The sequence below is a fragment of the Staurois parvus genome, unplaced genomic scaffold (assembly GCF_062004578.1).
Source record: "Staurois parvus isolate SC_StPar_1 unplaced genomic scaffold, SC_StPar_1.0 ptg002469l, whole genome shotgun sequence".
Classification (NCBI taxonomy): domain Eukaryota; kingdom Metazoa; phylum Chordata; class Amphibia; order Anura; family Ranidae; genus Staurois; species Staurois parvus.
In genome coordinates this window covers 1,706-145,884 of record NW_028320265.1, presented here as the reverse complement: position 1 = coordinate 145,884, position 144,179 = coordinate 1,706, and the positions used below count along the sequence as shown (strand labels likewise).

Genomic DNA, 144,179 nt, shown 5'->3' with positions numbered 1-144,179 from the left:
AAAAAAAAGATTCCGGGTCTTTCGGTTGTCACCTTGTTAATGGGCCCCCTGAGGATGCCAGCCGGGATGTTGTATTACAGAAGAGCCACCAGCAGAGGTCTTTCCTGGGACACTCACCCATCTATTTATATCCACAGCCGTGTCAGGTTTTCCAGCGACTTCTAAAGAGGGGACAGCAGACGAGAGCCCCCTTCCACCCCCTCCACCCGAGGCGTGTCACTGCCACCGCCATATCGTCCCAGGCTGGGGGTCACCAGCAGCGTGAGGCCCTGACTGAGCCTGTCTGGGGTGCCGGCTTCACCGTCATCACCATGAGCAACATCTCCTATCATATCTCCAGCCTCCTGGAGAAAATGACGTCCAGCGACAAGGACTTCAGGTGAGACAATGTGACGTGGGTCGGCGTGGGGGGCCGACGTGGACCAGCTTGAGGGCTGGTGTGAGGGGCTGATATGTGGACAAACAAGGGGGCTGGCATGGGGGGATCTGACATGTGGACCAGTGTGGGGTCCACATGTCAGAGGAGCGTGGGGGGCAGACGTGTGGTGTGGTGTGGGAGGGCCGACATGTGGACCAGCGTGGGGGGAGTCGACATGTGGAGCAGCGTGGGGACTGGTATGGGGGAGGCCAGCATGTGAATCAGCATGGGGAATGGTGTGAGGGGGCCGACATGTGGGCCAGCGTGGGGGGAGCCAACATGTGGACCAGCGTGGTGGGAGTCGACATGTGGAGCAGCAAGGGGACCGGCATGGGGGAGGCTGGCATGTGGACCAGCATGGAGACTGGTGTGGGGGGGCAAACATGTGGACCAGCGTGGGGGGAGTCGACATGTGGAGTAGCGTGGGGACCGGCATGGGGGCCAACAGGTGGAGCAGCATGGGGGCCAACGTGGGGGGGGGTCAACATGTGGAGCAGCGTGGGGACTAGTGTGGGGGGGCCGACATGTGGACCAGCATGGGGATCTGTGTGGGGGGCCGACATGTGGACCAGTGTGGGGACCGGCATGGGGGCCAACAGGTGGAGCAGCATGGGGGCTGGCGTGGGGGGGTCAGCAACATGGGGACCGGCATGGGGGAGGCTGGCATGTAGACCAGCGTGGGGACTGGTGTGGGGGGCCAGCATGTAGACCAGCGTGGGGATCGGTGTGGAGGGCCGACATGTGGAGCGCTGTGGGGGGCCGACATGTGGAGCAGCGTGGGGATCGGTGTGGGGGGCCGACATGTGGACCAGCGTGGGGATCGGTGTGGGGGGCCGACATGTGGAGCAGCGTGAGGATCGGTGTGGGGGGCCGACATGTGGAGCAGCGTGGGGATCGGTGTGGGGGGCCGACATGTGGAGCAGCGTGGGGATCGGTGTGGGGGGCCGACATGTGGAGCAGCGTGGGGATCGGTGTGGGGGGCCGACATGTGGAGCAGCGTGGGGATCGGTGTGGGGGGCCGACATGTGGAGCAGCGTGGGGATCGGTGTGGGGGGCCGACATGTGGAGCAGCGTGGGGATCGGTGTGGGGGGCCGACATGTGGAGCAGCGTGGGGATCGGTGTGGGGGGCCGACATGTGGAGCAGCGTGGGGATCGGTGTGGGGGGCCGACATGTGGAGCAGCGTGGGGATCGGTGTGGGGGGGCCGACATGTGGAGCAGCGTGGGGATCGGTGTGGGGGGCCGACATGTGGAGCAGCGTGGGGATCGGTGTGGGGGGCCGACATGTGGAGCAGCGTGGGGATCGGTGTGGGGGGCCGACATGTGGAGCAGCATGGGGGGGCAACATTGTTTGCATTCTATTGCAAACAATGCAAATTCACTTTTCTGGCTTCGAAGGAAAGTTGCAGAATGGTTGAGTTTGTTTGTTTGTTTGTTTGTTTGTTTGTTATGGGGAACCACGTGTGACAGTTGCCCAATTAAAAGCCTGAAAGATTCTATCAGATTTTTTTACTATCTGTCCAGATTTCAGTTCTTTCAGTCATGGAGTCTCAGTATCACATGTAGGTGTTTCCTATCTATGCAAATACAGCCTGCCTAGGAACACCCACTGCTCCAGACTGACATTCGTCATTTTTCATATCTGCCATAACTCCTCCCAAAAGCCAGTCCACTGCCTGCATCAGAGCTGAGGGCAGCATCCTGCTGGCCCCTCTCACCAGCCATGATCTGCCCACATTGCATAGAGAAGCATGGAGACCCAGTGATGATATCAATGTGTCTAAAATAAGGTAGGTAGTGAAAACAGACTTTTTTAAAATGTCATTAGCATTAAAAGAAAGTGTCCTAAATACTAGAAAAGCATTCAAGTTTTATTCTACATTAGCCAGACGGAGCTGTGGCCAAACGTAACTTTAAACCTGAACCCCAGACATGAAAACTATCATCTAAATATATTCCTTAATAGTCTCAAAGGATGTAAATATACCTTGTGTGCACCAATTGCCTTTGCAAACCCAGATATTTCCTTGTAAAAATAGCAGGAGGAGGCGGAGACAAGACCAGTCACCCTGCAGAGCTGTGGGAGGGGCTCAGCGGCTCCACCTACTACAGCCTGCAGAAAACTACAGGAGGGGCGGAGACAAGTCAACCTCCACAAGGAGTGAGAGCAGAGCTGTGGGAGGGGCTCAGAAGCTCCACCCAGTGCAGAGAACTACAGGAGAGGGCGGAGACAAGACCAGTCATCTAGCAGAGCTGTGGGAGGGGCTCAGCGGCTCCACCTACTACAGCCTGCAGAAAACTACAGGAGGGGCGGAGACAAGTCAACCTCCACAAGGAGAGAGAGCAGAGCTGTGGGAGGGGCTCAGCAGCTCCACCCAGTGCAGGCTGCCTGCAGAGAACTACAGGAGGGGGCGGAGACAAGACCAGTCATCCTGCACAAGGAGAAAGAACAGCAGTGAGTGGTCTTTATTCCAGGAAGTCTCACACTGGATGACTGACCAGATCTAGAAGAAATACACAAAGCTCACTGAGATTCAAGGAAGAATACACAGGATGAATTGTTTTGAATCCAATTGAATAATGTGTGAATCTTGGGTGAAAACATCGATCAATAGACCTCTAAGGCTCCTACACTCTAAGAACGTTATTGGCATTCGTGATATTCCATGTTGTGGTGTCTCTATAATTACTCGCAGCTGCTGTTCCCGGACTGTTGGATGATTTCCCATTGAAGATCTGTTGGGATACAATTACATAAGCTGCATGAGCTGCTTCAACCGATTTTTCTTTTAAAGTCCGTGGAGGTGCGAAACAACGAAAACCCGTAAGTCAACAAAAATCGTGCAAAACACCAACACAAAAAAGTGCACTTAGGGGTGTGCTGTAGTCCACCCCCCTGAAGGGCTAAGAAGGACCTCTACCCTGATCCCCCGGGGTTGCAAGGCTTTTGACAGGGACTGAGGTTTCCACATGGTCCACCTAGCCAAAAGACCTGCTGGACCCCTTTCCTTGTGGCTAGCTGAAGCCGACCACCAAGTACTAGGTCAGGGGGCTCTCCAGAAGAGTGACCACCCCCCCACGAGGAAGGAACCAAAAGGCCACACATCCTCCCTAGACTACAGGGCAGGCCCGAGGACCCACACCCTACCGTCCATGAGAAAAACACACACATAAGTGGAAGGTGACAAAACGTGGGAGGAAAATAAATAAATAAAAAGTGGCCGTGCAATAGTGCACTGGCTAGGCCCTGAGGCATGTAGCAGTTCTTTGCCCTGGAGGTGCAGTGCAGGAGCACACTTGGGATCCCACCCCCATGTGCTACTAAGAGCACCTCTGAGGCGACCACTCGGGGGGCACTGCTCCACGGACTTTCTGCCTCCCCGGCCCTTGCCCAGACAAGGTAGATCCATTCAAATCAGGAAGAACTGGACCCCGGGGGAATTACTCCCAGGCCTCACGGTTTCACTTACTTATTACAGAAAAAGGCATGGCAATGGGGAAAGATCAGCTTTAAGTAGGTGTAAGTAAGTAAGTTACTTACTTTAACGACACTCTGCTGTCGTTCTTGCTTCTTGGCGAGGATGCTTGGCTGTATAGTACCCCTGCTGGTATGATGGGGGGGCGGGCTCTGAAGGCTAGGCCTGGGAGCAATTCCCCTGGGGTCCAGTTCCTCCTGATTTGAATGGATCTACCTTGTCAGGGCTCTGAGGAAGAGGTTGTGTCCTCGAAACGCGTTAGCCAGTTGGTCATCCAGGGTTCCATCGTATGGACTCAGATGTTGTTTGGATCATACACCTTGTTCAGTTTGACATGCCTGTGTTATTATGTCCATTGTGAGTATGATACCTTTTTTTGTTTCTTTAATAAATTATTTTAAACGATAATGCACTAGGTGGGTGCGCCCTTTTTTCTGTTTCTCCATTTGTATCTACCTTGTCAGGGCAAGGGCTGGGGCCGGGGAGGCAGAGAGTCCATGGAGCAGTGCCCCCTGAGTGGTCACCTCAGAGGTGCTCTTAGTAGCACATGGCGGTGGGATCCCAAGTGTGAAAAGTTCAAACACTTTTCCTGCACTGCGCCTCCAGGGCAGTTCTTATGGTCCAAAATCATCATTATTGATGGAAGGAGGGGATGGTGGGTGCGGTGATTTGTTGGATCAGTGCATGTCTGATCCAACAAACCGAGCGGGCATCTTGGAATGACTGGACTGGAGATCAAAATATGATACCATCTACTGTACCTTAATGTGCGAGACAAATTTGCATATCTTGAGGCTGAGCAGAGGAAAGGAAGTATGCAAATTATTATGCAAATTAGGGTGACCATGGTCCTTTGCAATTGGATCAGAACACACTCCTAATCTACAACAACAAAAGGAGTATGGCATATGAGAAGAAAAAAAAACAGAAAGAAAACATAAATAAAAACAAAAACATAAAGTGGAATTCCACTCACCCTGTTAAAAACTATAGCTGCTGACTTATTGGTCCTGTGGTGTGTCCCTCTCAGCCTGTTTCACCAGCTGTCAAAAGTTCTGAACTTTCTATTCTCTATTTAAAAAAAACTGAAGAAAAGTTTTGGCTGGAGTTGGGCTTCAAGTGAGGATTCTGGTTGGCCCTTTTGGGTATATCTTCAAATTTTGATTTAGGTTACTTCATTTCTTAGAAATTGGCTACATAGAGTGATTTATGCAATTAAGAGATCCAATAATAGACACATTATTTTCATTTCCTGGAAGGTTCATGGCCACCAACGACCTGATGATGGAGCTGCAGAAGGACTCAATCAAGCTGGATGAAGACAGCGAGAGGAAGGTGGTGAAGATGCTTCTGAAGTTGCTGGAGGACAAGAATGGAGAGGTGCAGAACTTGGCAGTAAAGTGGTGAGAGAGGTGTGGGGATCCTGTAACATTCTACCATTAAAGTGGTTGTAAACCTCAATCATAAAGTATGAACAAAGCATATCCCTCTATGCTGTGGATGTGCCTCAATCCAGATCACTAAGTGTCATTTCTGGTGATGGGAGGGATCTTCTCCTAATACTGGGTGGAGGGGGGGGGGGGGGGTTGGGGGTGTCTCTTCCCTCCAATCAGCTGTCAGAGCTCTCCTCATTGAGCTTTGCAATGGGTCACTTCAGCTCTTTGCCCTTTTTTCTGTTCTCAGACAAGCTTTATAAATTATAGACTGAATGGCTGTAGAGAAGAGAAGACTTCAGATAAACAGGTACAATTTATGTAGGAGGATTTGTTTCATCACTGACAGTCACTGATTGTAGATGGTATCATATTTTGATCTCTAGTCTAGTCATTACTGTTGAAGGGAAGGTTAGTCTTCCCATATCTGGCCATGCAGAGGGAGGCATTCCTTGATGCATACCAGACAGGGGCAGACTGACCATTTGGAAACTTGGGCACTGCCCGAAGGCCCGGAGTCAGTAGGGGGCCCCATGAGATGCCCCTGGTACCTTTTTCATAGGCTTTTTTGAGTTTGGGCAAGGACACAGGGGCCTCATGATCCCCTATTGCCCAGGGGCCCCATGAGTTGTCAGTCCGCCCCTGATATCAAACCTCTGATACTTCCAAGTGATATCAGATAAGATCTCCTCCCAGGAAAAGCCATTTCTGTTCTATCATCACATCATTTGATCAGTTTGGTGTGGATGATCCCTACTGAACACATTCAGGATGAATTCAAATTCCAATTGTGAGCCAAACCTTAGTGTCCAACTTCAGCACTTGACTTTACAAAACCGTCTTTTGGCTAAACGGGCTCTAATTTCCAAAAACACATTCCAAAATCTTGTGTAAGGCCTTCCCAGAGGAGCCTGACAAATGAGTCATGGGGAAAAGCAGTGTGGTGGGGGGGGGGGGGTTAGAGCAGTTTGGCATCTTGGGTGCTGGATGACCTTGTCCAAAAACTGGTTGTGGGACTGCTATGGAAAGGGCCAAGAGAATAGATTACATTACAATTTGGGGTAGAATCCTGGTAGCCTGGGCTCCGTACTGGACTGGTGGTACCCATTATCCCCAGCACTGATTGTCACCAGAACATTTGTCCCCATTGGAAGATTCACCCTCATAATGCTACACCCTCATAATTCTACATCATAGACAATTGTGCTCTTCCACCCTTGTAGTAAGAGTATGATAAATGATAAAGCCAACTCCACGAAGACATGGTGGGGTTTATTTACTAAAGCTGGAAAGTCCAAAATCAGACTCCCTTCTGCATAGAAACCAATCAGCTTCTAACCTCAGCTTGTTCAATGAAGGTTTGGCAATGAAACCTGGAAGCTGATTGGTTTCTATGCAGAAGGGAGTCTGATTTTGGACTCTCCAGCTTTAGTAAATAAACCCCGGTGTGTCCAGTTAGGTGTGAAGGAACCCGACTGAACACCTTTGGGATGAACTGAAACGCCACATCTGAGCCAGGTCAACATCAGTACCTGTCCTCACAAATCATTTTTGGCCGCAAAGTCCCATAGACACACTCTAAAACCTTGTGAAACGACTTCCCAGAGGAGAAGAGGATGTTATAGCCACAGAGGGAGGCAGACTCCATTTATTAATATATATTTGGGATGGTAGGTCCAGCGAACCCTCATATTGGTGTGATGGTCAGATGTCCTCAAACACTTGACCATATAGTGTATAGTCCCAGGGCACAGAAAAGTTATGAAATGTCATTTAAATGATATGAAATGGTTAGTGGTCAATTCATAAGAAGAAGTAATAACAGAAAGTACTTGGGTGATTTTAAGAAGCTCATTCAGCTACTATAATCACTAAGAGCAGCTATGGGTACAACAATGGACCATGTGGCTCATTATGGTGTAACGCACACAAGTACACATGGAAGGAAATAATTGCGCACACTGTGAGATCATTCATTGCTATTGCTGTACGTTCTACTTATTGCATAGGGAGCCTTTTGTTCCTTTTAAATAGCGAGGAATCTCTGCCCTTAATTCACGGCAATTCTAATACTGCGATTGGGCTATGAAGGAGCCTCCTTGTTCTCCTACCCTACAAATGTAGACTTCTCTTTCTGCACCAGTGATGGGATTTGCTATACCCGGCCACATTTATATCCTGTGTCTCTCCTGACAGCCTGGGTCCTCTGGTGGGGAAGGTGAAGGACTACCAGGTGGAGGCCATTGTGGACACTCTGTGCAGCAACATGCTATCAGATAAGGAGCAGCTCAGAGATATCTGCAGCATCGGTCTGAAGACCGTAATTTCCGAACTTCCTGCCGCAAGCTCAGGTAGGTGGGTTTGACATGGCGACATTTGGTACAGATGTTAGAAGATACACAGAATACATCGCATACATATGAGATTAATGCTGAATGTGCAAAAATGTTCCCCCGTGCAGTTCAGTGGTTCCTCCCACCGACCTCCATATTACTTATGTGTTCTGTAATGACATTCAAGATGACGGTAGGAACCACTGTGGTGGGGACAGGAGATTGACACTCTTGAAAGCGTCAGTTTCCCAGCAAGATTTGTCGGGAACAGAGTAGTGTTCTGGTGGCTTGGGGCTAGAGTAACAAAGTGTACAGAGGAAGAAGCATTGCAAGCCAATCAGGTTATGTGCTGAGAAGAAGCATGCTGATAGAAGGAGAGAGCCCAGTCACAGAGAGATCTTTGTCTCCTCATATCAGCATGCTCCTACTCAGCACATGAATGCATTGACTTATCACTCTGCTGCTTCACCTTCACTGACAATCAAAGGCTGGGACAGGTCCATGACAGCCTGGGCTCAGAGGAAGTGGGTTGCATGATGCTAGCCTATCATTGAACCCCGCCGACTGAGGACATCTGATGGCTCACCACTGTGCTGCTTCACCTTCACTGACCAGTCAAAGGCTGAGGGCGGATCCATGACAGCCTGGGCTCAGAGGAAGTGGGCTGCATGATGCTAGCCTGTCATTAAACCCCGGAAACTGAAGAGATCTGGTGGCTCATCACTGTGCTGCTTCACCTTCACTGACCAATCAAATGCTGGGGACGGGTCCATGACAGCCTGGGCTCAAAGGAAGTGGACTGCATGATGCTAGCCTCTCATTGAACCCTGCAGACTGAGGACATCTGGTGGCTCACCACTGTGCTGCTTCACCTTCACTGACCAGTCAAAGGCTGAGGGCGGATCCATGACAGCCTGGGCTCAGAGGAAGTGGGCTGCATGATGCTAGCCTGTCATTGAACCCCGGAGACTGAGGACATCTGGAGACTGTGGAGATCTTGTGGCTCATCACTGTGCTGCTTCACCTTCACTGACGAATCAAAGGCTGGAGGCAGGTCCATGACAGCCTGGGCTCAGAGGAAGTAGGTTGCATGATGCTAGCCTGTCATTAAACCCCAGAAACTGATGAGATCTGGTGGCTCATCACTGTGCTGCTTCACCTTCACTGACCAATCAAATGCTGGGAACGAGGACATGACAGCCTGGGCTCAAAGGAAGTGGGCTGCATGATGCTAGCCTATCATTGAACCCCGGAGACTGAGGACATCTGGTGGCTCACCACTGTGCTGCTTCACCTTCACTGACCAGTCAAAGGCTGATGGTAGATCCATGACAGCCTGGGCTCAGAGGAAGTGGGTTGCATGATGCTAGCCTGTCGTTGAACCACCAGAGACTGAGGACATCTGGTGGCTGATCACTGTGCTGCTTTACCTTCACTGACCAATCAAAGGGTGGGGACGGGTTCATAACAGCCTGGGCTCAGAGGTAGTGGGTTGCATGATGCTAGCCTGTCATTGAACCCCCAGAGACTTCAGAGATCTGGTGGCTCACCACTGTGCTGCTTCACCTTCACTGACCAATCAAAGGCTGAGGGTGGATCCATGACATCCTGGGTTCAGACGAAGTGACTCGGAGGAAGTGGGTTGCATGATGCTAGCCTGTCATTGAACCCCGGAGACTGCGGAGATCTGGTGGCTCATCACTATGTTGCTTCACCTTCACTGACCAATCAAATGCTGGGGGTGGGTCCATGACAGCCTGGGCTCAGAGGTAGTGGGTTGCATGATGCTAGCCTGTCATTGAAACCTAGAGACTGTGGAGATCTGGTGGCAAAAAAATAATGTGGGGGACAGCTCCCGACTCAAGATGAATATTGCGGCAATTGTTGTTTTTCATGCAAGCTTCTTTTATATAATTATGCCTCAATTTTGCTCCAGGCTCAGGTTTGGCTGCCAACGTGTGTCGCAAGATCACGGGTCAGCTGACCGGAGCTATCGGTAAACGGGATGATGCCGCTGTACAGCTGGAGGCTCTTGACATCCTGTCGGACATGTTGGGAAGGTGGGTTTCAGCTCCCTGGCAGGTTGATATCCATATACGCGAGTTCCATTATGTGATATTGTACCCCCTTCCTCCTGTTTGCCCCCAGCAGATTAGGAGGTGCCCTCTACTCTTTCCACCCTTCCATCCTCACCTGCCTACTCAGCCAGCTCACCAGTCCGCGGCTCGCTGTGAGGAAAAGAGCGGTGCTGGCGCTTGGTCACCTGGTACAGACCTGCAACGGCAACCTCTTCACCGAGCTTGTAGAGCACCTTGTGGGTGAAATGAAGAAGAACGAGTCTACGTCAACCACCAGAACGTACATTCAGTGCGTGGCAGCCGTCAGTTGGCAAGCAGGACACAGATTAGGTATGGCCAACCAACATGGAGCTTGTACATTCATGATTGAGGTGATTGTAGCCGTATTAGTGCGCTTGTAACAAAAAACAATCCAGTACTGTCCGTTATACTTCTTGTGGTTGCACCAACATCCAAATATTCAGGACAAGCTTTTGGGGTGTACCCCCCTTCTTCACAGTCCAAGCAGTACTACTACTTGGACTTTGAAGAAGGGGACAGGGGACAGTCCAAGTAGTACTACTGCTTGGACTGTGAAGAAGGGGACAGGGGACAGTTCAAGTAGTACTACTGCTTGGACTGTGAAGAAGGGGACAGTTCAAGTAGTACTACTGCTTGGACTGTGAAGAAGGGGACAGGGGACAGTTCAAGTAGTACTACTGCTTTGACTTTGAAGAAGGGGACAGGGGACAGTTCAAGTAGTACTACTGCTAGGACTTTGAAGAAGGGGACAGTCCAAGTAGTACTACTGCTAGGACTTTGAAGAAGGGGACAGGGGACAGTTCAAGTAGTACTACTGCTTGGACTTTGAAGAAGGGGACAGGGGACAGTTCAAGTAGTACTACTGCTTGGACTTTGAAGAAGGGGACAGGGGACAGTTCAAGTAGTACTACTGCTTGGACTGTGAAAAAGGGGACAGGGGACAGTTCAAGTAGTACTACTGCTTGGACTTTGAAGAAGGGGACAGGGGACAGTTCAAGTAGTACTACTGCTTGGACTGTGAAGAAGGGGACAGGGGACAGTTCAAGTAGTACTACTGCTTGGACTGTGAAGAAGGGGACAGGGGACAGTTCAAGTAGTACTACTGCTTGGACTGTGAAGAAGGGGACAGGGGACAGTTCAAGTAGTACTACTGCTTGGACTTTGAAGAAGGGGACAGGGGACAGTTCAAGTAGTACTACTGCTTGGACTTTGAAGAAGGGGACAGGGGACAGTCCAAGTAGTACTACTGCTTGGACTTTGAAGAAGGGGGCGCACCCCAAAAGCTTGTCCTGAATATTTGCATGTTAGTGCAACCAAAAGAAGTATAACGGACATGCACATTTATGGAAAACTAAAGCAAAACTCCAGGCATACCTGTTTCTGCACAGTGGAAGAAAGTCCTGTCCTGTGTTGCAACTGATTACTCTCAATTCTCTGCAAACTTGCATCACCGCATTATAAGCTGCAACAGCTATCTAGAGCCTTCTGAACATTCATCATCAATTACTCTTTTCCTGATCTATATAATCATTGGCCCACCTCTAACACTTATTAGCTTTCTCTGTCATCTATCATTTTGCTCCAGCAGAAATTACGAAAGAACACCACTTCCCCGGCATCCCTTTAGACATGCATGTTCAGACAGTTAAAGTTTGCAGCACCCAGTGCCAAGTCAGCAAGAGCATGCACATCTAAAGGGATGACAAGGATGTGTTCTTTCATATAATACTCTAGAAAGAGGATCTGAAGCAGGGTGCTGTGTTGTTTAGAGTAGCCTGCAAGAGAGAGAAAGACACTCACCTTCACAGCTCTGGACATCCCCAGGAATGGGAGTTGGGTTGTGCATACACCGTCATGAAACCCACAGCATCTCTCGGAACCCACCAGGTCCCCATGCAGCGTGTATCCCTTCTTCCATGGGACTGTTCTGCCCCCCCTGAAAAATGCCGCCCTAGGCAAATTCCTTGTTTGCCTTGTGGTAAATACACCCCTGCACTCATCCGCCAGCTATATATATATTAAAATGCATGCTGCATCCTCCAATAAAACAGTTGACAGAATTGCTGCTTTGCTGTGGGACTGGCATGATCAATATGTGAAAATAAAGGGGAAAAAAAGCCTAAAAAAAAAGAAAACTAATGCAGCCACTATACCTAAGAATTTGTAAGCTGCAATGTAATACTGTATCAGGGGCGGACTGACAACTCATGGGGCCCCCGGGCAACAAGGGATCATGGGGCCCCTGTGTCCTTGCCCAAACTCAAAAAAGCCTATGAAAAAGGTGCCAGGGGCATCTCATGGGGCCCCCTACTGACCCCGGGCCCTCGGGCAGTGCCTGAGTTTCCAAATGGTCAGTCCGCCCCTGTACTGTATATTGTTGATAGTAGAGTAGGAAGGGTTAGATTATTGTTTCATTGCTACTCATGACAACAGCACCCCCCCCCCCCCCCCCGTTTCTTGTGCAGGTGTCACAGGGCAGGAAGTTAAAGAAAATTCACCTAGTGGTGTCACAGACAGAAAAAAGTAATCCTCCTGACAGAGATTTAGTTATTCTCCACTGTATCCAAAACAAAAAAAATGACTGGAGTTACGCTTTAACATTTTTAGGATGTTTATAACTGACCTTCGTATCTCAGTCACTGAACCCTTGCTACCAGGATCCTTTTCATTTGCTCTCCCCAGGGCCACACTTGGACAGAATAGTGCCCCTAGTGGTTGGCTTCTGCAAGGTGGAAGATGACGAGCTGCAGGAACAGTGTTTCCAGGCCATGGAGTCCTTTATAAAACGCTGCCCAAAGGAGATCTCTTCTTATGTTCCCACCATTACGGATTTGTGCCTGAAGTACATCGCCTACGACCCCAACTACAATTACGACAGCGAGGAGGAAGAGGACGCAATGGAGACAGAGAGTGACGAAGAGCAAGGTTTGTGTAGCTTTGAGGAAACTTGCTCAGCTGAACTCCAGGCACACAGCGAAATACAAAATTGAAATACATAGGTAGGACCTGTTCCACAGGCCAAGGGATTTGTATTTTTTTTTTTATCCAGATCTGAAATTTATACAGCTCTGCCAGACAGCAGAACCAAACTGCTGATCTGGCAGTAAAGTCTGGTCCAGGGGTGGACTGACAACTCATGGGGCCCCCGGGCAATAGGGGATCATGGGGCCCCTGTGTCCTTGCCCAAACTCAAAAAAGCCTATGAAAAAGGTACCAGGGGCATCTCATGGGGCCCCCTACTGACCCTGGGCCCTCGGCAGTGCCCGAGTTTTCAAATGGTCAGTCCGCCCCTGGTCTGGTCACCACATATTCCCATCCTATGGCTGGAGGGAGCAGCAGATGACTGATAAGGTCTCCCTTTCAGCACGTTTCATATTATAAATGCAGGAAAAATAAGTGAGCGCTAGGTAAAGTCGACACTGACAGCAGCTGTACACCAAAAAAGGCACCATATAAGACCTTTCAAAGGACAGACATACAATACAAAAGGGTGCAGCGCTCCTGGAATCTATAATACATGAAACTAATAAATATGTTAAAGTGATCATGTGCAAATAAATATATACGCTACTAATTAATAGTGCTGGAAATTGTGAAATCAAATATAAAAGTTCATAGAAGAGGTGATGGTAGGATCCCAAGTGATGTAAGGATGTCCTATGATGGAGACCGTAGGTCAGGTGATATGGGATAATATGATTGCGCACTCACCAGATACGCAAATCAAATGCGCATAAACTGTAGAAATCACAGGTCATCCAATATCATCAGAAGGATCTGGTCAGATCTGGTCACTGTATATCACACTCCCTGACGACACTGCCACACCTGAGGATCACCTTGCAATGGATGTAGCTTGCTCTGTGTAGTCAGCTCCCAAAGGAGCTCAAAAGAACAAAGGCGCCCACATAGTGTAGTATTTTTAGGATGTTTATTCCGTTCACAGGTAAGTGGTACAGATAGGAGTAAAATAAAGGATTACTGACCATAAATGTAAGCAAGATGGCCGCCGGGGCTCCTCGTGGCGCCGGCGGCGTGGCGTCACACCTGCTGTAGCTCTGCCCTGACGCGTTTCGAGCTACTGCTCGTAGTCATAGGGGTTCAGCTTCATATTATGTTCAATTAGCACCAGGGGCGTCCCTGGGGTTGGTGTCACCCGGTGCGATAACACTTGGTGACACCCCCTCCGACAATCCCCGCAGAATGGATCGGATCTGCGGATTGAGCATAATGGATCGGAGTCCGATCCATTATCCTCCCCAATGTGCAGATCCGATCCATCCTGCGGGAATCATCGGCATGCAACCTATATGGGGTGACACCGGACCCGCTCCACGAAAAGGTAAGTTGTAAAGCAAGCCGACGATCCCGGCAGGATGGATCGGATCTGCGGATTGGGGAGCATAATGGATCGGACTCCGATCTATTATACTCAGTCCGCATATCCGATCTATCCTGCGGGGATCGTTGGCTTGTTTTACAACTTACCTTTTCGTGGAGCGGGCCCAGTGTCACCCCGTGCAGTAGGTGTCACCCGCTGCGGCGCGTACCCCCTGCACCTGCCTTGGGACGCCACTGATTAGCAAAACTGGTGATACTACAAATCCCATCATGCCTCTGCCTTTCAGAGTCATGCCTGTAACTGTCAATCTTGCAATGCCTCATGGGACTTGTAGTTTGGCAACAGCTGGAGGGCCGCCAGTTTGACACCCGTGACTTAGCATATCCGATTGACCTCAAGTGTTGCTCCACTCTCACTTGGTCTAAGTTTCCTGTTCAGGTGATAACAAGAAGCTCATACCAGGTCCCATTCAAGTATATACACCAGTTAAATTGATAAATAAAAGTGATCTTTGTGCATTAGTTGGAGCTGGTGTCATACCTGCCTGGGGTTCAACAAGCTAGCCAGCCTGAACTATGGACATTTCAAATATTTGTAATTTTTTAAAAAGCAGTACATTAGCTTTAAAACAAGCCCTCACTGATCTCTATAGCTGCAGGCACTGTAGAGAAATTCATCCTCAAACTTTATAGCAGAGGCGCTGATGTCCCTCAAGTTGGTTTCCTCTGCACCTCAGCTTCAGCGTCTCCCCCTACCAGCGCCGACTCTGGGAGGAGGCACAAGGGGAGCTGAGCTGTTGAGTCACTGCTGGGAGGAGGCACAAGGGGAGCTGAGCTGTTGAGAGAACCAACTTGAAGGTTTTCATTGCCTCTGCTTTGAACTTTGAGGAGGGATTGCTCCACTGTGCCTGCAGCTATAGAGGTCAGTGTGAGTTGTTTTAAAGCTTATTTACTGCTTGTTAAGGATACGTAAATACTTGAGCCTGGGCACAGGTTCACTTTAAGGCTTCCATTGTACGCCCAGCCTGAGCTCGGACTGATCTAGACTCGGATGGCTGGAGGAATGAATCGTGTTTGCTTGCTTCCCTCAGAGAGCGAGGAGGAGTACAGCGATGACGATGACATGAGCTGGAAGGTGAGGCGCTCTGCAACAAAGTGTCTGGAGTCTCTGATCACCGCCCGGCCCGATATGCTTTCTCAGTTCTACAAGACCGCTGCTCCCGCCATTATCCTGCGCTTCAAGGAGAGGGAGGAGAATGTAAAGTCAGACATCTTCTCGGCCTACATCGCCCTGCTGAGACAGACACGGGCTTCTCAGAGCCGGAGGCAGAATGTGGAGGCCACTGGCAAGGGGGACTCCCCGCTCAGTGCTCTGCAGAAACAGGTAGGACTAGTTATACTTGATTGTTTCCTTTTACATTTTTAGGGTTCATATACACTCAACGGCCACTTTATTGGGTACACCTGTTCAATTGCTTGGTAACACTTGTAACACCCTCCTAGTTTAGCTAGGGCAGGGGTGGGCAAACTTTTTGACTTGAGGGCCGCAATGGGTTCATATATTGGACCCGGGGGCCGGACCAAGAGTAGATGAATGATGTGTATGTGTCATCCATAGTAAGTATAGTAATATTCCCCCATAGTAAGCATAGTAATTAATCCCCCATATAGTAATTCATCCCCCATAGTAATTAATCCCCCATATAGTAATTCATCCCCCATAGTAATTCATCCCCCATACAGTAATTCATCCCTCATAGTAATTCATCCCCCATAGTAATTAATCCCCCATATAGTAATTCATCCCCCATAGTAATTCATCCCCCATAGTAATTAATCCCCCATATAGTAATTCATCCCCCATAGTAATTCATCCCCCATATAGTAATTCATCCCCCATATAGTAATTCATCCCCCATAGTAATTCATCCCCCATAGTAATTCATCCCCAATAGTAATTCATCCCCCATAGTAATTAATCCCCCATATAGTAATTCATCATCCATAGTAATTCATCCCCCATAGTAATTAATCCCCCATAGTAATTCATCCCCCATAGTAATTAATCCCCCATATAGTAATTCATCCCCCATAGTAATTCATCCCCCATATAGTAATTCATCCCCCATAGTAATTCATCCCCCATATAGTAATTCATCCCCCATAGTAATTCATCCCCCATAGTAATTCATCCCCCATATAGTAATTCATCCCCCATAGTAATTCATCCCCCATAGTAATTCATCCCCCATATAGTAATTCATCCCCCATATAGTAATTCATCCCCCATAGTAATTCATCCCCCCCATAGTAATTCATCCCCCATATAGTAATTCATCCCCCATATAGTAATTCATCCCCCATAGTAATTCATCCCCCATATAGTAATTCATCCCCCATATAGTAATTCATTCACCATATAGTAATTCATTCCCCATATAGTAATTCATCCCCCATAGTAATTCATCCCCCATATAGTAATTCATCCCCCATAGTAATTCATCCCCCATAGTAATTCATCCCCCATATAGTAATTCATCCCCCATATAGTAATTCATCCCCCATAGTAATTCATCCCCCATAGTAATTCATCCCCCATATAGTAATTCATCCCCCATATAGTAATTCATTCCCCATATTAATTCATCCCCCATATTAAGTCCCCAATCCCCCCTGTGTCAATTCACTTACCTTTGCTCCGCGCGTTCTTCTCGCCATGTTCCCGCGCCGTTCTGGTGTAGCATGAAAATCTGTCTCCTATGAGGATCTGTCCCCCTCGACGTATCTGCGCATGTGCCAGTTTCAGGCATTAGCAGGCGATCGGCGATCTCCAGCACATGCGCAGATACGTCGAGGGGGACAGATCCTCATAGGAGACAGATTTTCATGCTACACCGGTCTTCAGGGCGGACTGTGAGAGGAGCCCAGCGGGAGCCTAGCTCCACGGGCTGGATTAAAAGGTCCGCCGGGCCGTAGTTTGCCCATTGCTGAGCTAGGGGGAGATAGATCCTAATGGTTAGACAGGAGCTGGTTTGCAGCTCAAGTGCAAAAGCCAGAGGGGTCAAATTGTGTTCAGTTCTGAGAGACTCTGCAGGCCAGCTCCACTGAAATTTCCCCCTGCTCTGAGGCTTTCGGAGGAGGGCTTTGGAGGCAGTGGGTGGATGGATTGAGGGACCTCAGCAAATCCCCAACATTAGGCTTGGCAAGGGGCTGGAACTTCCTTAAAAGTATTGGAGCTTGCTCAGCTGGGGACTGTGAGGAGGCGGGTGGAAGAAGGAGTAGGAAGATGTGAGGCTGGAGGAGGAAGGCTGCCAGGAGGTCTAGTGGGATAGGGCCTGCCTGCCTGCCATCCTTGAGCTAGAGAGGCAGAAAACTCAGAGCTCACTGGCCCCCTGAGAGAGGGCCACCTGTATGGCAGGGACGGAGCAGCCCAGCTGATAGGCCTGGGTGCAGTAGTATACCGGCAAGCAGTACAGGAGAGGATCTTAGTGAGTACACCTGCACCCTCTGGGCGGATAGGGGAAGAAGCGCTCTGGTGGGAAACCAGATTAGCCTCCTACTAGTGACTGTTCACCTCAATTAAAGGGACAGGAGCCAGATCCCCTGCTCAGAAAAAGTCTCCAGCCTGCTGGGTGGAGAGCAGTTCCTTAGGGTCTGGGGTGGTACAACTAGGAAATGCTGGCTAGCACTCCAACAGAGAGTGCTGCAGAAGAAGAAGAAGCTTGTGAATAGTTTCAGGAAGTTTGTCCTCAGTTATCGGTTCCCTTGGGCATCTTATACACCCCTTACCCTATCCCAGATAAATCCCCTCGATAAATAACAAAACCAAAGCTCAAGGGCTTATATTCTAACCCTGGATGCAAGCTTGTGTAGAGAATGCAGATTGCCTGGCTGTGCAGGATAGAGGGACCCAATTTATCAGCAACCCTTAAGGGTGTAGTGCTACACACAAATTGCTAATCAGCCAATCACATGGCAGCAACTCAATGCATTTAGGCATCTAAAAGTAGTGAAGACGACTTGTTGAAGTTCAAACCGAGCATCAGAATGGGGAAGAAAGAGGATTTAAATGACTTTGAACGTGGCATGGTTGTTGGTGCCAATGCTCTGAGTATTTCAAAAACTGCTGAACTAATAGAATTTTCACGTACATCCACCTCTAGGGTTTACAGAGAATGGCCCAAAAACGTGAAAATATTCAGTGAGTGGCAGTTGTGTGGACAAAAATCCCTTGTGATGTCAGAGGTGAGAGGAGAATTGGCAGATTGGTTGCTGCAACATTCAAATGGTAGGGTCAGAACTTGGAGTAAACAACGAGAAAGCATGGATCCATCCTGCCTGGTTCAGGCTAGTGGTGGTGGTATAATGGTGTGGGGCAGGGGTAGACTGACAACTCAGGGGGCCCCCGGGCAATAGAGGATCATCGGGCCCCTGTGTCCTTGCCCAAACTCAAAAAAGCCTATGAAAAACGTACCAGGGGCATCTTGTGGGGCCCCCTACTGACCCCGGGCCCTGGGGCAGTGCCCGAGTTTCCAGATGGTCAGTCCGTCCCTGGTGTGAGGGATATTTTCTTGGCACTAGCAAGGTGTACCTAATAAAGTGGCCCGTGAGGGGCAGTTGTGTGGACGAAAATGCCTTGTGATGTCAGAGGTGAGAGGAGAATTGGCAGACTGGTTGCTGCAACATTCAAATGGTAGGGTCAGAACTTGGAGTAAACAACAAGAAAGCATGGATCCATCCTGCCTGGTTCAGGCTGGTGGTGGTGTCATGGTGTGGGGGATATTTTCTTGCCACTAGCAAGGTGTACCTAATAAAGTGGCCGGTGAGTGCATGTACAAGTCTTCAGCCCCTCACATCTTCATAAAACATACAGTTATCCTTTAACCCCCAACCCTTCACTCATGCTAACCTCCCTCATGACTTCAGATGTATATGTACCTTACTTGGGCAACTGAGGCCCACAGGGTTCTCTCAAGTGGTTCCTGTAACAGGAAATGACCCCAAATCCATAGGTTTCTACTGTGTAGGTGCTGCCAGATGAAAGAAGTCCCGGGCTGGAAGAGTTAGAGAAGGTCAATTCATGTACATTTCTGTTGGGTGGAAAAGGGACTTGGTTTAGGTTGGGGGGCAAGCTTTTACATTCACATTGGCTCATAGGATTTGAAAAGCAGCTCAGAGACCAAGGGAAATCCAGGAACAGTTCAAGCAGGTTTGTCCTGCACGATTGTTTCACATTGCAGCAAACAAGCACACTTTCCATGGAGGAGGCTTTGCACAGCCAGTCCATAGCATAGCTCATCTGAATAACTAACTAAACTCAGGTCCATTCCTGACTAATTGGGGGCCCCCAGAGGGTTTCCCAACACAAACCGTTCTTATAGCTCTTTAGTGTTCTGTCAGCACTCGGCCTTTTCACCCAGCAGCAGACTCCCTCAGCAGAGAGATAGAGTGCCATGAGCAGTTCACATGAATAAAAGCCTGTGTACTGTGAAGACTAACCCTCGGTTCACACTCTGCAGGCTGGTTTCAGGTTTGAGAATCAAATCTGTTCCCGCACTCACAACCACCCGCAGCCACATCTGCTTATGAGACGCATGGGGCTGCCATTCGTTCTGATTGGTACCCCCATGCAACTCAGCCCGCAGCGCAATTGTGGGTGAAGATGCAGCCGCGGTGAAACCGCATGGTCTTTTGGACCATGCAGTTTCCCTGCGGTTGCATTTTCAAAAAGGTGCATGCACCTTGTTTGTGCAAAAATGCCAGCAAAGCAGCCAACTGCATGGCCTGCAATAGTGTGAACCGAGGGTAATAATGTGGACTGGATAAGAAAGAAGAAGGAGACCAAGAGAAAAAGTTTCCTTAGGTCAAGGGGTCCCAATGAGGGTCCTCATTCGGACCCCTTGACCTAAGGGATCTTTTTTCTCTTGGTCTCCTTCTCCTTTCTTATGCATTATCAGGTTCCAAGGACACCACAGTGTGATCCACTTGTGAGTCTGCTACGAGGATTTTGTAGTATTTGGGGTTACCATTTTGGAACCCCCCTGGTCTCCATTTATCCAATATCTAGCTAAGGGCATCCCGGTTTTTTATTATTTTGTGTAATAAATGTGGACTATCTACTTTGTAAGATGAGAACCTAGGACTGGAGGATTCATTCCATCCAAAGAAGCTCTGGAGACCGTCTGGGTTCCATGTTCCAGAGAAGACTTCAGTCATCCCTCCTGGTGTTCCTCACCATGTGTGGGTGAGAACCCACAATCCTTTCACTACCTAGTGCCTCTATAGGCTCTTTCTGTCTAAATGAAAACTTGGACAGAGCTGTCTGTTGAGTTCTGCAAAATACATGTTGTTTTCGAGCAAAGGAAATAAAGAAAAACCTAAGGAGTTTAAAATGCCACCTTCTGGATAGACGCACCCCACCTCAACGCTCTGCAGTGAATAGAAGTGAATAAAATATCACTTTTTGACATTTCAGTAAAGTAAAAAATGCAAACAGTGCATGGCAATTTATTCAGCTAATGAACACTGTTCCTTGCAGCCCACACCAGCGGCCGTGCGTTACACTGCTGTTGATGGTGACGAGCCCTGAGTTGAAAGACCCCTGTGTGTTGTGATTCACATTCTGTCTGTCCTGTCATCGCAGGTTCCTTCCGTATTGAAATCCCTCCACAAACTCCTAAAAGATAAGAGCACCAAATCCCGTCAAGGCTGCTTTGCGGTCCTCACAGAACTAACTGGTGCACTCCCGGGCTGCCTCTCCCAGCACATCCCAGCTCTGGTCCCAGGTAAGAGTTTTATTTTATGATCACCACACAATATATTTTACACAAAGAAAAAAATCATTCTGAAAGTTTCAGGGAGCTTACAAACATTTTAAAGGTAAATTTGTCTTTATTACATTTTCAACAGTTTTACAATACAAGGCATGGAGAAAACATACATATCACAAGTGTAATAAAAGCGCCACACCCTTAATACTTTAAAGCAGCAATTCCACCTCAAAGAAACCAAATAAATTTCTTAGTGCTATAACTTAACCCCTTCCCGCCGATGCCTCCCGGCCCTTTAAGAGATTCAGACGCCGGGAGGCGGGGCGGTTGGGGCGTGGTTTAGGAATCATGTGACGCGTCACGGCGGTCACATGATCGGGAAAGGTCCCGTTCGAAAGAGCGGACCGGGACCTTTCCGCGAGTACCACACATGTGCGCTGGGAGCGCGCAGGGCGCGCGCTCTCAGCACATATGTATTTAGTTACATGGACGCAAATGTGCGGCCGCTCGGCGTCTAGGCCCAGACGCCGGGAGGCCGCACATTTGTGTGCGGCCGGCGCAAAGGGGTTAAATAAAGGAATGCGCTAAAACCACAAACTATTCCTAATTTAGTGTAGAAACATTAGTGCAAAAGATATATATATCTATTCTCAATTAATATCAAAAAATATCAAAATTATGTGCAAAACAATTTTTTAGTGCAGAAGTAATTTAAATAATTAAATTTGTGAATATAAAAATAACCGCCCCTTGAAGACGTCATTCATGACGAAACTAGTAGGGCTTGCTGGATGCTGATGTCTGTGGAGAGGATTGAGTCACGAGCGCTGTAGTGAGTGTGCGGGGAGCAGGAGACTGTTACACCATTTGCTGTTTTATGCTGTTATACTGGTGTCGGTGAAGACACCCTTTTTGTGAGTGTAAATCTTTATTAAATTGTTGGATACTTTTATAAAAAAAACTGGCTGCACCATGATTTTCTCTTTCATTCCCAAACATGACCTCGGTGGAGAGATATAAAAAGAGAGAGTGATATAATGCTCCTGGAACCGTTATATTGAGTGGTGGATACCTACCTTATGGATGATTGTGTAGCTATTGATCATCACACCCGAGAAGTTGATTTATTGCATCTGCTCCCAGAGCAAAAAGCGTTTTTTGCTGATCTAGAGATTGATCAGCATGGAGCTCTGGTGAGTTACCCAACTTTACTTTGGTGGTGGATTTTGGCACAATTTCTTTGAGAGCACCTGAATTTGAAAAGGATTTGTTTGGACATTTGAAGAAATTCAGAGTTGGACAATTTTTATATTCACAAATTTAATTATTTAAGTTACTTCTGCACTAAAAAATAGTTTTGCACATAATTTTGATATTTTTTGATATTAATTGAGAATAGATATATATATATCTTTTGTGCTAATGTTTCTACACTAAATTAGGAATAGTTTGTGGTTTTAGCGCATTCCTTTATTTAAGATGGAGAAAACATACATTAGAAAAGCCATCGCAATGATCCATGTCAATAGGTGAAAATAGTTTCGTACAAAAAAAGGGAAAAATGTAAGGATCAATAACATAAAAGCATGTCTTACGGAGATATGAATAAATATGGTGTCGAGGAGGGCATCCTCGACGAGATGTAGGGGACAAAATGAGCTAGTTTCGTATAAACAAGAATATGAATCTGAATCCTAACGAACACAAAACCAAAAAAAAAAAAAAAGAAGGGGGGGGGGAGAAAATAGAAGGAGAAGAGAAAAAAGAAGTCAGTTGGAGGGATATAGAAAGATAAGAGGAGAGGGGGATCGAGAGATGGGGACGGCAAAAAGCCGGACCGAGGCTGTCTTCTTTCAGGATCCCATCGGGGCGACCTCGCCAGCCACACCCGTTGTGAGCCGAGTTGCCACACTGGAGGACCCCCGGAAAAATTGAATTGGGGGAGCAAGCACAAATCGGTCAGGGCCCGACAGGGGAACACATCTCATGAAGAGTCGAAGAGGAGGAGAAATGGAGCCAGAACGACCACAGTAGCTTATGTTTATCGTAGGTATCATTGGCAAACACCAGCATTTCCTCCATACGCATAATATCATTGAGCACGGAAACCCACAGCGGGAGAGATGGGGGGGTGGTCGTTTTCCAGAAAAGGGGTAATAATTGGCAGACCGCAGAAAGAAAAAAGCGCAATAGTTTTTCTTTTGCTTTGCCAATGAGCCCGGCAATATAGAGAGTAGAGCAATCTCTGGCACAGGGGCCAAGGACTCACCATAGATCCTGTTATACACAGCAAAAACCTGTTGCCAGAACGGTTGTATTTGGTCACAATCCCACCAAATATGGAGCTGCGTACCAACAGCTTTAGTACAACCCCAGCAGAGATTGGATGTAGAGGGAAAAATTGTGTGCAGGGAAAGGGGGTCCCTATACCAGCAAGAAAGAAGCTTAAAGTTTTTTTCTTGGGAATAGCAAGAAATGGATGATTTGTGAGTGAAGTGGAACGACGTGGACCAGTCCGCCACCGAAACATCTTTACCTAGGTCTCGAGCCCATGCCTTGGTGTAAGGAGGGAGCTCGGAATGAAGAGCATTGTGTAACACTTTATAGAGGGAAGCTAGGACATGTCTCGGCGGGTCAGGGGAGGAACACAATCGCTCAGAGAGTGGGCGATGGGTGAGGGAGGAAGTGTTTGCAAAATGAAGAAAGATGCAAAGTGGTCAACCAATCCTTAGATCCACACTGGAAAAGTGGGAGACCCGACTGGGGGCAAATAAATTCTTGAGCTACGGGCCAGGAGGCAAGCGCTTACAAACATTTTAAAAGTCATCCCATCAAAAAGTAATACTTTAGTTATAGGTGGAACCTTGTGGGCTGAGTCAGTTCCTGGCTTCTTACCCAATGGTGTAATCTCCATGCCATAATTCCTGGCTTTGTTCCTGTCCACCTTCAAGTTTTAGTTTGTTTCCACCAACTTTTGTGTGTTGTAGCTCCTGTTAAATTCTTCATGATATAAGGCCAATAATAAATTCAGTGCGAGGCCCTCATAAGGGGCACAGCGGGTGTACAGAATCAGGAACTCAGCCAGAGGTGGATTAAAACAGAATGGGACCCTTGGCAAGGTAGCAGCTTTGCAACCCCCATCCCTTCGAACGTTGATAACGATAAGAAGCAAACCTATTTGCTAAACTGGCATGACCCCATCAGACGCTAAATGCTTACAAGTTTTGACCAACTGTGCTATCTCCAAAGTTTACTGCAAGGTAGTGATTGGGCACAAGGTTCCTACCTGGATGAACTGGCATGATCTCACCATTAGAGTCCCAGAAAGGTAGAAGAAACTGTCAGGGGAACTAACACAACAGCATCTGCCAGTACACAAGGTTTCAGTTTATGTGGACTGACTCTTTAAACAATTTTATATACAAAGTTGTACGGAAGGATTGTAATATACATAGTGATGTTGACCTTTTAGTTCATATCAATTTCACACCATGGAAATATCGAACTAGTTGAAACTCTGACCCTTACAATTTTTTTACTCCATATCTATGTAAAATCTACATCAGCAATTTTTACTGACTGTATTTTTTTTTCCCCAGGACTTGTTTTCTCGGTGACAGATAAATCTAGTAGCTCCAACATGCGCTTGGACACTTTGACCTTCTTAAATGTGATCCTCAACAGCCATCCTCCTGAATGCTTTCAGCCACACCTACCAGCCCTCTTACCCCCTGTAGTCACTTGTATATCAGACCCTTTCTATAAGATCACCTCTGAAGCTCTGCTAGTGGCACAACAGCTGGTGAGAGTGATCCGGCCTCTGGAGCAAGTGAAGAGCTCTCAACCTTCACCCTACACAAAGGAACTCTTTGCTGCCACGCTGAAAAGGCTGCAGGCCACGGACATAGACCAGGAAGTGAAGGAAAGGGCATTGTCCTGCATGGGCCATCTTATCAGCCATCTTGGTGACCAACTTGGCAACGACCTTCCCCCCACCCTTCAACTCATCCTAGAACGTCTCCGCAATGAAATTACGCGGCTTACTGCGGTGAAAGTTCTCACTCTTATAGCAGGCTCTCCACTCAAGATTGACTTGCGGCCTTTGCTGAAGGACGCCCTGCCCATTCTGGCTTCTTTTCTGCGGAAGAATCAGCGAGCTCTGAGGCTCAGTACTGTTTCTTCCCTTGAAGTACTAGTTAGGAATTACAGTGACTGCCTAAAACCCCCCATGTTGGATCCAGTAGTGGCAGAGCTTCCGTCACTACTTGCCGAATCAGATATGCACATAGCTCAGGTTACTATTGACTTTTTAACCACCTTGGTGTCGGCTCATCCTGCCTCTCTTTCCAAGCTTAACACTCAGACCCTACCCCAACTTTTTCAACTTGTGCACTCCCCTCTGCTCCAAGGAGGAGCCCTTACCTCCATTTTGTCTTTATTAAGAGCATTGGTTACTAGCCATACTCCCCATCTTGGTTATAGTGATCTCCTCAAGCAACTGACAGGGCCAGTGACCTCTTCGGGGTCTACACCTCACAAACAGGCCTTCACCTCTGTGGCTAAGTGTGTGGCTTCCTTAGCCAGTGCTTGTCCTAAAGAGTCCAATTCATCCATCAGCCAGTTCATACAGGATGCTAAAAGCCCTCGTGCTGGTGACCATTTGAAAGTGTTGGCCTTCTTGACCTTGGCAGAGGTGGGACGTGAGAGGAACCTTGGAAGCCAGCAGAAGGAGTTGAAAAGTGTGATCCTAGAGGCCTTTGCATCCCCCAGTGAAGAGGTGAAGTCTGCAGCTTCCTATGCTCTAGGGAATGCTTGTGTTGGAAGCCCAGCAGATTTCCTGCCATTCTTGCTGCATGAGATTGGAGGACAGCTGCGGAGGCAGTATCTTCTGCTACATTCACTGAAGGAAGCCCTGACATCCCTACCCAGTGAGGAGCTAAGGCCATACCAGGAGGATGTATGGAAACTCTTGCTTGAGCACTGTGAAGCCACGGAGGAAGGCACCAGAAATGTGGTGGCGGAATGTCTTGGAAAACTATTACTGGTGGATCCATCACAGCTTCTACCAAAACTATGTAAACAGCTAAAATCAGGTGAGGCATAGAGACCAAATTGATGCTGTAGGGGTATGTACAAACGGACAAAAAAAAAAAAATTGTTCTTTACAAAATAATCAATTATAAAATAAGCAAGATTTTTTTTGCTAAAGTGTATGTCTTGGCAGAATTTACAAAAAAATGTAATACCTCTGTAATTCATGGACATTTCCCCATGTTTTATCTCTCTAAAAACACACGTACAGAAAAAGGAATATAATGGGACTTTACTGGTACAGTATCGGAGAGACTCCTATTTATAAATTTACATATTTATTTGAAATACATCTTACAATGACATTATTTAAAAACAATACATTGCTAACCAGCCCAAATAGTAACGGCATTGTCTTCTACAACATAATATCCTCCAAAGGTCAACGCGTTTCGCTTATTCGCTTCTTCAGGACCAAAAAATTGGAGGCGAAGAGATCAAATGCCTTAGCTAAAAAAATATAGGTATACACACGTACATCATTAATCATACAGTAAAAGTTTCACAAAACACCATAAACCTTAAAAAGAAACTGTTCTTTGCAACCTCACATATCGACATAGACGGTAATACAGGGCAACAGCACCCACACAGGAGGTCAACAAAATGGTCTCGAGTGAGCATTCATATCCAAAGCCAAAGCTGGTGGAGCTGAGGTGGTGGTTGCCTGGCAGTGCTCTGTTTTACCGCTGTTTGCCGTAGATAATATTGTGAAGCCATGTTGCGGATTCTAGTGTGGGCGCGCATGCGCTGTGCGCGTTTTGATTATGGATGTGCTGCACTTCTGCCCTGTGCTTGATCAGGGCGGAAGTGATGTAGGATTTTATATGTGCATTGCGATCTCATTTGTGGATGTGGTTTACTTACATCCTGTGTTTGATCAGGGCGGAAGCAATGTAGGATTTTGTATGCGTGATCACGTTTGTGGACGTGGTTTACTTCCACCCTGTGTTTGATCAGGGCGGAAGATACAGTATATAGTATTTTGTATGCGCGATCTGGTTTGTGGATGTGGTTTACTTACATCCTGTGTTTGATCAGGGCGGAAGCAATGTAGGATTTTGTATGTGCATGTGCGATCTCATTTGTGGATGTAGTTTACTTCCACCCTGTGTTTGATAAGGGCGGAAGTGATGTAAGGGATTCATGATGTGTTTCTGGTGGATGACGCCATTTAAGCATCCCGCCTGTTTTTGGCGCCATTGAAAAGCACATACGGCGGGCGGATTTTGACATGGAGTGATTTAGAGGTATGAGACATATTGGTTGACAAGATAGACAGAGGAGATATTGGTGGATTCCTGAGCATGGCTTTCTTTGTTTTATTACAGGAGCCACTAACAAAGAAGATATCTTGTATTGATATATGTGGTCATCCTCAAACTTAACTGAGCTCCTGGTCTTCCCCCCACCCCGCGTCCCCCCCCATCCTCTCCATCACTACTAACCATGCCACCATCACTCCCACCCCACTTGCCAAGGTCCTGGGTGTCACCCTGGACTCCCACCTCTCCTTCCTACCCCATGTCCAAGTACTCTCAAGATCATGCAGGCTCCACCTCCACAACATCTCCAGGATACGTATATTCCTAACCCCAGACACTACCAAACTACTCGTGCACTCCCTCATCATCTCACGCCTGGACTACTGCAACTCCCTCCTCACCGGCTTACCCAAACGAACGCTAACCCCGCTCCAGTCGATCATGAACTCGGCGGCGAGACTCATCCACCTCACTAACCGCTCCACATCTGCAACCCCCCTCTGCCAATCACTTCACTGGCTCCCGATTGCCCAAAGCATCAAATTCAAACTACTAACCCTGACCTACAAAGCCATCCACAATGCTGCCCCAACCTACTTAACCGACCTGATACCCAAATACTACCCTACCCGTGCCCTTCGCTCCTCTCAGGACCTCCTACTCTCTAGCTCCCTGATCTCCTCCTCCCACGCCCGACTGCAAGACTTCTCCAGGACCTCCCCCATCCTCTGGAATTTCCTACCCCAATCCATCAGACTGTCACCCACCCTCACCACCTTCAGGCGCACCCTGAAGACCCACCTCTTCAGGGAGGCCTACCCCTCCCTCACCTAACATCTGACCTCCACTCCTCCCATCACCTCATCCCCCACAGCCACTTCCTCGTGTACCACTTTCCCCTCCCTCCTAGATTGTAAGCTCGAAAGAGCAGGGCCCTCGAACCCCTCGTGTATCGCACTGTCTCTGTCTTGTCTCATGTCTTGTCCCCCTGCCTTTGTACAGCGCTGAGCAAACCCTTTGGCGCTATATAAATACTGTATAATAATAAGAATAATAATCTAAAGGAGCAGGTTGATATCACGAAATATTCAGGCTTGGCATTGGACCTTCTATGCACCTTCTCTTGCCTTATTGGTAGGAGTGTTAGGTAGGTGTTTGGGAAAGACTTGACGGATTTTTTTGTTGAAATCCTTTAGAAATGGATAATTCCATATTGATTTTCATGTATTGTTGTATTCAGATTGTATCTTTGAACGCATCTATGGAATATACCTTGTATGGATTAATCTACATATGAACACGTCCACTACTTGTCCCCTGATTAAGTAAGTGACTTATTGTTGCTTGTGGTTGGGATTCACCATCCCTCTCCCCCTTCTTTATCTCCCCCTTCATTGGGTTTGTCTTGGAATAGGATACCATTTGACTTGGGACGTTGGGAAGGGCTTTGGATATGAATGCTCACTGGAGACCATTTTGTTGACTTCCTTTGTGGGTGCTGTTGCCCCGCATTACCATCTACGATATGTGAGTATGCGAAGAACAGTTTCTTTTTAAGGTTTATGGTTTTTTGTGAAACTTATACTGTATGAATAATGATGTACGTGTGTGTATATCTATATTTTCTTAGCTAAGGCATTTGATCTCTTAGCCTCCAATTTTTGGGTCCTGAAGAAGCTAATAAGTGAAACGCGTCAACCTTTGTAGGATATTATGCTATAGAAGACAATGCCGTTACTATTTGGGCTCGTTAGCCATGTATTTATATTTAAATAATGTCATTGAAAGATGTATTTCAAATAAATATGTCAATTTATAAATACGAGTCTGTCCGATACTGTACTGGTAAAGTCCAATTATGTTCCTTTTTTCCTTTTTCTGAATTGTTTATTAGGGATGAGGTACATATGCAGTCTATAACACAATATTAGCACACGTACAGAATAATACCTGTTGGTCGGAAATACGGTGAGCTTCTATCTTCCTGCAGTGTACTGACAACGCTGCTTCTGCCGCACTGAAATCCCAAGTAGAGTTGTCAGCCTTGACTGAATTGTCCCCAATTCTCCATAAAATAATGAGATGTGTTTTGTAGTCCATAGAGGAGAACAGAAATGGGTTGGCAGCACTGCTTAACCCCTTGACGCCGAGCGCAAGCAAATATGCGGCCTCTCGATGTCTGGGCCTTGATGCCGACTGGCCGCATATTTGTGTGCAATTAGAAAATACATATGTGCTGAAAGCGTGCGCCCTGCGCGCTCCCAGTACATATGTCCGTGACTCACAGAAAGGTCTTGATCTCCCCTTTCGATCGGGATTATTATTATTATTACTACGAGTTTATATAGCGCCAAAGGGTTTGCTCAGCGCTGTACAATAGAGGGGGGGACAATACATGGCACAGTACAACAACAACAAACAACGTACGAGGGGTAAGAGGGCCCTACTCTTTCGAGCTTACAATCTAGGTGGGAGGGGGTAAAGGTACAGTAGGAAGTGGCTGAGGGGAATGAGGGGTGGGAGGAAAGAGGGAGAATGGCCGTTAGGTGAGGGTGGGGTAGGCTTCCCTGAAGAGATGGGTTTTGAGGGAGCGCCTGAATGTGAAGAGGGAAGGCGACAGTCTGATGGATTGGGGCAGTGAGTTCCAGAGGATGGGGGAGGACCTGGAGAAGTCCTGCAGTCGTGCATGGGAGGAGGAGACCAGGGAGCAGGATAGAAGGAGGTCCTGTGAGGAGCGAAGGGTACGGGTAGGGCGGTACTTGGGGATCAGGTTGGTGAGGTAGTCAGGGGCAGTGTTGTGAATGGCTTTGTAGGTCAGGGTTAGGAGTTTAAATTTGATGCGTTGGGCAATTGGGAGCCAGTGGAGGGAGAGGCAGAGGGGGGTGGCGGAGGTGGAGCAGGTGGTGAGGTGGATGAGTCTAGCCGCTGAGTTCAGGATGGTCTGGAGCGGGGAGAGCCTGCACTTGGGTAGGCCGGTGAGAAGAGAATTACAGTAGTCAAGGCGTGAGATGATGAGGGAGTGTACTAGAAGTTTGGTGGTGTCTGGGGTGAGGAAGGAGCGGATCTTGGCAATGTTGCGAAGATGGAGCCTGCATGTGTTTGTGAGTGATTTGACATGAGGTTGGAAGGAAAGGTTCGAGTCAAGAATGACGCCAAGGACTTTGGCTTGCGGGGCGGGAGTGATAGTGGAGTTGTTGGTGATGACGGATAGGATGGGGGGGGGGGTGTTGGCAGGGGGAAAGACGAGGAGCTCGGTTTTGGAGAGGTTGAGCTTGAGGAAATGTAGCGACATCCAGTCTGAGATGTCATTTAGGAGGTGAGTGATGCCGGCGGAGATAGTGGGGGTGAGGAGAGGGGTGGAGAGGTAGATTTGGGTGTCGTCAGCGTAGAGGTGATAGTTGAAGCCGTGAGAGTGTATGAGTTTGCCCAGGGAGGAGGTGTAGATGGAGAAGAGAAGGGGTCCAAGGACAGAGCCTTGGGGGACCCCAACAGAGAGGGGGAGGGAGGGGGAGGTGGCACCATTGTAGGTGACACTGAAGGAGCGTCGGGATAGGTAGGATGAGAACCAAGAGAGAGCAGTATCTCTGATGCCAAGGGAGAGTAGTTTATTAAGGAGGAGGGGGTGGTCAACTGTGTCGAAGGCCGCAGAGAGGTCCAGGAGAAGGAGGACAGAGTAGTCGCCCTTGGCTTTGGCATTTAGTAGGTCGTTAGTGATTTTGAGGAGGGCAGTTTCAGTGGGGTGTAGGGGACGGAAGCCGGACTGTAGTGGGTCAAGGAGGTTATTGTCTGTAAGGTGGGAGCTTAGGTGATCGTAGACTATGCGTTCAAGGAGCTTGGAGGTGAGTGGCAGCAGGGAGATGGGTCTGAGGTTGTTGGGGTCCGCGGGATCCAGGGAGGGCTTTTTGAGGATGGGGGTGATATGCGCGTGCTTTAGGGGGGAGGGGAATATGCCAGTAGAGAGGGAGAGATTGAAGATGTGGGTGAGGGAGCGGGATCTTTTCCGATCATGTGACCGCCTTGACGGTGAATCACGGCGGTCAATGACCCTAAAACCCCGACCACTGAAACTCTTAATGGGCCGGGAGGTGCGAAGTGGTTAAGGATTCACTGCAGCAGAAGCAGTGTTGTCAGCCCACTACAGGAGATTAGGTACTTAGTGGATTTCTGGCAAGATCAACTGCCATTTTTCTGTTCTTGCAGCATCGTTAAAGTGCCAGAACATGGGAAAATGTTGATGTATTGCAGCAGTAATGGCACAGGTTTGTCCTGTGCCCGAGGAAATGATGCAAAACTGCACCCCTTTCCTAAAGCATGCCATAGAATATATTTACCACCTTGTGTCCATTCTTTGCCCCCTTGTTCCATGCCCATGGTTGGCATGGAGTGTGCACTGCCCCTGCATAGCCAATCACTTGCTTTCTTGTGGCTAGAACGCAGTTGCACATGCACGCAGTGTGTTTTTGTGACAGCTGTGAGCAGATGGGGTGAGGATGGGTACGTTGGAGCACTGTGTAACAGCGAGATGAGGGGGTGCCCTCCCCTACAGCTGCGCTCTGGGTGGTTGCCCCTACTGCCCACCCCTTGTCACGGTTCTGTATTGCTGTATGTACTGTATATAGTTTTTGTTTTGCTCAGTCACACACTTTATTCATTCTTAACCCCTTCCCGCCAAGCCCCAGCATCCCTTTAATAGGGTCTATATGCCCAGGAGGACAAGAAGGAATGACCAGTCACGTGACTGCTGAGATTGACTGTCACAGTAGTCACATGATTGAAAGCCAGTCCCCCCAGCTCTAAATCATTAGTACAGACTGAGAGCTATCTTTGGTCATTCAATACATAAAGCTTTGCCACCCATAGACACGTATGTGTGGCGTGTGGACATTAAAGCCCACTCCCAGGGCCGTGGATAAGGGATACCACCAGTCCTCCTGTACGGGGCCCAGGCCAACAGGGGGGCCCAGGCAGCTGGGTGATTCGGATGTGGGTAGGGAGGGTGATTAGCACAGCAGGGGGGCAATTACTGGAACCGATCCCCTGCATGCCTCACTCTGCAGCAGCTGAAAGCTTCTTCTCCCTTCCCTCTTGCTGGCTTTCAGCTGCTGCAGAGAGAGGCATACAAGGGATCGGTTCCAGTAATTTCTTCCTGTTGCACCCTTACTCTCCCTATGCACCATACATTTTCCCCTGCTTCCCTGGCCCTCCTATGTGCCCCCACAGTGCTGCCGGCTTCCTTCCTCTCCTTCCCACTGGCAGCTGCACACAATAGGATGGATCTTAGCTATTCTTGTAACATGTTCTCTTTCTTTGCTTTTGTCCTTGACAGGTTCTGCTCATACTAGAAGTACTGTCATTACAGCCATCAAATTCACCATATCTGACCAGCCAGCTCCCATTGACAGCTTGCTGAAGAATTGTATAGGTGAGTGGACAAATCCACAATAGGCAATTCGAAAACTATTCATACGATCTGAAAAATATATTTTTTTTTCTTGCCTTCATCACCGTTTCCTGCTGCTAAATCCTTCAATTTATGAAATATTTGAAACTGAGAACTTTGATGCTGTAGTGTAGTGAAAAAAAAAGTGATTAAAAAGTAAAAAATTGGAAAAATCATCACAAACTGGTAAACAATACTCCACTTTGAGGACCTTTGCTGCTCTAGCTTTCAGGTATAGATAAATCAGAGTGACTTGCGAGCCACAGGTGTGATAATTACTAGAGGATCGCAAACATGAAACACATAACTACAACTGTGTTAGAAATATCTACAAATATATGTTGCGCTCCTAAATACTTCTCAATAAATAATTAAATTATTATTATTAAATTAATTCAAATTATGATACAAATAACTAATAAAAGTGTATAAATACCAAAAAATATTTAAATAGATAATTTCAACTAATCAATCTCCTCCAAATAAATATCAAAATAATTCCACATAAAATACTCCTCTGAAAAAATACTTTACCAAGTGCTCATAAATCATTAGTGACATGATGTACTTACTAATACCCTCAACTTCATTTATATTCACAATACCCTCATTTAATATAATAAAAAATAATAAACCAACTAATAACACTCAACTAAAACGCATTTAAATGATCCCCATAAACAAAAATAACCAAATGCTCATACATAACCAGTAGTGATTAGTATGAATCCAAACATCATCAAAATAATAGTCCCATTGAATAAACAATTGTTTGTATATAGTGTTGTATATCCCTATAATTGTTTGTATATCCCTGAGGGAATAATCAGCCACCAGAGGATACATCCATTACTGCTAAAGGAAGGATCTCCCAATTTTACCAGCAAAAGTATATGTCCAGCAGGTTCCAGGGAAAGTGAACCGAAAGCATCAAAGGAGGTGAGCGCACATCTTCACTATTTGAAGGATTCACAAAAGTCACAAATTGAGGAACAACAAGCGCCAAGTCACTATATACAAACAATTGTTTATTCAATGGGACTATTATTTTGATGATGTTTGGATTCATACTAATCACTACTGGTTATTTATGAGCATTTGCCTATTTTTGTTTATGGGGATCATTTAAATGCGTTTTAGTTGAGTGTTATTAGTTGGTTTATTATTTTTTGTTATATTAAATGAGGGTATTGTGAATATAAATGAAGTTGAGGGTATTAGTAAGTACATCATGTCACTAATGATTTATGAGCACTTGGTAAAGTATTTTTTCAGAGGAGTATTTTATGTGGAATTATTTTGATATTTATTTGGAGGAGATTGATTAGTTGAAATTATCTATTTAAATATTTTTTGGTATTTATACACTTTTATTAGTTATTTGTATCATAATTTGAATTAATTTAATGGTAATAATTTAATTATTTATTGAGAAGTATTTAGGAGCGCAACATATATTTGTAGATGCTCTAGCTTTCAGCTTTATTTTAAACAATGGAAGGTTCTTGGTTTAAAATTGTAAATTGTAGGCAAGCAAAAATGTTGGCAAGCCTTTAACTTAAATGGTAAAGTTATTTCAAAATGCAATGTTCTGGCTTTTTGTAGTTACAAAGGTCCAAAATATGAAGAGCAATTTACAACAGCTTCATAATTTGCTTGTGGTCTCTGTTCACTTTGCATATTCTTCGCCATACACAGGAGACTTCCTAAAACCCCTGCAGGACTCCGACCCCAACGTGCGACGTGTGGCCCTGGTCATGTTTAATTCTGCAGCACACAATAAGCCGTCTCTGGTCAGGAAGTTGTTGAACAGTGTTCTCCCTCCTCTGTACAATGAGACGAAGGTCCGGAAGGAGCTGATCCGAGAGGTGAAGATTCTTTAATAACATTGCTCTCATTTCCCAACTTGGAAAGAGTAGGGACGAGGTTTTGGTTTCCACTTCAATGGGTTTGATGGGATAGATATAATGATTAAAAAAAGTTAGGCACGCACCAGTTAGGGCTCTTATCCCTGATTAAAACTGTCCCGCTGCTGGCCAATTTTACACTGTTATATCCTCTGCAGTATTGTAAATTCTTGTAGAAAAGCCCCAGCTTGTGCTCTTTGATCTAATAAATTTGGGCCTAGGCTTGCTATTTTAAATTGTCCTACTGCTGACCAATTTTACACTACTGTGTCATCTTCAGTCTCTTTATTCTTGTATGCTGTCACTGAGACTGCCCATGAAAATCACACTGTTCTGTAACACCACATACAGTTTCGAAGTGATTGTAAAAGTACAATTTAAAAAAAAAAAATAAACATGTCATACTTAAGAGCTCTGTGCAAATACTTAACAGCTCTGTGCAACAGTTTTGCACAGAGCAGCCCTGATCTTCCTCTTTTGGGGTCCCCCACTGGTGCTCCTGGTTTCTCCGGCCTGCTTTAGGGGCACTCCTGTAGCCGGATCCCAATCTGGGATGTATGTGTCTATTAACACACAACACAGCCTGGCTCCACCCCTGTTCCCATCTCACAAGATTTGATTGACAGCAGCAGAAGCCAATGTCCCCTGAAGCTGCCTCCATGTCCTGTGAGGAGAGCGATGCTGCTTTTGGGCACAGCGCTGGATCAAGATTGGGCTCACGTAAATCTTTAGAGGGGGTGGGGCTGATCACAGGTTTTTTTACCTAAATGCAAAGAAACCTTCTGCCTTTCCAAACAGTTTAGTGCATCTCCCAAGCATTTGTATACTTTCAGTGTTGCCTTCGAAGACCCTCTTTCCTGCTGTATAGGTTTTCTTTTTCTTTTTTTTGTATTGACACATCTCTCCCATGACAGTGCCCAGTAGATTGCCTAATAGCCAAAAAAATGACCCAAATTTAACAGGATATGTCACCTCGCTTAGATTTAAATGGGATTCACCTCTAAGTTGAGGTTTGCTAAAATCGGAGCAAGATTTGCCAAATCATTAGCAAATCGACCTTGGACAGATTAACCCACCACTAATAAAAAAAAACTGTGGGGGAAAATCTGGTGCAGCTCTGCACGGTGGCCAATCAGCTTCTAACTTCAGCTTGGTCAATTAAGCTTGGACAATAAAACCTGGAAGCCGATTGGCTATCATGCACCAGATTTTGCACTCCCAAGTTTTAGTAAATCGACCCCTGTGCTTCTTATGGGCAGCAACAAATCAGATGTGCCCCTTCACTTCCCATACTGCTTTGTGACATTGAAAGGGAGAAGCTGATTTGGTTTGACAACTTTTCCCGAATAGGCTTTTGGTGTACTTACCTTGATTTTATTTTGAAGGTGGAGATGGGCCCCTTTAAACACACAGTAGATGATGGATTGGATGTCCGGAAAGCTGCCTTTGAATGCATGTACACCTTACTGGAGAGCTGCCTGGACCAGCTGGATATTTACGAGTACCTGAACCACGTGGAGGACGGCTTGAAAGACCACTATGACATTCGGGTCAGTACCATGACTTCTCTAGTAAGGAGTTCTATAAGTTGTAATGCTGAATTTTCAGTTCAGTAGAAAGGTGTTCATATTAAAATCATTGCAGTTCTCCCATACAAACTGGTTATAGCAGATGCAATGGGGGGGGGGGTAATTACGAAAACTGGAGAGTGAAAAATCTGGTGTGGCTCTGCCTGTGGCATCCTGAGGCAGGTGCGGGGGGTACCTACAGCACGGGGTGACACTGGACCCGCTCAATGAAAAGGTACGTTGTAAAGCATGCCGACGTTCCCCACAGGATGGATTGGATCTGCGGATTGGGGAGCATAATGGATAGGAGTCTGATCCATTATGTTCAATCCGCAGATCCGATCCATTCTGCGGGGATCGTTGGAGGGGGTGTCACCAAGTGTTATCGCATCGGGTGACACCAACCCTAGGGACGCCCCTGGGCTCGGCATAGAATCCAAATGGCTTCCAGGTTTTATTGTTAAAGCTTAATTGGACAAGTTGAAGTTAGAAGCTGATTGGCTACCGTGCGCAGCTGTGTCTGATTCTGAATGCTTCAGTTTTAGTAAATCTCCTCCAATATGTTGTTACAAAGAAGAGCTTAAGCTTGGGTTCACACTTGTGCGGTGCCGTAAATCCCATGTGATTCGCACCGGAACCGCACCGCATTCCTCTACATGTGATTTGTATGTGGTGTAATTGGAGCCGTACATTTTGTATGGCTCTATTTGCACCTCACCCGCACCAAAAATGTGCAGGACCCTTTTTGTTGGTCCACACTATAATTGGATCACATGGGTAGTCACACCTGTGACGGGAGCAGGGGTGGACTGACCATTTGGAAACTCGGGCACTGCCCGAGGGCCCGTGGTCGGTAGGGGGCCCCATGAGATGCTCTCATAGGCTTTTTTGAGTTTGGGCAAGGACACAGGGGCCCCATGAACCCCTATTGCCCGGGGGCCCCATGAGTTGTCAGTCCGCCCCTGGATGGGAGTCACTTTGGGTGGGGGGCCCATGGAACCCAGCCCACTTTGGAGAGGTGGAGAGACCCCTGTCTCAGCTCCCTATATCCCTCTTATGTGTAAGTTACCCTTTGCCTGTTAGGGGTACAGGGTGATCTGTCCTAATATTGGGGTGGGGGGTTGTTGATTGTTTAATGCCATGTGGTTGCATCCCATTGTTCTATTATGTGTCTTGCTTGGGAGCAAACTATTATGGGATGTATGTGTTTATGGGTATTGGCTTGGTGGGGGGTGTCTCCAGCAGCCCTCCCTCCTGATGGGGCTGTCTGTTGTGTCTCTTGTTACTAAATATAGATTGCCCCGCCCTGTGTCATTATCCAGGGAGGGGGGACTGTCTCCTTGAATGTATATATCTTGTATCTGTGTTAAAATAAACTAGTCTACTTCCTGGTTTACTTCAAGACTGGTGTCGCCTAGTCTTGTATGGTCGGCTGTGGTGTCTGTTGTTGGTGTTCGGACGGGGAAGTGGTATTCTAATGGAAGTACCCAAGTGCAAATTGGGTCGGTTCCGTTACAACACCTATGCGTTCCGATTCTGCACATCGCACCGCGTTTTGCGGACCGATTTCAGGGTGTTGTTAACTTAACATACACACCCACATCGGTTCGCATGAATGGGGTGCGATTGTGATGCGGTGCGGAATTCGCACTGAAAACGCTGCAAATTCTACACCGCATCAGTGCGAACCCGGGCTAAAGGTTTTCTTAAAAGAACAAAAGATGCATGAGGTGTATGACTGACCATTCGAACACTCGGGCACTGCCCCATGAAATGCCCCTGGTACCTTTTATAGGCTTTTTTAGGGTGTGCTTTGTGTGTGGGCAAGGACACAGGGGCCCCATGATCCCCTATTGCCCGGGGGCCCCATGAGTTGTCAGTCCGCCCCTGGTATGGCCACCTCTTTGCAAATGAATGGGCTTCCCACACGTGTGCTAATGCAATGCCTAGAGGCTCATAAGGTTACCCATAGCTTTCTATAGAAATCAGGTGCAATTTTCCATGTCGACCAATAAAATGCCTTCTTTCATTTGAAAACTGACAACGCTAACACTAACTTCAAAGCAAAATGATGCAAGCGCAGACGTCAGGTGCAGGGTGTCTTCAATGTATGTACGTGACAGGTCTTCTTTACTAAATGTACTCTGATTTCAGCACATTATGATCTTTTGCAGATGCTAACCTTCATCATCCTCACTCGTCTGTCCACTCTGTGCCCCAGTGCAGTACTCCAGCGCCTAGACCAGCTGATCGAGCCCCTACGTGCCACCTGTACTACTAAGGTATGTAATATATGCTCCATGTTCACTTACCACACCAAGCCTGACATCAGAGGACATAAGCCAAGTCCCAGGCTACTGGATGACACCACAATAATCCACTGCACTCTCCGTGTATTAAAGGAAAACTCTACTGAAGAAACATGTAGGCCATGGGTGCTCAAGCTGTGGCCCTCCAGCTCTTGTGGAACTACAAGCCCCATCATGCCTCTGCCTTTGTGAGTCATGCCTGTTACTGTCAGCCTTTCAATGCCTCCAGCAGCCCTCCCTCCTGATGGGATTTGTAGTTCTGCAACACCTGGAGGGCCACAGGTTGAGCACCAATGATGTAGGCTGTTGTTGACTTGTCTTTCTGGAAAGACTAGTTGTCGGTCATGCTGATCGAACAACCCCAATATTTGAAGACACTGAGCTGTGGAAAGCTTGCATGTTGACTCACCGACGACCTTACTTGCATGTTTATCTTGGAACTTTAATTTATAATGTTTTGAAGGCAGTGGAAGCCAAGAAATTACAGGCTATAGGCCAACGTTTCTCAACTAAGGTGTAATTTTGGTTAGCACAGGGTGCCATGAGCAGATGAGCAGGGAACGCAGTTGGCTCTGGATCAGCCTTATGAGTTGCCATAGGCAGGTGGGCCAGCCAATTACACTCTAGAGCAGAAATGGGCAAACTACGGCCCGCGGGCCGTATACGGCCCGGCGGACCTTTTAATCCGGCCCGCGGAGCTAGGCTCCCGCTAGGCTCCTCTCACAGTCCGCCCTGAAGACCGGTGTAGCATGAAAATCTGTCTCCTATGAGGATCTGTCCCCCTCGACGTATCTGCGCATGTGCCGGAGATCGCCGATCGGCTGCTAATGCCTGAAACTGGCACATGCGCAGATACGTCGAGGGGGACAGATCCTCATAAGAGACAGATTTTCATGCTACACCGGAACGGCGCGGGAACACGGCGAGAGGAACGCGCGGAGCAAAGGTAATTGAATTGACACAGGGGGGACTTGGGGACTTAATATGGGGGATGAATTAATATGGGGGATGAATTACTATGGGGGATGAATTAATATGGGGAATGAATTACTATAGGGGGGATGAATTACTATATGGGGGATGAATTACTATGGGGGATGAATTACTATATGGGGGATGAATTACTATATGGGGGATGAATTACTATATGGGGGATGAATTACTATAGGGGGGATGAATTACTATGGGGGATGAATTACTATATGGGGGATGAATTACTATGGGGGATGAATTACTATGAGGGATGAATTACTATATGGGGGATGAATTACTATGGGGGATGAATTACTATATGGGGGATGAATTACTATATGGAGGATGAATTACTATATGGGGGATGAATTACTATATGGAGGATGAATTACTATATGGGGGATTAATTACTATGCTTACTATGGGGGAATATTACTATACTTACTATGGATGACACATACACATCCTTCATCTACTCTTGGTCCGGCCCCCGGGTCCAATATATGAACCCATTGCGGCCCTCAAGTCAAAAAGTTTGCCCACCCCTGCTCTAGAGCCAAGATGCACGGCATCATTTGTTGCTATGGTGGTTGGCCAGCTTGCCCCACCATGACGCTGCTCCAAGGCAGGGGTCATGCAGGGACCCCAAGCATTGCCTTTGTCCAGACCTGCTCCGCCTTAACCCTCTGCTGCTGGAGCTGTAAATTAGGGCTCTGATGGGATGAGGGGACTCTTATGTGATAAGGGAATTCTGTGATGGGGGACTTCATGGGGAGATCTACGGATTGAGCATAATGGATTGCCATTACACCATCATAGTCCCACTATAAGTCACTGATCACCACCATTACTAGTAAAGTGTCTGCACGGTTCAGTATCTTGGTCACAATCAGAAATATTATTATTATACAGTATTTATATAGCGCCAACAGTTCGCTCAGCGCTGTACATTACAGTGGGAGACAATACACGAGACAGTACAATAACAATACAATGCGATACACGAGGGGTTTGAGGGCCCTGCTCCTTGGAGCTTACAATCTAGGAGGGAGGGGATAGTGGCACAGGAGGAGATAGCTGTGGGGGATGGAGTGGTAGGAAGAGTGGAGGAGATCGGCAATTAGCTGAGGGCGGGGTTGGCTTCCCTGAAAAGATGGGTTTTCAGGGTGCGCCTAAAGGAGAGGAGAGTAGGGGATAGTCTGATGGATTAGGGTAGGGAGTTCCAGAGGATGGGGGAAGCCCTAGAGAAGTCGTGGAGGCGGGCGTGGGAGGAGGAGACCAGGGAACTAGAGAGAAGGAGGTCTTGTGAGGAGCGGAGAGTACGTTTTGGGTGGTATTTGGATATCAGGTCGGTGATGTCGTTTGGGGCAGTATTATGGACAGCTTTGTACATCAATGTTAGCAATTTGAATTTGATCCATTAGGCAATCGGAAGCCAGTGGAGGGAATGGCAGAGGGGGTGGCGGATACGGAGCGGTTGGTAAAGTGGATGAGTGTGGCCGCAGTATTCAGGATCGACTGAAGCAGGGATAGCCTGTGGGATAGAACTATACAAGTGTCCCCAATAGTATAGCCTCCCCAAAAACGCAGTGTTAGCAGGATCAGCCACCAATCACTGCGAGCACTTGCAACATGCAGCAGAATACACTTTGGCCTAAATTTATGGAGAAATCTGATTTCATTGGATATGTTTTATTTCAGAAAGTAGAAAATATCTTTTTTTTCAAAATGTTTTTTTTTTATATAATAAAACAAAAAAAGCCCAGAGGTGATCGTACACAATCAAAAAAAAAAGCTATATCCATGTGAAAAAAAAAAGATCTAAAATTTCATGTGGGTACAGTGCTGCATGACCAAGCAACTGCCAATTCAATTAGCGCAGTGCCAAATAGCAAAAAATGCCCTGGTCATGAAGGGGGTAAAAACCTTCTGGAGGTCAAGTAGTTAAACACAAATCAACCAATCACATGGCAGCAACTCAATGCATTTAGGCATGTAGATGTGATGAAGACAACTAGCTGAAGTTCAAGCCAAACATCAGAATGGGGAAGAAATGGGATTTAAGTGACTTTAAACATGGCATGGTTATTGGGGCTGCTGGGATTTTCACACACAACCATCTCTAGGGTTTACAGAGAATGGTCCGAAAAAGAGAAAATATCCAGCGAGTGGCAGTTGTGTGGAGGAAAATGTCTTGTTGATGTCAGAGGAGAAGGGGCAGACTGGTTGCTGTGACATTTAGATGATAGAGCCAGAATTTGGCGTAAACAACATGAAAGCATGGATCCATCCTGCCTTGTATCAATGGTTCAGTCTGGTGGTGGTGTCATGGTGTGGTGGATTCATCCTGCCTTGTATCAATGGTTCATTCTGGTGGTGGTGTCATGGTGTGGTGGATTCATCCTGCCTTGTATCAATGGTTCATTCTGGTGGTGGTGTCATGGTGTGGTGGATCCATCCTGCCTTGTATCAATGGTTCAGGCTATCAATGGTTCAGGCTGGTGGTGGTGGTGTCATGGTGTGGTGGATCCATTCTGCCTTGTATCAATGGTTCAGGCTGCTGGTGCTGGTGGTGTCATGGCGTGGTGGACCTATCCTGCCTTGTATCAATGGTTCAGTCTATCAATGGTTCAGGCTGGTGGTGCTGGTGTTATGGTGTGGTGGATCCATCCTGCTTTGTATCAATGGTTCAGTCTGGTGGTGGAGTCATGGTGTGGCGGATCCATTCTGCCTTGTATCAATGGTTCAGGCTGCTGGTGCTGGTGGTGTCATGGCGTGGTGGACCTATGCTGCCTTGTATCAATGGTTCAGGCTGGTGGTGCTGGTGTCATGGTGTGGTGGATCCATCCTGCTTTGTATCAATGGTTCAGTCTGGTGGTGGTGTCATGGTGTGGTAGATCCATCCTGCTTTGTATCAATGGTTCAGGCTGGCGGTGTCATGGTGTGGTGGATCCATCCTGCCTTGTATCAATGGTTCAGGCTGGTGGTGGTGTCATGGTGTGGTGGATCCATCCTGCCTTGTATCAATGGTTCAGGCTGGTGGTAGTGGTGTCATGGTGTGGTGGATCCATCCTGCCTTGTATCAATGGTTCAGGCTGGTGGTGGTGTCATGGTGTGGTGGATCCATCCTGCCTTGTATCAATGGTTCAGGCTGGTGGTGGTGCAATGGTGTGGGGGAGATTTTCTTGGCACTGGCAAGGTGTCCCTAATAAAGTGTTGGTGAGTGTACAGTGCACTGAAAAATATTAATGGCAGATTGTTAGCCTCTCTCTTGCATGTCCAAAATGTCCTAACACAAGACCCTCCACTGTCTTCCTCTAGGTAAAGGCCGGTTCAGTGAAACAAGAGTTTGAAAAACAAGACGAGCTGAAGCGCTCGGCCCTGAGAACCATCAGTGCTCTCCTCACCATCCCGGAGGTGCAGAACAGCCAGACCATGGCGGAGTTCCTGTCGCAGATCAGAGCCAATCCAGAGCTGGCCTCCTTGTTCGAGAGCATCCAGAAAGACTCCATGTCCATGTGCAGCACAGAGATTATGGACCTGAGCTAAGAACTTCCAATGACTTATTAATGCAGATCTTATAGAGACTAACAAACTGACAGCTGTAAATCCTAAACTTCTGCCTACAGAGGAGCTACAGATGGACACAAAGCCATTGTTCCCTCAATGAGCGCAATCTAGAACAGCATTCTATAGGAGTGTTCTGGCCCTGCCCCAGGTTTAAGATTGCTCAATTAAAGTGAACCTGTCATTTAGAGAAAAAAATGAAACACCTGCTTGTAGCGCCCCACTAACCATTTCTGCACACCCCCAACTCGAAGTATGCAAATTTCAACTTCATGTCATATCTGCAACACACCCCACATTCTATAATGCAGTGCATGTTACCAGCAGACGCACACGCATTGCATTGTGGGGAACGCCGAGATCCAACTTGACACTAAAGCCATTTTTGCATCAGATTGCCTTTTCAGTTCTACCAACAGGTTCACTTTATTGAACACGTCCATGCTGGATCCAACCCCATGTTTTACATATTAGAGGTCTGTGCAAACCTTAAAAAACAAAAGGTATCTTGCCTCCTGGGACTTGCAGTTCACCAGTAGCTGTAGGCTGCTATGTCTGAATTGAAGTGTAACTGAATTTTTTGTAGCGGATGAAATAAAGATTCTATTGTTTGTGCCAATGTCTGTCTTTTTATTAGGTTGACTGTCGGCGGGGGGTTTGTCATAACCAGAGTATTTAAATTTAATCTCCACAGACTTTGAACTAGCACAGGATACACGTGGTGGGCCACATTTTATAAATGAGCTGTGAAAGGCGGGTTGCAGTATGTGTAGCCTTACCGCTTTCTGGTATAATGAATTCCTTGGTGTTGAGGTTTTTGTTTTTTTGGGTGATGATGCTCCAGAGACACCTAATAAATAAATACTGTAGTGAAGCGCTAAATACCATAACCTTATAATAAAAATATTTTAAAGTGCAACAATGTGCGCCAATATGTGTTGCCAAACCTATGTGATCACAAATCTTTATAAATGATCAAAAACTCATATAATAAATATATACAAAAACACTCAAATTTCAGAGCATAAATCACACTTTAAAGTAATACGTGCAAAAAATGTGACCAAACTATCAATAATACACATATATTTCACTCTGCAATAAATACTAATAAAGTGCAATAAATGATTAAGCAACCCCTTTCATAAGTTAAATACCACTCTTAACCACCTCCCGTCCGGCCGTTGTATATAAACGGCCGGACGGTGGCAGTGCAGGGTCGGGTGGCCGTTCATAAACGGCCTCCCCGCACCCTGCTTGTGCGCGCTCCCTGGGAGCGCGCAGCACCGCGATCCGGTGCCTGCTGTGTCCTCCGGACACAGTGAAACACCGATCGTCGGACGAGACCTCTGTACGAGGTCCCGATCATGTGATCACTGATTGGCCAATCAGTGATCACATGCAAAGTAGTCAGCAAGATGTCACTTGTGACATCATTGCTTACTACGTGTGAAATCTGTGAATGATCACAGAGGTCACATGGTACAGGGCTATTCACAACAGGCTTGTACCATGTGACAAGCTGTGACCAATCACAGCTCAGTCAGTACTTCTCAATGAGTGCAGGAATGCAGACAGAGAGAAAGAGAAATGATTGCTTTTACATCCTATATGGGTGTAAAAGCAATGTGTAAAGAAAAAAAAAAAAAATCTTCATCACCCCCCACAAGTAGTACAGTGTTACCATGGTGACACTGTACTGCTAGGGCAGCAATGGGCAAACTACGGCCCGGCGGACCTTTTAATCCGGCCCGCGGAGCTAGGCTCCCGCTAGGCTCCTCTCACAGTCCGCCCTGAAGACCGGTGTAGCATGAAAATCTCTCTCCTATGAGGATCTGTCCCCCTCGACGTATCTACGCATGTGCCGGAGATCGCCGATCGGCTGCTAATGCCTGAAACTGGCACATGCGCAGATACGTCGAGGGGGACAGATCCTCATAGGAGACAGATTTTCATGCTACACCAGAACGGCGCGGGAACACGGCGAGAGGAACGCGCGGAGCAAAGGTAAGTGAATTGACACAGGGGGGACTTGGGGACTTAATATGGGGGATGAATTACTATAGGGGGGATGAATTACTATATGGGGGATGAATTACTATGGGGGGGATGAATTACTATATGGGGGATGAATTACTATGCTTACTATGGGGGAATATTACTATACTTACTATGGATGACACATACACATCATTCATCTACTCTTGGTCCGGCCCTCGGGTCCAATATATGAACCCATTGCGGCCCTCAAGTCAAAAAGTTTGCCCTCACCTGTGCTAGGGTGACAGTATGTAAAAAAAAAAAAAAAAAAAAAAATAATATAAAAAATGTAAAAAAAATGTTTAAAAATTATAATTTTTGTTATAAACTAATTTGGATTTTTTTTTTTTTACTAAAAAGATAACAGAATAAATTTTAGCAAAGATTTATGATGAAATATTATTTATTTGCAAAATTTTATTAAAAAAAACACTTTTTTTCAAAATGTTTGAACATTTTCATTTACATAGCAAAAAAAATAAAAATCCCAGTGGTGAATAAATACCACCAAAATAAAGCCTTATCGGTTTAAAAAAAATGGTAAAAAATTCATTTGGGTACAGCGTTGCATGACCGCGTAATTGTCATTCAAAGTGTGATAGCGCTGAAAGCTGAAAATTGCCCTGGTCAGGAAGGGGGTAAAAGTGTCCGGTCTTGAAGTGGTTAAAGTGATAAGTGCAAACTGATCCAAATTAAATGAGTAGAAAAATCACAAAAGTTCATAAATCCTCTGTTAAATTGCTCAAAGAGTTCATGCAAGGTGATCAAAGTGATAATTGCTGTGTTGGTAACTATGCACTATATGGTCAAGTGTTTGAGGACATCTGACCATCACACCAATATAAGGGTTCACTGGACCTACCATCCCAAAACCATGGCCATTAATATATGGATTTGGCCTCCCTCTGTGCTTATAACATCCTCTTCTCATCTGGGAAGTCGTTTTACAAGGTTTTAGAGTGTGTTTATGGGACTTTGTTGGTGTCAGCACACTTATCCTCTGTGACTAAAATGCCCCCTCACCTCCACTCTGTGACCCTAATGGGCCACCAAGCCTTCATGATAAATCCTAGATCCTTCTCCAGCAGTGTCTGGTATCCTCTTCCTGTGGTTCACCTCTCAGGTAAATAATCTGACCTCCAGACCTCCCAGGATTGTATCACCAACTCTGCATATCACTCACCATGGATCATGGTAAAGTGAGAGAAAAGATCCTCATAGTGCAGTATGAAGTGGATAAAAAGACTCTTTATTTAAAAAAAATGCCCACTCGTTAGATGTAGATTTTACAGCATAAAACCGCATACACCTCATGCCTGGGTATACTGCATCCACAGTATACCACAGGAAGAGGATACCAGACACTGCTGGAGAAGGATCTAGGATGCAGAAAAAGAAGTCTACAGTACATTTGTAGGGTAGGAGAACAAGGTGGCTTCTCGGCCTTTTGGCTAAGATCAAGTGTAGTATCTGTTCTTATCAGTGTCCAGTAGGGGTGCTCCACAGTCATTCTAGCTTTGCGGGGATGACTGGTTGTATAGTACCCCTGCTGGTATGATGGGGGTCCTGACGGCTAGTACAGAAATCGAGGCACCCACAGGCTGCTGGGGCCCGAGAGTAATTCCCCCGGGAAGACCGGAGGGGCCCAGTTCCTCCTGATTCAAACAGATCTACCTTGTCTGGCCAGGAGTCGGGAAGGCAGAAAGTCCGCGAACCAGTGCCCCCTGAGTGGTAGCCTCAGGGGTGCTCTTAGTAACACCTGGGTGTGGGACCCCACAGTGTGAAAAGGCACATGGTCACTGATTTACCACTTTTCCTGCACAGCGCTCTCAGGACCAGGCCTTCTGGCTAAGTTTGGGGCAATTTTTGCTACAGGCCTCAGGGCCTGGTCTGTGCACAATTTGGCATTACCACTTTTTTTATTTTTTATTTACCTCCCACGTTTTGTCACTTTCACTCTTATGTGTGTGTTTTATTTCCTCACAGGATGGAGGGTGTGGGTCCTCGGGCCTGCCCTGAAGTCTAGGGGGAGGATGTGTGGCCTTTTGGTTCCTTCCTCCCCTGTCCCTACGGGGTTTTCTCTCCAGGAGAACCCCCTGGCCAAGTACTGTGTGGCTGGCCACAAGGAACAGTGGTCCACCAGGCCTTTTGACAAGGTGGACCAAATGGGAACCTTGTCCCTGTCAGGAGCTTTGTGCCCCGCAGGATCAGGGTAGAGGTCCATCCCCTTCGGGGGTAGGACAAAGCACACCCCTAAGTGCACTTTTTCATGTGGTGTTTTACACTTGCACTTTTTTTTGTGATTCACTTACGGGTTTTTTCGTTATTCGCACGTTTGCGGACTTAAAAAAAGAAAAAAGGAGAACAAGGTGGCTTATTCATACCTCAATCAGTATTAGAATTGCCGCGAATCAAGGTCAGAGATTGGTCGCTATTTAAAAAGGCTCCTTATACAATAAGTAGAATGTACAGTAATAGCAATGATCGATCTCACAGTGTGCGCAATTATTTCCTTCCTTGTGTACTTGTGTGTGTTACACCATAATTAGAGATGAGCGAATCGAACCACGCGAAGTGGAATTCGATTCGAATTTCAGGAAAAATTCGATTCGCGTCAAATCCGAATATTAGCCTACTTCGGGTGCGCGAATCGGATTTTTCCCGATCAGCCGGCAAAAGTGTCCCTGCAGAGAGCTCCGCTATTTCTGACAGTTCTCTGACAGTTCCTTCACATGTACAGCGGTTGAAACATTGTATCTATTTGTTTCCATTTAGGATACAGATGTTTTTATTCGGAAACAGATACAATGTTTCAACCGCTGTAAATGTGAAAGTCAGAGAACTGTCAGAAATAGAGGAGCTCTGCAGATACACTTTTTGCCGGTTTGGACTTATTCTTATTTTCATCCTACTTCTTCTTCATCCTCAGAAGAAGAAGAGGATGAGGATGAAGAAGAAGAAGTAGGATGAAAATAAGAAGAATTCCAAGCCGGCAAAAAGTGTATCTGCAGAGCTCCTCTAAGTGTATCTGCAGAATAGAGGAGCTCTGCAGATACACTTTTTGCCGGCTTGGAATTCTTATTTTCATCCTACTACTTCTTCTTCATCCTCATCTTCTTCTTCTGAGGATGAGGATGAAGAAGAAGAAGAAGTAGGATGAAAATAAGAAGAATTCCAAGCCGGCAAAAAGTGTATCTGCAGAGCTCCTCTATTCTGCAGATACACTTAGAGGAGCTCTGCAGATACACTTTTTGCCGGCTTGGAATTCTTATTTTCATCCTACTTCTTCTTCATCCTCATCCTCAGAAGAAGAAGAGGATGAGGATGAAGAAGAAGAAGTAGGATGAAAATAAGAAGAATTCCAAGCCGGCAAAAAGTGTATCTGCAGAGCTCCGCTAAGTGTATCTGCAGAGCTCCGCTATTTCTGACAGTTCTGTGACATTCCCTCCATACAGCGGTTGAAACATTGTATCTATTTGTTTCCATTTATAGAAACAAATAGATACAATGTTTCAACCGCTGTATGGAGGGAATGTCACAGAACTGTCAGAAATAGCCTATTTCTGACAGTTCTCTGACATTCACTCCATACAGCGGTTGAAACATAGCCTATGTTTCAACCGCTGTATCTATCTGCAGAGCTCCGCTAAGTGTATCTGCAGAGCTCCGCTATTTCTGACAGTTCTGTGACATTCCCTCCATACAGCGGTTGAAACATTGTATCTATTTGTTTCCTTCTCCTTCTTCTCATCCTTCTCCTTCTTCTCATCCTTCTCCTTCTCATCCTTCTCCTTCTTCTCCTCATCCTTCTCCTTCTTCTCATCCTTCTCCTTCTCCTCATCCTTCTCCTTCTTCTCATCCTTCTCCTTCTCATCCTTCTCCTTCTTCTCATCCTTCTTCTTCCTCATCTCCAAGGGCATTTAAATTAAAGGTACAGTGTTCTGCACTAATTTAAAGGCTCTCTGAAGCCTAGAAACCCTTTTAATAAGTTAAATTCGTAGCGAATTAATTCGCATCGAATCGAATTTCTTCCTCAAATTCGGCTAATCAGCCGAATCAAATTTTTGAATAATTCGCTCATCTCTAACCATAATGAGCCACATGGTCCATTGTTGTACCCATAGCTTCTCTTAGTGATTATAGTAGCTGAATGAGCTACTTACTTCTTAATTGTGAATTGACCACTAACCATTCCATATTATTAATGACAGGCAAAAGTTGCTCTCATCAGAAAAGAGGACTTTGGACCACTGAGCACCAGACCAGGTCTGTTTTTCTTTAGCCCAGGTAAGACGCTTCTGAAGTGGATTGTTGTTCAGGAGCGGCTTGACAAGAGGAATACGACATTTGAAGCCCATGTCCAGGATCAGTCTGTGTGTGGTGGCTTTTGATGCACTGACTCCAGCCTCAGTCCACTCCTTGTGAAAGTCCCCAACACTTTTGAATGGCCTTTTCCTGACAATCCTCTCCAGGCTGCGGTCATCCCTGCTGCTTGCGCACCTTTTTCTTCCACACTTTTCCCTTCCACATAACTTTCTATTAATGTTCTTTGATACAGCACTTTGGGAAAATCCAACTTCTTTTACAATTACCTTTTGAGGCTTTCCCTCCTTATGGAGGGTGTCAATGATGCTGTCAGGTCAGCAGTCTTTCCCATGATTGTGATTCCTACTGAACCAGACTGAGAGACCATTTAAAGGCTCAGGAACCCTTTGCAGGTGTTATGGCTTAATTATCTGATTAGAGTGGGACACTTTGAGCCGAGATTATTCCACCTTTATACAATATTCTCATTTTCTGAGATTGTGGATTTGGGGTTTTCATGAGCTGTAAGCCATAATCATCACAATGATGACAAATCACGGCTTGAACTATCTTGCTTTGCATGTAATGAGTCTCATATATTAGTTTCACCTTTTAGGTTACATTACTGAAATAAATGAACTTTTGTACAATATTCTAATTTTTTGAGTTTCACCTGCATATCAGACCCGCCCTCGGACATCGCACTGTCCGCCATGTTGCTTTCAATTGTTCTACAGCTTGTAAGTAGGATCCTATTTGTGCAAATAAAGACGTTTTTGATACGTAATGCACCGAGGGGCATTTTTTTTTCATGACCGTGTCTGGCGCTACACTTTGAGTTTACATTCAGATTGGGAGTCTCGGAAGTTCCATGCTTTGGGGCGCGATAGAGGAAGCCTGCCAGTGCTCTACATTATAAAGCTGGTTGGGACCCCCTGTAATTAAGGGGTCTCCATTTCTGGTAAGCCTCCATTCGTTACTTTGGTGGCGGTGTGCACTCTGGTGACCGGTTGAAGCAAGTTTATCCACAGTCACTTACAGCATCATCTACAATAATACCATCGATTGTTGAACTTTCTTCTCATACTTATGGACTGTGGTTTTTGTCTATATGGACGTTTTGTTATTTTTGAAATTTTTCTACTAACCTTTATGTATATTTGAGGTGAATTTTTGCGCATTGAGATTTGACCTATCCTCAACCACTCTTCAGGTGTGAGGGTGGTCTTCGTAGGGCTCACAGATGATGCAGGAAATTTTAGGTTAATTTGACCACATATCCCGGTTTCTTGCACAATTTTATGATTATTATACTCAGGGGCGGACTGACAACTCATGGGGCCACCGGGCAATAGGGGATCATGGGGCCCCTGTGTCCTTGCCCAAACTCAAAAAAGCCTATGAAAAAGGTACCAGGGGCATCTCATGGGGCCCCCTACTGACCCCAGGCCCTTGGGCAGTGCCCGAATTTCCAAAAGGTCAGTCCGCCCGATTGTACTCAATTTATTCAAATTTTTTTTCTCTCAAATTTTGATCGCCCTTCAGGTGTGAGGGTCTTCATAGGGCATATGTATGCATTTTAGTTTAACTATTACAATGTTTTATGTTTGATCGCTTTTCAGGTGTGAAGGTCTCTACAGTACTAACAAAGTGTTAAGGGTTCACCTAGCGCAGTATCCATTTGCACAGAGCAGCCTGGATCCTCCTTCTCAGGTCCCCAGAAGGCTCTCCTGGCTCCTTATGACAATTACAGTACAGTAGGGTGTGCTGGAAACTGGTAAAACAGGCAGCGGTATTAAACCCAAACATATTGCAGCTTGCCAATTCTTAGATGTGGTTGCTGCATTACTTTTCTTTTAGGCTACTTTCATTTGGTGATCCAGCCAGCGTTTTTCAACAAATCAAGCTCTCTTCCATATGTATCAGTTTACAGGGATGAGACAAACCATTTGCCACTGGCTGGGGTGCTTACAATAATCAGCTCTTATGTAAAATCTGGATTCTGTTCTGGATCTGGAGACTGTTTGCTGTACCTGAAGCCAAACTCTGGCAAACTCTTTAGAATCAATTTGTTAGTGTATCTCAATCTGCTGGTAAATCTAACACTTCCCACCCTCCAGACTGACAATGCTGGTGTCCAAGGGTGTCTCTGTTAGGGGCGCTCTAAAAACAGGTGTTACTAGCCAGATCTCCAGATGAAAGGGGGGAAAAAAGAAACCAAAAAGAAAAAGTCCCCTATGTGATAGCACATGAGTGACAGTTCCTTTTTGTAGGGGGCAGGGGTTGGGGAGAGGAGCAGGGTATACAGAGAGGGGAGCAGGGTATACAGAGGCGCTCCCTCACTGGCTGTCACTATATGTCAGTGCCGCAATTGCCGGCTTTTTTTTCCTTCTTCGCTATAGCTCACAGAATCAGCTGCCACTTTCCCCGGAGCTAAAAGAAACTTTCTTTTATCTGGGGAAAGAAACTAAAAGGAAACACTTACTTTTATATGGGGGAAAGTGACAGCTAATTCTGTGAGCTAGTGAAGAAAAAAAGCCGGTAATTACATTTAAAAATGCGGCACTGACATAGTGACAGCCAATCACTGTATACACTGCTCCTCTATTGCCTTTCTCCACCGCCCCTCCCACATCTGCAGTACACAGTCCCCTGCATCGGCAGGATGCCGATAGGGCTATTTTTGGCCGATATGTTTCAGTGCATCCCTAGAACTTACACTTTAACATCCCACAAAAGGGAATAATGTCCTACTTCTGGTGAACCTACAGCATGTAATAACCCCGACACACAGCTTTCGGATCACCCCCCCCCCCCCAGACACTACCACACACAAAACACCAGAAAGTCTGAAGTTTACGTTTTCTTTTATTTAACAAAGTTGAAGAGGTTTATTCATTCTCCTCACTGCGCAGTCTGGCGTTGGGGTTTGTCACTTTGATGGCGAGCTGGGCTGCTCTTTCCACAATAGTCTTGCGGTTCTTAGAGGAGACGTTGTGAGCGATTTCAGCGCAAAATGACCTGCAGAAGGAAAAGATCATTAATGTAAAAAGCACACATAATACCAGATATATTACAAGTGGAGACTGCAAGCTACAGCAGAAGCCAATGAAGAGTTACAAGGAACTCTGAGAAGAAAATACAAACAGAAGCTACAGGTGTACTCTGGTTTACAAACGCTTCGGTTAATATAATCCAATGAAAATAATGCCTCGGTTTACAAATTTATTCCACAATACAAAGTGCATGTCGGTGCGGATTTTTAAATGCAATTGCTGTTTTTTTTCCTTTACTATAACTCACAGGATTAGCTGTCACTTTCCCTGGAGCTCAAGGATACTTTGTTTCTTTAGGGTAAATAAACTAAAAAGGAAACATCGTTTCTTTAGGGGAAATAAACTAAAAAGGAAACATCGTTTCTTTAGGGGAAATAAACTAAAAAGGAAACATCGTTTCTTTAGCGGAAATAACCAAAAAGGAAACATTGTTTCTTTAGGGGAAATAACCGAAAAGGAAACCTCGTTTCTTTAGGGGAAATAACCGAAAAGGAAACCGTTTCTTTAGGGGAAATAACCAAAAAGGAAACATCGTTTTTTTAGGGGAAATAACCAAAAAGGAAACATCGTTTTTTTAGGGGAAATAACCAAAAAGGAAACATCGTTTTTTTAGGGGAAATAACCAAAAAGGAAACACTTTTAGCGAGTGTAAAAAAAAAAACAAAAAAAAGTCATAACCCCCCACAAGTAGTACAGTGTCACCATGGTGACACTGTACTGCTAGGGTGACAGTATATTTAAGAAAAAAGTAAAAAAAAAATTTTTTTAAATTATTTTTGTTTATAAACGAATTTGGGTTTTTTTTTTTCACTAAAGATAACTGAATAAATTTAGGCCAAGATTTATGAAGAAAAATTTGCAAAATTTTATAAGAAAAAACACCTTTTCAAAATTTTTGGACTTTAATTTATATAGCAAAAAAAAAAAAAAATCTCAGTGCTAATTACCACCAAAATAAAGCTTTGTCTCAAAAAAATGCTAAAAACATTCATATAGGTACTGTGTTGCATAACCGCGCAATTGTCATTCAAAGTGTGATAGCACATAAGCTGAAAATTGGCCTGGACTGGAAAGGGGGGAAAAGTGTCCGGACTGGAAGGGGGGGGAAAGTGTCCGGACTGGAGGGGGGGGAAAGTGTCCGGACTGAAGGGGGGGGAAAGTGTCCGGACTGGAAGGGGGGGGAAAGTGTCCGGACTGGAAGGGGGGGGAAAGTGTCCGGACTGGAAGGGGGGGGAAAGTGTCCGGACTGGAAGGGGGGGGAAAGTGTCCGGACTGGAAGGGGGGGGAAAGTGTCCGGACTGGAAGGGGGGGGAAAGTGTCCGGACTGGAAGGGGGGGGAAAGTGTCCGGACTGGAAGGGGGGGGAAAGTGTCCGGACTGGAAGGGGGGGGAAAGTGTCCGGACTGGAAGGGGGGGGAAAGTGTCCGGACTGGAAGGGGGGGGAAAGTGTCCGGACTGGAAGGGGGGGGAAAGTGTCCGGACTGGAAGGGGGGGAAAGTGTCCGGACTGGAAGGGGGGGGAAAGTGTCCGGACTGGAAGGGGGGGGAAAGTGTCCGGACTGGAAGGGGGGGAAAGTGTCCGGACTGGAAGGGGGGGGAAAGTGTCCGGACTGGAAGGGGGGGGAAAGTGTCCGGACTGGAAGGGGGGGGAAAGTGTCCGGACTGGAAGGGGGGGGAAAGTGTCCGGACTGGAAGGGGGGGGAAAGTGTCCGGACTGGAAGGGGGGGGAAAGTGTCCGGACTGGAAGGGGGGGGAAAGTGTCCGGACTGGAAGGGGGGGGAAAGTGTCCGGACTGGAAGGGGGGGGAAAGTGTCCGGACTGGAAGGGGGGGGAAAGTGTCCGGACTGGAAGGGGGGGGAAAGTGTCCGGACTGGAAGGGGGGGGGGAAAGTGTCCGGACTGGAAGGGGGGGGGGAAAGTGTCCGGACTGGAAGGGGGGGGAAAGTGTCCGGACTGGAAGGGGGGGGAAAGTGTCCGGACTGGAAGGGGGGGGGAAAGTGTCCGGACTGGAAGGGGGGGGGAAAGTGTCCGGACTGGAAGGGGGGGGGAAAGTGTCCGGACTGGAAGGGGGGGGAAAGTGTCCGGACTGGAAGGGGGGGGAAAGTGTCCGGACTGGAAGGGGGGGGAAAGTGTCCGGACTGGAAGGGGGGGGAAAGTGTCCGGACTGGAAGGGGGGGGAAGTGTCCGGACTGGGAAGGGGGGGAAAGTGTCCGGACTGGGAAGGGGGGGAAAGTGTCCGGACTGGGAAGGGGGGGAAAGTGTCCGGACTGGAAAGGGGGGGGAAAGTGTCCGGACTGGAAAGGGGGGGGAAAGTGTCCGGACTGGAAGTGGTTAAAGAAGAAAAAAAAAAAAAAAAAGCCTTTAGAATCACACGAAGCAATCCGAATACTTTGCTGCTACTCACTTGTTGCTCATCATCAGAACTTCGAGTTCCTTTACATTGTGTACAAGGAACTTCTTGAAGCCGGTGGGCAGCATGTGTTTGGTTTTCTTGTTGCTACCGTAACCGATGTTGGGCATCAGGATCTGACCCTTGAACCTTCTGCGGGCTCTGTTGTCAATACCTCTAGGCTTGCGCCAGTTTGGCTGCAGGAGGAAAGCAGAATGTCAGTCGCAGGCGAGGTTTCTTGGGTACCTAGTAAGGACTCCTCCCCGACAGAAGACCTCTGCAGACAATACACAAGATCACCGAGTACCAACCTTAATCTTGACGTAACGGTCTGACTGATGGCGGATGAACTTCTTCGTCCGCTTCTTGACAATCTTGGGTTTTATGAGAGGTCTAAGAGCCGCCATGGTGCCTAGAAAAAAAACAAAACAAAAAAAATCAGTTTCATGAATGGAAAATTTGAAACCGGCAGAAAGTCTCACAGGTTTGAAGGGTTGCTCCCGTATTCACAAAGTCTCACCCCATCCACCAAGAAAAGGCAGGTCACGGCAAGAGAACATGGTGGTGAGCAAACCAGATGGAATACCTTGGTGGCTGTGGTTAGAGACCCAGAAACCCATTTAATATCACAGCGCTCCTTCCGCCATTGCTGCCCATACAAAATACCCGATGCTTGTAGATATGGAGAAGCATGCAATGATCTCCCATGATGCAGTGCTCAGGAATAGCAGCCAAAGTGCTCTGTTAATTATGCCGTGTAAGCTCTGACACCAGCCTAAAAAGGGATTTAGGGCCTTGTAGACCTCCAATGCTCCCATGCAGTGCAATGCCGGGCCTTGTAGTCCTCCACTGCTCCCATGCAGTGCAATGCCGGGCCTTGTAGTCCTCCACTGCTCCCATGCAGTGCAAGGCTGAGCCTTGTAGACCTCCACTGCTCCCATGCAGTGCAATGCCGAGCCTTGTAGACCTCCACTGCTCCCATGCAGTGCAATGCCGAGCCTTGTAGACCTCCACTGCTCCCATGCAGTGCAATGCCGAGCCTTGTAGACCTCCACTGCTCCCATGCAGTGCAATGCCGAGCCTTGTAGACCTCCACTGCTCCCATGCAGTGCAATGCCGAGCCTTGTAGACCTCCACTGCTCCCATGCAGTGCAATGCCGAGCCTTGTAGACCTCCACTGCTCACTGAATTGCACGGTGGGCCTTGTAGTCCTCATCTGCTCACTGAATTGCACGATGGGCCTTGTAGTCCTCATCTGCTCACTGTAATGCACGATGGGCCTTGTAGTCCTCATCTGCTCACTGTAATGCACGATGGGCCTTGTAGTCCTCATCTGCTCACTGTAATGCACGATGGGCCTTGTAGTCCTCATCTGCTCACTGTAATGCACGATGGGCCTTGTAGTCCTCATCTGCTCACTGTAATGCACGATGGGCCTTGTAGTCCTCATCTGCTCACTACATTGTAATGATGGTCCTTGTAGTCCTCATCTGCTCACTGTATGGGCCTTGTAATCCTCATCTGCTCACTGTACTGCCCGATGGGCCTTGTAGTCCTCATCTGCTCACTGTATTTTAATGATGGGCCTTGTAGTCCTCATCTGCTCACTGTATTTTAATGATGGTCCTTGTAGTCCTCATCTGCTCACTCTACTGTAATGATGGGCCTTGTAGTCCTCATCTGCTCACTCTACTGTAATGATGGGCCTTGTAGTCCTCACCTGCTCACTCTACTGTAATGATGGGCCTTGTAGTCCTCACCTGCTCACTCTACTGTAATGATGGGCCTTGTAGTCCTCATCTGCTCACTCTACTGTAATGATGGGCCTTGTAGTCCTCATCTGCTCACTGTAGTGCAATGATGGGCCATGTAGTTCTCTACTGCCCCCTGTGGTGCAATGCTGGTCCTTGTAGTCCTCCACTGCCCCCAGCCTAAAAGGCTTTTTCTTTGCAGTGGCTGAAAACAAAGTAGGAGCGGCAGCTCTACCACTGTCCACCTTGAACCTCCATTCACTGCCCTGAATGGGCAAGCCAGTAAACCCACAAAATCCAGAAGTACCCCTTACCAGCAATTTTTTTTTTTACGAACAGGCCACACCACGGAACTGTAGCAGAGTATCTTCCGTCAGCTAGTACCTTAGGCCAGCCACGGAATGGGTAAAAACCCTGCAATTCTCTCCCTCCAATAATACAACCGGATAAAGCACAAGGCGCCCCACAAGTTGGATTCTGGAGGATAAGAAAACCACGCTGGAAAGATCTCCACGTGACAACAACCCATAGACCAGGACTGAGGCCAGCCACGAAGACACTCGGCTCCATTCACATCTGACGCCCAGCATCCCATACATTGCAACGGTCGCTGTTCACATATGAGCAACTACTGAGGCAGAATTCGGCATATCTGACAGTCCAAAACAGATGAAAATACAGTAATACCTCGATTTACGAATTTCATTCGTTCTGCAGGACTTTCCGTATAGCGAAAAATCCGCAAACCAAAACGCCGTTTACCATAAGAATTGAAAGCGATATGACTTATTGCGGTATTTTAGTAGTGACAACCATGTGTTAATATTTCAGCTGTAAGTAGGGTTCCCCACTGACAGCCGATTGTAAAAGAATTGCCGGCAGTTAAAAAAATTTAAAAAATGGTGTGGGGTTCCCCCCTCCCATCCATACCAAGCCCTTTGGGTCTGGTATGAATTTTGAGGGGAACTCCCACACCAAAATGAAAAGAAAAAAAAAAAGGCGTGCCCCCCCCCCCCAAATCCATACCAGATCCTTATCCGAGCATGCAGCCCAGGTGGTCAGGAAAAGGGGGGTAGGGTTGGGAACGAGCGAGCACCCCCCGAACCATATCAGGCCACATGCCCTCAACATGGGGGGTGCTATGGGGCAGAAGGGGCTCCCCCCCCCCAAAGCACCTTGTCCCCATGTTGATGTGGACAAGGGCCTCTTCCCCACAACCCTGGCCGGTGGCTGTGGGGGTCTACGGGTAGGGGGAGGGGCTTATCGGAATCTGGAAGTCCCCTTTAACAAGAGGGCCCCCAGATCCCAGCCATCCCCCCATGTGAATGAGTATGGCTACTCATTCACAAAAAAAAAAAAAAAAAAAAAAAAAAAAAAAAAGTGTAGGGGGGGGGGGGGGGGGGGGGGGGGGTTCTTAAATATGTAAATATGTAAAGACTGTGTCCTGTCTTTTTCACACTACACTGTTTTTTTGTGAATGAGTACCATGTACCCCATACTCATTCACATTGGGGGGGGGGGGGAAGCCGAGATCTGGGGGACCCTTGTTAAAGCTGGCTTCCAGATTCCGATAAGCCCCCTGCCCACAGACCCCCACAACCACCGGCCAGGGTTGTGGGGAAGAGGCCCTTGTCCCTATCAACATGGGAACAAGGTGCTTTGTGGGAAAGCCCCCCCTGCCCCAAAGCACCCCCTCCATGTTGAGGGCATGTGGCCTAGTATGGTTCAGGAGGGGTGTGCTCGCTCATCCCCCCCCCCTTACCTGCATGCTCGGATAAGGGCCTGGCATGGATTTCTGGGGGGGACCCCCCCCCCACGCCATTTTTTTTTTTTTTTTAATTTTGGCATGGAAGTTCCCCTCAAAATCCATACCGGACCAAAAGGGCTTGGTATGGATAAGAGGAGGATCCCCACACCGGTTTTTATTTATTATGGTGTCAATTTTAAATGTAATTACTGCTTTTTTTTCACTATATCCAAGAAATTCAGCTGTCACTTTCCCCCCAGCTAAAAGAAAGTATTTTTAGTTTATTTCCGAGTTAATAGAATCAATTTCCTATAACTCCGGGGAAAGCGACAGCTAATCCTGTGAGCTATGAAAAGGAAAAAAAAAAAAAAAAAAAAAAAAAAAAAGCAGCAATGGCATTTAAATATCAGCACCGGCATAAACTTCGTATTGCAAAAATAATTAGTAAAAAAAACTCGTAAACCGAGGCATTATTTTCAATGGATTTTCATTTGTAAACCGAAAATTACGTTAACCGAGGCGTTCGTAAACTGAGGTACTACTGTACTCCAATCACTCAATCTCCTCCCCCTACAGCTTTCCATTGGTGGAAAAAAAAAAAAAAAAAACCAAAAAACTGAAACTTGATCACAATAAGCCGGGTTGCTGCAGTAGAGGAAGCTTGGCACTGATGAGCCACATGCAGGTAGGTGACATTCTACGGCAGAAATCAGCCTTCTCCAAGTCTTATGATATGAACGAACCGCTTCCCCATAGAAGATATACTGCTACAGGGCGGCAGGGGTGCGCAAAATCACGTATATACACACACAATTTTACATGTCCGGTTAGGGGGCGTGCGCAAGCCACGTGCGCGCCGTCATTCGTGGCTGTCAATCAGGGGTGAATACCCGCCGGCACCCGGTGATTACCGAGGATCTACGACGGGGAGGAAGGCTGCTTTGTTTACTAACAGTTCTCCTCCCTGTCGGCTCGGGCACACTGCTCTGGATGGCTGTGCACAGCCACCCAGAGCAGTGCGATTACAGTGACGCACACAGACACCACCCCCCAGTAAAACAGTCCCAGCACACAGTTAACCCTTTGATCCTCCCTCATGTTAATCCCTTTCTGCCCAGTGCCATTAGTACAGCGTCAGTGCATTTTTGTAGCACTGATGACTGTATTGGTGTCACTGTCCGCGATTATTATTATTATTATTATACAGGATTTATATAGCGCCAATAGTTCGCTCAGCGCTGTACATTACAATGGGAGACAATACACAAAACAGAACAATAACAATACAATGCCATACACGAGGGGTTCAAGGGCCCTGCTCCTTGGAGCTTACAATCTAGGAGGATCAGTGATGTCACTTCCCCCCAGTGTCAGAATGTCCGCCGCAGTCCCGCTATAAGTCGCTGATCAACGCCATTACTAGTTGGAAAAAGGAAAAAAAAATTCCAGTATATACCATTTGTAACGCTATAACTGTCACGTAAACCAATTCATTTGCACGTATTGTATTGCGTTGTGTTTCGCACTTGCATGGTTTTTGTTCACTTAAAGGTTTTTTTTTGCATTTCCTGACTTAACAAATTAAATATAAAAAAAAAAATTCGTTTACACATATTGGGTTTTTTTTTTTTTTTTTAGCAGAATACATTTTGGCTTAAATTTATGATGAAATTTGTTTTTTTTTTTAATTTTTTTTACTGGACGTATTTAATAGCAAAAAGTCAAAAATATTGTTCTCAAAATTGTTTTTTTTTTCATAGCGCAAAAAATAAAAACGCACAGGCGATCAAATACCACCAAAAGAAAGCAATTCGGGGGGGGGGGGGTAATGTAAGTTTCATTTGGGTGTAGCGTTGCATGACCGCACAATCGTCAGTTAAAGTGATGCAGTGCCGTAACGCAAAACAAAATGGCCTGGTAAGGAAGGGGGGGGGGGGGGGGGGGAATCCTCTGGAGGGCGAGGAATTAAAGGCAAATGTTTTATCACAATTATGGTAACTCACTGCCATATGCCTCACCTAACAGCCGATCTCCTCCACTCCTCCCACCACTCCATCCCCCACAGCTACTCCCTCCTGTACCACTACCCCCTCCCTCCTAGATTGTAAGCTCCAAGGACCAGGGCCCTCGAACCCCTCCTGTATTGTATTGTCTCATGTACTGTCCCCCCCCTATAATGTACAGCGCTGAGCAAACTTTCTGGCGCTATATAAATACTGTATAATAATAATAATTTGCTGCAGCTCACCATACGGCACATCCATTGGTAGCGCATGTCAGGATATCAAAGCTGAACTCTGGAAAAACTAAAAGGTCTTCCCTTGCAGTGGACCTGACCCTGCACACTGTACCTTGCCTGCCAAACTGCACCCCCCTATGCTCTACGCAGTGGACTATCCCTTGGCATCCTCACGTTCCAATGCAGGGCTATGGATCCTGCATCGGTGTGGATTATGTCAGAACCTGAGAATGCCTGGATCAGTTAACCAGCACAAAAAGGTTCCTGCTGTACCTGCTCCCCCCCCCCCCTCCCGACAAACAAGTTAGTTAAAGCAAAGTTCCATTCAAAAGTGGAAGCTCCGCTTATTTGCCGCCTCCCGATATTTGGCACCTTTTAGGGGGGAGCGGATACTCGTTTTTGATAGGTACCCGCTCCCACTTCCGGCTCAGTTTGCCGTGGCGAAGTGAGACGGAAGTTCAGTCCCCTCCTCCTCCTCCCGTCTCCTAGGAACTTTCACAGGCCTAGGAGACTGCCGGACCAATTAGGAAGCTCGGTGCGACTCACGCATGCGCAGTGGGCACCCGGCTGTGAAGCCGCAAGCTGTCACAGCCTGGTGCCCACAGTAGAGATGCCGGCACCATGGAGGATAGAAGGGACGGGTGAGAACGTCGCTGGACTCTTGGACAGGCGAGTATTTATTAAAAGTCAGCAGCTACAGTTTACTTAATAAACACAAAAACGGCTGGAATTCCACTTGAAAGCCCAAGTTTAACCCCTCGCCCTCCACAGGATTTACCCCCCCTTCCTGACCAGGCCATTGTTTGCGTTAGGGCGCTGCATTTAACAATTGCGCAGTCATGCAACGCTACACCCAAATGAAATTTGCATCCTTTTTTCTTCCCCCCACGAATAGAGCTTTCTTTCGGTGGTATTTAATCACCTCTGCGGTTTTTATATTTTTGCGCAATTAAAAAAAAAACAAAAAACGACCATTTTGAGAAAAGCAGCAATATTTGACTTTTTCCTAATAAACATGTCCAGTAAAAAATAAAATTTTGTCATAAATTTAGGCCAAAATGTATTCTGCTCCGTGTCTTTGCTAAAAAGAATCCCAATACGTGTAAATTAATTGGTTTACATGAAAGTTATAGCGTCTACAAATCGTAGTTTTATATATATATATATATTGGGGCTTTTTTTTTTTTAATTTTTACTAGTAGTGGCGGCGATCAGCAACATATAGCGGGACTGCGGCGGGCATTCTGACACTGGGGGGGGGGGGGGGGGGGGGAGACTGACTTGTCACCGACATTCCCAGTGACACCAATACAGTGATCAGTGTTAATAAAAAGCACCAACACTGTACTAATGGCACTGGGCAGAGAGGGGTTAACATGAGAGGCGATCAAAGGGTTAACTGTGTGCGGGTTTTACTGTGTGTGCCATGTGCTTGCTTCACTGTAAGCACACTGCTTTGTATGGCTGTGTATGTATGTGCAAATAAGTATTTGCTGCCCGGCTGATGCTGAATGTTCGCCCCTCACACAGAAATGATCGGTCTAACAATGGAATGTTCGCCCCTCACACAGAAATGATCGGTCTAACAATGGAATGTTCGCCCCTCACACAGAAATGATCGGTCTAACAATGGAATGTTCGCCCCTCACACAGAAATGATCGGTCTAACAATGGAATGTTCGGTGTAACACTGAGGGACAGAATACAACAACAAATTCAGCAGAAATGCGTCTAACAAATGATGACGGATCTGCATGTTCATGAGGGAAAGAAGGATTTGATCCCCTTCACAACACATGACTTAGTACTTGGTGGCCAATCCCTTGTTGGCAATCACAGAGGTCAGACGTTTCCTGGAGTTGGCCCCCAGGTTCCCACACATCTCGGGAGGGATTTTGGCCCACTCCTCTTGGCAGATCCTCTCCAAGTCATTAAGGTTTGGTGGATGACGTTTGGCAACTCGAACTTTCAGCTCCCTCCACAGATTTTCAATCGGATGAAGGTGTGGAGACTGGCTAGGCCACTCCAGGACCTTAATGTGCTTCTTCTTGAGCCGCTCCTTTGTTGCCTTGGCCGTGTGTTTTGGGTCATTGTCATGCTGGAACACCCATCCACCACCCATTTTCAATGCCCTGGCTGAGGGAAGAAGGTTCTCACCCAAGATTTGAGGGTACATTGTCCCGTCCATCGTCCCTTTGATGCAGTGCAGTTGTCCTGTCCCCTTAGCAGAAAAACACCCCCAAAGCAGAATGTTTCCACCACCATGTTTCACAGTTGGGATGGTTTTCTTGGGGTCATAGGCAGCATTCCTCCTCCTCCAAACACGGCAAGTTGAGTTGATGCCAAAGAGCTGGATTTTGGTCTCCTCTGACCACAACACTTCCCACCAGTCCTCCTCGGCATCATTCAGATGTTCAGTGGCAGACTTCAGACGGGCCTGGACATGTGCTTTCTTGAGCAGAGGGACCTTGTGGCACTGCAGGATTTCAGTCCTTGTCGGCGTAGTGTGTTACCAATTGTTTTCTTGGTGACTGTGGTCCCAGCTGCCTGGAGATCATTGACAAGATCCTCACGTGTAGTTCTGGGATGATTCCTCACTGTTCTCATGATCATTGACACTCCACGAGGTGAGATCTTGCATGGTGCACCAGACCTCGGGAGACTGACACTTGTTTTGTGTTTCTTCCATTTGTGAATGATTGCACCAACTGTTGTCACCTTCTCACCAAGCTGCTTGGCCATAGTTTGGTAGCCCAGTCCAGCCTTGTGTAGGTCTACAATCTTGTCCCTGACATCCTTGGACAGCTCTTTGGTCTTTGCCATGGTGGAGAGTTTGGAATCTGATGGTTTGATTGCTCCTGTGGACAGGTGTCTTTTATACAGGTAACACAATGAGATTAGCAGCACTCCCTTTAAGAGACTGCTTCTAATCTCAGCTTGTTACCTGTATGAGAGACACCTGGGAGCCAGAAATCCTGCTGAATGATAGGGGATCAAATCCTTCTTTCCCTCATGAACATGCAGATCAGTCATCATTTGTTAGACGCATTTCTGCTGAATTTGTTGTTGTATTCTGTCTCTCAGTGTTACACCGAACATTCGATCTTTAGACCGATCATTTCTCTGTGAGGGGCAAACATTCCATTGTTAGACCGATCATTTCTGTGTGAGGGGCGAACATTCCATTGTTAGACCGATCGTTTCTGTGTGAGGGGCGAACATTCCATTGTTAGACCGATCGTTTCTGTGTGAGGGGCGAACATTCCATTGTTAGACCGATCATTTCTGTGTGAGGGGCGAACATTCAACATCAGCCGGGGAGCAAATACACATTTCCTTCCCTGTAGATGTGTTGGGGTGCAGTTTAGAATAAATGGCAATCACTTCATATGTCCCTTTTGATTTGCAGCAAGTGTGCATTACAGCGTGAAGGTCCTCTGGTTTACCAAAGGGATGATTTGTTCACATTGTATCCCACCAGCCAGACCCTCGGTGATTGGTAGATGTCAAGGAGATTGTACCGGGACGATGGTGCGGGGCAGAGCTCTACCTGTGTGCATGCTGGGAGTTGTAGCTGTAAAGCAGGACTTGTAGCCCCCCACTGCTCCATGTAGTGTAATGCTGGGCCTTGTAGTCCTATACCTCCCCCCCGTAGTGTAATGCTGGGCCTTGTAGTCCTATACCGCCCCCCCGTAGTGTAATGCTGGGCCTTGTAGTCCTATACCTCCCCCCCGTAGTGTAATGCTGGGCCTTGTAGTCCTATACCGCCCCCCCGTAGTGTAATGCTGGGCCTTGTAGTCCTCCACTGCCCCCCCCCCCGTAGTGTAATGCTGGGCCTTGTAGTCCTCCACTGCCCCCCCGTAGTGTAATGCTGGGCCTTGTAGTCCTCCACTGCCCCCCCCCCGTAGTGTAATGCTGGGCCTTGTAGTCCTCCACTGCCCCCCCGTAGTGTAATGCTGGGCCTTGTAGTCCTCCACTGCCCCCCGTAGTGTAATGCTGGGCCTTGTAGTCCTCCACTGCCCCCCCCCCCCGTAGTGTAATGCTGGGCCTTGTAGTCCTCCACTGCCCCCCCGTAGTGTAATGCTGGGCCTTGTAGTCCTCCACTGCCCCCCCGTAGTGTAATGCTGGGCCTTGTAGTCCTCCACTGCCCCCCCGTAGTGTAATGCTGGGCCTTGTAGTCCTCCTCCCCCAGTCCCTGAGTCTCTCATACACAGTGAGGAGAGCAGCGCCCAGCACCGGCCGCCATACTCCTCTCCCCGGCCGTCAGGCCCATGGGTAACATGACACTCCCGCACCTTATCCCTCTCTCCCCTCCACAATATCGCCTCACAGCCGCCCTCTATAACCTCTCCGACAGGCCGGGGTCACTCACAGTCCGACTACCGGGAGAGAAACGGCGGATGGAAGAAGATTCACTCACCGATCCGGAGCGTCCGCCTTCTCTGCAGACAGCCCGAGGAAGAGAGAGAGCGAGAGCGTGCGGGCAGGGTATAGAAGAACTCGGCCACTTCCGGGGAGGGTAATAGCGCCACGGCATCAGCGGCGCCTGAAGGTACTGCAGGTCTGATGTGCGGCTGATTAAAATTCTTTTGCTGCTGGAACTCACTTTCTTTCTTACTTCTTCCTTTTCTCTTTCTTTCTTTCTATCTCTCTCCCTCCCTTTATTTCTTTCTTTTTCTCTCTCTCTCTCTCTTTCTTTTCTTTCTCTCTTTTTCTTTCTCTCTCTTTCTTTTTTCTCTCTCTTTCTTTTTCTCTTTTTCTTTCTTTCTCTTTCTCTCTCTCTCCCCCCCCTCTCCCTCTCCATCGCTCTCTCTCTCTCCCCCTCTCTCTTTTCTCTTTCTTTCTTTCTCTCTCTCTCTTTTTCTCTCCCCCCCTCTCTCCTTTCTTTCTTTTTCTCTTTCTCCTTTCTTTCTTTTTCTCTTTCTCTCTCTTTCTTTTTCTCTTTCTCTCTCTTTCTTTCTTTCTAAGCATGCTTGTTATACTCACTGTGGAACCTAAGGGGTTAATCCTCCACATTGTGTAAAAAGGCTGTTTGATCCTGTCTTCTCTGTTCCTCCTCTTGTTCAAATGTCCACATCTTATCTCTTGATAAGACAGACTGAACCCGTAGCCCTACTGCACACGCTCAGTTTGGTGTGTATTGCTAGAGAGATTTTTCTTTCTTTTTTTTTCTTGGTAGAGTGCATGTGATCAGCACTGTCCAGAAGTCAGGGGTTCTGCATCCTCCTAGAGCAGAAAGAAAACTCCTCCTACAAGCTTTAACCCGTGCTCTTCTAGACACTGATGGAAGTCACAAGACTGCTCTTACCAGCCCTTTAAGAGTTCTAAAAGCTGGGGGGCGAAGGCGGGTATTTGGGGCATGTGACCCAATGTGATTGGCTATTATTATTATAATACAGTATTTATATAGCGCCAAAAAGTTTGCTCAGCGCTGTACATTATAGTGGGGGACAGTACATGAGACAATACAGTAACAATACAATACACGAGGGTTCGAGGGCCCTGGTCCTTGGAGCTTACAATCTAGGAGGGAGGGGGTAGTGGCACAGGAGGAGATGGCTGAGGGGGATGGAGTGGTAGGAGGAGTGTTAAGGCCCCATATGTGTGTACAGCCGGTATCAAGAGGTTAATCATTGATGCGGTATTTACTGCTCGGTCATACCAGTGCGATTTCAGGTGTGATTTGCAAAATTGAAAATTGAATTTAAAATCGCACCTGAAATCGCATCTAATGAATGAGAATGTCAGTGTCTTAATATGTGCGATTTGCTACAACGTGATTTCCAAAGTAATTCTTTCATTACTTTTCTGCAGTTTATTGCAATATCACATACATAGACTATAATGGAAATCGCACTGCAAAGTAGCAGTAAGTCATCGGTCACACCGCTGCGATTTAAAATCGTGCAATTTGTGTGCAATTTCAGCGTGATGATTTCTGAAGATTTTATTGCTACTTGAGAAGATTTTCAACGATTCTTGCAATTTGCAGTGCGATTTCCATTATATTCTATGCATGTGAAATTGCAACAAAAGCGCAGAAAAAGTAATGTGAAAAGAAATGCAAGAACTACCTTAGAAATCGTGCTGCAGCAAATCGCACATTCAGACACCAACATTCACAGTCATTAGATGCCATTTCAGATGTGATTTCAATTCCCAAATCACACCTGAAATTGCACCGGTGTGCACTAAAGTCTTCAGAAATCACACCTGAAATCGCACTGAAATTGCACACAAACTGCATGATTTTAAATTGCAGCTGTGTGACCGGTGACTTACACCCCGGTCAAATCAAAGCCGAGTTTGAAATTGTGCGACTTACAGTGAAGTCGAACGATTTCAAAATTTGGGTGACCTGCCGATTTCATTGTGATTTGCAAGACATGTGACACAGAGGTCTATGCAAATCGCACCAAAAGTAGTGTATGCCCTACTTTGGGAATCGGTGCGGCTCTGACCAAGTCGGAACCGCACCGATATGATTGCTGTAATTGCGGACAATACGGTGCGACTTGGCATGCGATTTGCAAGTCGCATAGCATGCAAATCGCATGACAAGTCGCACCGGATGCGACCGGGGTGTAAAGTCTTCAGACATCGCACCCAAGGTCACGCTGAAATTGCACACAAATCACGCAAATTTAAATCGCAGCGATGTGACCAGCAACTTATTCTGCAGTCACATTAAGCCTGACTTTGAAATTGTGCGACTTACAGTAAAGTCGCACAATTTCAAAGTCAGGGGACCTGCCAATTTCAGGTGCGATTTGCAAGACATATGACACAGAGGTCTATGCAAATCACACCCAGAGTAGTGCATGTACTACTTTAGAAATCGGTGCAGCTCCAACCATAGGACCGCTGTAATTGCGGACAATAGGGTGCGACTTGACATGCAATTTGCAAGTCGCATAGCATGCAAATCGCATGACAAGTCACACCCGATGTGACTGGGGTGTTAGCGTGATTTCAGGCGCGATTTGGGAATTGAAATCGTACCTGAAATCGGATCTAATGAATGCGAGTGTCTTAACACGTGCGATTTGCTGCAGCGCCATTTCAAAAGTAGTTCTTGTATTACGTTTTCTGCAGTTTGTTGTGATTTCACATATAGACTACAATAGAAATCGCACTGCAAAACGCAATGGATACGCAATCGCTGGTAAATCTTTACAAGTTGCAAGCAAATCTTCAGAAATCGCAAACAAAACGCGTGATTTTAAACCGCATTCAGTGTGAACCAAGTCTTACCCTCCGTTCACATCAAGCCTGACTTTGAAATCGTGCGACTTACAGTGAAGTCGCACAATTAAAAAATCTGGTGACCTCCCAATTTCATTGCGATTTGCAAGACGTCTGACACAGATATCTATGCAAATCGCAACGAAAACTTTAGAAATCGATGCGGCTCTGACCAAGTCGGAACCGCACCGACCTGACCGCTCTAATAGCAAACAATAGGGTCTGACTTGGCATACAATTTGCAAATCGCATGCCAAGTCGCACCCAATGTGACCGGGTGTTCAGGTGGTCTGCATGCAAATACATCCTGCCTAGGAACGCCCACTCCTCCAGGCCGACACCCACCCATCATAGCATTTTTATATTTGCATAACTACTTCCAAGGGCCAGTCCACTGCTTCCATCAGGACTGAGGGCTCTTGAGAGGAGTACCAAGGCAGAAGGATGTGATGTTTTCAGGAAGCCATGTACAGCACCCTGCCAGCCATGATTTACCTGCACTGCATAGAGAAGCGCAGGGACCCAGTGATGACATCATTAGGTCTATGTAATAAAAGCAGAAACGTTTTATTTAAACATTTGATGATGATGATGATGATGATGATGATGGTTGAACAAGCGGAGGCAACAAATGATCAGATTTAATCTTTAATGACATCTGATGTCACAGGAAACGCTCAGGTGGTAGGAGGAGATGGAGGGTCTCATCCTGGGCGGGTGACCTGGTTGTTTGTCAATGAATGGTGTGGATCTGATCCAGCAGCCTGCGGAAGGTAGAAGCAGAGTTTCTCCACCAGCTGCCCGGGCCAGAATGCATTGTCGTCAGATGTAAAGAAGCGATGGGGGAATTTCCTCTTCAGGTTCCTAGAAATGAAAAAAGAAGGTGGATATAATGGGTCACTTATAACGAGTTTAATGGGTGCATTCTTAACCAATTGCCGGTAGGTGCAGGCTCAGGAAGGTCAATAAACACTGCTGGCTTTCTTCTCGGTTTGGGGCGCGCATGCGCAATCCCACCTCTGACCCGCACTGTGATTGGACGCAGCACGAGTTTCAGCCAATGATTTTGGCTGAAACCAGCTAATCGGCAGTGTCCAATCATAGCACAAAGTTCTGTGTTTACAAACACATAGAACTCTGTACACAGAACAGCAATCTTGCTGTTTCTTCTCTCTGAAAAGCAGGGAGAAAAAAAACAGACAGATCTGTTAGTAGAAGCAGCACTCATTACACTTATTAGGCACACAGTGAACCCATTGAGTGCCCCTAGATGTAACCCCGTCCCGGCCAGTGTCATTAGTACAGCATACAGTATTATATCTGATCACTGTATTAGTGCCACTAGTGACATCAGTGTCAGCTAGTTAGAGTCCCTCCCAGCAAGGGTCTGTTAGCGCCAGATTGCCCGCCACACTACCACAGTCCAACTACAAGTCACTGAACACCGCCATTACCAGTATAGCCTATACAGCTGCGTTAGTTCCAATATATATATATATATATATATATATATATATATATATATATATATATATACATACAGTTGCAAGAAAAAGTATGTGAACCCCTTGGGATTGCGTGGAGTTTTGCATGAATTGGGCATAAAATGTGCTCTGAATGTCATCTAAGTCACAACAATAGAAGAACACAGTCTGCTGAACATAATACTACACAAACATTAGATGTTGCCATGGTTTAATTGCACATAACATGTAAACATTCACAGTGCAGGGAGGAAAAAGTATGTGAACCTTTGGACTTAATAACTGGTTGACCCTCCTTTGGCAGCAATAACCTCAACCAAACATTTCCTGTAGTTGCAGATCAGACCTGCACAACGATCTGGAGTCATTTTGGACCACTCCTCTTCACAAAACTGGAATTCATTTTCCTATCAATGACAACAATCCGTCCAGGCCCTGAGGCAGCAAAGCAGCCCCAAACCATGATGCTCCCTCCGCCATGTTTCACAGTGGGGATGAGGTTTTGATGTTTGTGTGCTGTGCCTTTTTTTCTCCACACATAGTGTTGTGTGTTCTTCCCAAACAACTCAATCTTGGTTTCATCTGTCCACAGTATATTTTGCCAGTAGTGCTGTGGAACATCCAGGTGCTCTTTTGCAAACTTCAAACGTGCTGCAATCTTCTTTTTGGACAGCAATGGCTTCCTCCGTGGTGTCCTCCCATGTACTCCATTCTTGTTTAATGTTTTCCTTATTGTGGATGTGTCAACAAAAATGTTAGCATGTGCCAGAGATTTCTGTAGGTCTTTAGCTGATACTCTGGGATTCTTCTTTACCTCATGCAGCATTCTGCGCTGTGCTCTTGCAGTCATTTTTACAGGACGACCACGCCTAGGGAGAGTAGCAACAGTGCTAAACTTTCTCCATTTGTAGACAGTCTGTCTTACCGTGGACACATGAACATCAAGGCTCAAGGAGATACTTTTGTACCCCTTTCCAGCTTCATGCAAGTCAACAATTCTTGATCGTAGGTCTTCTGAGAGCTCTTTTCTGCGAGGCATGGTTCACATCAGACAGTGCTTCTTGAAACCAGTAAACCCAAAACAGGTGTGTGTTTTTTAAGGGCAGGACAGCTGTCAGCAACACATCCAATATCATCACACTGATTGGAGTCAAGGTTGGCTCACTCCTGGCTCCAATTAGCTCTGGGAGAAGTCATTAAGCTAGGGCCTCACATACTTTTTCCTCCCTGCACTGTGAATGTTTACAGTTTATGTGCAATTAAACCATGGCAACATCTAATGTTTGTGTAGTATTATGTTCAGCAGACTGTGTTCTTCTATTGTTGTGACTTAGATGACATTCAGAGCACATTTTATGCCCAATTCATGCAAAACTCCACGTAATCCCAAGGGGTTCACATACTTTTTCTTGCAACTGTATACATTATAATATATATATATATATATATATATATATATATATATATATATATACACACACATACATACATATACATACATACATATATATACATACATATATATATACACACACACATACACACACACACACACACACACACACACACACACACACACTGAGCTACTAACCAGGCCTTAAGAGTTACTCGCCACCAGCAAACACACATAAACAGAGACACCTGTACACACACACAGACATGTACATATACACACACACAGAAACATGTACACACACACACACACGTATACACACACAGACACGCATACACACAGATACATGTACATACACAGAAATACACATGCACAGACACATGTACATACACATGTACATGCATACACAGACACGCTGTTAAGTGCTCTCTCCTCTCCCCTGAAGCCACCACTGGCTGACATAGAGGATCATGTGACCAGAGTGAGCTGCAATTACACACACCCTATAAAAAAATTGCAGTACTTTGTTGTTCACGCACAGAGCCAGGTACTGCACTCTAGGGGGAGACAGAGAGCACAGCACACACACCCCTTACTTTGCTTAGCTATTGTATGTATATATATGCATACACATACACAGTGTATATGTATATATATATATATATATATATATATATATAGTTATAGCATCTACAAACTATACTGTATATATACACACACGCAGTATATACTATTGCTTTCACACAAACCAATCAATATACACTTTTTGGGAATTTTTTTTTCACCAAAGACATGTCGCAGAATACACTTTGGCCTAAATTTTAAAACAAATTTGACTTTTTAAATTTTTTTTTATTGGATGTGTTTTATGACAGAAAGTAGTAAATATTGTTTGTTTTTTTTTCCAAAATGTTTGGTCTTTTTTTGTTTATATAATAAAAAAAATTCAAAAAACCCCCAGTGGTGATCAAATACCATTAAAAGAAAGCTCTATTAGTGTGAAAAAATTATATCAATTTCATTTGGGTACAGTGTTGCATGACCGAGCAATTGCCAGTTAAAGTAGCACAGTGCTGAATAGCAAAAAAAAAAAAAAACGGCCTGGTCACGAAGGGGGTAAAACCAAGTGGTTAAAGAGGAACTGCACTTCTAGGTCTTTCGCATTTCACAGCTCCCTTTCTGCTCCACCATCTTCACATGTGCAGAAGTCTTTGGGGACTTAAAAACTTGAAAAGTGGGGAGCGGCACACTAGTTTTTACAGTCCATAAAAGATTTTATTCTGCAACAAAAGCCCGCTCAGTGCATCCACATCAGAGCTAACAAACGTGTATGGCAAAATGTACGGCTGCGATCGCACCGCACACAAATCGCATGTGATCTGTACAGGAATGCGGTGCGGTTCCAGTGCGAATCACATGCGATATACCGCCCCGCACATATGTGAACCCGGACTAAATTGCCATTGAACCCCGTGTGTGTCCTCTTGTGTGTGTGTACCAAGGCCAAACATTCCAGGGGAGGGTAACTTTTGAGCACAACTGTAGGTAGAAGCTGGTGTACTGGGTCAGCTCCAGGGATACTCCAGCAGTTGGTGTCCGACACATGGAGGGACACAGGCGTTGTTCTGATTATTTGACTCACCCACTCATCTCCTGAAACTGCTCCAATGTCGTCCAGCATCTCAGGGTTTCTGTCCCGGCTTTCTGCTTTCCTCTCACCTTGGTTTTCACCCTGGCAACGTAGGTGTTGGGAGGGTATGGGCCACTACTAGAAAACACAGGATTGAGTGAGAGTTAGAAGAGGCAGAGACAAATTAGAGGACTGACCAGTGGACTCCAAACCGTGGCCCATTGGGGGTCGATTGCAGCCTTTCTTTCTTGCCTTTATCTGGCCCTTGGGGCACTGTTCTTCCCACTGACATCAACAATGGGGCACTAGTAAATTGTAAAACTGGCCCTTTATTTAGACATTTTGGAGACCCCTGGGATAGAAGATAAAATACAAGTTTTTGGGAGTTAGATGTGGAGCAGAGGCTCAGAATATTCTGGGGATTCTTATATCTCTCGTAGACTGTAGTGACAATAAGTGTCATCTGTAGTCAGGGCTGCTGTTAGAAACCATGGGGCCCCATACAGCCAACCTAACAGCCCCCCCAAACAAAAAAACACTGCTAATGAGGCTTCAGTTATGAATGAACACAATGAGTGATTTGTACAAATCACTCATTGTGTTCATTCAGAAAAGGAAGGGGCTGGTAAATGTGACATATAGGCTGGACCCTTCCCCCACTCTCCATCCTACTGTGTGCTTGCAGCAGCCAGTGGGAAGGAGAGGAGGGAAGCCGGCAGCACTGTTGGGACACATAGTGGAGCAGGGGAAAATGTATGGTGCACAGGGAGAGTGGGAAACTACAGGAATGCTACAAGAGATGGTCAAAGAGTACAGGAATTCTACAAGAGATGGTCAGAGACTACATGAATTCTACAAGAGATGGTCAGAGACTACATGAATTCTACAAGAGATGGTCAGAGACTACATGAATTCTACAAGAGATGGTCAGAGACTACAGGAAAGCTACAGGAGATGGTCAGAGACTACAGGAAAGCTACAGGAGATGGTCAGAGACTACAGGAAAGCTACAAGAGATGGTCAGAGACTACAGGAAAGCTACAGGAGATGGTCAGAGACTACAGGAAAGCTACAAGAGATGGCCAGAGGCTACAGGAATTCTACAAGAGATGGCCAGAAGCTACAGGAATTCTACAAGAGATGGCCAGACGCTACAGGAATTCTACAAGAGATGGCCAGACGCTACAGGAATTCTACAAGAGATGGCCAGACGCTACAGGAATTCTACAAGAGATGGCCAGACGCTACAGGAATTCTACAAGAGATGGCCAGACGCTACAGGAATTCTACAAGAGATGGTCAGTGACTACAGAAATTCTACATGAGATGGTCAGTGACTACAGGAATTCTGCAAGAGATGGTCAGAAACTACAGGAATTCTACAAGAGATGGTCAGAAACTACAGGAATTCTACAAGAGATGGTCAGAAACTACAGGAATTCTACAAGAGATGGTCAGAAACTACAGGAATTCTACAAGAGATGGTCAGAAACTACAGGAATTCTACAAGAGATGGTCAGAAACTACAGGAATTCTACAAGAGATGGTCAGAAACTACAGGAATTCTACAAGAGATGGTCAGAAACTACAGGAATTCTACAAGAGATGGTCAGAAACTACAGGAATTCTACAAGAGATGGTCAGAGGCTACAGGAAGTCTACAAGAGATGGCCAGACGCTACAGGAAAGCTACAAGAGATGGCCAGAGGCTACAGGAATTCTACAAGAGATGGCCAGACGCTACAGGAATTCTACAAGAGATGGCCAGACGCTACAGGAATTCTACAAGAGATGGCCAGACGCTACAGGAATTCTACAAGAGATGGTCAGTGACTACAGAAATTCTACATGAGATGGTCAGTGACTACAGGAATTCTGCAAGAGATGGTCAGAAACTACAGGAATTCTACAAGAGATGGTCAGAAACTACAGGAATTCTACAAGAGATGGTCAGAAACTACAGGAAGTCTACAAGAGATGGCCAGAGGCTACAGGAAGTCTACAAGAGATGGCCAGAGGCTACAGGAAGTCTACAAGAGATGGCCAGAGGCTACAGGAAGTCTACAAGAGATGGCCAGAGGCTACAGGAAGTCTACAAGAGATGGTCAGAGACTATAGGAATTCTACAAGAGATGGTCAGAAACTACAAGAATTCTACAAGAGATGGTCAGAAACTACAAGAATTCTACAAGAGATGGTCAGAAACTACAGGAATTCTACAAGAGATGGCCAGACGCTACAGGAATTCTACAAGAGATGGTCAGAAACTACAAGAATTCTACAAGAGATGGTCAGAAACTACAAGAATTCTACAAGAGATGGTCAGAAACTACAGGAATTCTACAAGAGATGGCCAGATGCTACAGGAATTCTACAAGAGATGGTCAGAAACTACTGGAATTCTACAAGAGATGGTCAGAAGCTAAAGGAATTCTACAAGAGATGGTCAGTGACTACAGGAATTCTACAAGAGATGGTCAGTTGCTACAGGAATTCTACAAGAGATGGTCAAAGGCTACAGGAATTTTACAAGAGATGGTCAGAGACTACAGGAATTCTACAAGAGATGGTCAGATGCTACAGGAATTCTACAAGAGATGGTCAGATGCTACAGGAATTCTACAAGAGATGGTCAGAGGCTACAGGAATTCTACAAGAGATGGTCAGAGGCTACAGGAATTCCACAAGAGATGGTCCGTGACTATAGGAATTCTACAAGAGATGGTCAGAGACTTCAGCTATGCCACTAGAGATGGTCAGTGACTACAGGAATTCTAGAAGAGATGGTCAGAGACTACGGGTTATGTAGCTTTTTTTTAACTCCAACTCCAGATTGCACAGGGCAGCTCACCAGAGCCTTGGGTAACTGTCGGGATCCTCGTCCACGCTGTGTCTTCCTTTGGACATTTTTGTTGCAGAGCTCTTCCTCGCGAATCTGTCTTTGGATGAAAGTCCTACACCTGGCTGTCGGAGGGGAAGCTGATCTCCTGATTCACAAACCAGCTTGTCTCCAGGATACAATAAAGCTGCATGAAAAGTGCAGATTCAGTTCAGAATGGTGCATAGGTGGTGGTATTGATAGTTGTTTACCCTGTGATCAAACTAACTTGGTCAGACCCACCCCACTCTTCCTCAGTACTAGAACTCTGCATGCGAACCCATGTGATAAGGGGTTTGGCTGTTACGGTTCCCCAAAATGATGCTTGTTGTATCCAGGATCTTGGCGGGTGCTGTGTCTTATTGCCATCTACCCTTGTGCGAATAGATATAATACTTACCAATAAGATCACCTGACTGTTGCTGACCCAGATTGACCTGTCTGCTCCATTTCTGCTTGCCTTCGACTCCTGCCTGGACCTGACTACTCTACTTCCTGCTGCCTGGCATGACCTCTGCCCTGGACCTGACTAATCTCTTGTTTGCCTCCTGCCAAGACCCCTGGCTGGATCTGATAATTCTTTGATCCTGAGGAACACAACCTGGTGACAGCAAAGTAACCTGGCCCATCTCTACCTTCAGGAGCTCTGGTGAAGACCAACTGTCACTTAGACCCCGTGCTTTGGATGTTATCTGCCACAGGAGTCATGGGGTGGACTGGGGTCACTATTGAGGTGCACTGGAGTCATGAGGTGCCCTGGGGTGCATTGGAGTCCTAGGGACGCAAGGGGTTCGCTATTTGACACAGCATGCTGTGGGGTCCACTGGTGTTATAGGGCACACTGATTGACACTATTGGGGAACACTGGTGTCATAGGGCACACTGATTGACACTATTGGGGTACACTGGTGTCATGGGGCACACTGGTTGTCACCATTGGGGTGCACTAGGGTCCCTATTTGACATAGCATGCCCTACAGTGCATTGAAGTCCAAGGGACACACTGGGGTCAATAGATCACAGTAGACTCTCTGGGGTCCACTAGAGTGACAGAGCCCACAAAGGTACAACTGGGTGTCCTGGGTATACAGGGCACTTTATACACTATATCGGCCACACTGGAGTCCCAGGATGCACTGGGATCATTAGATCACACAACATGCTATGGGGTGCATTGGAGTGATGAGGCACACAAGGTGCACTGGGTGTCCTGGGTGTACAGGAGACACTCGGTACACTGGGTATACTGGCCTAACTGAAGTCCCAGGGTGCACTGGGGTCATTAGGTCACACAAGATGCTGTTGGGTGCACTGGAGTGGCAAGGTGAATAGGGGCGCACTGGTGTCACAAGGTGCACTGGGTGTCTTGGGTGCACAGGAGATACTTGGTACACTGGGTATACAGGTCACACTGGAGTCCCAGGGTGCACTTCAGTCATTAGATGACACAAGATGTTCTGGGGTGCACTGGAGTGACGAGGCAATCAGGGGTGCACTGGTGTCACAAGGTGCACTGGGTGTACAGGAGATACACTGGATATACTGGCCACACTGGAGTCCCAGGATGCACTGGGGTCATTAGATCACACAAGAGGCTATGGGGTGGACTGGAGTGGCAAGGTGAACAGGGGTGGACTGGAGTGGCAAGGTGAACAGGGGTGCACTGGTGTCATAGGGTGCACTGGGTGTACAGGAGACACTCGGTACACTGGCCTAACTGGAGTCCCAGGGTGTACTGGGGTCATTAGATCACACAAGATGCTATGGGGTGCACTGGTGTCACAAGGTGCACTGGGTGTCTTGGGTGCACAGGAGACACTTAGTACATTGGATATACTGGCCTAACTAGAGTCCCAGGGTGCACTGGGGTCATTAGATCACACAAGATGCTATGGGGTGCACTGGTGTCACAAGGTGCACTGGGTGTCTTGGGTGCACAGGAGACACTTAGTACATTGGATATACTGGCCTAACTAGAGTCCCAGGGTGCACTGGGGTCATTAGATCACACAAGATGCTATGGGGTGCACTGGCGTGGTATGGCATCAAAAGGTACACTGGGTGTCTTGGGTGCACAGGAGACACTTTTGGTTTACTGGCCACACTGGAGTCCAAGGGTGCACTGGAGTCACTAGATGACACAAGATGTTCTGGGGTGCAGTAGAGTGATGGAGCACACAAGGGGTGCATTGGTGATATAAGGTGCTAGTGGTGCATTGGAGGCACTCCGTGTACTTGGCAAACTGGAGTCTCAGGCAGACTGGCGTATTGGCGTCGGGCACAGAAGACACACAGGTAAGAAGTACAGCAAGGAAAGTGGTTGGCTAAACGCCGAACCAAGGATCACATTCCAATTAAAAGCCGCACCAACCAGGATAGCTGTCACCTTATTGGCCATGACACCACTGCTCCGGGTAAAACCAGGAAATGTTGAGGACTGAGCGCTGGAGAAGAGACCCAGCACTGGATCCCAGAAGAAGTCCAATAGGTGTTACCTGTAGCAAGGTTCAGTATCTTTAGTGCCCACCTTCTTCCAGCAGCTCTTCTGTAAGGGGAACATTGTAGGCTTGGCACAGTTTTAGGATCTTATGATATTGCTGTAGGCCCTGCCTTCTGAACTGCTCCACCAGCTCGGCTGACTCCTCCTCCAGCGTAGACGGCAGGGAATGGGCGTCAACAGCAGCGTTGCCTGTTCTTACCAAACGGCACTGATCTAACCAGTCCAAGAGGCGGGTGTTGCTCTGGAAGAAGACAGTAAAGTATTAAAAAATAAACTGATAACTCAAAATTAACATTTGGATGATCTCTTTGTCTGTCCATCATCTTTTGATGATTTTCCATTATCTATTGGGCTTATCCCAGAATCTGAATATCCATTCTTCAAGTGTATGTATAGCCAAGACTTTTTACCAAGGTTTAGATGGAAAAAGAAAGGGTTAAAGATCCACCTTTAAACCCATGTTTACCAAGGAACTTTTTTTAAAAGGCATGGCACACAACGGGTTGAAGCAGGGGTGTCAAACTGGCGGTCCTCCAGCTGTTGCGAAACTACAAGTCCCATCATGCCTCAGCCTTTCGGAGTCATGCTTGTAACTGTCAATCTTGCAATGCCTCATAGGACTTGTAGTTTGGCAACAGCTGGAGGGCCAGTTTGACACCCGTGGGTTAAAGTGAGCTCATGGATGCTGCGGTCTTGAAACTGATATCAATTTTTTTTTTGTAACAGTTGCAGAAATTGATATAAATTTTAAAAAGTTGGCTTTCAGATGAAAGTGATTTGGGCTTCATAGAGCTCTGGAGTGTGCTCTCTACTCCGGCAGGACCAGGGGCAGACTGACCATTTGGAAACTCGGGCACTACCGAGGGCCCGGGGTCAGTAGGGGGACCCATGAGATGCCCCTGGTACCTTTTTCATAGGCTTTTTTGAGTTTGGGCAAGGACACAGGGGCCCCATGATCCCCTATTGCCCGGGGGCCCCATAAGTTGTCAGATATGCACGATTTGCTGCGTTTACAAGAGTTTTGTGTTTGAAACGCTGATAAAACTGACTGCTGAACGCAAGTTTTCTGCGTTAAAAAAACGACTGTAAACTCAAATGCCTGTAAACGACGATGTGTACATGGACACATAGGAGAACATTAGGGAGAGTTCAGGGGCTGCTGAAAAAAAACGCAGAAAAGCTCCTAAACGTGAGTTTATCAGCCGCAGTGTACATGAGCCCTAAACTGTAAATTGACAACCTGGAAACGCTTTTAGGGATTGGCCTATAGACAGTATTGGGTTCTTTGCCATTTCATAGCCATCCACAAGTTTAAAGCAGAGTTCCACTCACGCTGTCAAAAAATAAAAGTCAGCAGCTACAAAAACTGTAGCTACTGACTTTGAAAAAACAGCCACTTACCTGTCCCTCGGTCCCGTGGTGTGTCCCCCGCAGCTCGTTTCACCGGCCATCCCGGCATCTTCAGTGTGGGCACCCGGCTGTGATAGCTTGCGGCTTCACAGCCAGGTACCCACTGCGCATGCGCGAGTACAGGGAGGGAGGACACCTTTCCGTTTCCGATCGCCTAGGCGATCGGACCGGAAGTGGAAGAGGGTAATTGTCAAATTCGGGTACCCGCTCCCCAAAGGTGCCAGTCCTTAATGGGGAGCGGGGGAGCAGTCCTTAAAGCAGAACTGCCCCTTTTGGGTGGAGCTCCGCTTTAAAACTTGGCATTCCTGATACCGATTTCCTTTTAGTTTTCCTTTTCAATTTGTTAAACAACCTCATCTTTTAGGCTGGTTTCACACCGATTCCATTTTTCATCTGCTTTTGTGTTAAAAAAAAGTGGAAGAAAAAATGTGTGACCATGTATTCCTATGGAACTCTTCACACTGATCCGTTGTGGGTCACGCACGTTTTTTAAAATCTTGCTTGCTGCGTTTTTGGTGAAGGTTTGTTGTACAAAAAAAAAAAAAACGCCCCTCCCCATTAAAATCAATGGAAAATGTGGCAAAAACACAAACAAATGCACCTGCGGTGTGTTTTTGACACACATGTCCTGTAAAGAACAGAAAAATTGCAGCAAAAATGCATATGCCAGCCGTACATTTTACCAAAAAATTGGGTATAATATTGTATTTGCACTAAAATTCTTTTTTTTGTGTGTGTTTTCCCCTGAAATTATGCTTTTTTTAAACCGCTGCACAAATATCTTGTAACATAAAAAAATGCAACTACCGCCACAGGATTTAACATAAATTCCAGCAAAGAAAAAAAAAAATCTGATTTTAACACGTGCGTGAATATTTTAAAAATGACCGAGGACATCTTGAGGGAAAAAAGTGATTACTGCGGGTTCAACGCAGGGATTTGACCATTTGAGCACTCGGGCACTTCCCCAGGGCCCAGAGTCAGTAGGGGGTCCCATGAAATGTCCCAGGTACCTTTTTAATAGGCTTTTTTGAGTGTGGGCAAGGAAACCGGGGCCCCATGATCCCCTATTGCCCGGGGGCCCCATGAGTTGTCAGTCCGTCCCTGGTTCAACGCCAGATTGATGGTACAGCCTAGGTTGCTTTTTTACACCTGCTAGGGGATATTTGAAAAATACATAATTTGATGGCTTTCCATTGGTGGCCTCCTTCTGAAAATATTAGTTTCCTGGCTGTGTCTGGCTTTAATACCTCTAAATCACTGACCCAGAACAGGTAGATGGAAATCAGAACTCCTTATCTCTATAGGAGTCCTGTGACAATAGCATGGTAGCCAGGCAGAAAGCATTTCCAGAATAGATAGCAGGAAAGCAAAGATAGCCAATGGCTGGAGAGTCAAGAAGTGACAGTTAGACTTTTGCTGCTGGTCGCCATCCTATAGAAATGTCATCTGCTCACTTTTGCTCTTCTTTTCCTCTCCCGATAATTCTTCCCGATCACCTCCATGTCCTCGTAGCTGAGGGGCCTCATTTCCTCCAGATTGACAGGAGGCACCTGGAGAAACTGGGATTTACTGCCTTCACTCTGGTCACTGCGGCCCACCTGAGATCTGGTCCTGGTATCCCCAACACTGAGCAGTGAGACTGAGAGTGCCGAAGAGGGTTTAGTCTCACCGGAGTCACTTTTCTGGTCAGTAGCAGGTCTGAAACACTTTACAGATGCTGTAAAAAAAAAAAAAAAGAAGATTTCTAATATTACTGTTAACATATTTCTTAATAATATTATTTTTTTTTTATGTATTATTATTTTCTTAATTAATATTATAGATTATTATTGATCATCATTGTCACGGTTCCCCCACACGCCACGCCCACAGCGACTAGCTAACCGAGGCGCACACGTGCAGCCGAGACTTGGAGTAAGAGGGAATAAAGGGGACTCAACTTTGAATATATAAAACCGTAAACAGGTGAAACTCGCAAAATTAGAATATCATGCAAAAGGTCATTTATTTCAGTGCAGCAACTTAAAAGGTGAAACTAATATATGAGACTCATTACATGCAAAGCAAGATAGTTCAAGCCGTGATTTGTCATCATTGTGATGATTATGGCTTACAGCTCATCAAAACCCCAAATCCACAATCTCAGAAAATGAGAATATTCCATGCAATCAATAAAACACAGATTGTACATAGAACAATATCGCACCTCTGAAAAGTAGAAGCTGCATATGTACTCAGTACTTGGCTTGGGCCCCTTTTGCAGCAATTACTGCCTCAATGCGGCGTGGCATGGAAGCTATCAGCCTGTGGCACTGCTGAGGTGTTATGGAAGACCAGGATGCTTCAATAGCGGCCTTCAGCTCTTCTGCATTGTTCGGTCTCATGTCTCTCATCTTTCTCTTGGCAATGCCCCATAGATTCTCTATGGGGTTCAGGTCAGGCGAGTTTGCTGGCCAATCAAGCACAGTAATCCCACGGTCATTGAACCAGGTTTTGGTGCTTTTGGCAGTGTGGGCGGTGCCAAGTCCTGCTGGAAAATGAAGTCAGCATCCCCATAAAGCTGGTCTGCGGAAGGAAGCATGAAGTGCTCCAAAATCTCCTAGTAGACGGCTGCGTTGTCCCTGGACTTAATGAAGCACAGTGGACCAACACCAGCAGGTGACATGGCTCCCCAAATCAACAAAGACTGTGGAAACTTCACACTGGACTTCAAGCATCTTGCAGTGTGTGCCTCTCCATTCTTCCTCCATACTCGGGGTCCTTGGGCCTCTCCATTCTTCCTCCATACTCGGGGTCCTTGGGCCTCTCCATTCTTCCTCCATACTCGGGGTCCTTGGGCCTCTCCATTCTTCCTCCATACTCGGGGTCCTTGGGCCTCTCCATTCTTCCTCCATACTCGGGGTCCTTGGGCCTCTCCATTCTTCCTCCATACTCGGGGTCCTTGGGCCTCTCCATTCTTCCTCCATACTCCGGGTCCTTGTGCCTCTCCATTCTTCCTCCATACTACGGGTCCTTGGGCCTCTCCATTCTTCCTCCATACTCGGGGTCCTTGGGCCTCTCCATTCTTCCTCCATACTCGGGGTCCTTGGGCCTCTCCATTCTTCCTCCATACTCGGGGTCCTTGGGCCTCTCCATTCTTCCTCCATACTCGGGGTCCTTGGGCCTCTCCATTCTTCCTCCATACTCGGGGTCCTTGGGCCTCTCCATTCTTCCTCCATACTCGGGGTCCTTGGGCCTCTCCATTCTTCCTCCATACTCGGGGTCCTTGGGCCTCTCCATTCTTCCTCCATACTCGGGGTCCTTGGGCCTCTCCATTCTTCCTCCATACTTGGGGTCCTTGGGCCTCTCCATTCTTCCTCCATACTACGGGTCCTTGTGCCTCTCCATTCTTCCTCCATACTACGGGTCCTTGTGCCTCTCCATTCTTCCTCCATACTCGGGGTCCTTGGGCCTCTCCATTCTTCCTCCATACTCGGGGTCCTTGGGCCTCTCCATTCTTCCTCCATACTCGGGGTCCTTGGGCCTCTCCATTCTTCCTCCATACTCGGGGTCCTTGGGCCTCTCCATTCTTCCTCCATACTCGGGGTCCTTGGGCCTCTCCATTCTTCCTCCATACTCGGGGTCCTTGGGCCTCTCCATTCTTCCTCCATACTCGGGGTCCTTGGGCCTCTCCATTCTTCCTCCATACTCGGGGTCCTTGGGCCTCTCCATTCTTCCTCCATACTCGGGGTCCTTGGTTTCCAAATGACATGCAAAAGTTGCTCTCATTAGAAAAGAGGACTTTGGACCACTGAGCAACATACCAGGTCTGTTTTTCTTTAGCCCAGGTAAGACGCTTCTGACGTTGTTTGTTGTTCAGGAGCGGCTTGACAAGAGGAATACGACATTTGAAGCCCATGTCCAGGATCCATCTGTGTGTGGTGGCTCTTGATGCACTGACTCCAGCCTCAGTCCACTCCTTGTGAAAGTCCCCAACACTTTTGAATGGCCTTTTCCTGACAATCCTCTCCAGGCTGCGGTCATCCCTGCTGCTTGTGCACCTTTTTCTTCCACACTTTTCCCTTCCTCATAACTTTCTATTATTGTGCTTTGATACAGCACTTTGGGAACATCCAACTTCTTCTGCAATTCCCTTTTGAGGCTTTCCCTCCTTATGGAGGGTGTCAGTGATGGTGTCAGGTCAGCAGTCTTTCCCATGATTGTGATTCCTACTGAACCAGACTGAGCGACCATTGAATGGCTCAGGAACCCTTTGCAGGTGTTATGGCTTAATTATCTGATTAGAGTGGGACACTTTGAGCCGAGAATATTCCACCTTTTCACAATATTCTCATTTTCTGAGATTGTGGATTTGGGGTTTTCATGAGCTGTAAGCCATAATCATCACAATGATGACAAATCACGGCTTGAACTATCTTGCTTTGCATGTAATGAGTCTCATATATTAGTTTCACCTTTAAGTTGCTGCACTGAAATAAATGAACTTTTGCACCATATTCTCATTTTTCGAGTTTCACCTGTATAAGATCAGCCGTGATGTACTTCCACAGCCCGCACTACCCTTTGGCCACCACCAGAGGGAGATTCCACTCCAATCCCGCTGGTCGACCACACACTGGCAGATACAAATCTTATATACAATCTGGTGCACTTCTAAGGTCCCTCCAGCTATCCTACAGCTTGAGCCCCGGTGTTAATCACCCTTCCACTGTCCACACACCCCCACACCAGACACCACAAAAGGTATCCTGCCACCACCCAGCAGTTTATCCGCAGAACGGTCTGCTGAGACACCACACACAGATCTCCGTCTGGCCGATCTGTTACCTTTACAATCTGCATGCAATCTGCCCACACACAGTGCAATTGCATACAGATTGGCAATGAGCTTGACCGAGCGTTTTAAGGCACTACAATACAATACAATCTAATCTCTCCGGAGATATGAGCCCGAGCTTAAATACACAAAAGCCACTAATTCATTTTAAGATTTAATTTCCCGAAAGTGGGCAGTGCATAAAATATGTACAAAATATAAAAAGTTACAGAAATACAGAAAATACTAGAAGACACACAAATGACTATTCACTATAAAATAAAAAGGGAATAAAAGACAGAAGTAAAACTTTACCAGGATTTACCCTGCGACTGGAGCAAGTCAGAAAAGTCAGCAATCTGTTGGTCGATCAACCAGCTCCATACGAATCACAATGTCCCAATGCCCGGGTACTCCATTTATGGCGATATGGACGTAGGCGGGACATTAGTCCTCGGCCAATTGACCCTGGGGGTGTTCCTGCACCCGCCCACAGGATGTTCTGGGTGCTGACCTGCCCAAGTTCAATCAGGCCAAGACCGGCTTGAAACACCAAGTCGGGGATTGGATTTCTGACACCAGCGCATCAGTCCCATCGGGACAATACCAAACACTGTTCAACTGTCGCACTCCAGCGCCACCTAACCATTTCCTGCATTTTCCTGGCCTTCTACCTAAGCCGCAAATATGGTTGTCATACATCGGTGTGACGCACAGAGTGCCCTATCAGAAGGAAGTATTTCCATCTCTCTGCAACTAATATTTTAGCTTTTATGAGAGATTAAACATACCCCTTTGCTGTATGTAGACACTTTTAGCTCCCCAGACAGATCGGCGACCCCCTGCTGTCATGAAGCCGGAATGTCTCCAGCCATTTCCTTTAAACGCAGAAAAACTCCTAAACATCAGTTTATCAGCTGCAGTGTACATGAGCCCTAAATGGTGGAGGATGAGGATCAGCATTCTCCATCAGACCAGCATGTGTCCCCGTCCCCAATGTGTGCTCATAATTTATAGACCACACTGTACCTCCGGTCCCCGGACTGACAGACACGCCCCTCCTAGGTTCTCCCAGGTTCTTCTTCCAGCACAAGTGCCGTCCAACACAGAGCTCCTTATAGTTGATGCGATTCGGACGTTTGTTTCCGAGAGAGATGACCAAATCGTCAAACTGCAGATCGCTGATGGGAATATTGGTCTGGAAGAGAAGGGAAGCCGAAAAAAAAAAAAATGATGGCTGTCTAGTCCGATGCATAGATCTGAACAATATTTTGTAGACAATTTTCATTAAAACTGAAGTTGACATGTACTGGAGGCCAGGCGACCTTTTTGGGTGCGTGCGTGCACCCCCTGCTGCGATTGTACACAACACGGGTTAAGTCAATGGGTTTCAGCCAATGATTTTGGTGGAAACCTGCTGATCAGCTTTGTCCAATCACAGAACAGAGTCCTGTGTTTACAAAACACACAGAACTCTGTGTACACAGAACAGCCATCTGGCTGCTTCTTCTCTGTGCAAAGCAGGGAGAAAAAACAGCCTAATATGGAAGTAAAAGCAGCACATTACACGTTGTTAGGCACACAGTTAACCCCTTGATTGCCCCTTAATAACAATGTACAATATTGTACCCTATCACTATATTAGTGTCACTAGTGAGATCAATTTCAGTCAGTTAATGTCCTTCCCAGCCAGTGTCAGTTAGTGCCAGATTTCCCTCCACATTATCACAGTTACATGTTGTTAGGCACACAGTTAACCCCTTGATTGCTCCTTAATAACAGTGTACAATATTATACCCAATCACTGTATTAGTGTCAATAGCTAAATCAGTGTCAGTTAGTTAATGTCCTTCCCAGCCAGTCTGTTAGCGCCAGATTTCCCTCGAAATTATCACAGTTACACATCGTCAGGCACACAGTTAACCCCTTGATTGCCCCTTATTAACAATGTACAATATTGTACCCAATCACTGTATTAGTGTCAATAGCGAGATCAGTGTCAGACAGTTAATGTCCTTCCCAGCCAGTGTCAGTTAGTGCCAGATTTCCCTCCACATTATCACAGTCCACACATTACTACCAGTATAGCCTCTATAGCTGTTTAAATTGCAGTATATATACCATAGTTTGTAGGCGCAATAACTTTCACACAAAACTATCAATACACACTTCGTCCTCCTGCACACGGGATATTTTTACAGCGGCTGATTTTGGCTTTTGAGGTTTTTTCTACAACCAGTGAACCCCCCAGCATGTTATCCTATGTGTCCATACACACAGAGACTGGAATCAACGTTTTTTGGCTGGAAAGAAACCCAGGGATAGTGGGTTTCTAGAGGAGTTTTTTAGATGTAAAAACACTCTACCGCGCTTCTGGATGAAATGCAGAAAAACGCCGCTAATCGCAGCAAAATGCAGCTACACGCTAATGCAAAAACACTAAAAAAGCTTTAAAACTCCACATTTTTAACGTGACTTTACACAGCTAATGTTACCAGCGTTATCAAAGCGCCCCGTGTGCGTGGAGCCTTATTGGGATTTTTTTTTTTACCAAAGACATGTAGCAGAATACATTTTGGCCTGAATTTATGAAGAAATTGGATGGAAAGCCCTAGACTAGGGGTGTCAAACACCATTTCATCGCGGGCCGTATCAGCATTATGGTTGCCCTCAAAGGGCCGGTTGTATCTGTAAGACTAGATGTCCAGAGCATTCCACCTCCCCTTACATCAGATGTCAAGAATCCCACACCCTCCCTAAAATCACAGTGCACCCCCCTTGGGGACAGAGCTGGAAAGCAGAAAGTGCAGGGTCTGGAGGAGGACCAGAGGAGGAGTGGAGTCAGTTACCAGAGTCTGCTGAATCCAGGGGAGGCAGAGATGACAGCGGTGCTGCAGCTGCACTGAAAGGTGCAGGATTTGGCAGAGGAGTTCTATTCTCCTCTCTGCTGCTGAGACAAGGTGGGGGTGGAGACAAGGAGGTACCTGCAGGAGAGGTTCAAGGGCCACATGAAATGGCCTGGGAGGCTGGATTCGGCTCGCTGGACTTGTGTTTGACACCTGTAGGCTAGATGATGCTGGACGTCCACCAGCCAGAAAATGAGGTGGAGCTCTATCTGACTTGCTGCAGCTTCTAATGCACATTGTGAGAAGCTCCCAGTGTGCAGTGAAATCAAATTAAGTAATTTCAGTCCAGGAGAGGAGCCGGTACACCTGTGCAAGACTGAAGGGGAGGAGCTGGTACACCTGTCCAAGACTGGAGGGGAGGAGCCGGTACACCTGTGCAAGACTGAAGGGGAGGAGCCGGTACACCTGTCCAAGACTGGAGGGGAGGAGCCGGTACACCTGTGCAAGACTGAAGGGGAGGAGCCGGTACACCTGTGCAAGACTGGAGGGGAGGAGCCGGTACACCTGTGCAAGACTGAAGGGGAGGAGCCGGTACACCTGTGCAAGACTGAAGGGGAGGAGCCGGTACACCTGTGCAAGACTGAAGGGGAGGAGCCGGTACACCTGTGCAAGACTGAAGGGGAGGAGCCGGTACACCTGTGCAAGACTGAAGGGGAGGAGCCGGTACACCTGTGCAAGACTGAAGGGGAGGAGCCGGTACACCTGTGCAAGACTGAAGGGGAGGAGCCGGTACACCTGTGCAAGACTGAAGGGGAGGAGCCGGTACATCTGTGCAAGAATGGAGGAGCCAGTACACCTTAAAAATACTGAAGGGGAGGAGCCGGTACACCTGTGCAAGACTGGAGGGAAGGAGCCGGTACACCTGTTTAAGACTGAAGGGGAGGAGCCGGTACACCTGTGCAAGACTGAAGGGGAGGAGCCGGTACACCTGTGCAAGACTGAAGGGGAGGAGCCGGTACATCTGTGCAAGACTGAAGGGGAAGAGCCGGTACATCTGTGCAAGACTGAAGGGGAGGAGCTGGAACACCTGTGCAAGACTGAAGGGGAGGAGCCGGTACACCTGTGCAAGACTGAAGGGGAGGAGCCGGTACACCTGTGCAAGCCTGAAGGGGAGGAGCCAGTACACCTGAGCAAGACTGGAGGGGAGGAGCCGGTACACCTGAGCGAGCCTGAAGGGGAGGCCGGGAGTCAGATGTAAATGGAATAAAAATACAAAGTAACCATAATACATTCTGGATTGTCACCTCTTTGCGGATGGACTTCAGATCCTTGCTGGAGATCTCCTTCCTCTTTTCTCTTGTCTGTTTGGTTGTAAAGGTCGACAAGTCGAAGGCGGCTCTGATGCAGATAACTGTCCAGGATGGCGAGAGCTTCGGGGTCGGGCTGTTGGATGGACGGTGTGACCGCACTGAGCTGGGAGCTCCTGGGAACGCTGCGCTCCACTTCCTGCAGGATCAAAAGAAGAATTTTGAAATAATTCGAGGCAGACACACAACCTCAGGAGGCGCCAATTACTAAAAGGAAGCAATCTGGAATCTGATTGGCTGCTGTGAGCAACACAGATATTTTGCTTTCAGTTACTTTTGAATGACAAGGCTAAACAGAGCAAATGAAGGAAATATCAAAGTTGATTTAATTGGATATGTTTTATAACAGAAAGTAGAAAATATTGGGGGGTTTTCCAATTTTTTTTCTTCCAAATCGTCCTTTTTTTGTTTATAATAAAAAAAAACCAGTGGTGATCAAATACCACCAAAAGAAAGCCCTGTTTGGGTTAAAAAAAATGATATAAATTTCACTTGGGTAGTGTTGCATGACTGAGCGATTGCCAGTAAAAGTAGCACAGTGCTAAATAGCAAAAAATGGCCTGGTCATAAAAGGGGTAAAACCTTCGGCAGGGCAAACGCCTCTCAGCTCCAGTCTTGGAGTGCTGAAACCTTGAACTGACTCTGCAGCTATTGAGCTAATATGGAGGCTGTGGGACAGATGTTATCGGATATCTGCCATTACTTTCACTCCCCTAGTGCCTAACTCCTTAGGATGGCCATACACTATACAACTTTCTTTAGAAAATTGCTTTAGATTTACCAAAAACCATATAATGTGAGGTCAAAACCTAAACAACACTTTCTATCTATCCATCTATCCATCCATCCATCTATCTATTTATTATCTATCTATCTATCTATTATCTATCTATCTATCTATCTATCTATCTATCTATCTATTATCTATCTATCTCTCTATCTATCATCTATCTATTAATCTATCTATCTATCTATCTATCTATCTATTATCTATCCATTATCTATCTATCTATCTATCTATCTATCTATCTATCTATTATCTATCTATCTATCTATCTATCTATCTATCTATTATCTATCTATCTATTATCTATCTATCTATCTATCTATCTATCTATCTATCTATTTATTATCTATTATCTATCTATTATCTATCTATCTATCCACTTGTATCCAACCCTTGGCGATTGCATGGACCGTCACTCGTAAGCGACTTTTCCATGAATTCTCTTAGCAATTATTTTACAGGGTAGGTTGCCGGGTCTTTCCCCAACCCCCACCATGCAGGTTAATTGGCTCCTGTCTAAACTAGGACAATTTAGACAGGAGCCAATTAACCTAGCAGCATGTCTTTGTAGTGTGGGAGAAAACCGGAGTACCCGGAGGAAACCCACACAAGCACAGGGAGAACATGCAAACTCCATGCAGGAGGCGCCATGGTTGGGAATTGAACGCATGACCAGGGGCGGACTGACAACTCATGGGGCCCCCGGGCAATAGGGGATCATGGGGCTCCTGTGTCCTTGCCCAAACTAAAAAAAAAAACCTATGAAAAAGGTACCAGGGGTATCTCATGGGGCCCCCTACTCACCCCTGGCCCTCGGGCAGTGCCCGAGTTTCCAAATGGTCAGTCCGCCCCTGCCCATGACCCATTTACTGCAAGGCAGACGTACTAACCACTAAGCGACTGTGCCGCCCCAAGCAACACTTTCATTTGTATTCAATTAGGCGGGCCCTTCTGCTATATAGTTGAAGGTAAATCTAAAGAAAATTGGGCAGAAATTGGACAGAAAATTGTAAAGTATATGGCCAGCCTTACTCGAGTCCCGCAAAAATCCAACAGCAAGCCCCAACCCGTTTTACAAACCCGATATTCTGTAATTTACAATTGGTAGGCCTTTTGATTCTGTCTGTCAGAAGGAAAGAAATCAACAAAAACTTACAGAACCGGCCATATCTTGATGGGTCTGCTGCGACATCTGACTTTTTAAACGCCTCTCGGCCATTTTATCTTGCACCCGTGTCTCTAATGCGGTCAGGTTTGGTTTTCCTTGCAGCCACCTCTCTACATCCCCCATACTGTCCAGTTGTGCCCTTAGTTGCTTTCTTTCCGATATCCATTTGGAAATGTTCTGCTCACCCTCCCTTGTCCCCAGGATCTTCTCACCCTCCCTGGTCCCCAGGATCTTCTCACCCTCCCTGGTCCCCAGGATCTTCTCACCCTCCCTGGTCCCCAGGATCTTCTCACCCTCCCTGGTCCTCAGGATCTTCTCACCCTCCCTGGTCCCCAGGATCTTCTCACCCTCCCTGGTCCCCAGGATCTTCTCACCCTCCCTGGTCCCCAGGATCTTCTCACCCTCCCTGGTCCCCAGGATCTTCTCACCCTCCCTGGTCCCCAGGATCTTCTCACCCTCCCTGGTCCCCAGGATCTTCTCACCCTCCCTGGTCCTCAGGATCTTCTCACCCTCCCTGGTCCCCAGGATCTTCTCACCCCCCCTGGTCCCCTGGATCTGCTCATCCCTTGGTTTAGCGGTGACTCTCAAAGCTTCTATTGACTTTCCTGCGCGATTCAAAGGGTCAGACTCTACTTTCTGCATTGGAGGGGCAATGATGCGCCGGGTCCGTGACTTCGGTGGTTCAAAAGTTCTACAAGCCACCTTGAAGAAGAGCGTCTGGGAGAGATCCCGCTGCTTGTATTTCTTGATATCATTGTCGGAGGATTGGAGGACATCCTGGAAGTTCACTTCTTTAGCCATCGCTACATTTAATGTTGGTGGTGCCCAATAATGAAGACTGCGCCAGGCTCCTCGTGGGCAGGGCTAAAGGTGGGGATACAGTGGCAGCATGACCTCTGTTCTCTGGTGGCTGCAAGAGAAAGAGTTTGGACTTAAAGGACCACTAAATCTCGAATCCTTATTCAGTTCTCATTCTTAACTGCTTAGGGGGGACCACCTACCGTAGGTTTACTGCGGCAGAGCGTCCTTGCTGTGTATTAGAGGGTAGGTGGCGTGCACAGGCACACCCTACGTCCTGGCTGTACTGTCATTCGCTACAGAACAAGCCGATCAGTTGGTCCTGGCCAATGCTTTATGGCCCGGGGCCTACTGGTCGGCTGAGCAAATGAAAATAGAGCTCTATGTTGGTAAACAACACAGAGCTCTCTACAGAATGCAGCAATGTGGCTTTTCTTTTTTCTACCTGGAAAGCAGGGAGCTAAAACAGTCACATTGCTTAGTAAAAGCAGCACACATTACTCACTTTACAACTTGCTAAGCATACAGTTAACCCTTTGATTGGCCTTAGATGTTAACCCCTTCCCAACCAATGTCATTAGTACAGTGACAGTGTATATTATTAACACTGTATTAGTGTCAGTGATGAAGTCAGTGGCATTCAGTTCCAACAAAGTGTCAGTTAGTGTCGGATTGCCCACCACACTATCACAGTCCCACTATAAATTGCTGATCGCCACCATTACTCGTATAAAAAAATAAATAAAATTAAAATTCCAGTGTATATACCATCGTTTGTAGATGCTATAACTTTCACGCAAACCAATCAATATACACTATTGTTTTTTTTTTACGAAAGACATGTAGCAGAATACATTTTGGCCTAAATTTATGAAGAAATTGGATTTTTTTATTGTTTTTTTTTTATAACAGAAAATAGAAAATATCATTTTTTTTCAAGATTTTCTGTCTTTTTCACACACACACATAAACTCAGCGGCAGCAAAACACCACCATATGAAAGCTTTATTTGTGTGAAAAAATAGATATAAATTCCATTTGGATAAAGTGTTGCATAACTGCACAATTGTCGGTTAAAGTAGCACAGTGCTGAATAGCAAAAAAATGCCCTGGTTATGAAGGGGGTAACACCTTCCACATGTGGTTGATCTGCTTATATTTTGCCTTCCCTGGTTCCTCCATTTCCCCTTCATCAATATTACATATTTAATTATATATATATATTTTTTTATATGTTTTATAGCAGAAAAGTAAAGGTTTTTTCCCCCAAAATTTTCTGTCCTTTTTTTGTTTATAGAATAAAAAATAAAAAACCCCGGTGGTGATCAAATATCACCAGAAGAAAGCTCTATTTGTGTGAAAAAAAATGATAAAAATGTCTTTTGGTTACAGCGTTGTATGACAGGGCAATTGCCAGTTAAAGTAGCGCAGTGCCGAGTAGCACAACAAAAAAAACGGCCTGGTCATGAAGGGGGTAAAACCTTTCCGGAGCCGAAGTGGCTAAAGATGAACTCCAAGCAGGCAATATTTATATTGATTCAGTAGGAGCAATCGAACTCTGTATACGAGGTGGAGAGCATGACATCACCGCTCCTACTTTTCACTTCCTCCAATCACAGAATGCTTTGAAGATGTTAGCATCTAGCCATTACCTCTCATGCTTTAAGCTGGCCATACATAGAGAGATTTCTGTTCAAACTCGTAATATAAAAAAAAAAAATTGTATGAACGTTCTTTCTTGCTATTATTGCTAAATCCCTTTTCTCATCAGTAGTATGTAGCAGTCTTGTGACTTCTATCAGTGTCCAACTGAGCACTGGTTAATCTTTCAGGAGGTTTCATTCTGCTCTGACTGTTCTGCGAGACTGCATAACCCCTGACCCTCTGTCTAGCCAGTGCTGATTGGCCCTGTGCTGATCGCATGCACACTCCCAAACAAAAAAAAAACAAATCTTTAGCAATACACACTAAACTGAGCATGTGCAGAGTGACTCCTAGAGCTCTGTACCATCAGCAGATGGATTGGAAACAGTAGAAGAAGGGGAGGATCAGAGAAGACAGGATCAAACAGCCTTTTTACACAATGTGGATGATTAACCCCTTAGGTTCCACAGTGACTATGACAAGCATGCGTCACTGCATCTACGGACTGATTGGACTGATGTAAGCTAGTAACGCTTTTACTTTGTTCGAAAGCCCAAATTTGGCTCAGACCTGCTATCAGTACGGAATCCAGGGCCGTGGATAAGGGGGTACCACTACTCCTCCTGTACGGGGCCCAGGCCAGCAGAGGGGCCCAGCCAGCTGGGCGAATCAGATGTGGGCAGGAAGGGTAATTGGCATGGCGGGGGGCAATTACTGAAACCGATCCCCTGTACGGCTCTCTCTGCAGCAACTGAAAGCTGGTTTCTTCCCCTCTCCCTCTTTCTGCCTTTCAGCTGCAGCAGCGGATCATACCTTTCCCCCTGCTGCCCAGGCCCCCCAGTGTGCCCCCCGCAGTGCTGCTGGCGTCCCTCCTCTCCTTCGCACCGGCAGCTGGAAGCATGCAAAAGGATCCTTTAGGACGGAGGGTGGGGGAAGGGTCTGCTATATATGTCACATTTACCAACCCTTTCCTGAATGAATGAACACAATGAGAAATTGTTACCAATCAATCACTGTGTTCATTCATAACTGAAGCATAGTAAACTGTGTTTTTTTTTTGTGGTTATGGGGGGTTGTCAGGTTGACTATATGGGGCCCCCGTGGTTTGGAGGGCCCTGTCAGGTTGGCTGTATGGGGCCCCGTGGTTTCTAACAGCAGCCCTGACGGAATCCCAGACGTATTAACAGATTTAATTACGTGATTTCTCCCAAACACATACCACATTCACAGTTAGGATTCATTCACGTGCAGCTAGGGAACAGTAAAACCAGGTGGTTGAGCTGCAATTATACCGCTTTCTGACAGAGCCAATACCTCCCTTCTATCACTCTAGTCCTATCACAAATACACATCAGCATGGAACCCTGATGGGATTGGCTGCCCTAGAGTGCAAATAGCAAGTTACCAATAACCACTAAGGCCTGTTGCACACTGCAGCTTGAAAAAGGCCAATGCAGCATTTTTTTTTTTTTAAATGCACCCTATTGTTTACAATGTGCCTGTACACACAGATGAGTAAACAAGGGCTGTGTATTCTTGAGTAAAAATAGAAAAATGTGCCTTCCTGGTGAACATTTGAGCTCACGCATATGAGCAGAAATATCAATGGATTTTGCTAAGAATATATTGTATGGACGAATGCACGCAAACGTGCGCAAATACGCAAACACCTGAAATTATGTCCAGAAATGCCGATAATAAAGAACAACATACACCGATCAGCCATAACATTATGACCACCCACCTAACATTGAGTAGGTCCCCCTTTTGGTGCCATAACAGCCCTGACCCCCCAAGACATGGACTCCACTAGACCTCTGAAGGCATGCTGTGGTATCTGCTGCTAAGCTGTCAGTAGCAGATCTTTTAAGTCCTGTGCAAGGTGCAGCCTCCATGGATCGGACTTGTTTTTCCAGCACATCCCACAGATGCTCGATTGAATTGAGATTGGGAGAATTTGGAGGCCAAGTCAACACCTTGAACCTGTTGTGTTCCTCAAACCATCCTTGAACCATTGTTGTAGTGGGACAGGGCGCATTATCCTGATGAAAGAGGCCACCGCCATCAGGGAATATCGTTTCCATAGAGGGGTGTACTTGGCCACCAACAACACACGCACCCCACCATCTACATGATGTAAAAGAAAATGTCATTCATCAGACCAGGCCACCCTCTTCCGTTGCTCCATGATCCAGTTCCGAGGCCCACGTGCCCGTTGTATGTGCTTTTGGCTGAGGACACGGGTCAGCAGGGGCACTCTGATTGGTCTGCAGGTACACAGCCCCCCCCCCCCCATACACAACAGACTGCGATGTTCTGTGTGTTCTGAGAACTTTCTATCAAAACTAGACATGTGCGCTTCGTTTCGTTCTAAATCTACATTTGGATGAATCTTTTGTTACTCAAACATTCAGATGTCTCCAAATTTACCAATTACAATAGTAACAAACCCAAAAAACTAAAAGAAATTCGGACGAAATTTGACTCAAGTTTGAATCGAATTAGAAAAGAATAGAATTAACAATAAAAGAAAAGGAAAGAAAAAAGTAAAGAATAGAATAGAATACAATATAAGCCTAGATTCACATATGTGCAGTGCAGTATGTCACATGCAGGGGCAGACTGACAACTCATGGGGCCCCCGGGCAATAGGGGATCATGGGCCCCTGTGTCCTTGCCCAAACTCAAAAAAGCCTATGAAAAAGGTACCAGGGGCATCTCATTGGGCCCCCTACTGACCCCGGGCCCGCGAGCAGTGCCCAAGTTTCCAAATGGTCAGTCCGCCCCTGATCACATGTGATTCACACAGGAACCGCACTGCATTCCTGTGCAAATCACATGTGATTTGTGTGCGGTGCGATCGGAGTTGTACACTTTGTATGGCTCTAATTGCATCGCACCCGCACCAAAAACGTTCAGGACCCTTTTTTGGGTCCGCACTAGAATCGGATCGCATGGGTATTCACACCTATCCGATCCGATTCTGCACATCGTACTGCATTTTGAGGACCGATTTTGGGGGGGTTGTTAACATACACACCTGCAGTAGTTTGCATGAACGGGGTGCGATTCTGATGCGATGTGGAATTTGCACTGAAAACGCAGCGAATTCCGCACCGCATCAGTGTGAACCCGGGCTAAAAGAAAAGAATAGATTAGAATAGAAAGAATACACAGTAACAGTCTTCCAAAATTTAAATTTTCAAATAGAATAAATTTGAATAGAATAGATTAGAATAGAGTACAAAACAATAGAACAGAATAGAATAAACAGTATAATAGAATTCAAAAGAATAGAATAAACAGTATATTAGAATTCAAAAGAATAGAATAGAATAAACAATATATTAGAATTCAAAAGAATAGAATAAAGTAGAAAGAATGTAAAAGTCTTCCAAAAGTCGAATCTGTAACAGAAGAAATTGGAATAGATCCGAAAAGAATAGAAAACAAGACAATAAAATAAAATAGAAAGAATATAATTATCTTCCGTAATTAAAAAAAAAAAAAGAAGAATAAATTTGAACTCGAACGCCGAATCAAATTTTCTGAATTTGAATTGAATTAGAAAACTAAATGAACTGAATTCTGAAAACGAATGAAATGACATGAAATTATGTAAATAACTGATCGAAACAATTGTTTTCGCTCTGCGTATGTCTAATCAAAACCAGTATTCCATTTTTCAGTAGCTCTTCTACACAGGCCAGCCATCGCTCCCCACCTCCATCAATGATCCTCGGCCACCCATCACCCTGCCACCGGTTCTCCTTCCTTGGCCCACTCGTTGTCGGTCCTGACCCACAAGAGCTGCAATCTTGGAGTTGCTCTGACCCAATCGTCTAGACCAGGGGTGGGCAATCTTTTTGACTTGAGGGCCGCAATGGGTTCATATATTGGACCCGGGGGCCGGACCAAGAGTAGATGAATGATGTGTATGTGTCATCCATAGTAAGTATAGTAATATTCCCCCATAGTAAGCATAGTAATTAATCCCCCATATAGTAATTCATCCCCCATATAGTAATTCATCCCCCCTATAGTAATTCATCCCCCATAGTAATTCATCCCCCATATAGTAATTCATCCCCCATATAGTAATTCATCCTCCATAGTAATTCATCCCCCATATAGTAATTCATCCCCCCTATAGTAATTCATCCCCCCTATAGTAATTCATCCCCCCTATAGTAATTCACCCCCCTAGTAATTCATCCCCCCTATAGTAATTCATCCCCCATATTAAGTCCCAAGTCCCCCCTGTGTCAATTCACTTACCTTTGCTCCGCGCGTTCCTCTCGCCGTGTTCCCACGCCGTTCCGGTGTAGCATGAAAATCTGTCTCCTATGAGGATCTGTCCCCCTCGACGTATCTGCGCATGTGCCAGTTTCAGGCATTAGCAGCCGATCGGCGATCTCCGGCACATGCGCAGATATGTCGAGGGGGACAGATCCTCATAGGAGACAGATTTTCATGCTACACCGGTCTTCAGGGCGGACTGTGAGAGGAGCCTAGCGGGAGCCTAGCTCCGCGGGCCGGATTAAAAGGTCCGCCGGGCCGTAGTTTGCCCATTGCTGGTCTAGACATTGGCCCTTGTCAAATTAGTTCAAGTCCCATTTTTTCTGCTTTCAACGCATCAACTTCAGGGACAACATGTTCACTTGCTGGTTAATATACCCCACCCACTTTCAGATGCCGCTGTAACAAGATAATCAATGTCATTCACTTTTACCCGTCATAATGTTATGGCTGATCGGTGTAGATACAATGTAACATTTTATCTCTCACTACTTCAAATGGGAAATCGTTACAATGTATCCTTCAGCAGGAATAATGTCCACGTCAGCTTCTGTGGATAGAACAGACATCATTTTATTTGCCTACATTAACATCATCCACATATGACATCACACTGTGATAAACCCCGCCTCTTTATAATGAATGATATCAGAAGAATGAATTATTGATCAGACGTGACTGTGGAGGAAGGAAGGTGACTATAGCAGGATCTCAGACATACCTGCGCTGTCGGTGCAGCCATTCACTTCCTAATCCCTGCAGGCTTCTTGTTGTCTGGTTACCTTGGTGACAGCCCCGCCCACGCAGCACTGATTGGATGAGGCTTACATCCACATTTATCCCAAACACGCCCACCCTGACCTCCAGAGGTGACTACCCCAGAAGTGAGACCACCCACCACCATGGCTCTGATATTGGCTCACGAACTGAAAGCAAAAAAAAGTTACAAACTTTATTTTTTTTAAACTTTTTTTTTTTGCTTGTCACCAGAACAGGAATAGAGGGTAAATCTCCCATTGGGGACAATAGCTTTGGTGACAACCAGGGATTCCCTTACTTTTGAGGGAATTGCAATCACTTACTGTTTTGGCTATGGGACAGGACGAGAAGGGAAATCTCCCCAATGGGACACAGATGGCAAAAACAACTGTGCTGTCACCAGAACAGGAATAAAAGGGAAATCTTCCAATGCAACACTAGATGTGGTGACAGTAAGGAATTTCCCTCACTTTAGAGAGATTTCCTCTCCCTTCCTGTTTTGGCTATCGGACAGGAAGTGAAGGGAATTCTCCCCAGGGGGGACACAGATGGAAAAACAACTGTGTTGTCATCAGAAAGAAAAAAAAAGGAAGTCTTCCTAAGGCTGTGTTTCTCAACTCCAGTCCTCATGGACCCCCAACAGGTCATGTTTTCAGGATTTCCATTATTTTGCACAGGTGATTTGATCAGTTTCACTGCCTTAGTAATTACCACAGCTGTTTCATCTGAGGGAAATCCTGAAAACATGACCTGTTGGGGGTCCATGAGGACTGGAGTTGAGAAACACTGTCCTAAGGGGACACTAGTTCTGGTGATAACCAGGGATTCCCTCACTTTGGAGGGATTTCCTCTCACTTCCTGTTGTGGCTATGGGACAGGAAGTGAAGGGAGATCTACCCAATGAGACACAGATGGCAAAAAAAACCCTGTGTTGTCGTCAGACCAGGAATAAAAGGGAAATCTTCCAATGGGGACACTAGATGTGGCGACAGTAGGGAATTTCACTCACTTTGGAGGGATTTCATCTCACTTCCTGTTTTAGCTATCGAACTGGAAGTGAAGGGAAATCTCCCCAGGGGGACACAGATGGGAAAAAAACTGTGTTGTAAGCAGAACAGAAAAAAAAGGGAAGCTCTGGTAACAACCAAGGATTTTCTCACTTTGGAGGGATTTCCTCTCACTTCCTGTTTTGGCTATTGGACAGGAAGTGAAGGGAAATCTCCCCAATGGGACACAGATGGCAAAAAAAGTGTGTTGTCTCCAGAACAGGAAAAAAGGGGAAATCTAATGGGGACACTAGCTCTGGTCACAACCAGGGATTCCCTTACTTTGGAGGGAATTACATTCACTTGCTGTTTTAGCTATGGGATAGGAAGTGAAGGGAAATCTCCCCAATGGGGACACTGATGTTTAAAAAAAAAAAAAAAAAAAAGCCTGACAGGGGTTATAACCCTCCCTTACTTTATGTAAACTAAAAAAAAAGTTTTTTTTTTTTTTTTAGTTCTACTTTAAGTAAAATGGACATGTGCATATTATTTTTGATGGATTAGAACCCATTAGGTTTTTTATTGCCGTCTGTATCCTCGTTAGGGAGATTTACCTCTCTATTTGTCCTGTTTACCATTATCATCAAAATTGGAGGTAAAACAAAAATTCCAAATCTTGAGTTGTCACCAGAACAGGACTACAGGGGAAATCTTCCAATGGGGACACTAGCTCTGGTGACCAGGGAATCCCTCACTTTGGAAGGAATTACATTCACTTCCAGTTTTGGCTATGGAACAAGAAATGATGGGAATCTCCTCAATAGGACACAGATGGCAAAAATGAACCGGTGTTGTCACTAGAACAGGAATAAAGGGTAAATCTTCAAATGGGGACACTAATTGTGATGACAACCAGGGATCTCCCCACTTTGGAGGGATTTCCTCTCACTTCCTGTTTCAGCTATGGGACAGGAAATGAAGGGGAATCTCCCCAATGAGGACACAACTGTTTAAAAAAAAACCCTGTGTTGTCACCAGAACAGAAATAAAAGGGAAGTCTTCCAATGTGGACACTAGTTCTGGTGACAACCAGGGAATCCCTCACTTTGGGATGGAATTACATTCACTTCCTGTTTTGGCTATGGAACAAGAAGCGATGGGAATCTCCCCAATGGGATGCAAGATGGCAAAAAGAAAACTGTGCTGTCACTAAAACAGGAATAAAGGGTAAAACTTCAAATGGAGACACTAGTTATGATTCCCTCATTTTGGAGGGATTTCCTCTCCCTTCCTATTTAGGCTATATAACAAGAAGTGAAGGAAAATCTCCCCAATGGGGACACAATTATTTTAAAAAAAATCCTGTGTTGTCTCCAGAACAGAGATAAAAGGGAAGTCTTCTAATGGGACACTAGCTCTGGTGACAACCAGGAAATCCCTCACTTTGGAGGAAATTAGAGTCACTTCCTGTTTTGGCTATGGAACAGGAAGTGAAGGGAATCTCCCCAATGGTTCACTGCAAAAATAAAACGGTGTTCCTAGAACAGGGATAAAAGGGTAAATCTTCAAATGGGGACACTAATTATGACGACAACCAGGGATCTCCCCACTTTGGATTGGAGGGATTTCCTCCCACTTCCTGTTTCAGCTATAGGACAGGAAGTGAAGAAAAATCTCCCCAACGTGGACAAGGATGCTGAAAAACAACAGACTGTTGTTACAACCCCTCTTACCCTACCCACAATTAAAGTTGCCTTTAGATCATTTTTATTCATATGTAATTAATATTAACCATCGTGCGCGTCATCAGGGGGTGTGCCCGTGTCTCATTGTGAGACTCATTGTCTTTGTCTCACAGCGATCATGTCTAATAAAGTTTACACGAAAAAAAGGGGCTCCAGCCGTGGGAGGAGCCCGTCTGAAGCTCAATCACGCCCCCCCATCCCGCCTCGCCCTATCCACAACCACGAGTGGGTTACGTCACCGCCGCCCGCGCGCGCAGTGCGAGAGGGAAGAGGAAACAGCGGCGGGGGCGAAGAGGAGCGCGGGGTCACGACCTCTGACCTCTCACAGAAGAGCCGGAAAATTACCGAGAAGCGCCGACAGGAGCGGGGAAGAGAGAGCGGCGGAGGACAGCGGAGGCCGCCGGGAAGCTCAGAGGATGCGGCTGTGACTGGAACCTCCGCCGGGCAGAGGTAAGGCCGGAACTCCCGGGGCCTCGTCCTCACACCGCGCCAAAATCCTTCTCCGCCGCTGCAGCACCGAACCCGCTCGGCCTCCGTCACCCGCCGCTCCCTGCCACCACTACCGCCGCAGCTCCTTCCCGCCTGGCAGCTCGCCAGCCGCCGCCATGTTCCCTCCCTTAGTAACGGGCTGCCTTTATTTATTTATTTTGTGACGGGCTTGGCTCGTCCAATCAGCTCTTAAGGATCGGGAGCAGGGCGGTGGCAGCTGTCAGGACTGACGGGACGGAGAGCCAATCAGCTGACCGAGGGGGCGTGGAGGTCAGGATGCGACGCCACTGCTTTGTCGCCATCTAGTGTCAGAGGCGTGTACTGCAGCCTAATGCGGCTCACGGATACCCAATAACCTCAGGTGACCTGCAGAGGGGGATATGTGCAGCTGGGGGGCGGGGCTGACTGCCAGGGGCGTGGCTGGCTGCCAGGCAAATTTTGCCTAATTTAACCACTTCAAGACCAGGTCTTTTCTGACACCTTTTGTTCACATTTAAAAAAAAAAAATGCTAGAGAATTACTTAGAACTCCCAAATATTATATATATTTGTTAAAGCAAAGGCCCTAGAGAATAAAATGGTGGGTGTCGCAATTTTTTGGGGGAAATAATATTCTTTAATCAATTTTAATGCACAAAACACAATATAATACCCAATTGCTTGGTCAAATATAAAAGATGATGTTACGCCGAGTAAATAGATACCAAACATGCCACACTTTAAAATTGCGCAGGTGCGTGAAAAGACAACAGACTACGATACTTAAAAATCTCCATAGGCGTCGTTTGAAAAGGTTTTTACAGGTTACCAGTTGAGAGTGACAGAGGAGATCTGGTGGTGGAATTATTGCTCTCGCTATAATGTTCGCGGCGATACCTCACATGTGTGGTGCAAACTCCGTTTACTTCTGCGTGCGCGTCCTATGTACGCGTCTACCATTGCGCATGGGGGGGGGGACGACAGGGGTGCTTTACATTTTTTTTTTTTTTTTTTAATTCTTTGTCATATTTATTGCTATTACAAGGGATGTTTATATTCCTTGTAATAGAAATAAAAGTGATAAAAAGGGGACGTTGTAAAAATTGAAAAATTTTTTTATATTACATTTTCTATTTTTACAACGTCCCCTTTTGTCCGGACACCCCCCCCCCCCCTTCCTTCCTGCCCAGGCCAATTTTCAGCTTTCACGATCACACTTTGAATGACAATTGCGCGGTCATGCAACGCTGTACCCATATGAATTTTTTGCATTTTTTTGAGACAGATAAAGCTTTATTTTGGTGGTATTTATTCACGGCTGGGATTTTTTTTTTTTGCTATGTAAATAAAAGCAGTCCAAAAATTTAGAAAAAAAGTGTTTTTCTTATAACATTTTGCAAATAAATAATATTTTATCATAAATCTTGGCTAAAATTTATTCCGTTATCTTTTTAGTAAAAAAAATAAAAAATAACCCAAATTAGTTTTAAAACCAAAAATTATAATTTTTAAACTTTTTTTTTATTTTTTTATATTATTATTTATGTTTTTACATACTGTCACCCTAGCAGTAGTATCACCATGGTGACACTGTACTACTTGTGGGGGGTGATGAAGATTTTTATTTTTTTTTTACACCGATTGCTTTTACACCCATAAAGGCTGTAGAAGCAATCATTTCTCCTCTCTGGCTGCATTCTTGCAGCCATTGAGAACTACTGAGTGACCTGTGATTGGTCACAGCTTGTCACATGGTACAAGGCTGTTGTGAATAGCCCTGTACCATGTGACCTCTGTGATTGCTGTGCTGCGCGCTCCCAGAGAGTGTGCACAAGCAGGGGGTGGGGAGGCCATTTATAAACTGCCACCTGACCCTGCACTGCCACCATCCGGCCGTTTATATACAACGGCTGGACGGGAAGTGGTTAAAACATCACAGCACCCCGCCTCGTTACTCCTCTCAGGAACATTCAGCCCCGATGCAAGCAGTGGGTGTCAGTCTGGGGAAGTGAGAATTCATAGGCATGCATAGCTACTGCCCACACTTAATGCTGAGCCTCGATAATTGAAAGAACTGAAATCCATCGAATGAAAGAGGTAGGGACGGGACAGTCAGGCTGAGGAGGAAAGAGCTAAATGATGTTGGACGTCCTCCAGCCAGGATATTAGGCGGAGCTCTATTTGACTTGCCGCAGCTTCTAATGCACATTGTGAGAAGCTCACAGTGTGCATTGACATCAGAGGAAGCCATTTCAGTCCAGGGGAGGAGCCACTACAGCTGTGTGAGACTGGAGGTGAGGAGCCGCTGCAGCGGTGCGAGACTGGAGGGGAGGAGCCGCTACAGCGGTGCGAGACTGGAGGGAGGAGCCGCTACAGCGGTGCGAGACTGAAGGGGAGGAGCCGCTACAGCTGTGCGAGACTGAAGGGGAAGAGCCGCTACAGTAGTGCGAGACTGAAGGGGAGGAGTCGGTACACCTTTGCGAGACTGAAGGGGAGGAGCCGCTACAGCTGTGCGAGACTGGAGGGGTGGAGCCGCTACAGCTGTGCGAGACTGGAGGGGTGGAGCCGCTACAGCGGTGCGAGACTGAAGGGGAGGAGCCGCTACAGCGTTGCGAGACTGAAGGGGAGGAGCCGGTACACCTTTGCGAGACTGGAGGGGTGGAGCCGCTACAGCGGTGCGAGACTGGAGGGGTGGAGCCGCTACAGCGGTGCGAGACTGAAGGGGAGGAGCCGGTACACCTGTGCGAGACTGAAGGGGAGGAGCCGGTACACCTGTGCGAGACTGAAGGGGAGGAGCCGCTACAGCTGTGCGAGACTGGAGGGGAGGAGCCGCTACAGCTGTGCGAGACTGGAGGGGTGGAGCCGCTACAGCGGTGCGAGACTGAAGGGGAGGAGCCGCTACAGCGGTGCGAGACTGAAGGGGAGGAGCCGCTACAGCGGTGCGAGACTGAAGGGGAGGAGCCGGTACACCTGTGCGAGACTGAAGGGGAGGAGCCGCTACAGCGGTGCGAGACTGAAGGGGAGGAGCCGCTACAGCGGTGCGAGACTGGAGGGGTGGAGCCGCTACAGCGGTGCGAGACTGAAGGGGAGGAGCCGCTACAGCGGTGCGAGACTGAAGGGGAGGAGCCGCTACAGCGGTGCGAGACTGAAGGGGAGGCGCCGGTACACCTGTGCGAGACTGAAGGGGAGGAGCCGCTACAGCGGTGCGAGACTGAAGGGGAGGAGCCGCTACAGCGGTGCGAGACTGAAGGGGAGGAACCGGTACATCTGTGCGAGACTGAAGGGGAGGAGCCGGTACATCTGTGCGAGGCTGGAGGGGAGGAGCCGGTACATCTGTGCGAGGCTGGAGGGGAGGAGCCGGTACACCTGTGCGAGACTGGAGGGGAGGAGCCGGTACACCTGTGCGAGACTGGAGGGGAGGAGCCGGTACACCTGTGCGAGACTGAAGGGGAGGAGCCGGTACACCTGTGCGAGACTGAAGGGGAGGAGCCGGTACACCTGTGCGAGACTGGAGGGGAGGAGCCGGTACACCTGTGCGAGACTGGAGGGGAGGAGCCGGTACACCTGTGCAAGACTGGAGGTCGGATTTATTGCGCCTGTATTGTTTAAAAAAAAAAAAAAAAATAGACGCTCCCCTTTAATAAGAGACACACTGAGCTCACCAATCCAGGCAAACAAGATCTTCTTTTTTTTTTAGCACAACATAATCCCAGCTAGACAAGGGAGCTCCATCACCCACACAGATTTCTCTTGTAATTTACATTCGGAGATTTCCCAGAGATGAGATTCTGATTCCAATTTTCGGAGTTTGAACGTCATCCGCGTTGCGCTGAGCGCGGCTGAAGAGTATGTGCAGTAATGAGGCGTCTCTTCTGGATGAGGGAGTTTGTGCCGCTCTCCTGCCTATAATTAGACTCTTCTGGATGTGTGGGAACGTCCCTCAGGTTTTATTAGGGGGCCGCCAGTGCGATCGCTGGTGGAGATACACGTCCCTCATTACATAGATGTTCATCTCTCCCCTAAGCGCTCCCACTGATGCCCTACATTGCCGGGCTTCAAACATTTGCATGTGCGTTGTGTTCGTTCGTGGTTTGCATAATGTGTTCATTTCGTCAAAGCCGAATACTGACAGCCACAGAGTATTATAATACGGACATTATTAACCTCTTCACTGCCGGCGCCTCCCGGCTCTTTAACCACTTCCAGTCTGGACACTTTCACCCCCTTCCAGTCTGGACGCTTCCCCCCCCCCCCCTTCCAGTCCGGACGCTTTCCCCCCCCTTCCAGTCCGGACGCTTCCCCCCCCCCCCTTCCAGTCCGGACGCTTCCCCCCCCCCCCCTTCCAGTCCGGACGCTTCCCCCCCCCCCCCTTCCAGTCCGGACGCTTCCCCCCCCCCCCCTTCCAGTCCGGACGCTTCCCCCCCCCCCCTTCCAGTCCGGACGCTTCCCCCCCCCCCTTCCAGTCCGGACGCTTTCCCCCTCTTCCAGTCCGGACACTTTCCCACCCTCTTCCAGTCCGGACGCTTTCACCCCCCTTCCAGTCCGGACGCTTTCCCCCCCTTCCAGTCCGGACGCTTTCCCACCCTCTTCCAGTCCGGACGCTTTCACCCCCCTTCTAGTCCAGGCCAATTTTCAGCTTTCAGCACTGTCGCACTTTGACAATTGCGCGGTCATGCAACGCTGTACCCATATGAATTTTTTTTGCATTTTTTGACAGATAAAACTTTATTTTGGTGGTATTTATTCACCGCTGGGGAAAAGTCCAAACATTTTGAAAAAATTTCTTCATACATCTTGGCCACAATTTATTCAGTTATCCTTTTTAGTAAAAAAAAAAATAACTCAAATTAGTTTATAACCAAAAATAATAATCTTTCTAAATTTTTTTTTTTTTTTTTTTTTAATTTTTTTTATATTATTCATTTAATTTTTTTACATACTGTCACCCTAGAAGTACAGTGACACGGTACTACTTGTGGGGGGTGATGAATAAATATATTTTATATATATATATATATATATATATATTTTTTTTTTACACTGATTGCTTTTACACCCATAAAGGCTGTAAAAGCAATCATTTCTCCTCACTGGCTGCATTCTTGCAGCCATTGAGAAATACTGAGTGAGCTGTGATTGGTCACAGCTTCTCACATGGTACAAGGCTGTTGTGAATGGCCCTGTACCATGTGACCTCTGTGATCATTCACAGATTTCACATGTAGTAAGCAATGATGTCAGGAAGTGCCCGATCACTCAAATTTGATGGTCGCACAAAAAACGCCTGTTTCTGTAACCCACTAATTTTATTTACCACGGTACGGGAAATGACCAGAGACTGCGGACAAGGTACAGGAGATGACCAGAGACTGCGGACACGGTACGGGAGATGACCAGAGACTGCGGACACGGTACAGGGAATGACCAGAGACTGCGGACACGGTACAGGGAATGACCAGAGACTGCGGACACGGTACGGGAGATGACCAGAGACTGCGGACACGGTACGGGAGATGACCAGAGACTGCGGACACGGTACGGGAGATGACCAGAGACTGCGGACACGGTACGGGAGATGACCAGAGACTGCGGACACGGTACGGGAGATGACCAGAGACTGCGGACACGGTACGGGAGATGACCAGAGACTGCGGACACGGTACGGGAGATGACCAGAGACTGCGGACACGGTACGGGAGATGACCAGAGACTGCGGACACGGTACGGGAGATGACCAGAGACTGCGGACACGGTACGGGAGATGACCAGAGACTGCGGACACGGTACGGGAGATGACCAGAGACTGCGGACACGGTACGGGAGATGACCAGAGACTGCGGACACGGTACGGGAGATGACCAGAGACTGCGGACACGGTACAGGGGATGACCAGAGACTGCGGACACGGTACAGGGGATGACCAGAGACTGCGGACACGGTACAGGGGATGACCTGGCTTCTTTGTCCCTGTACCTGTAATGATTGGAGTCCGCTGTTGCCGCCCACTTCTTGGCTCTCTCTGGCTTCAATTCTTTGTCTCTGCCCCGGAACAAGCATGCAGAGTACAGTCAGAGCACCTCATTTGCATACTTGCTCCATGGCTCAGAAAGTATTGAATGCAGAGAGAGCCAGGCAGTTAGTATTTTCATAATGGGCAGCAGACTCATTTATTGCAGATCAGGCACTAGGTGAGTTTAGTTACCACCTTAGGCTGGCCATACATTATCCAATTTTCTTGAGATTTTTGGTTTAGATTTACCAAAAACCATATAATAGGAGGTCAAACCTAACAACACTTTCAATTGTATCCAATTAGGCAGGCTCTTGCACTACATAGTTGAAGGTAAATCTAAAGGAAATTGGGCAGAAATTGGACAGAAAATTGTATAGTGTATGGCCAGCCTTAATCGGCCTCAGAACCCGTGTCATTGATGTGTTCTCAGTTTTAAAGGGGATGAGGTGGCAAACCCTTCTTCATACCTCCTCTGTGTAGTGGTCCTTTATTTTGCTGTGACGCACGGCCATGCTCATCAGAGGCCTGAAAAACAAAGCAAAGTGTGAACAGTCCCTTTATTGTTCTCACTGCTGCAAAGTTATGAAAGGGGGGGAAATTGTTGCCATGGTAACAGCCTTGTTAAATAACCCCGTAGGCGGTGGGAAAGCATGGCGAACAGTTGATAACTGACTGCAGCAGAAGCTTTTGTATTTCGGCATTATCTTGGCCTACATTAGTGATGTGCGTAATAAACAAACTTCTTTTTTTCTGTGTTGTAGATGAAAACATAACCATGGCTAGCACTGCATATCCAAATGCAGGAAAATGGCAAACAAGTGACAATGGTGTGCTTGCTTTGTGGTACCAAAAGCACTTAAAAGACCAATCCTTGCCCTAAACCCCACACTTTGAGGCTACAGGGAGAGTCCATATCCCGTCTCTTTTTTTTTTTTCTCTTTCCATTGAGGACACAGGAAGTCTTCCACCTTAGGGTTATACTGCCACCTACAGGAGGATTGGAGGCTGGCCAGCCCATGATACCGCCTCCTCTGTTGTTTGTTAGTGTCCTAGGACAGTGGTGGGCAACCTTTTTTTTCAACTGAGCCAAATCTCGCCAAAACCACGATTGAAATTTATTTTGAGAGCCACATTTTTAAAACTGAAAATACATCCCCCATATAGTAATTCATCCCCCATATAGTAATTCATCCCCATATAGTAATTCATCCCCCACAGTAATTCATCCCCCACAGTAATTCATCCCCCATATAGTAATTCATCCCCCATAGTAATTCATCCCCCATAGTAATTCATCCCCCATATAGTAATTCATCCCCCATATAGTAATTCATCCCCCATATAGTAATTCATCCCCCATATAGTAATTCATCCCCCATATAGTTATTCATCCCCCATATAGTAATTCATCCCCCATAATAATTCATCCCCCATATAGTTATTCATCCCCCATATAGTAATTCATCCCCCATATAGTAATTCATCCCCCCTATAGTAATTCATCCTCTCTATAGTAATTCATCCCCCATATAGTAATTCATCCCCCCTATAGTAATTCATCCCCCCTATAGTAATTCATCCCCCATATAGTAATTCATCCGACCTATAGTAATTCATCCCCCATAGTAATTCATCCCCCTATAGTAATTCATCCCACCTATAGTAATTCATCCCCCATATAGTAATTCATCCCACCTATAGTAATTCATCCCCCATATAGTAATTCATCCCCCATATAGTAATTCATCCCCCATATAGTAATTCATCCCACCTGTAGTAATTCATCCCCCATATAGTAATTCATCCCCCATATAGTAATTCATCCCCCCTATAGTAATTCATCCCCCATAGTAATTCATCCCCCATAGTAATTCATCCCCCATATAGTAATTCATCCCCCATATAGTAATTCATCCCCCATATAGTAATTCATCCCCCCTATAGTAATTCATCCCCCATATTGTGTCAATTCACTTACCTTTGCTCTGCGCGTTCCTCTCGCCGTGTTCCCGCGCCGTTCCGGTCTTCAGGGCGGACTGTGAGAGGAGAGGAGTTCGTCACGCTGCCCCGCCTACATCCTGACAGCCAATGTTTGCCACGCTCCGCGGGCCGGATTAAAAGGTCCGCCGGGCCGTAGTTTGCCCATTGCTGGCCTGACTTTTGGGGTGGCCGCCTGAGAAGAGGGAGGGGAGCGGGCGCCCGGCACACAGAAGAGCCGCATTAGAGTGTTTAAAGAGCCGCATGTGGCTCGCGAGCCACGGCTTGCCGACCACTGACCTAGGAGGATGACGGTCTTTTCTGTGAAAGACGAACCAGTTGCAGCTTTCTTTTTTACTCTTCAACATTTTTTTTTTCTCAAGTCGAGACTCTTCTGTACATTACAGCAAGATGAGGCTTAGCCCCCCCCCCCACTCCCTCCTCACTGGCTATGATTGACAGCAGCAGGAGCCAATGGCTCTCGCTGCTGTCTCTGAGCCAATGAGGAGAGAGATGAAAGTGTCTCGACTCTTGTGCACATTACTGGATTGAGTTGGGGCTCATGGAAGGAGTTATTGGAGGGGGGGGGGGGGGTCTGCTTGCAGAAGATTTTTTACCTTAATGCACTTTACTTTTAGGTTGGTTCCCGCTGCCCATCCACAGTGACTTTGGTCACCTCTGGCTGTCCATCCCTCTCCTGCTACCAGCTGTCCAGGCCAAGGATATTTACTAGTCTAATGGCCAGAGGCTCTAGTTCTGTAGCAGCCAATCTTCAGCATCAAACGCACATTTCAGTTAGATGCAGGGTGGATAAAAATCAATGATTTTTTTAAAAAAAATAAAAAAAATCAGATTTTTTTTTAAAATTTAAATCTGATTTTTTTGATTTAAATCGGATTTTTTTAGATTTAAATCTGATTTTTTTTATTTAAATCAGATTTTTTTTAAATAAAATGCTTTTTGAGGAAAATATATTACCATCCAAAGGTTATTCCATCATGAAATAACGATTTGTTTTTTTAATTCTGTAGAATAAGGCTGTATATGTTTAATTTTTTTGGTAAATAAATTCCATGACTCCATTCACAATGTCGCTCTCCAGAGGTTTCTGTCAGATTATTGGGCAGTTTCTCTGCCTACAAGATATTATCACAGATGATTGGTTTACTTTTGCAGTTCTCAAAACTGAATTTGACTCAGCGGAGATCACATGCCTCTTCACAGCAAAAATGTTATAACATGAACAGAGTTAAGAAAAAGACCTTCATCCTAACTTCTACAAACCGATGAATACAGAATCAACCCCTTCAGTGCCAAGGTGCAAGAAGTTCAGTGAATAGAATAGAAACAATATTTTTCTGATTGTTTGGAGTGGAATAGATCTGCACAAGAAGAAAGTGAAACGAAGTGTGAGGAGGAGGGGCCGACGGTGCGAGGAGGAAGGGGCCGACAGTGCGAGGAGGGAGGGGCCGACAGTGCGAGGAGGGAGGGGCCGACAGTGCGAGGGGGAAGGGGCCGACAGTGCGAGGGGGAAGGGGCTGACAGTGCGAGGAGGAAGGGGCCGAGGAAGGGGCCGACAGTGCGAGGAGGGAGGGGCCGACGGTGCGAGGAGGGAGGGGCCGACGGTGCGAGGAGGGAGGGGCCGACGGTGCGAGGGGGAAGGGGCCGACGGTGCGAGGGGGAAGGGGCCGACAGTGCGAGGGGGAAGGGGCCGACAGTGCGAGGGGGAAGGGGCCGACAGTGCGAGGGGGAAGGGGCCAAGGAAGGGGCCGACAGTGCGAGGAGGGAGGGGCCGACAGTGCGAGGAGGGAGGGGCCGACAGTGCGAGGAGGGAGGGGCCGACAGTGCGAGGCGGGAGGGGCCGACAGTGCGAGGCGGGAGGGGCCGACAGTGCGAGGCGGGAGGGGCCGACAGTGCGAGGGGGAAGGGGCCGACAGTGCGAGGGGGAAGGGGCCGACAGTGCGAGGGGGAAGGGGCCGAGGAAGGGGCCGACAGTGCGAGGAGGGAGGGGCCGACAGTGCGAGGAGGGAGGGGCCGACAGTGCGAGGAGGGAGGGGCCGACAGTCTAAGTTTCTTCAAATATATATATTTTGTTTAGCCAAATTAGTTACCAAACATGGATGTTTAAGCAAATACCATATGCTGGAATGTTATTGTTTCAGATGAATAAATCTATTTAAATTGTTATTATTAAGGTAATGATTATTCTTCTCCTTCCTAAGTACAACAGAAAAGTTGTCCAAATATGAATGATTAACCTATTAAACTGGGGATAAAAAAACGAATATGAAAAGTTGTTATTCTACAAATCTTCATCTACTTGTATATTACAAGTTATACCAGCAAGAATTAGTCTTTATGTAGAAAACTAGGATTTACATCCAGCCTTACTGACTAGTGATTTAAATCGAATCCACGCTGGTTAGATGTCTGCAACCCTGATCCCCCTGACCCCGCTGTGGTTTCGGTCACTACATCAACACAATAATAATCTATGGGTGAAACCACAGTATGCAGCAGGGGGATGCAGGCATCCAACAAACCCTGAAGTACACTGCACACTGAAAATCCAATTCCAATTTTATTCTTCTCGTGTACTAAGGTTGAACAATTTATACCAATGTATCATTGAGGAAAGAGACACTTCAAGCCAAATATCATAAGAGTGGAACATAAATTGTCCTTTACATTCCAGGTTGATAGAGACTTCTTCTTTTTTTCATATTAGCGAAGGTTTGTTGCAGAGATTAGGTTTACACCGCGGTCAAATCAAGCCCGACTTTGAAATCGTGCGACTTTACAGTGAAGTTGCACGAATTTCAAAGTCGGGGGACCCGCCGATTTCAGGTGCGATTTGCTAGACATCTGACACAAATCGTACCAAAAGTAATTCATGTACTACTTTAGAAATCGGTGAGGCTCTGGCCAAGTCGGAACCACACTGATATGACCGCTGTAATTGCGGACGATAGGATGCGACTTGGCATGCGATTTTTCAGGTCGCAGGGTATGCAAATCGCATGCCAAGTCGCACCCAGTGCGACCAGGGACTGACGGTATTCCCGAGTGTAGCTCGGGGTAAAATTTCAGCACCACAAGCTGTAAAACCCCCCCCCCCCCCGAGCTACACTCGGGAATACACTGCAGCGTTGCTCCGGGATCTCTTCTTCACTTACCTTGTCCTGCACTCCCACGATGTCCCCCCTGCAGTGTCCCCTGTAATGTCCTCCGGCTGATGCCGGCATCCGTCTTCCGGGTTCCGTTCCCTGCGACGTCGGGACGTACGGGGGATGGAACAGCGGGACATTTGTAAGTTGTAAAAGTGACATTCACTAAATACACTAAAATCACAGAGTATAACATTCCTGTATCCAACCATTTCACATACATTTTGTCCCGAGTGCTTTGTCCGGCGTCCTGCCTGCATTTTTACTGTTCTTTCTGCCTGGAAACTGAGAAACGTCCATGGCGTCCAAAAAGTGTCCCTTTAGGTCAGACGCGGTTTTAGACCGGCTAGAGAACAGCGATAGTAAATCAGAACCACTTGCAGAATTGAGTGATAATGATTGGTGGGGGAAATTCCTCATCAGACACTGAAAACGATTCTGCGACTTTGCTCAGCGATGTGCGAACTTGGCGCTCTATTTCACATTTCAGTGTTTTTGATTTGATTACATTATTGAATTACATTTATTATTATATTATTTTTTTTATGATTATTTATTAAATTATAATTTATGGTTTCCTGTTTCAAATTTTATCCTCCCCGGGATGTTTACTAGACTCTTGTTCGGACAGATTTCAGTAAGTTATTCCTAAAAATTACAGGCCTACAATAAAAAAAAATACATATTTCCATGCAAAAAAATGTACCGCTTTGAGCACAGAAATACTGACATAATCAGACTGCTAGGGAGGCTACGGCCTCATGGCTGCCTGTTTGGCTCAGGATTGACGGTAAGGTTGGACAGGCTTGTGCAGAGTTCTGGTACCAGTTAGGCAGATCTCAGGACTGTGGATCTCATAAATGTTGGGTCCCAATTGTGGCTTTACGTAGAGTCTTTCGTGTTTCATGGCACAACAAATGTTTTACGAATGTTGTATTTTTGATTTTTCAGGTTCAGGAATCTTCAGTGATGACCAGCTCCTCCCAGCGCATCCAGATAATCTCCACAGACTCAGCCGTGTCCACTCCTCAGCGTATCCAGGTATTTCAATATGTCAGTTCAATTTTTGGCAACAAATTTGTTGCACAGTTTGACCAGCTCAATACCGCCACACGTGTATATATACGGCGTTGTATTGAGCTGCTTATACTAGGATCATGATTGAGGCTACAACCATGATTCTGGTACCGTTTTTTTCAGGAGGTGATTCTCTTTTTTGAAAAAGTGATCTGAGCAGCTATACAGCCGCTGGATTGCTTTTACGGGTAGTGGAAGGGGGTCCCCCCTCCTGCCGCCGCCGCTGCCTTTACCCGGCTCTCCCGTATCAATGCGACTGCCTCAATCACATTTGCGGAGAAGAGTGACAGGAACGGAAGTTAGCACCTCCGGTTTCGATTCTTTGTTCAGTAGCCAATCAGGCTGAAATGTATCCGATTGGCTGCACTGGAGGTCAGTGAGGCCATAAAGAAGAACAAAAAAAAACGCGCACCAACCTTGCGCATTACCTCAGTAAACCATAATTCAGAATGATACTCACAAACAACGAAGTAAATCAAGCATGTAAGTCCTCAAAGGAACTTTAGAAATGTGAAGCCTGTGCGAGTCACATCGTAGGGGTAGACACGCAGAGTTTGGCTGACGCGTTTCGAAGGGCATCCCTTCTTCATCAGAGTTTTGAGGACTTACATGCTTGATTTACTTCCTCGTTTGGGAGTATCATTCTGAATTTAATAAAATCATGGTTTACTGAGGTAATGCGCAAGTTTGGTGCGCTTTCTTTTTTGTTTCACTTTGCAGTACTGGTCGGGCTTCCCCAGCCTTGTTTAGAGCTGCACAACCCTATATGCATTGGTGGTCGAATTTTTTCAATTTCTGGTTCCATCCATCCACCCCTATTCTGGGTCAAAGAGCGCAGGAGAGGTCGTTCCAGGCCATAAAGAGGACCTGTCCCTTGTGATAGCAATAATGTTGATTAAAAAAAATAAAAATTAGAGACTGTGTAAAAAAAAAAAATGTAATAAAATAAAAAAAAGTCCCCCACACATATGTAAATGGTGATCACACCACACATGTAAGGTATCGCCGTGAACGTCAAAGCGAGAGCAATAATTCTAGCTCCAGACCTCCTGTGTAACTCTAATCTAGTAACCTGTAAAGTCTTTTTAAGCGTGACCTATGGATAACTTAATATACCATATTTTTTCATCATTCCACAGGCGCTCGTAATTTTACAGTGTGACATGCTTGGTATCTATTTACTCGGTGTAACATCATCTTTTATATTTCACCAAAAAATGGGTATTTTGTGTTCACTGAAATTCATTAACATGTATTCTTTCCAAAACAATTTGCGTTTGAAAAACTGTTGCGGAAATATCGTGCGAAAGAAATTGCATCACCCACCATTTTATTCTTTAGGGCATCTGCTTAAAAACGATGTACTTTTCTGCAGTTCTAAGTAATTTTCTAGCAAAAAAAAAATGTTGGAGCAAAATGTCAGAAATGGCCTGGGGGCCAAGCGGTTAAAGTGTCTGTATGAAGATTAACTTTATGCCTCATTGGGGTGTTCGGGTCGGGATGTAGCCGGATATTAGAAATGTGGTCCGTTGTCTTCACAGATTGTAACAGATCAGCAGACAGGACAGAAGATCCAAATTGTAACAGCTGTAGACTCCTCGGTGTCACCCAAGCAGCAGTTCATCTTGACCAGTCCGGATGGATCTGGAGCAGGGAAGGTGATATTGGCCACCCCAGAATCTCCCAATACCAAGCAGCTGATTTTCACAACAGAAAACATCGTCCCGGGGAGGATTCAGGTACGAGGATGTCCTGTTCTTCTGTCAAAAGTAAAACTGTAGGCAAAACTTTTTTTTTTGTTTTCATTTTGGATAGAGCACGGGAGGGTTATAACCCCTGTTAGATTTTTATTTTTTCCCCCCATCTGTGTCTCATTGCGGAGATTTCCCTTCACTTCCTGTCCCATAGCCAAACAGGAAGTGAGATGAAATCCCCACAAATTAAGGGAATTTCTTGGGGACCCTCCAGGTCACCAAAACTAGTGTCCCCATTGACAGATTTCCCCTCTTACTTTCCTGGGGACAAGTCAAAATTTGGGATTTTATTTTACTTTCACTTTTAATGAAAATCGTAAACAGGACAAATAGAGAGCGTGAATCTCCTTAAAGCAGAGCTCCACCCAAAATGGGAAGTTCTGGTCCCCCGCTCCCCATTAAGGATTGGCACCTTTGGGGAGAGGGTACCCGAATTTGACAGGTACCCGCTCCCAGTTCCGCTACGATCGCCTAGGCCAGTGGTGGGCAACCTTTTTTTTCAACTGAGCCAAATCTCGCCAAAACCACGATTGAAATTTATTTTGAGAGCCACATTTTTAAAACTGAAAATACATAGGATGGTACACTGTTTTTAGTTTCAATAAGTTTTTATAGTAATTCATCCCCCATATAGTAATTCATCCCCCATATAGTAATTCATCCCCCATATAGTAATTCATCCCCCATAGTAATTCATCCCCCATATAGTAATTCATCCCCCATATAGTAATTCATCCCCCATATAGTAATTCATCCCCCATAGTAATTCATCCCCCCTATAGTAATTCATCCCCCCTATAGTAATTCATCCCCCCTATAGTAATTCATCCCCCATATAGTAATTCATCCCCCATATAGTAATTCATCCCCCATATAGTAATTCATCCCCCCTATAGTAATTCATCCCCCATATAGTAATTCATCCCCCCTATAGTAATTCATCCCCCATATAGTAATTCATCCCCCATATAGTAATTCATCCCCCATATAGTAATTCATCCCCCATAGTAATTCATCCCCCATATAGTAATTCATCCCCCATATAGTAATTCATCCCCCATAGTAATTCATCCCCCATATAGTAATTCATCCCCCATATAGTAATTCATCCCCCATATAGTAATTCATCCCCCATAGTAATTCATCCCCCATAGTAATTCATCCCCCATAGTAATTCATCCCGCATATAGTAATTCATCCCCCCTATAGTAATTCATCCCCCCTATAGTAATTCATCCCCCATATAGTAATTCAACCCCCATAGTAATTCATCCCCCATATAGTAATTCATCCCCCATATAGTAATTCATCCCCCATATAGTAATTCATCCCCCATATAGTAATTCATCCCCCATATAGTAATTCATCCCTCATATAGTAATTCATCCCCCATAGTAATTCATCCCCCATATAGTAATTCATCCCCCATAGTAATTCATCCCCCATATAGTAATTCATCCCCCATATAGTAATTCATCCCTCATATAGTAGTAGTAAGTAAGTAGCAAGTAGTAAGCCAAGTCCCCCCTGTGTCAATTCACTTACCTTTGCTCCGCTCGTTCCTCTCGCTGTGTTCCCGCGCCGTTCCGGTCTTCAGGGCGGACTGTGAGAGGAGCCTAGCTCCTCTCACGTTCGTCACGCTGCCCCGCCTACACACATCCTGACAGCCAATCACTGGCTATCAGGATGTGAGTGGCAGCGAGACTGGCTAATCATTGCATTTGAGCGCGCTGCCCTGGCTGTTTTTTTTTTGGATCACGCTGCAGAGTCCCTGCCGCCCGAGAGGAGGGAGGGGAGCGGGTGCCCGGCACACAAGAGCCGCATTAAAGCGTGTAAAGAGCCGCATGTGGCTCGCGAGCCGCGGCTTGCCGACCACTGGCCTAGGCAATCGGAAGCAGAAGTTGTCCTCCCTCCCCGTAGTCTTTTGGGACACGTGACAGGTGCCAGAAGACTATGGAGTCATTCAAGAAGCACAGCGCTACTCGCGCATGCGCAGTGGGCACCCGGCTGTGAAGCCGCAAGCTGTCACAGCCAGGTGCCCACACTGAAGATGCCGGCGCCTGGAACACCAGACGGCTGGTGAAACGGGCTGCGGGGAGGACACCGCGGGATCGTGGGACAGGTGAGTGGCTGTTTAAGAGTCAGCAGCTACAGTTTTTTATTTACAGTGTGAGTGGAACTCCGCTTTAACAGGTAGCAATGAACACTGACCGGTGTTGTAATTACTCTGCACTCTATCCATCTTTAACTGACCTATTTAAATGCCAATCTGAACCTTCAGTTTAAATTAGCTAAATTAATTCAAGGTACATTAACCCCCGGTTCACATCTGTGTGGGTGGTGCCGCTGAGGATCCGCACGAAAATCCGTGCAGCCGCACCAACCGCACAGAGAATTGCGGACCCGTGGGCGGGTGCCATTAGTTCTAATGGCACGCTGCCTGCACTAGGAAACGTAACCGTACTGAGAACCGAGCTTCCTGTGCGGGCTGTGTTTTCCAAAGAAGTGCAGGGACTTCTTTCCCTGCGTGTCACGGGCACGGGAGTCCATTCAAATGCACGGTCGCATAGGTGCGAACCGAGGGTAAAACAAAAGGTGTCCAATGTCTTACAGTTTTTTTTTTTTTTTTTAAAAAGCAGCCACAGCCTGCATGCTTTAAAATGGGACCCTTATTCTCCGTGGAAGCAGCAGCCTCATTGCAGAGGTGCAACACACCCTCTACTAAGTCAGAGCTGTAACTATCCAATCAGCAAAGCTCATGCTTCCGATCGGAGAGTCCTGGCTCAGACACAGCAGGAGGGAATACCAGACCTCTGCCTAAAGACCATTGCATTGCTCCCACACAGAGATCATTGGTTTTCAGCTAAGTACATGAAAGTGATACCTTTCGGGCAATATGGATGATATGGTAATCTGTTCATTCACACAACACTATGTTTGCAGTTGCTGTCAGATTCTTTCTTGAATGCAGTGCGGCTATGTCGTTCGTCAATGCTGTATCGTTGCCTCTTCTCATTTTATTTTTTACACGTCCTATCTTTCCTGTAGATAGTAACGGATGCAGCGTCTGTGGAAAGACTTCTGGGAAAAACAGAAGTGCAGCGGCCTCAGATTATCGAATACTGCGTAGTGTGCGGGGACAAAGCATCAGGTTTGTTGAAAATTGTTTTGTGCGTTGATCATCTATTACAGGGGTGTCAAACTGGCGGCCTTCCAGCTGTTGCGAAACTACAAGTCCCATCATGCCTCTGCCTTTGGGAGTCATGCTTGTAACTGTCAGTCTTGCAATGCCTGACCCCAGGTTCACATCTGTACGGGTGGTGCCGTTGCGGATCCGCACGAAAATCCGTGCAGCCGCACCACCCGCACAGAGAATTGCGGACCCGCGGGAGTTAGTTCTAATGGCACGCCGCCCGCACTGGGAAACGCAACCGTACTGGGAACTGAGGTTCCCATGTGGGCTGCGTTTTCCAAAGTCATGCAGGGACTTCTTTCCCTGCGTGTCAGGGGCACGGGAGTCCATTCAAATGAATGGGCTCTCGTGCCGGTGCAAAATGCGGCCAATACGGCGGCATAGGTGTGAACCTAGGGTCATGGGACTTGTAGTTTGGCAACAGCTGGAGGGCCGCCAATTCGACACCCGTGATCTAGTACATCAATGGTACTTTTTAAAGGATAAGTTCACCTTTGGAACATGTTACATGTTCTACCTATTTTTAGGGTGGAACATGTAACATGCGCCAGAATCTGCATCCTTTCCTCCCCAATCCTCCCTCCCTATGACAGTGGGCGGAGGATCCTCTGCCTGCACCCGCTGTCACTTTTTGAAAACAGCTTGACCATGCGGGGCTCCGGCCACAAGGCCAGCCGCTTCATTCATTCATAGTTTCCTGTGAATGGATAAACTACCAGTAACGTCAGCCATTGCAGCTGACGACTTGTAGTTCTCAAGGAACTACAAGGGCACTGGTGAGCGCTCTCATAGTTCAGTTATCTTCCTGCTCTCTAGTAACTGCCTGCCCGAGCAGACAGTGATCCTGATAGTCTGCAGGAGCCTCAGATTGCACCCACGATCTGCTGATCACAGGTACAATGCTCTGCATGCTCTTTAGAATGCTAATTTTTTTTACGTGCAAATTTGTGCATTTATTGTTTTTAAAAGATGAATATGGCCTTTAAAGAGAAAATAAAGTGTGTTTTTTCAATGGGTACAGAATTTAAAAGAGAAGTGTGGACTCTCTTTTTCCTCCCCCCCATTTATACTTACCCAGGTGGATGCATCATCGGTCCCCCCACCGGCTCTAAGCGTGAGAACTCAGCGATCACATGACCTCTGATTGCTGAGTTCTCACAGCTGTCAGTCACCGCAGTCTGCTCTGCACCTCCCAGCGCTCACTGCAGCGATGGGCTGTGGAATGGGAGGGAGCGGCTGGCTCAGGCTCTCAGCGGCTCGCTGTGAGGCTGAGCCAGGTTTTGCTCCAGACTCTGAAGTGGATCCCGTCTTTTGAAGTCAGGATCTTTCCCCAATCTGGACCAGCTGAGTGATGTCATTTTTTTATAGATAGCGATTAATTGGGGGTGGGATTAAAGCTGGACCTCAGAGATTTAAAAAAAATCCTTGCAGTGAGGCCTCCCTGCATTGCAAGGGTTAATTTCTTGTTATGTCTCGGGGCTGTTTGTTCCCATAGATCAGCCTTAAAGTGGTTTTGAACCCATACATATACCCAGTGAAGTGACCGGCCTCGGATGATACACAGAGATGAAACAAATTCTCCTACATAGATTGTACCTGTTTATCTGCAGTCTTCTCTTCTCTACAGCTGCTCAAAGTGCTGCATTGATAAAGCTTGTCTGAGAGCTGAAAGTACACTCTGCAGAGCTCAGTGAGGAGAGCTCTGAGAGCTGATTGGAGGTCAGAAACACACCCTCCTTCACATAGCTCACAGGAACAGAGCTAAGGCTGTCAATCTGGTGGAGCTCCCTCCCCTGTCACCATTTTTTTCTTGGTGTCAGGAAAACTTGTCAGAAGTGACTCATGCTATTGGCAGAGGAAGGAGGCAACAGGCAGAAAAGACACTTTGTGCTCTGGATTGAGACAAGTACACATTATAGAGGGATATGCTTTGTTCATATTTCAGTGGTTTACAACGATTTTAACATTGTTGGTTTAGGTCAGGGGTAGGCAACCTGCAGATCTCTAGCTGTTGTGGAACTACATTTCCCATGAGGCATTGCAAAGATTACAAAACTGGCAGTTACAGCTATGACTTGCAGAGGCATGATGGAACTTGTAGTCCTGCGGCTCTCAGGTTACCTACCCCTGGTTTAGGTGATGGTAGTGATCTGGCCAATATTGGATGAGCTCACAGTAGGGTTGATTTATTAAAACTGGAGCACTCAGAATCTGGTGCAGCTCTGCATGTTAGCCAAATCAGCCTCTATCTTCAAATTGTTCAATCAAAGTGGAGTTCCACCTGAAAAACAAAAAGTCAGCAGCTGCAAAAACTGTAGCTGCTGACTTTTAAAATACAGCCACTTACTTGTCCCTCGGTCCGGCATTGTCCTCACCACCGCTGGTTTCACCGGCCGTCTTCTCTCCCTGGCGCTGGCATCTTCAGTGTGGGCAACCCGGCTGTGACAGCTTGCGGCCTCACAGCCGGGTGCCCACTGCGCAGTCGCAAGAAGCGCTGCGCTTTGTGAATGGTCCGTAGTCTTCTGGGACCTGTCATGTGTCCTAGAAGACTACGGGGAGGGAGGGGGGAAGAACAACTTCCGCTTCCGATTGCCCAAGCGATCGCAGCGTAAGTGGGAGCGTGTACCTGTCAAATTCGGACACCCGTTCCCCAAAGGTGCCAGTCCTTAATGGGGAGCGGGGGACAAAGGCTTAAAGCGGAACTTTCCCTTTTGGGTGGAGCTCCGCTTTAAGCTTTGACGATGAAACCTGGAGGCTGATTGGTTTCTATGCAGACCTGCACCAGATGTTGCACTCTCCAGTTTAGTAAATCAGTTCCAATATGTCTTCCCTCTTCTCAGTGACGGGTATTTTTTTTTTCAGGTTGCAGACCCTTTTTTCAATGTGCACCATATTTTTTTTCCCCCCCTCAGGTCGCCACTATGGGGCTGTCAGCTGCGAAGGATGCAAGGGCTTCTTTAAAAGAAGCGTCCGGAAAAGCCTGACGTACAGCTGTCGCAGCAGCCAGGACTGCGTCATCAACAAGCACCACCGGAACCGATGCCAGTTTTGTCGCCTCAAGAAATGTCTAGAAATGGGCATGAAAATGGAATGTGAGTTTGAGAGTCTGACTTCACTTTTCCCTCATCTGCTCAATAAGAACAGCCTCAAAAAAGGCAACCTACTATTCAGGGAAGTCTAAAGATGGCGTTTTTTTTAGCACCCATACCTTTTAAAGCTAGCCATAGATGATTCAATGTTCTTTCCTGCAGCCACGGGTTGCCGGAAGGAAAATATCTTGATTCCCCCTTCAACACAGTATTGATGGGGGAATCCTTCCCATGAAGCTATTGTATTCTGTAGTGTTAAGTGAGCCTTAAGCTGGCCATAGATGGTTCGAATCTTGGCTGGTTCATCTATAGGCAGACTGATTGTACCCAAATCAACTGTTCGACTTTGGTACAACCAACTTGTCAGATTTTTCATGCGATTATTGCCTGCTGTCAATCACCTGGTCCCGGCTGGTGATTACTCGCCGGCGCTCGGTGTTTTCCATGGATTCTCGATGGGGAGGAGAACTGTTTTGTTTACTAACAGTTCTCCTCCCTGTCAGCTCATGCACAGCCATCCAAAGCAGTGTGCTTACAGTGAAGCACACTGACACCACCCCACAGGAAAACACACCCAGCACACAGTTAACCCTTTGATCGCCCCTCATGTAAACCCCTTCCTCCCCCGTGCCATTAGTACAGTGTCAGTGGTTTTTTTTTTTTTTAGCACTGATCACTGTATTGGTGTCACTGGGGATGTCAGTGACACCAAGTCACTTCCCCCCAGTGTTAGAATATCCGCTGCAGTCCTGCTATAAGTCGCTGATCGCTGGCGTTACTAGTAAAAAAAAAAAAAATACAATCCCAGTATATATGTATGTGTATATATATATATATATATATATATATATATATATATATATATATATATATATATATATATATGTATATATATATATATGTATATATATATATATATATATATATATATATGTATGTATATACAGTCATGGCCGAAATTGTTGGCACCCTTGATATTTCTCCAGGAAATCATGTATTTCTCACGAAACGTATTGCATTAACACATGTTTTGCTATACACATGTTTATTCCCTTTGTGTGTATTGGGACAAAACAAAAAAAGGGAGGAAAGAAAGCAAATTCGACATAATGTCACACAAACCTCCAAAAATGGGCTGGACAAAAGTATTGGCACCCTTTCACAACTGCGGATAAATAAGAATGTTACAAGCATGTGATGCTCCTGTAAACTCACCTGGGGCAAGTAACAGGTGTGGGCAATATAGAAATCACACCTGAAAGCAGATAAAAAGGAGAGACGTTCACTTAACCTTTGCATTGTGTGTCTGTCTGTGCCACACTAAGCATGGACAACAGAAAGAGGAGACGAGAACTGTCTGAGGACCTGAGAACCAAAATTGTGGCAAAATATCAACAATCTCAAGGTTACAAGTCCATCTCCAGAGAACTAGATTTGCCTTTGTCCACAGTGCGCAACATTATCAAGAAGTTTGCAACCCATGGCACTGTAGCTAATCTCCCTGGTCGTGGACGGATGAGGAAAATTGATGAAAGATTGCAACGCAGAATAGTCCGGATGGTGGATAAGCAGCCCCAAACATGTTCCAAAGACATTCAAGCTGTCCTGCAGGCTCAGGGAGCATCAGTGTCAGCGCGAACTATCCGTCGACATTTAAATGAAATGAAACGCTATGGCAGGAGACCCAGGAGGACCCCACTGCTGACACAGAGACATAAAAAAGCAAGACTACAGTTTGCCAAAATGTACTTGAGTAAGCCAAAAGCCTTCTGGGAAAACGTCTTGTGGACAGATGAGACCAAGATAGAGCTTTTCGGTAAAGCACATCATTCTACTGTTTACCGAAAACGGAATGAGGCCTACAAAGAACAAAACACAGTACCTACGGTAAAATATGGTGGAGGTTCAATGATGTTTTGGGGTTGTTTTGCTGCCTCTGGCACTGGGTGCCTTGACTGTGTGCAAGGCATCATGAAATCTGAGGATTACCAAAGGATTTTGGGTCGCACTGTAGGGCCCAGTGTCAGAAAGCTGGGTTTGCGTCCAAGATCCTGGGTCTTCCAGCAGGACAATGACCCCAAACATACGTCAAAAAGCACTCAGAAATGGATGGCAAAGAAGCGCTGGAGAGTTCTGAAGTGGCCAGCAATGAGCCCAGATCTAAATCCCATTGAACACCTGTGGAGAGATCTTAAAATTGCTGTTGGGAAAAGGTGTCCTTCCAATAAGAGAGACCTGGAGCTGTTTGCAAAGGAAGAGTGGTCCAAAATTCCGGGTGAGAGGTGTCAGAAGCTTATTGATGGTTATAGGAAGCGACTGATTTCAGTTATGTTTTCCAAAGGGTGTGCAACCAAATATTAAGTTAAGGGTGCCAATACTTTTGTCCAGCCCATTTTTGGGGTTTTGTGTGACATTATGTCATATTTGCTTTTCTGCCTCTGTTTTATATTTGTTCCAATACATACAAAGGGAATAAACATGTGTATAGCAAAACATGTGTTAATGCAATACCTTTTTTGTGTGAAATACTTGATTTTCAGGAAAAATATCAAGGGTGCCAACAATTTCGGCCATGACTGTATATATATATATATATATATATATATATATATATATGTGTATATATATATATATATATATATATATATATATATATATATATATATATATATATATATATAAAATCGCCATTTGTAAACGCTATAACTTTCACGTAAACCAATTAATTTACATATATTTACATGTCGCAGAATACATTTTGGCCTAAATTTATGACGAAATTAGAATTTTTACATTTGTTTTACTGGACATTTATAATGGCAGAGTCAACAATATTGTGTTTTTTTTTTTCTCAAAATTGTCTGTCTTTTTTTTTTTTTTTTCATAGCACAAAAAATTAAAAATGCACAGGCGATCAAATGCCACCGAAAGAAAGCTCAATTTGTGGGGGGAAAAAAAGGACGCAAATTTCATTTGGGTGCAGCGTTGCATGACCGCGCATTTTTCAGTTAAGATAATGCAGCGCCGTAACGCAAAAAATGGCCTGGTCAGGATGGGGGGGGGGGGGGGGGAATCCTCAGGAAGGTGAGGGGTTAACTTGCTTAACTATTTTTTACATCACACATGTGCGTTTTTTGCCCTGCGGCATTCTATTACTGTACATCCTGAGCACTGCGCTTCTTATCTAATTAAGCTTTGAAGGGACAGACCTAATCTAAATAAAAAATGGTAACATCAGTAAACATCTGTATTTTTAGCTAGTAAATTGTATATCCACAGTAAGAGCCAAAATTATTTCCGCTGCAGTGAAGTCGCGTCTAGAAATGCGTAATAAATGTGCCATCTATTTGTCCTCGGGCTAGCTTTACAATGTTTTTGTTGCGAGTGACATTGCCGCCCTGTTTGCGTGAAGAAATGCTGATATCTGGTGCGACTTGTGTACTTATGATGTCAGATGTGTGGGCGATGAACAAGTTAGGGGCTGTAGGATGAATTTTATACCAGGGACTTTCTTGTAGTGTGATCTGCAGCCTTACAGCGAGACTGAGCTGAAGAGAACGTGGGAGAACTCACCATAATGCGCAGCTGAGTTTCTAAACCGGCAAAGATCGCTCTGCTCATCACTGCCACCATTTTTCTCTGATTTTTTCTTTTCATCTTCTTTGCTCAGCCTTTGCCAATAGGCCGGACGGGAAAGGTTTAACCTCTTTATGCTGGCTGAACGCAAATGTGCGGTCTCCCGGCGTCTGGGCCTAGACGCCAAGCGGCCGCACATTTGCGTTCTATTAATAAAGGACATGTGCCGAGAGTGCGCGCTCCCAGCACACCTGTCCGGTACTCACGGAAAGGTCCCGATCTCCTCTTTTGATCAGGACCTTTCCCGATCATGTGACCGCCGTGACGGTGGTCACATGACCCTAAACCCCGCCTCGCCTTCCGGCTTCTGAAACTCTTAAAGGGCCGGGAGGTGCCGGCGTGAAGGGGTTAAACAAGTCACTGGCCATCCAAATGACAGTCAAGCGGGCGCTCCCTAGATCTGGGAGAATGTCATTATTATTATTATACAGGATTTATATATTATTATTATAATTATACAGGATTTATATATTATTATTATTATTATACAGGATTTATAGCGCCAACAGTTTGCTCAGCGCTTTACAATATAACGGGAGACAGTACAGCAACAATTCAGTTCAATACAAGAGGGTTAGGAGGGCCCTGATCCTTGTCATATGACGTCCTCCCAGTTACACGCCCTGCAGCACGTCCTAGTAGGTGCGCTGCAACGCGATCTGTCACCCGCTGTGTCCTGTGGAGGACAGATGACATATTGGTATACCGGGCCAGTACCACGTGACCTCTGCGACAGCAATCACACGACATTGGTACACAATGAATGGCTTTTATTCATAGCCATTCATTGTGTACTATTGCGATGACCTCTGTGATTGATCACTGTGATCATGTGGTACATACAGGGCCAATCAGAGCCCATCTTTACCATGTGATAGCTGTGGCCAATCACAGAGCAACTATACTTTGATTGGAAAAGATAAATCCCCTGTCTTAGTGATTAATGTACATTGCAGGGATTTTAATAAACGCTGTTACAGATTCCTACCTGTTTCTGCTTTGAAGAAAAAGCTGTTTGTTTAATAAAATTATGTGACTGTGAATGGGAGAGACATTTCATTGCTAATCAGCTGGTGCACTTGCAGTGTTCTAATGAGAAAAGTTGCAATGTCAGCATCCCTTTGGAAGAAACAAACAATTAACCCTCTGGGATTATTTCATCAAAAAGCCATCTTTTTTTCTTTTTCCTTATCCTCTTTTTCTTTTCTTCTTTTTTCTTTTCTTCTTTTTTCTTTTCTTCCATGACTCAGCAGCTCTGCCCTCTCAGCAGTGGCGCTTTAGATCAGCTCTGTCTTCTCTGTGACACAGCAGCTCAGCTCACCTTGCTATGTCCCCCACTGGTGACTTTTTTCTTTTTCCTCTTTTTTTTTCTTTTTCCTCTTTTTTTTTTTTTTTTATTTTTCCTTTTCTTCCATGACTCCGCAGCTCTGCCCTCTCAGCAGTGGCTCTTTAGATCAGCTCTTTCTGTCTTCTCTGTGACACAGTAGCTCAGCTTCCCTTGCTATGTCCCCCACTGGTGACTTTTTTTTTTCTTTTTCCTCTTTTTTCTTCTTTTAACTTTTCCTTTTTCCTTTTTCTTTCTTCTTCTTTTCTTCTTTTTTCTTTTCTTCCATGACTCAGCAGCTCTGCCCTCTCAGCAGTGGCTCTTTAGATCAGCTCTGTCTTCTCTGTGACACAGCAGCTCAGCTCCCCTTGCTATGTCCCCCACTGGTGACTTCTTTTTTTTTTTTTCTTTTTCTTCTTTTTCCTTTTTTCTTTTCTTCTTTTTCTTTTCTTCCATGACTCAGCAGCTCTGCCCTCTCAGCAGTGGCTCTTTAGATCAGCTCTCTCTGACCTCTCTATGACACAGCAGCTCAGCTCCCCTTGCTACGTCTCCCACTGGTGACTTAATCTGAAAGTTGAGTGTATTACTCTTGTTACTGTTGTTTTTGTACAAAAAAGAAAAAAAAGTGACGAGTTACCAAAAATTGTAATCAGAAATGCTGGTCTGTTGTAGCGGTGCAAAGTGAGCGGAAACCATTTGACATTCAGCGGGAGAAGCCATCCAACTGTGCAGCATCTACAGAAAAGATCTACATCCGGAAGGATCTGCGAAGTCCGCTTATAGCGACGCCAACATTCGTCTCCGACAAAGATGGTGGGAGGTTAGACTCGGCATAATGTACTTTTTTTTTTTGGATGTGTTTGACAATATCTGTCAGTGAATTGATTGTTATATACTGTATATGTCATGGTTATCATTTTCTCCCTGGAATCCCTTAGCTCAGGCATTCATGTGGGGGGGGGGGGGTGTTCTTATCTGAGAAAACCCCTCCTCCCGTGAAGAGATGTATGACATCATTTGCCTAGGCATGGAAACCAGGAAGCAACTGAAGACATGTAAAAAAAAAAAAAAGGTGTAAAACAAGTAAATATGATAAACTTTCCTCTCTAGTTACTAATGTTAGCAGCATAAGGAGTACAAATGGTCATTGTTGATTAGGAGAGTGAAGTTCCGCTTTAATACATTCTTCACTAGATGAAAACGCCCAACTACCTGTTCTGCCCACATCCAACTTTAAACACTCACCTGGCTTCTTTCATCGCTCCAGCACTGTCACGGCTGCAGCACCGCTTCCCTCGCTTCCTGGTCTCGAAGGAGTTGCTGCGGACAGTGGAGCCATAGACTCCTGCTGCTGTTGGTCAAACATCTGTGAGGACAGAGTGGGGGGACTCATGGCTTGCTGGCACTGTGTGTATGTGTGTGTCTATGGAAACACACAGCCCGTCTCAGGAGCACGCCTGCATGGGTACCTCCTTAGCACCTGACTTGCTACGGAGGCACCTGGAGGAAGGAGAAGCGTCGGCGGAGGGTCCATTGGGGGTCAGTGGGAAGAATGCTCCTTACATTGGGGGTCAGTGGGAAGAATTTCCCTTACATTGGGGGTCAGTGGGAAGAATGTTCCTTACATTGGGGGTCAGTGGGAAGAATGTCCCTTACATTGGTGGTCAGTGGGAAGAATGTCCCTTACATTGGGGGTCAGTGGGAAGAATGTCCCTTACATTGGGGGTCAGTGGGAAGAATGTCCCTTACATTGGTGATCAGTGGGAAGAATGTCCCTTACATTGGGGGTCAGTGGGAAGAATGTCCCTTACATTGGGGGTCAGTGGGAAGAATGTTCCTTACATTGGGGGTCAGTGGGAAGAATGTTCCTTACATTGGGGGTCAGTGGGAAGAATGCTCCTTACATTGGGGGATCAGTGGGAAGAATGCTCCTTACATTGGTGGTCAGTGGGAAGAATGTCCCTTACATTGGGGGTCAGTGGGAAGAATGTCCCTTACATTGGTGGTCATGGAGAAGAATGCTCCTTACATTGGTGGTCATGGAGAAGAATGCTCCTTACATTGGGGGTCAGTGGGAAGAATGCTCCTTACATTGGGGGTCAGTGGGAAGAATGTCCCTTACATTGGTGGTCAGTGGGAAGAATGTCCCTTACATTGGTGATCAGTGGGAAGAATGTTCCTTACATTGGGGATCAGTGGGAAGAATGCTCCTTACATTGGTGGTCAGTGGGAAGAATGTCCCTTACATTGGGGGTCAGTGGGAAGAATGTCCCTTACATTGGGGGTCAGTGGGAAGAATGTTCCTTACATTGGGGGTCAGTGGGAAGAATGTTCCTTACATTGGGGGTCAGTGGGAAGAATGCTCCTTACATTGGGGGATCAGTGGGAAGAATGCTCCTTACATTGGTGGTCAGTGGGAAGAATGTCCCTTACATTGGGGGTCAGTGGGAAGAATGTCCCTTACATTGGTGGTCATGGAGAAGAATGCTCCTTACATTGGGGGTCAGTAGGAAGAATGTCCCTTACATTGGTGGTCAGTGGGAAGAATGTCCCTTACATTGGTGGTCAGTGGGAAGAATGTTCCTTACATTGGGGGTCAGTGGGAAGAATGTTCCTTACATTGGTGGTCAGTGGGAAGAATGTCCCTTACATTGGTGATCAGTGGGAAGAATGCTCCTTACAGTGGGGGTCAGTGGGAAGAATGTCCCTTACAGTGGGGGTCAGTGGGAAGAATGTCCCTTACATTGGGGGTCAGTGGGAAGAATGCTCCTTACATTGGTGGTCAGTGGGAAGAATGTCCCTTACATTGGGGGTCAGTGGGAAGAATGTCCCTTACATTGGTGGTCATGGAGAAGAATGCTCCTTACATTGGGGTCAGTGGGAAGAATGTCCCTTACATTGGAGGGTCAGTGGGAAGAATGTCCCTTACATTGGCGGTCAGTGGGAAGAATGTCCCTTACATTGGAGGGTCAGTGGGAAGAATGTCCCTTACATTGGTGGTCAGTGGGAAGAATGTCCCTTACATTGGGGATCAGTGGGAAGAATGTCCCTTACATTGGAGGGTCAGTGGGAAGAATGTCCCTTACATTGGTGGTCAGTGGGAAGAATGTCCCTTACATTGGGGGTCAGTGGGAAGAATGCTCCTTACATTGGGGGATCAGTGGGAAGAATGCTCCTTACATTGGTGGTCAGTGGGAAGAATGTCCCTTACATTGGGGGTCAGTGGGAAGAATGTCCCTTACATTGGGGGTCAGTGGGAAGAATGTCCCTTACATTGGGGGTCAGTGGGAAGAATGTTCCTTACATTGGGGGTCAGTGGGAAGAATGCTCCTTACATTGGTGGTCAGTGGGAAGAATGTCCCTTACATTGGTGATCAGTGGGAAGAATGTCCCTTACATTGGGGGTCAGTGGGAAGAATGTCCCTTACATTGGTGGTCATGGAGAAGAATGCTCCTTACATTGGTGGTCAGTGGGAAGAATGCTCCTTACATTGGGGGTCAGTGGGAAGAATGTCCCTTACATTGGAGGGTCAGTGGGAAGAATGTCCCTTACATTGGCGGTCAGTGGGAAGAATGTCCCTTACATTGGCGGTCAGTGGGAAGAATGTCCCTTACATTGGAGGTCAGTGGGAAGAATGCTCCTTACATTGGTGGTCAGTGGGAAGAATGTCCCTTACATTGGTGGTCAGTGGGAAGAATGTCCCTTACATTGGGGGTCGGTGGGAAGAATGTCCCTTACATTGGGGGTCAGTGGGAAGAATGTCCCTTACATTGGGGGTCATGGAGAAGAATGCTCCTTACATTGGGGGTCAGTGGGAAGAATGTCCCTTACATTGGGGGTCAGTGGGAAGAATGTTCCTTACATTGGTGGTCATGGAGAAGAATGCTCCTTACATTGGTGGTCATGGAGAAGAATGCTCCTTACATTGGGGGTCAGTGGGGAGAATGTCCCTTACATTGGAGCCATAGACTCCTGCTGCTGTTGGTCAAACATCTTTGAGGACAGAGTAGGGGGGCTCATGGCTTGCTGGCACTGTGTGTATGTGTGTGTCTATGGAAACACACAGCGCGGCTCAGGAGCACGCCTGCATGGGTACCTCCTTAGCACCTGACTTGCTACGGAGGCACCTGGAGGAAGGAGAAGCGTCGGCGGAGGACTGTCAGAAGAAAAGGTAAGGGATCTTTCTTTGCAATAATGGTGCACAGAGTAGGTAAGTATGACTTTTTTTTTTTTTTAACAAAAAAAAAAGCCTTTAGCATCACTTTAAGTGGTAAATTATGTGAATGAAACGTTTTTTTGAAGGATTACTGCATTTTTTTTGTTCGCATTATTTGTGAAAAGTAAAAACTTCTTGCTTTTAGAATGAGTTTGTTGCAACATGTATTACTGAAGAGAATTTTCAATTCGATAAGCAGCAATAAACTGAAACCTGATTGGTGGTTCAGGTTGGTGCACTTACTTCGGTCATTGCTGTTTGGCTGCTTTATTGAATGCACACCTGTCTGTACCATGACCTTTAAAAAAAAATACCCATTTCTCTGTTATAAGGCAATCAGGACTTCTCGATCCGGGGATGCTGGTCAATATACAGCAGCCACTTGTAAGAGAAGACGGCACTGTGGTTCTGTCTGGAGACTCCAAGGTGAGCCCAGTAATTGTAACTATTACTTTAGACTTCCTAGTTACCCATTATACGCTTAAAATAATTTTACGTACTTGGGGAACCCCTACTAAATTAATTCATTGGTGGTCATGGGGAAGAATGCTCCCTACATTGGGGTCAGTGGGAAGAATGCTCCCTACATTGGGGGTCAGTGGGAAGAATGTTCCTTACATTGGTGATCAGTGGGAAGAATGTCCCTTACATTGGGGGTCAGTGGGAAGAATGTCCCTTACATTGGGGGTCAGTGGGAAGAATGTCCCTTACATTGGGGGTCAGTGGGAAGAATGCCCCCTACATTGGTGGTCAGTGGGAAGAATGTCCATTACATTGGTGATCAGTGGGAAGAATGTCCCTTACATTGGTGGTCAGTGGGAAGAATGTCCCTTACATTGGTGGTCAGTGGGAAGAATGTCCCTTACATTGGGGGTCAGTGGGAAGAATGTCCCTTACATTGGTGGTCAGTGGGAAGAATGTTCCTTACATTGGGGGTCAGTGGGAAGAATGTCCCTTACATTGGGGGTCAGTGGGAAGAATGTCCCTTACATTGGGGGGTCAGTGGGAAGAATGTCCCTTACATTGGGGGTCAGTGGGAAGAATGTCCCTTACATTGGGGGTCAGTGGGAAGAATGTCCCTTACATTGGTGGTCAGTGGGAAGAATGTCCCTTACATTGGTGATCAGTGGGAAGAATGTCCCTTACATTTGGGGGCAGTGGGAAGAATGTCCCTTACATTGGGGGTCAGTGGGAAGAATGCTCCTTACATTGGGGGTCAGTGGGAAGAATGCTCCTTACATTGGGGGTCAGTGGGAAGAATGTTCCTTACATTGGGGGTCAGTGGGAAGAATGTCCCTTACATTGGGGTTCAGTGGGAAGAATGTTCCTTACATTGGTGGTCAGTGGGAAGAATGCTCCTTACATTAGTGGTCAGTGGGAAGAATGTCCCTTACATTGGGGGTCAGTGGGAAGAATGCTCCTTACATTGGGGGTCAGTGGGAAGAATGCTCCTTACATTGGGGGTCAGTGGGAAGAATGTCCCTTACATTGGGGGTCAGTGGGAAGAATGTCCCTTACATTGGGGGTCAGTGGGAAGAATGCTCCTTACATTAGTGGTCAGTAGGAAGAATGCTCCTTACATTAGTGGTCAGTGGGAAGAATGTCCCTTACATTGGTGATCAGTGGGAAGAATGTCCCTTACATTGGGGGTCAGTGGGAAGAATGTCCCTTACATTGGGGGTCAGTGGGAAGAATGTCCCTTACATTGGGGGTCAGTGGGAAGAATGTTCCTTACATTGGGGGTCAGTGGGAAGAATGTTCCTTACATTGGGGGTCAGTGGGAAGAATGCTCCTTACATTATGGGTCAGTGGGAAGAATGCTCCTTACATTGGGGGTCAGTGGGAAGAATGTTCCTTACATTGGTGGTCAGTGGGAAGAATGTCCCTTACATTGGGGGTCAGTGGGAAGAATGTCCCTTACATTGGGGGTCAGTGGGAAGAATGTTCCTTACATTGGGGGTCAGTGGGAAGAATGCTCCTTACATTAGTGGTCAGTGGGAAGAATGTCCCTTACATTGGGGGTCAGTGGGAAGAATGTCCCTTACATTGGTGGTCATGGAGAAGAATGCTCCTTACATTGGTGGTCAGTGGGAAGAATGCTCCTTACATTGGGGGGTCAGTGGGAAGAATGTCCCTTACATTGGAGGGTCAGTGGGAAGAATGTCCCTTACATTGGAGGGTCAGTGGGAAGAATGTCCCTTACATTGGAGGGTCAGTGGGAAGAATGTCCCTTACATTGGGGATCAGTGGGAAGAATGCTTCTTACATTGGGGGTCAGTGGGAAGAATGTCCCATACATTGGTGGTCAGTGGGAAGAATGTCCCTTACATTGGGGGTCAGTGGGAAGAATGTCCCTTACATTGGGGGTCAGTGGGAAGAATGTCCCTTACATTGGGGGTCAGTGGGAAGAATGTCCCTTACATTGGGGGTCAGTGGGAAGAATGTTCCTTACATTGGGGGTCAGTGGGAAGAATGTCCCTTACATTGGGGGTCAGTGGGAAGAATGCTCCTTACATTGGTGGTCAGTGGGAAGAATGTCCCTTACATTGGGGGTCAGTGGGAAGAATGTCCCTTACATTGGGGGTCAGTGGGAAGAATGTTCCTTACATTGGGGGTCAGTGGGAAGAATGTTCCTTACATTGGGGGTCAGTGGGAAGAATGCTCCTTACATTGGTGGTCAGTGGGAAGAATGTCCCTTACATTGGGGGTCAGTGGGAAGAATGTTCCTTACATTGGGGGTCATGGAGAAGAATGCTCCTTACATTGGTGGTCAGTGGGAAGAATGCTCCTTACATTGGGGGTCAGTGGGAAAAATGTCCCTTACATTGGTGGTCAGTGGGAAGAATGTCCCTTACATTGGTGGTCAGTGGGAAGAATGCTCCTTACATTGGGGGTCAGTGGGAAGAATGTCCCTTACATTGGTGGTCAGTGGGAAGAATGTCCCTTACATTGGTGATCAGTGGGAAGAATGTCCCTTACATTGGAGGTCAGTGGGAAGAATGTCCCTTACATTGGTGGTCAGTGGGAAGAATGTCCCTTACATTGGTGGTCAGTGGGAAGAATGTCCCTTACATTGGAGGTCAGTGGGAAGAATGCCCCTTACATTGGTGGTCAGTGGGAAGAATGTTCCTTACATTGGGGGTCAGTGGGAAGAATGTCCCTTACATTGGAGGTCAGTGGGAAGAATGATCCTTACATTGGTGGTCAGTGAGAAGAATGATCCTTACATTGGTGGTCAGTGAGAAGAATGTCCTTACAGATAGCTAATAATATCAATAGTGTTTTGCTGCTGGTTCTGACAAGTGTCTTTGAGACCGATCGGACCGGCCTGAGAAAGGAGCGCGCATGCTCCGAAATTGCGCCATTTTTTAATTCTGGCTTGTGCTGTGACACGATGGGGTTTATTTACTAAACCTGGTTGACTCAGAATCTTGGGCACCTGTGCATGGTAGCCAATCAGCTTCTAACCTTAGCATGTTCAGTTAAGCTTCAGCAATAAAATCTGGAAGCTGTTTTTTATGCAGAAGTGGACAAGATTCTGAGTCAACCAGGTTTAGTAAATAAACCCCGATATGTCCAAGCCTCCCTGCGCCACTCTGCTACCCCCCAAGCCCTGGAAGCCACCGGAGTGATGGGTACCAACCAGAAGCACCGCATAGGACTACCAGTACACCGGACGCTTCTGTTATACCATGACATGCCTTTCTTTAATCTTCTACTCTTGTGAGTGAATTTGGGAACGTGTGCCTTTTAACCATCTACACTTAGAGTGGCACCACTTTCTCTCTTCTCTATGATAGATACCCAACTTGTCAAGCCCTAAAATTGTGTGCACCCCTGAAACAATGACAAACTTCGGTACCCTAAATTTTTCCCTAGGTGAATCTACGGGTCAAACATTTAGAGTTAACCGTGAATAACGGCCCCAGATTTATTGCTCTCACTTTTTTGGGGGGGGAGAGAGGTTGAGTGCTTAGGTGTAACTTATTTTTTTTTCCATTTTGTTGAAATTTTAAAAGTCCCCTGTATGATATAATTTTGTTGTGACAGGTCTCTTTATTGGGAGTCACTTTGGGTGGGGGGCCCATGGAACCCAGCTCACTTTGGAGAGGTGGGGAGACCCCTGTCTCAGCTCCCCATATCCCTCTTATGTGTAAGTCACCCTGTGCCTGTTTGGGGTACAAGGAGATCTGTCCTAATATTGGGGTGGGGAGTTGTTGATTGTTTAATGCCATGTGGTTGCATCCCATTGTTCTATTGTGTGTCTTGCTTGGGAGCAAACTATTATGGGATGTTTGTGTTTTATGGGTATTGGCTTGGTGGGGGGTGTCTCCAGCAGCCTTTCCTCTTGATGAGACTGTCTGCTGGTGTGTCTCTTGTTACTAAATGTAGATTGCCCCGCCCTGTGTCATTATGCAGGGAGGGGGGATTGTTCCCTTGAGTGTATATATCTTGTATCTGTGTCAAAATAAAATAGTCTACTCTGGTTTACTTCAAGTCTGGTGTCGTCTAGTCTTGTTTGGTCGGCTGTGGTGTCTGTGGTCGGTGTTCGGACAGGGAAGCGGTATTATAACGAAAGTACCCAACGCAGAATGGGGCCGGTTCCATTACAGAGATGACACCCCCTAATGTCTCACTTGCCGTTTATTTACGCTAAAAGAGAGCAGATTGGACTTGATTAGCTTCTTCCCCAGCCACAGCGGCCAGGGAAACTGACAGCCGGAAGGAATGTAAGTCTCTAACGGAACCGGAACCCAGACCGCACTGAGTTTTTCCGTTATAGCACAACTTCCCCTGTCCGAACACTATCCATGGACCACACCCTTGAAATCCCTCAGGAAACAGACAGCACCCAGCTCTGCTTAATACAGGAAGCCAACAAATCTTTATTTTACACAAACAACATGTTTTATACAGAGGGCGGGGAAACACAACCAGGAACAGGAAATACATCATCAGCCCGCCCCATCCCACCCAGACACAGAACAATGGGATGAAACACATGGTAAAGGACATTGACCAACCCCCACACCAATACACAAACCGTACATCCCATAATAGTTGGCTGGACAGGAAGACACAGCACAATGGGGGGTAGCACATGGCAAACAGACAATGGACAGCCATGTGGCCTAGACAAAGGAACACACACTATACACAAGACTCAGACATTCACATACACACCCTGTACCCCTTAAGCAGGCACAGGGTGGGTTAAACATAATGATTTGGGGAGATGATACAGAGGTCCCCCCACCCCCAAAAGTCACTCCCGTCACAAAGTCGCTTCCAGATTTTTACTAGGTAGTGGATATCATCAAATGGATGTTAGTGTCCCTCCCCTCTACCCAGCAGCACCTGCCAGGGGGTTCCTAGGGCTGCAGTTGGGAGAGAGGAGACTGGGAATTGCATGCTGGGGGGTGATGTTCTGGGGGTGTGTGGAAGTGATCGATCGGCTTGTCAGATTTACATGCTTTCCCAGTGTAGGTAAATGAAGGTAGTTGCACCCATTTATTCTTTAATGCACGTTTTCTAAATCCCTAGACGGAAGCCAGTCAGGGTGGACTGGGAACTCTAGCAAACGTTGTCACATCGCTCGCCAGTCTCACGGAGTCGGAAAACAATGGGGACACTTCAGATGCCCAACCAGAGGACCAATTCTCCAGTGAGATTACGCGGTAGGTGCCTGAAAATTGTGGATATGAATAGTGTGCAGAGAATGAGAGTTGGGTCCCTGTGACAAAGCGGTACAAACACCAATGACTGACCTACGCTTCATGAAAGATCAGGTCCACCAAAACAGGTTTGTGTGTTTTGATCAGAGTGGGGCAGGGTTCAAGCACCCTATTGATGTCCACTGCTCTCCAGAAATAGGAGATCCTCTCTTGCCCCTGATGCGGCTGTGAAAGCCGAGTTTTGTTTTTCAGGGGTCCCACGGTTGTCACTGGTTTAGTGGGCTCAGGACACAATTTTATATTACCGCCCTCTAGTGCATTCTTCATAGCATTACATAGGGAATTCGCTCCAGCCGGTGACAGAGATAGCTCGGCTGCAAATCCTAAATGACATGCCACAGTCCTGTGAAGAAGAGGGAGGGGTCCAAGATAACTGTATAGACCAGGGGTGGGCAACTGTGGCCCTCCAGCTGTTGGTGAACTACAAGTCCCATCATGTCTCTGCCTTTGGGAGTCATGCTTGTAACTGTCAGTTTTGCAATGCCTCATGGGACTTGTAGTTCTACAACAGCTGGAGGGCCACAGTTGCCCACCCCTGGTATAGACCCAACAATTGCTGCTACAAATTTGCAAGTGTGATGTCTCCCTTGTACATAAAGTACAACTCTTAGGCCTGGTTCACATGGGTGCACCACAGTGTACACCCATGCAAGGGCCCTGTTTACCCACATGGGGATGCACAGGTGTTTGCATATCCCGTCCCATTCATGTCTGTCTGCATTCAGGGCCATGCACTAGCATGACTATCAAATTGGGAACAGCGGCTGTGTTTGTGTTACCGTTGCATCCCATTTGATATGAATAGGAATTAGGGATGCACCTAAATTTTGGCCACCGAAACACATCGACTGAAAATAGCCCTATCGGCTGAGAAAGGCAGGAGGGGAGCAGTGTATATAGTGACAGTATGTATATGTCAGTGCCACTTTTTAAATGTAATTACCGGCTTTTTTTTTTCTGTTCACTATGGCTCACAGAATTAGCTGTCACTTCCCCGCCAGCTAAAAGAAACAGTTTCCTTTTAGTTTCTTTCCTGAGTTAAAATAAACAATGTTTCCTTTTAGTTTCTTTCCCCCGAGTTAAAATAAACAATGTTTCCTTTTAGTTTCTTTCCCCCGAGTTAAAATAAACAATGTTTCCTTTTAGTTTCTTTCCCCCGAGTTAAAATAAACAATGTTTCCTTTTAGTTTCTTTCCCCCGAGTTAAAATAAACAATGTTTCCTTTTAGTTTCTTTCCCCCGAGTTAAAATAAACAATGTTTCCTTTTAGTTTCTCCCCCCCCAGTTAAAATAAACAATGTTTCCTTTTAGTTTCTTTCCCCCCAGTTAAAATAAACAATGTTTCCTTTTTGTTTCTTTCCCCCGAGTTAAAATAAACAATGTTTCCTTTTAGTTTCTTTCCCCCCAGGTAAAATAAACAATGTTTCCTTTTAGTTTCTTTCCCCCCAGTTAAAATAAACAAGGTTTCCTTTTGTTTCTTTCCCCAGAGTTAAAATAAACAATGTTTCCTTTTAGTTTCTCCCCCCCCCCAGTTAAAATAAACAATGTTTCCTTTTAGTTTCTTTCTTTGTTAAAATAAACAAAGTTTCCTTTAGCTCCGGGAAAAGTGACAGCTAATTCTGTGAGCTATAGTGAAGAAAAAAAAAAAGTTGTCAATCTGCACCGACCTACAGTAACAGCGAGGGAACCTTTCTGTATACACTGCTCCTCTCCTGCCCCCTCCTTACACACACTGCCCCCCACCCCCTCCCCCTTACAAAGACGACCTGTCACTCTTTTGCTGTCACATAGGGGACTAAATTAAATTTTTTTTTATATATATATATATATATATATATATATATAAAAAAAAATGTGTGTGTGCGTATACATACACACACACACGCACACACACACACACACACACACACACACACACACACACACACACACACACACACACACACACACACACACACACACAGATACATGAAAGTAGAAAAAAAAAATTGGAGCCTCCCCACCCCCACATACGCAGACGTTTCAGTTCGGTTTTCGGCCACGCGCATTCTGAATTTTCGGTATTGGTTTCGGCATCAGAATTGATGGTGCACCACTAATAGGAAAGCCTGTACGGGATGCATAGAACACCTGTGCATCCCCTTGTGTGCAAAAAAACGGCCCTCTCAGGGGTGTACACCGTAGTTTGTCTGTGAATGAGGCCTTATTGTATGTGTGCTGCTTTATTTTTTCTATATCGCACATTGAGATTTGTCCACTGACTCTCGTAGGGCTTTTGACACGTTAGCAAAAGCACTTAACACATCAGAGTCAGCTGGAGGACAGAACCAGCCAGAAGCGGACGGGGTGGACCCAGCAGCTGGAGGGAACATTCACGTCATTAGCCGGGATCAGGCCACCCCTATCCTGGAGGTGGAAGGACCCCTTTTGTCAGACACACATGTCACATTTAAGGTAGGTGGTGATACCCCGTAAACGTGCATGTTTTCTAAGACTCAGACCTCAGGGTTTTATGTGATCTGCATCTGTTTTCTTTTTTTTGCTGCAGCTAACTATGCCGAGTCCGATGCCGGAGTATCTGAATGTACATTATATTTGTGAGTCAGCTTCCCGCTTGCTTTTCCTTTCCATGCACTGGGCTCGATCTATTCCTGCCTTCCAGGCCTTGGGGTAAGTCTGATTGTCACCTCTTCAGCTAATAGCTAGTAATAGGTTTGTGGCTGTGTTGCAGCAGTTCAAGACTTCATGTCTTCATGTATTACTTTTAAGTATGTATTACCCCTGATCAGGTGCGGACTGACAACTCATGGGGCCCCCGGACAATAGGGGATCATGGGGCCCCTGTGTCCTTGCCCACACTCAAAGCACACCCAAAAAAGCCTATAAAAGATACCAGGGGCATTTCATGGGGCCCCCTACTGACCCCGGGGCTCTCGGGCAGTGCCCGAATGCTCAAATGGTCAGTCCGCCCCTGCCCCTAATATTGGATGATGGTGAATAAAATGCAGGAGAATTAGAGGATTGGAGAAGATGCCTCAAAAAAAAAAAAAAAAAAAAAGCTACAAAGCTATCCCAGCACTAAGCATTGTTAGTTAGCAAAGGGGACCTAATTAAATCTGGTTTCTAACATTTTAGTTAAAGGTTTAGTTGCATAAATTTGCAAGTCTATTTTGTATTTTAATGTTTTTATTAATTTATAAACAATTTAAGACAGGAGCAACAAAACAAAACGCAGGGGCTATCAATTGGACATAAAAAAAAATATAAAAAAAAAACAGTGCTCTAACACCAACAGAGCTAAAGGTGCGCCCACGCAGGGCCTATCAATGGCACATAAATGACAAAAACATTAGTATAACACCGACAGTTACTCAAACTAAAGGCAGCTATCCACCGCCACACCAAAAACAAACAGAAAAGGAAAGAGGAGTACAAAAGGAAAAAGATAACAAGACTAAGAGCAGGGGTCAGAGAACGCCAATACCAAGCAACATCACATCCCCAGATTAGCTGGGGGGGGGGGGGGGGGAGCGTGGGAAAGGCATATTGCAACCACGGCTCCCATATTTTCAAGAATTTCCATTGGGAGTCGTTAGATACTCAACATCTGTTCATTGAGCATCATAGTGATCATACGGTCCCGCACCCCCTGAAGCGGGACAAACGGGCTCTTCCATGCCTGAGCAATTGTTCTAATGGCCGACAAAAACAAATAGGAAGCCAACTTCTGCTGGTGAGCCAAGAGGGTCGGTATGTGCAAGTATATTTTGAATTTGCACACCATGCAGTTTCCGATCTAAAAAGTAAACCTATGTCCGTGGTACAGGCATTCAAAGAATTACATATTCTTAACGAGCATTATATGCTTTCAAACAAACCTTCAGTGACCATTGTTGCTGCAGGCACTTTGGAGCAATTTGTCCTTAAAGTGGAAATTTAGTCAGAAAAGTAAGTCTTGCTAGATCACTTCAGGCTGGCCCCTTTAGCTATGTAAACCATTATAAATTAGTGCCTATACTGTTTATAATCCAGTAAATACACTCACCGTTCTCTGCACATGCTCAGTTGCTCTCTATTTTTAGGCACTGCTGAATTTGTAGAGGTCGATCTGCTGACAGCCTTAAGACTTTGTTCACATCTGTGCGGGTGGTGCCATTGCAGATCTGCTTGAAAATCCGTGCAGCCGCACCACATGCACAGGGGAATGCGGACCCGCAGGTGGGTGACATTAGTTGTAATGGCACGCCGCCTGCACTGGAAAAATCAACCATACTGGGAACAGAGGTTCCCGCGCGGCCTGCGTTTTCAGAAGAAGTGCAGAGACTTCTTTCCTGTGTGTCACGGGGCACGGGAGTCCATTCAAATGAATGGGCTCTCGTGCCTGCACAAAACGCGGTCCGCACGGCCGCCTATATGTGATCCAGGGGTAAGACCCTTGTCACACTGAATGCGATTTGCATGCCATGCGAGTTGCAAATCGCAGCCTATTGTCTGCAATTAGAGCAGTCATATCGGTGCGGTTCCAACTTGGTCGAAGCCGCACCGATTTCTAAAGTAGTACATGCGCTACTTTTGGTGCGATTTGCATGGACATTGTATCAGATGTCTTGCAAATCACACCTGAAATTGGCATGTCGCCCGACTTTGAAATCGTGCGAACTGGTCAAGTCGGGTTTGATGTGACCAGGAAGGGGGGGGGGGTAAACTGATTAAACCCTCCTATCCCTTACCCCTGGATCACATCTGTGCGGCCGTGTGGGCTGCGTTTTGCATGGGCACAAGAACTAATTCATTTGAATGGACTCCCGTGCCCGTGACACGCAGGGAAGAAGTCCCTGCACTACCTTGGAAAACGCAGCCCACACAGGAACCTCGGTTCCCAGTACGGTTGCATTTTCCAGTGCGGGCGGCGTGTCATTGGAATGAATGGCACCCGCCCGCGGGTCCGCATTTCTCTCTGCGGGTGGTTTGGCTCCACTGATTTTCATGCGGATCCGCAGTGGCACCACCCGCACAGATGTGAACCTAGGGTCACAGCCAAGGAAACTGCTTGTTTTTGATCTGCAACTGCCATGGCGCTGCACATATGACACCAGCCATTCGATGGCTTGACAGTTTAGTTGATAACACAAGCAAATGTGACAGTTGGCTATCCCAACATTCCAGGAATGTAACTTTTTTTAAATTATTAACCACTTGCCCTCCAGAGGATTCCCCCCCCCCTTCCTGACCAGGCCATTTTTTGCTATACAGCGCTGTGTTACTTTAACTGACAATTGCGCAGTCATGCAACGCTTCACCCAAATTAAATTTTATGTCCTTTTTTTCCCCCACAAATGGAGCTTTCTTTCGGTGGTATTTGATCGCCTGTGCGGTTTTAATTTTTTTGCGCTATAAACAAGACGACACTTTTGAGAAAAAAAAACAATATTTTTGACTTTTTGCTATTAAACACGTCCAGTAAAAAAATAAAAAAAATCAAATTTTGTCATAAATTTAGGCTCTATGTGTTTGCTAAACAAAAATCCCAATATGTGTAAATTAATTGGTTTACGTGAAAGTTATAGCATCTACAAATGACGGTCTATGTATGTAATTTTGTTTTTTATATATAGTAGTAATGGCGGCGATCAGCGACTTAAAGTGGGACTGCGGTGAACATTCTGACACTGGGTGGGAACTGCCTAACTGTCACTGACATCCCCAGTGATACCCATACAGTGATCAGTGCTAATAAAAAGCCCTGACACTGTACTAATGACACAGGACAGGAAGTTCGAGCCTTACCTTGTCCTGCGATCCCATGAGGTCCTCCTGCTGTGTTCCCAGGCCATGCCCCCCCGGTTGATGCTGGCATCCGTCTTCCAGGTTCCGTTCCCTACGAGCGTTGGGATGTACGGGGGGTGGAAGCGGCGGGAGATTCAAAAAAGTAAAACTTTGACATACACACAATACATTGTAATCTGTTAGGATGCCATTACTGTATCAAACCATTTCACATACATTTTGTCCCGAGTGCTTTGTCCGGCGCCCTGCCTGCATTTTTACTGTTCTTTCTGCCTGGAAACTGAGAAACGTCCATGGCGTCCAAAAAGTGTCCCTTTAGGTCAGACGCGGTTTTAGACCGGCTAGAGAACAGCGATAGTAAATCAGAACCACTTGCAGAATTGAGTGATAATGATTCGTGGGGGAAATTCCTCATCAGACACTGAAAACGATTCTGCGACTGAGCTCAGCGATGTGCGAACTTGGCGCTATATTTCACATTTCAGTGTTTTTGGTTTGATTATATTATTGACTTAACTTTATTATTATTATATTATTTTTTATAATTATTTATTATATTATAATTTATGATTTTGTGTTTCAAACTTTAACATACCCGGGATGTTTACTAGACTCTTGTTTGGACAGATTTAAGCGAGTTATTCCTAAGAATTACAGGCTGACAATATAAAACAACAAATTTCCATGCAAAACAATGTACCGCTATGACATTCAAAAATATTGATTAACCGCCAGGAAGGGTAAAAGAACAAATATTAACCTCTTCACGCCGGCTGAACGCAAATGTGAGACCTTCCGGTGTCTGGGCCTAAATGCCGAGCGGCCGCGCATTTGCGTTCTATTAAAAAAGGACGTGTTGAGAGCGCGCATGCTCCCAGCACACATGTCCGGTACTCACGGAAAGGTCCCGATATCCTCTTTCGATTGGGACCTTTCCCAATCATGTGACCGCCATGACGGCGCGTCACAGCGGTCGCATGACCCTAAACCCCGCCTCTCGGGCTTCTGAAACTCTTAAAGGGCCGGGAGGTGCCGGCGTGAAGGGGTTAATCCAGCATTTTCTTCCTTGTAGTCAAAATTTTTCTTGCACTTCTGTGTGTCTCCTTCGGTAATTAAGACTAGTTAAGCTGCTGCGTTTTTTCCTTTCACCTCACATACACTCATTTGTTGGCGTTTCCTCTCCAGTGAGAACCAGTGCAACAAACTTCCACTAAGAGTAAACCTTACCATCGCCCTAAAGTAAACCTGACCCCACACCAGATGACTTCTACAGGATAATGTGTGAAATGACTTCGGCAGGCATTTAATATCTGATCCGTACTGTCCAAATTCTTTTCCAGGCAGGATTGTAACACCACTCTCGTTCGTGCCTGCTGGAATGAACTGTTCACGCTCGGCCTTGCACAGTGTTCACAAGTGATGAGCCTCTCCACCATCCTGGCTGCCATTGTTAACCACCTACAGAACAGCATACAGGAAGGTACTGGATTCTATAGATGTTTGCTGTTCCATATTCTCACTGCAGTATTACATATTCAGATTTGTAGAGGCTTCTTTTAGGGGCTTTCAGTATAGCTGGCTATAGCCAGGCAGATGTTCCCTGAGAATGACAGGTAGGTAAAGTTTTTGTAATATAGGCAGACATCTACCTGTTCACTCTAGGGCTGGTGCTCTGTTGTGACTTTTCTGTTTGGTAGAAGCTGGTGTGACATTAAAGCGGAGCTCCACTCACTCTGTCAAAAAATAAGTTGGCAGCTACAAAAACTGTAGCTGCTGACTTTTAAAATACAGCCACTTACCTGTCCCTCGGTCCCGTGGTGTGTCCTCCGCAGCCCAATCCACCAGCCATCCTGTATTCCAGGAGGCTGGCATCTTCGGTGTGGGCACCTTGTTGTGATAGCTTGCAGCTTCACAGCCGGGTACCCACTGCGTGTGCGCGAGTGGCGCCGCGCTTCATGAATGGTCCTGTAGTCTTCTGGGACCTGTCACGTGTCCCAAAAGACTACAGGGAGGGAGGGCACCTTCCGGTTCAATGACCTAGGCCAGTGGTGGGCAACCTTTTTTTTCAACTGAGCCAAATCTCGCCAAAACCACGATTGAAATTTATTTTGAGAGCCACATTTTTAAAACTGAAAATACATCCCCAATATAGTAATTCATCCCCCATAGTAATCCATCCCCCCTATAGTAATTCATCCCCCATATAGTAATTCATCCCCCATATAGTAATTCATCCCCCATATAGTAATTCATCCCCCATAGTAATTCATCCCCCATATAGTAATTCATCCCCCCTATAGTAATACATCCCCCATATAGTAATTCATCCCCCCTATAGTAATTCATTCCCCATATTGTGTCAATTCACTTACCTTTGCTCCGCGTGTTCCTCTCGCCGTGTTCCCGTGCCGTTCCGGTCTTCAGGGCGGACTGTGAGAGGAGAGGAGTTCGTCACGCTACCCCGCCGACATCCT

General features: G+C 46.4%; 4 protein-coding genes and 1 pseudogene across 6 annotated transcripts; 3 read left to right on the top strand and 2 right to left on the bottom strand.

The window, feature by feature from the left end:
* Positions 1-142: 142 nt before the first annotated feature.
* LOC149430757 (cullin-associated NEDD8-dissociated protein 1-like) lies at positions 143-43,607 on the top strand. 3 transcript variants are annotated; one of them, XM_089666016.1, is made up of 14 exons: positions 143-379; positions 5,153-5,296; positions 7,523-7,677; positions 9,596-9,719; positions 9,811-10,067; positions 12,441-12,683; positions 15,191-15,483; positions 20,743-20,884; positions 24,469-25,962; positions 32,552-32,647; positions 34,364-34,533; positions 35,958-36,122; positions 38,315-38,422; positions 42,743-43,607. In XM_089666016.1, the coding sequence occupies exons 1-14, from the start codon at positions 312-314 to the stop codon at positions 42,968-42,970; spliced, it is 3,687 nt and encodes a 1,228-aa protein (XP_089522142.1). In that variant the 5' UTR covers positions 143-311; the 3' UTR covers positions 42,971-43,607. The 3 variants fall into 3 exon arrangements, with proteins under 3 accessions (XP_089522142.1, XP_089522141.1, XP_089522143.1); XM_089666015.1 differs by having other exon boundaries at positions 148-379; positions 9,808-10,067; XM_089666017.1 differs by lacking the exon at positions 143-379 and having other exon boundaries at positions 5,179-5,305; positions 9,808-10,067.
* A 2,852-nt stretch (positions 43,608-46,459) lies between these two features.
* Positions 46,460-46,627, top strand: LOC149430756 (U2 spliceosomal RNA; annotated as a pseudogene).
* A 5,556-nt stretch (positions 46,628-52,183) lies between these two features.
* Positions 52,184-65,057, bottom strand: RPL32 (ribosomal protein L32). The gene is made up of 4 exons (XM_089666014.1): positions 64,933-65,057; positions 55,087-55,187; positions 54,791-54,972; positions 52,184-52,354 (listed from the first exon to the last, which is right to left on the bottom strand). Exons 2-4 carry the CDS (start codon positions 55,180-55,182, stop codon positions 52,225-52,227), a joined length of 408 nt encoding a protein of 135 aa, XP_089522140.1. The 5' UTR covers positions 55,183-55,187; positions 64,933-65,057; the 3' UTR covers positions 52,184-52,224.
* Positions 65,058-68,308: 3,251 nt separating this feature from the next.
* On the bottom strand, positions 68,309-98,955 carry LOC149430754 (EF-hand calcium-binding domain-containing protein 12-like). The gene is given in 10 exon segments (XM_089666013.1): positions 68,309-68,621; positions 72,277-72,402; positions 75,116-75,290; positions 77,670-77,883; positions 80,510-80,772; positions 84,901-85,069; positions 88,022-88,072; positions 88,074-88,223; positions 90,028-90,949; positions 97,502-98,955. Coding segments are annotated over 9 exon segments (2,121 nt in total). The 5' UTR covers positions 90,841-90,949; positions 97,502-98,955; the 3' UTR covers positions 68,309-68,461.
* Positions 98,956-100,526: 1,571 nt separating this feature from the next.
* On the top strand, positions 100,527-143,229 carry LOC149430753 (nuclear receptor subfamily 2 group C member 2-like; the record flags this gene model as incomplete). The annotated part of the gene is made up of 11 exons (XM_089666011.1): positions 100,527-100,720; positions 112,846-112,935; positions 114,513-114,710; positions 117,774-117,876; positions 120,831-121,010; positions 126,640-126,787; positions 130,517-130,610; positions 135,729-135,862; positions 138,189-138,372; positions 138,467-138,588; positions 143,046-143,229. Coding segments are annotated over exons 2-11 (1,419 nt in total), but the record flags the coding sequence as incomplete, so codon positions are not given.
* Between the last annotated feature and the right edge of the window lie 950 nt (positions 143,230-144,179).

Bases quoted from the DNA above. Each gene is read 5' to 3' on its own strand.
- LOC149430757 (XM_089666015.1), top strand. From the start codon at position 312: ATGAGCAACATCTCCTATCATATCTCCAGCCTCCTGGAGAAAATGACG. The intron at 5,297-7,522 runs GTGAGAGAGGTG...CTCTCCTGACAG, and splicing joins CAGAACTTGGCAGTAAAGTG to CCTGGGTCCTCTGGTGGGGA. The intron at 32,648-34,363 runs GTGAGTGGACAA...CGCCATACACAG, and splicing joins CTTGCTGAAGAATTGTATAG to GAGACTTCCTAAAACCCCTG.
- RPL32 (XM_089666014.1), bottom strand. From the start codon at position 55,182: ATGGCGGCTCTTAGACCTCTCATAAAACCCAAGATTGTCAAGAAGCGG. The intron at 54,973-55,086 runs GTTGGTACTCGG...TTCCTCCTGCAG, and splicing joins ACCGTTACGTCAAGATTAAG to CCAAACTGGCGCAAGCCTAG. The intron at 52,355-54,790 runs GTGAGTAGCAGC...TTCCTTCTGCAG, and splicing joins GTTCTGATGATGAGCAACAA to GTCATTTTGCGCTGAAATCG.